General features: G+C 41.0%; 1 protein-coding gene and 1 long non-coding RNA gene across 5 annotated transcripts; both read right to left on the bottom strand.

Annotated features, from left to right (window-relative positions):
* Positions 1–40518: 40518 nt before the first annotated feature.
* ATL2 (atlastin GTPase 2) lies at positions 40519–99231 on the bottom strand. Of its 4 annotated transcripts, XM_080813834.1 has the most exons (14): positions 99087–99228; positions 73658–73902; positions 57949–58083; positions 57572–57676; positions 54205–54255; positions 53849–53905; positions 52130–52222; positions 49954–50092; positions 49063–49190; positions 47815–47871; positions 46028–46099; positions 44947–45378; positions 43204–43218; positions 42870–43107 (listed from the first exon to the last, which is right to left on the bottom strand). In XM_080813834.1, exons 1-14 carry the CDS (start codon positions 99202–99204, stop codon positions 43000–43002), a joined length of 1755 nt encoding a protein of 584 aa, XP_080669960.1. In that variant the 5' UTR covers positions 99205–99228; the 3' UTR covers positions 42870–42999. The 4 variants fall into 4 exon arrangements, with proteins under 4 accessions (XP_080669957.1, XP_080669958.1, XP_080669959.1 ...); XM_080813831.1 differs by lacking the exons at positions 42870–43107; positions 43204–43218 and adding an exon at positions 40519–42618; XM_080813832.1 differs by lacking the exons at positions 42870–43107; positions 43204–43218; positions 99087–99228 and adding exons at positions 40519–42618; positions 98546–98675.
* Positions 99232–114512: 15281 nt separating this feature from the next.
* On the bottom strand, positions 114513–130580 carry LOC308349249. The gene is made up of 5 exons (XR_013967428.1): positions 130385–130580; positions 119635–119727; positions 116866–117054; positions 114821–114955; positions 114513–114718 (listed from the first exon to the last, which is right to left on the bottom strand). It is a non-coding gene; the product is annotated as an uncharacterized lncRNA (long non-coding RNA).
* Between the last annotated feature and the right edge of the window lie 13599 nt (positions 130581–144179).

The raw sequence follows: 144179 nt of genomic DNA, 5'->3' as shown, positions 1-144179 counted from the left end.
TTTTAAAAATGTGGGAAAAAAAGACAGATATAAAAGACAAAACAATATAAGAGAACATCTCCAGAATCTGAGAGTGGTGAAGATTACTTTAAAAAATACAAACTAGAGGGGAGGAGTCAAGATGGCGGAGAAGTAGCAGGCTGAGACGACATCGGGTAGCAGGAGATCAGCTAGATAGCTTATCTAACCATTGTGAACACCTATAAATCCAACGGGAAATCGAAGAGAAGAAGAGCAACAATCCCAGAAACAGAAAATCGATCACTTTCTGAAAGGTAGGACCTGCGGAGAAGTGAATCCAAAGCGACGGGAAGATAGACCCCGGGGGGAGGGGCCGGCACCAGGCAAGCGGCGGAGCGACGGAGCAAAAAACCGGGACTTTTAAAAGTCGGCTCCACTGGGAGACATCGCTCCAGAGGCTAAACTGGGGGGAAACCCAGGCGGGGTCAGCATAACCCCAGGACCCGCGGGGTCACAGAAGGACTGGGGGTGTCTGAGTGCCGCAGAGCTCGCAGGTATTAGAGCGGGGAAGCCGGCTATAGCGACAAAGCCGAGGAGTGAGCTCTAAGCCCGGGGTTACCTTGTGCCGGTCGCAGGCTGGGTGGGCTCGGAGCGCGGCCGCAGGCCGCGGAGACAAAAGCGACCCGGCGCTTTTCTCCAGCTCCAACAATTGACTGCTTTCCTCGAGGCGCGACCGCAAGCCAGGGAGGCGGGGCTATTGGGCGCTTTGCTCTGAGAGCGCACTGAGGAGCGGAACCCCAAGCTCTCGGCTCCTCCGGGCCGAGAGATTGGGAGGCCGCCATCTTCATTCCCGTCCTCCGGAACTCTACGGAAAGCGCTCAGGGAACAAAAGCTCCCGAAAGCGAACCCGAGCGGATTACTTAGCCCGGCCCCTGGCAAGGGCGGTGCAATTCCGCCTGCGGCAAAGACACTTGAGAATCACTACAACAGGCCCCTCCCCCAGAAGATCAACAAGAAACCATCCAAAACCAACTTCAGTCACCAAGAACAGCGGAATTCCACAGCAGGAGAAAGCAAATCCTACCTGGACAAAATGACAAGGCGGAAAAACTCACCTCAAAAAAAAGAACAAGAGGCCGTACCGAAGGCTGGAGACCTAATCAATACAGACATAGGTAGCATGACAGATCTAGAGTTCAGAATGACAATTCTCAAGGTTCTAGCCGGGCTCGAAAAAGGCATAGAAGATATTAGAGAAACCCTCTCCGGAGAGATAAAAGCCCTTTCTGGAGAAATAAAAGAACTAAAATCTAACCAAGTTGAAATCAAAAAAGCTATTCATGAGGTGCAATCAAAAATGGAAGCTCTCACTGCCAGGATAAATGAGGCAGAAGAAAGAATTAGTGACATAGAAGACCAAATGACAGAGAATAAAGAAGCTGAGCAAAAGAGAGACAAACAACTACTGGAACACGAGGAGAGGATTCGAGAGATAAGTGACACCATAAGACGACACAACATTAGAATAATTGGGATTCCAGAAGAAGAAGAAAGAGAGAGGGGAGCAGAAGGTATATTGGAGACAATTATTGGAGAGAATTTCCCTAATATGGCAAAGGGAACAAACATCAAAATCCAGGAGATGCTAAGAACGCCCCTCAAAATCAATAAAAATAGGTCCACACCTCGTCACCTGATAGTAAAATTTACAAGTCTTAGCGACAAAGAGAAAATCCTGAAAGCAGCCCGGGAAAAGAAGTCTGTAACATACAAGGGTAAAAACATTAGATTGGCAGCGGACCTATCCACAGAGACCTGGCAGGCCAGAAAGAACTGGCATGATATATTCAGAGCACTAAACGAGAAAAACATGCAGCCAAGAATACTATATCCGGCTAGGCTATCATTGAAAATAGAAGGAGAGATAAAGAGCTTCCAGGACAAACAAAAGCTGAAAGAATTTGCAAACACCAAACCAGCTCTACAGGAAATATTGAAAGGGGTCCTCTAAGCAAAGAGAGACCCTAAAAGTAGTAGATCAGAAAGAAACAGAAACAATATACAGTAACAATCATCTTACAGGCAATACAATGGCACTCAATTCATATCTCTCAATAGTTACCCTGAATGTTAATGGGCTAAATGCCCCAATCAAAAGACACAGGGTATCAGAATGGATAAAAAAACAAAACCCATCCATATGCTGCCTACAAGAAACTCATTTTAGACCCGAAGACACCTCCAGATTTAAAGTGAGGGGGTGGAAAACAATGTACCATGCTAATGGACATCAGAAGAAAGCTGGGGTGGCAATCCTTATATCAGATCAATTAGATTTTAAGCCAAAGACTATAATAAGAGATGAGGAAGGACACTATATCATACTCAAAGGGTCTGTCCAACAAGAAGATCTAACAATCTTAAATATCTATGCCCCTAACATGGGAGCAGCCAACTATATAAACCAATTAATAACAAAATCAAAGAAATACATCGACAGTAATACAATAATAGCAGGGGACTTTAACACTCCCCTCACTGAAATGGACAGATCATCTAAGCAAAAGATCAACAAGGAAATAAAGGCCTTAAATGACACACTGGACCAAATGGACATCACAGATATATTCAGAACATTCCATCCCAAAGCAACAGAATATACATTCTTCTCTAGTGCACATGGAACATTCTCCAGAATAGACCACATCCTGGGTCATAAATCAGGTCTCAATCAGTACCAAAAGATCGAGATCATTCCCTGCATATTTTCAGACCACAATGCTCTGAAGCTCGAACTCAATCACAAGAGGAAATTTGGAAAGAACGCAAATACATGGAGACTAAACAGCATCCTTCTAAAAAATGAATGGGTCAACCAGGAAATTAAAGAAGAATTGAAAAAATTCATGGAAACAAATGATAATGAAAACACAACAGTTCAAAATCTGTGGGACACAACAAAGGCAGTCCTGAGAGGAAAATATATAGCAGTGCAAGCCTTTCTCAAGAAACAAGAAAGGTCTCAAATACACAACCTAACCCTACACCTAAAGGAGCTGGAGAGAGAACAACAAAGAAAGCCCAAACCCAGCAGGAGAAGAGAAATCATAAAGATCAGAGCAGAAATCAATGAAATAGAAACTAAAAAAACAATAGAACAAATCAACAAAACTAGGAGCTGGTTCTTTGAAAGAATTAATAAGATTGATAAGCCCCTGGCCAGACTTATCAAAAAGAAAAGAGAAAGGACGCAAATAAATAAAATCATGAATGAAAGAGGAGAGATCACAACCAACACCAAAGAAATACAAACAATTATAAGAACATACTACGAGCAACTCTATGGCAACAAATTTGACAACCTGGAAGAAATGGATACATTTCTAGAGATGTATAAACTACCACAACTGAACCAGGAAGAAATAGATAACCTGAACAGACCCATAACCAGTAAGGAGATTGAAACAGTCATCAAAAATCTCCAAACAAACAAAAGTCCAGGACCAGACGGCTTCCCAGGGGAATTCTACCAAACATTTAAAGAAGAATTAATTCCTATTCTCCTGAAACTGTTCCAAAAAATAGAAATGGAAGGAAAACTTCCAAACTCATTCTATGAGGCCAGCATCACCTTGATCCCAAAACCAGACAAGGATCCCACCAAAAAAGAGAATTACAGACCAATATCCTTGATGAACACAGATGCGAAAATTCTCACCAAAATACTGGCCAATAGGATCCAACAGTACATTAAAAGGATTATTCACCACGACCAAGTGGGATTTATTCCAGGGCTGCAAGGTTGGTTCAACATCCGCAAATCCATCAATGTGATACAATACATTAATAAAAGAAAGAGTAAGAACCATATGATACTCTCAATAGATGCTGAAAAAGCGTTTGACAAAGTGCAGCATCCCTTCCTGATTAAAACTCTTCAAAGTGTAGGGATAGAAGGCACATACCTCAACATTATCAAAGCCATCTATGAAAAACCCACCGCAAATATCATTCTCAATGGAGAAAAACTGAAAGCTTTTCCGCTAAGGTCAGGAACACGGCAGGGATGTCCGTTATCACCACTGCTGTTCAATATAGTCCTAGAAGTCCTAGCCTCAGCAATCAGACAACAAAAAGAAATTAAAGGCATCCAAATCGGCAAAGAAGAAGTCAAACTATCACTCTTTGCAGATGATATGATACTATATGTGGAAAACCCAAAAGGCTCCACTCCAAAACTGCTAGAACTTATACAGGAATTCAGTAAAGTGTCAGGATATAAAGTCAATGCACAGAAATCAGTCGCATTTCTTTACACTAACAACAAGACAGAAGAAAGAGAAATTGAGGAGTCAGTCCCATTTACCATCGTACCCAAAACCATAAGATACCTAGGAATAAATCTAACCAAAGAGGCAAAGAATCTATACTCAGAAAACTATAAAGTACTCATGAAAGAAATTGAGGAAGACACAAAGAAATGGAAAAATATTCCATGCTCATGGATTGGAAGAACAAATATTGTGAAAATGTCTATTTTACCTAAAGCAATCTACACATTTAATGCAATCCCTATCAAAATCCCATCCATTTTTTTTAAAGAAATAGAACAAATAATCCTAAAATTTATATGGAACCAGAAAAGACCTCGAATAGCCAAAGGAATATTGAAAAAGAAAGCCAAAGTCGGTGGTATCACAATTCCAGACTTCAAGCTCTATTACAAAGCTGTCATCATCAAGACAGTATGGTACTGGCACAAAAACAGACATATAGACCAATGGAACAGAATAGAGAGCCCAGAAATAGACCCTCAACTCTATGGTCAACTAATCTTCGACAAAGCAGGAAAGAATATCCAATGGAAAAAAGACAGCCTCTTCAACAAATGGTGCTGGGAAAATTGGACAGCCACATGCAGAAAAATGAAATTGGACTATTTCCTTACACCACACACGAAAATAGACTCAAAGTGGATGAAGGACCTCAATGTGCGAAAGGAATCTATCAAAATCCTTGAGGAGAATGCAGGCAGCAACCTCTTTGACCTCCACCGCAGCAACTTCTTCCTAGGAACATCGCCAAAGGCGACAGAAGCAAGGGCAAAAATGAACTATTGGGATTTCATCAAGATCAAAAGCTTTTGCACAGCAAAGGAAACAGTTAACAAAACCAAAAGACAACTGACAGAATGGGAGAAGATATTTGCAAACGACATATCGGATAAAGGGCTCGTATCCAGAATCTATAAAGAGCTTATCAAACTCAATACCCAAAGAACAAATAATCCAGTCAAGAAATGGGCAGAGGACATGAACAGACATTTCTGCAAGGAAGACATCCAGATGGCCAACAGACACATGAAAAAATGCTCCACATCACTCGGCATCAGGGAAATACAAATCAAAACCACAATGAGATACCACCTCACACCAGTCAGAATGGCTAAAATTAACAAGTCAAGAAATGACAGATGCTGGCGAGGATGCGGAGAGAGGGGAACCCTCCTACACTGTTGGTGGGAATGCAAGCTGGTGCAACCACTCTGGAAAACAGTGTGGAGGTTCCTCAAAAAACTGAAAATAGAGCTACCCTACGACCCAGCAATTGCACTCCTGGGTATATATCCTAAAGATACAAACGTGGTGCTCCGAAGGGGCACGTGCACCCGAATGTTTATAGCAGCAATGTCCACAATAGCCAAACTGTGGAAAGCGCCTAGATGTCCATCAACAGATGAATGGATAAAGAAGATGTGGTATATATACACAATGGAATACTATGCAGCCATCAAAAGACATGAAATCTTGCCATTTGCGACGACGTGGATGGAACTAGAGGGTATCATGCTTAGCGAAATAAGTCAATCGGAGAAATATAACTATCATATGATCTCTTTGATATGAGGAAGTGGAGATGCAAGGTGGGGGGGTTTGGGGGGAGGTAGGAAAAGAAAAAATGAAAAGATGGGATTGGGAGGGAGACAAACCATAAAAGACTCAATCTCAAGAAACAGACTGAGGGTTGCGGGGGGGAAGGGGGATGGGAGAGGGTGGTGGGGAAATGGACATTGGGGAGGGTATGTGCTATGATGAGTGCTGTGAAATGTGTAAACCAGACGATTCACAGACCTGTACCCCTGGGGATAAAAATACATTATATGTTTATTAAAATAAAAAAAATAAAAAAAAAAAAAATACAAACTAGAGGCACCTGGGTGGCTCAGTCAGTTAAACATCTGCCTTCAGCTCAGGTCATAATTCCAGGGTCCTGGGATGGAGCCCTGTGTCAGGCTCCCTGCTCAGCAGGGAGTCTGCTTCTCCCTCTGCTTGCCATTACCCCACTCCTATTCTCTCTCTCTCTCTCTCCCTCTCACAAATAAATAAATAAAATCTTTAAAAAATAATAAAAAAAAATAAAAAGTACAAACTACAGTGGCACAGTTGGTTAAGCAGCCAACTCTTGGTTTCAGCTCAGGTCATGATCTCATGGTCATGAGACCGAGTCCGCTTGAGATTCTCTCTCCCTCCCCTTCTGCCCTTCCACTCACACTCTCTCTCTTTCTCTAAAATAAATAAATAAATCTTTTTTTTTTTTAAAGTACAAACTATAAAAAATAAATAAATAAATTCTGCTACATTCAAATTAAGAACATCTGTTTAACAGATCCCATGATGAAAGTGATCAGAAACCCCATAAACCCAGAGAAGATAATTTGCAACATGTATAACCAACAAAATGTACATAAAGATGATTTATTCTTTTTATCTTCAAAGTCTAATAAATAAATGAATAAAGCCCAGTAGAAAAATGACCAGTAGACAGAAGCAGGTTCACAGAGCAGGACACATGACAGGCCCACAAACGCATAAAAGAACAGCCTCATTAGTAATCAAGGAGACACTAAGACACCATTACATTTCACCCAATGGATAAGCAAAAATTAATATGTCTAACACTGTCAAAGTCTTGGTGACAGTGTGAATCGACCAGAATCTTTATATACAGTTGGCAAAAGCCAACTGGTACAACCACTTGGGAATACATAAGTTGAACACTCACATACTTTATAGCCTAGCAGTTCAACCTTAAAGAAATTCTTGCACACATGCCCAAGATTCTTGTGATTCTACTTCTAAATATAAATCCTAGAGAAGCTCTTGCACAGCATTTACATGTAACATTCTTTTTCTTTTTTCATATTCTTTTTTTTAATTTTTTTATTTTTTATTAACATATAATGTATTATTAGCCCCAGGGGTACGGGTCTGTGAATCGCCAGGTCTACACACTTCACAGCACTCACCATAGCACATACCCTCCCCAATGTCCAAAACCCAACCATCCTCTCCCTATCCCCCTCCCCCCAGCAACCCTCAGTTTGTTTTGTGAAATTAAGAGCCTCGTATGGTTTGTCTCCCTCCCGATCCCATCTTGTTTCATTTTTCATGTAGGAACATTCTTAGCAGCACTGTAATAACAACTGGAAACAACCCTTGTCCAAAGTGACTAGAGAATGAATAAACAATGATTTATTCATACACAAGAAAATGTGGGGAAAAGCAAGTGAAAAAAAGACTGGGTATAGTATAATAGCGAATAATAACATTTTAACTAACCAAGCAAAATTAAATAATATGCTACTTGATATTGCATACATATGTGCTAACTTATCTTTTTAAACCAAGCATTCATAGAAATCAAATTCAAAATGTTGGTTATTTCTAGGGGTACACATGGCATGATATAGGAAAGGAGCCCACCAACAGAAGCAATGGTATTAGCTGTGCTCTCCTCAAAGCTCACAGGTACTCTTTTTGTTATTATATTCATCACTTACCTGTGTGATATTTACATTCTTTTGTATATATCAACTATTACATAATAATAAAAGGAAAATCTGGTGGCCAGGCTTTCCTAAGAACACAGAAACAAGATCCTTCCAGTAGTGCATGATTCTGCCTGTGCTCAGATTTGCCAGCATCCAGTGTTAGAGGCAGACAGGGCAGTGAGGTCATGCAGTACCGTTGCTACTTTTACAGATGAGGAAACTGAGGCTCAGAGAACATGATCACCTGACAAAGGCAGGAGCCAAATCCAGGTCTTCTGACATTTCCTGCCTTGGACCAAGTTGCTGGGCCATACCCTTCAAACTGTTGGATAATAACAAGAAAAGAAAACTCCAATCTCCTTTATCTTTGCTTCTCTGAGACTGACACAGGTCTGACAATTTATGGGCCCTCAATATATTTGTTAACTATATATCACAGAATTCTTGATGGATTGTCCACAAGGTGTCTCAAAAAGCGATACCAAGTACTTTCCTCTCCAAGGTCAATGCCTTCAAACCAAGATTCCGGGAAGTAAATCAGAAGAAATGATCAGTGATGTGATCTCTACAGCAGCCACGGATGCACCTCCCAGCCACCCAGCTTCGCGTGACTGACTTGTGTAGCTTAAGGTGCAGAATTCAGGAGAAAGGAGCCAAACCCTATGAATTGTCTTTGTTGCCTCTGAGACAAGGAGTTGCCAGGATCTGCGGTTTGGCTGTGGAATGAGCAGTGAAGCACTTTCTTTTCCATTATATCTGCATAATACACTGGTTGATCCCGTGCCAGATTACTAAGTTCCTAGCAAGGCAAGGGGTTTCCATGTAAACTTCACTGATGGTATCTCCAAACCTCAGGGTTTCCTAGTCCCTGATTCTGTGTGGTGAAAATTCCAGGTATCATTATTTTTCCTCCCTCGTTCTTTCTAGACCTTTCCTATCACCAGAAGGCTGAGCCAGAGTCCTTGTGTGTGTGGAAAATTTGTGGTCAGCATCCTTCTCCTGCTCCTGTCTAGAAGACAGCTCAGCAAAGGCCCTTTATTAAAGCAAAGCTGTAGGAGTGGCCTCCCCTGAGTGATGTTAGGTTCGAAGGTGTCTCAGAGTGCCAGGGTTTCCTGGCTGCAGTTAACTGTAGCCAGGATAGCGGACTTCACCTCAACACCTTCTGGAGTGCCCTGGGATGACACAGCCAGAATTTTGAGTCTTCCCATCCAGAAATATATCTCTCCCTTTATTCAAATTCCCCCTCAATAAAGCTTCTTATTTTCTTCACCAAATTCTATTCATTTCTCAGTAACTAGGTATACTCTGTTTGGGGTGACTGGGGGCAGCAATCTAATGAGGGAAGGTAACAGGCTGCTTCTGCACCAAGACACCTGTTGGCTGCTAGGAGTTCCAATGAGGACATTAGCCAGGATGGCCACCCTTCGTTTACTGAAAACAAACCACTTCTCTCCAGTGAAGAAGCACCGTCTTTCTGCAGATTGGGTTAAGACCAGGTACTTACTTGTAAATTTCTGGTTTGTACAGGTCTTCCAAGGGTTCTTAGAGAGGGCATTGCCTACTGCAGTGGAAGCTAGAGCATGGTTCCTCACACTACAGTAATGCCAAGAGCAGATGTGACCACCAACTGGTCACTGTCTTTGACCCAGGCTGCCTTGGTTACCATGCATAGAAGGGGCTGTGGGCAGATGGCAGGAAATGCTGGATTCTCAGCTGATCTCCCTGGGTTGGCTAATGCCCTTCCTCTGCAGACCAGTGAATCTTTCTAATTTGCATTACCTCTCCTGGGCCTTCAGGATGCATGGGCTCTCTGGCTTTGAACCCAGTTCTACTGGGTCTATAAGGCATAATTTACAGATGATGCATGTATTTGTGCTTTTTGTTAAATTGAGGTTTTTTTTAATTTTTTTTTTAAGATTTTATTTATTTGCCAGAGAGAGAGAGAGAGAGAGTACACACAAGCAGGCAGAGAGGCAGGCAGAGGCAGCGAGAGAAGCAGGCTCCCTGCCGAGCAAGGAACCCGATGCGGGACTCGATCCCAGGACCCTGGGATCATGACCTGAGCCGAAGGCAGTGGCTTAACCAACTGAGCCACCCAGACGTCCCTTAAATTGAGTTTTTAATGTCAACACATTTGGGCTTAAACTTCTCTTCTTTCATATTACTGATCCTGATGATCCACCTTTAAGATCTGATTTCACAGGAAATGCCATCCAGACATGGACAGAACACCTGTTGTGTGCAAGAGGAAGTTGTCATTTGGTAGACTGAGGAATGCAAGGGGCAGGCAGGAAGAGGTAGGGTTTCTGAAGCTGGGGGAGGTTCCCCAAGCAGCCCGCCAGCACTTTGCCCTGCCCTACCCATGCTTGGCTCCTTTGCCTCTCTAAGAATGCAAAACAGCCAGCTCCTCTTGAACTATTTTAATCTGTTTCATTCATAATTCCACAGAAAACTTCCCTTACAATTCACAAAAATAACATAGTTCTGGTACTTTTCAAAAGTACCAGACATCAGGGTGGAAAGCGGAAAGAGTATTAGTATGGATTCCAAAGAGCTGTTCCCAGTCAGACCTTACTACAACCACCTACATGATTTTGAGCAAGTCATTTGACCTCCCTATGCTTCATCTCATCTGAAAATGGGAACAGTAATACCCACCTTATAAGACTGTGGTGAGGCGCAGATGAATCTGCCAAGAGTTGTACAAACGCTAGGTATTATACTTTTACTCTAAGAATAATAATAAATGTACCATAAATATCTTATTTCAAAACAAAAATTAGTTAGTGATTATATGCAGACAGAATATAAGAGGTTCTGGTAACACTAGAAAATCACAACAACAAAAACAATAATAATACTGGTTCATATTTCCTGAACACATACTACCTGCCAGGCACTTTGTTAAAGCCTTCATATAGAATAGCTCTAATATTCAGGCAGGTAATATTATTCACCCATTTTTACTGAAGGAAAAAACCATGAGTAGCGCATTTTAGTAACTTTGCCAAGGTCACGAGTCTTCTTAGTGGCAGAGCTGGGATTTAAGCACAAAATGTCAAGTCTTGAGCCTTGCTTGTTTCAAGAAGTTTCCAAACTACCATGAAAAATAAAATATATTTGCAAATAAGACATAGTCACCAAAAAAAAAAAAAAATCAAATTCACAAATTTGAAAATAAAGAAAAGGTATACCATGGGTAATACCATTGATTACCCCAATATGTGCTTTGTTTCCTGCTCTGGGTCTTTGTATTCACAACCTCCCTTTGTCTGGAGCACATTTTTTCTCCTCTACTTGTCAAAATACTCATACTTCAAGGCACAGATAATATGCTACTTTCTCCATGAAGTCTTCCCAAATTCTCAGTTCACCTTCTCTCCCTCTGGCTCTTTGTTTATAAGTGGAGGAGGGAAAAGTGTCCTAGACAGAGGGAGACATGGGTAAAGAGGCCCGCAGCCAGGAGACAAAGCATGTATCTGGGTAATATATTTTGTGCAGCTGGAATGCTGGCAAAGTAAAGGAAGACATGGTTAAAAGTAGGGGCTGAAGGGCTCCTGGATGGCTGTCAGTTAAGCGTCTACCTTCAGTTCAGGTCATGATCTCAGGCTCCAGAGACTGTGTCCCATGTCAAGCTCCTTGCTCAGTGGGAAGTCTGCTTCTTCCTCTCTTTCTGCCCCACAGCCCTGCTCATGCTCTCTCTCTCTCTCTCTCTCAAATAAATAAATAAAATCCTTAAAAAATAATAAAATAAAATAAAAGTAGGTACTGATAATTGTTTCCTAGTATCCATTTGTTCTTCTTCCTTTTGTTAATAAAACCCCAATTTTAGCCTGGCACATGGCTACCCAGCTACAGACTACAATTTCCAGCCTCTCTTGCAGCAAGGTAGTCATGTGACTAGGTCTGACCCAATAGTGCATAAATTGACATGACTTGCTACTAAAGCACCATGCTACTATCCTGAAGACTAAGCCCCCTACCCGAGACTTCCCTTGTTCCTCTTCCTCCCGTATGCAAATGGCAACAAGTACAGCCTTGAACTCAGATATGGAAGCCATAAGTGAAGGATGGCAAAGCTGCCCACCACACCTGGACACTCACCTCCACACACATGGCAAATGAAGAAACTCTATCTTATTTATGTCAAGATACTTTGGGTTCTTGGGCAACCTCCAGAACCACAAATTTCTGCTGTCCACACCCTAATTAATACAGAGCCCACCTTTATAGGGCTCTGGTTCCAATCCAAATATATGGAAAATAGTTCACGGGCAATAGGAAACCTTTTCTTTTTTTAACTTGAAACATCTGTATCCACACAGTGACCTGGTGGCATGGTTTATCTTTCTTAAAGAGCATTAATGTATTAAAGGTGAGCCTTTTTACCAAATGCATTTCCAAATTATGTTAGTTAGAACTTGAGGTCAGAATATGTTTGCCTGGATCACATAGCAGAGAGCTATACTGGCTTTATTCAGAGTTTGGCTTTCAAGACTATAGAAAAGGAACAGGAAATACATGGAGAGGTGAGGAACATATGTGTCTGAGACAATTCTACCAAGGAACTATTTTCCCTTAGGCTTCAGTAAAGTGCTATTCTCAGTTATTCTAGAATAGGGTTACTCTAAGGAGAGCAAGATCTACACCACTGGTACCCAGCTAATATCCGCCATTTTACTTCTTCCATGCATGAGCAATTAGACTGAGACCTAGAGTAAGATATCATCCATGTGTTTTTTAAAGAAATGGGTATTTTCTGCTATCTGAAGCTTAAGTTCTCAACTGTTTTATCATTGGCCAACAGTTAACTTTGTGCTATTGTTCCCAAGAGGATCATGAACAAAACCGAAAACAGATGTACTAAATTAATGGCAGTAATTATAAGAAGGTGGGCATCTAAATAATCCATCCTTTTTTAGATTGTCATTATAACAAATACAAAAATAAGCATCTTCTAGAGAATCTGGGGTCAATCTATAGTTGTCCTGTTTGAGAAATTCAGGTATAGCAGTCAACATTTTGAGGCATGTGGTCTATTAACCAATCATTGGTCTTTCATAAATCTTGCCTTATAAATATATGTTCAGGATATTATTCAGCATATGTTGTATATTAAATATTTCTACTACACAGACTTATTCCTCATAGATCCGTGGTGAGGGAGGAAAACTTTAAGTGAAAAGCAAAAATGTGTAGTTCTCAAATCACACCTACATCAAATCAGCAAAAAGTCAGGATACTATTACTTGAAGATAAAACAGTCCATTGACTTATAGGGCACTTGCATTCTTGGAAAACTCAATGTATTTTATTACTGTGTAAAAAAGTATTTGTATTTCTATGTAAAATGGAGTTCACATCTACGTTCAAGCAATTCCAAGCGGGTTTTTACACGAATGTGCAGTGAGATTAGAAAGTCGCGTCGGAGATGTAATAGTCTTTGCGATATGCAGGAACGTGCTGTGCATGGCAGGGTGACCAGCACCCCTGAACCCACCCACTAAAGGCCATTAGCACCCCCAATCCTCTCAGAAGTAAAAAATACTCTTAAAATTCTCGAAGTGCTCCCCTAGGGGGCAGTAACGCTCCCACTCAGTACCACTGTCAGAGCGCCAAGCTTCCTTGACTTGCTTCCTGAGGCTATCCCACTGCACCTTCAGGGCCTCAGCGGGGGCTTGGGCATTAGAAAGCTGGCATAGGAGATGTGTTTAGACAAATTGCTTAGATCCAGCAGGCGCTAAGCCTGAGCGTCCCACCCTCCCAGGGAAAGGCTTCTCCCACATGGAAAGAGGCTGCACAGTGGAGCATTCTTGGGTAAACCTCTGCACAGAGCCCCCCCGCCCCCCCCAGCCCTGGCTGGAGGAGGCAACTACCCAAGTGCATTTTAGCAGCACTGATAATGAGCATGGCCCCCAAAGCTCTTTTTTTCCCAGCCTAAGGGAGAGGTAGGCAGGTGATAAGGAATGTGGAGGCAGTGGGGGCTGGAAGGTAAGAGGTCTAATTCTGATAAGAGAGGAGGGGGCGGAGGGTGGGGAGACAGTGTGGACATGAGATACCCAGTCTGGAAGAGTTAACTTGTGTCCTTTAAGGCGAGGGCATTGGTTTTTTGCTCTGCCCTCCTGTTCTAGGGACAGATCTGGGTGGCCTACGTACAGGGAATATTTGCAGACAGTATATCAAAGGAAAGCAGAAGAATCTTGCAACCCAAGATCCCCACAAAGAATTAACTCTCCAGTTAACCGTAACTCTACAAATAGTTTCATTTAAGTGAAACCATGTCATAGCAAAGATTCAAATGTCTTCTAAGCTAAGCATACATGTCTGCATGTCCTCAGGAAGGAGGGGACACAGGACTGGAATGTCAAATAGGGGAATAGCGGTGAGGCACCTCTCTCTCTTCCATGTTTTGCTCCATAGCCACATTCTCAACTCGACTGCTACTCTTGGCATTCATTCAGCTCTGTTCAGGCTGGTCCCAGGGGTCAGAGCTGCCCTCCTGCCTTCCTGCTGATAGTCACTCAATCACACCTCACCTTGGGAATCAGACAAGGCATTACACTTGGTTGAGGGGAGAGCAACTGCCTCAACTAGTGCATGAAATAGAACCCCCAAAAAGAAACTCGACATGTGTTAAAAACAATAACAAAAACCCAGAGTAGGAAGTGACTTGTCAAAAGGAATATAAAGCGTTTAAGACTGTTTAGTTTCCAAAACTCTTTGTTGTCACCTGTAACCTTTCAAAAGAATACTTTACACTGTAATTTTTTAAGGCCATTCATTCTTTTTTTTTTTTAAAGATTTTATTTATTTATTTGACAGAGAGAGATCACAGTAGACAGAGAGTCAGGCAAAGAGAGAGGGAGAGAGGGAAGCAGGCTCCCTGCTGAGCAGAGAGCCCGATTCGGGACTCGATCCCAGGACCCTGAGATCATGACCTGAGCCGAAGGCAGCAGCTTAACCCACTGAGCCACCCAGGTGCCCCAAGGCCATTCATTCTTGAGATAGAACTATAATAATATGGAAAGATCTCTCAGGAATATTAAGTGAAAAAACCAGATTGTAGAACAGTATTTTTAGTATGATCTCATTACGTATATCACTTAGAACAACCTTACTAATTAGATTGCTTAGATCTCCCATATCCTTATTTATTATTATCCACTTGCTCTATTTTTTAAGATCCGTCGGTCAATTCATAGAAAGACTAAACTCATTTTACAGAAGGTAGAGGGGAGGAGTGTAGTCCACATTACACAGACTGATACTGCCTCTTAATCTTTAAAGCCCTTTACTTTCTTTTCACTTTGCTCAGATTTTTCATTTATAGCCTCTACTCTATATTTAGCAGTGTCTGTTTTCCTTCATGTTCCTTCCAATATAGCTTAATTTCAATCCTAGGGGTTTTCTTGCTTTTTTAAAAAATTCCGGGCCCTGTGCTTCTTGAAGATAGATGTTTGGCAGCTTTCTCTATTTCTTTTTTTTTTTTTTAAGATTTTATTTATTTATTTGACAGACTGAGATCACAAGTAGGCAGAGAGGCAGGCAGAGAGAGAGAGGGAAGCAGACTTCCTGCTGAGCAGAGAGCCCAATGTGGGGCTCGATCCCAGGACCCTGGGATCTGAAGGCAGAGGCTTTAACCCACTGAGCCACCTATGTGTCCCTCTATTTCTTTTAATATAATTGGTCTATATAGATATTCTATCTTCCCTTAAATCTTACTTCATAATTTTTATTATACCTGTTCACATTTTAGCAACTTTTGTTATTACAATCTATCACCCTATCTTTTGTATCTCTGTTTTGGGCTCTTGATTTGATTACTTTTGAAATTTTTCCAAAGTATTTGACATTTTTTTTTTTGAGATTTTATTTATTTGAGAGAGAGAGCAAGAGAGAAAGCATGAGCAGTTGGGGGGAGGGGTACAGAAGGGCAGAGGGAGGGAGAGAAGCAGATTCCCCACTGACCAGGAGCCCAACGTGGGACTCGATCCCAGGACCCTGGGATCGTGATCTGGGCCGAAGGCGGACACTTAACTGACTGAGCCACCCAGGCGCCCCAATTTAGTCATATTTTTAAACTTTATTTTTTAAGGAAGTTTTTAAGTCCATAGCAAAATCAAGTGGAGAGTACAGAGAGTTCCCACACACTTCCCTCCCCACCCCCCACCCCCACCCTGCATGCTCGTCCTCCCCCACTATCAACATCCCACACCAGAACTGGTACATTTGTTACAATTGATGAACCCACCTTGACACATCATTATCACCCAAACACCATAGTTTAACAGAGTTTACTCTTGACAGTGTACATTGTATGGGTTTTGACAAAGGAATGATGACATATACCCACCATTATGGTATATAGAATAGTTTCATTGTCCTAAAAATCCTCTGTGCTTCACCTATTCATCCCTCCCACCCCACTAGCCTCTGGCAACCACTGATCTTTTTACTGTCCATAATTTTGCCTTTTCCAGAATTCATATAGTTGATACATGACATATTGAGTCATACAGTATGTAGCCTTTTCAGATTAATGAATATAAATAATATGCATTTCAGGTTCTTCCAAGCCTTATAATGGCTTATAGTCCTTTTTTTTTTTAAGATTTTATTTATTTGACAGAGAGAGAGAGACAGTATAAGTAGGCAGAGTGGCAGAGAGAGAAGGAGAAGCAGGCTCCCCGCTGAGCAGAGAGCCCTACATGGGGCTCAATCCTAGGACCCTGAGATCATGACCTGAGCTGAAGGCACACACTTAACCCACTGAGCCACCCAGGTGCCCTAGTCCTTTTTAGCACTTTTCTTTTTAGCACTGAGTAATATTCCATTGTCAGGATACACCATAGTTTATTTATCCATTCACCTACCAATAGTCATCTTGGTTCCTTCCAAGTTCTGGCAATTATGAATAAAGCTGCTATAAACATCTGTGTCTAGGTGTTTGTGTAGACATAAATTTTCAACTTGTGTGGGTGAATAGCAAGGAGTGGGATTGCTGGATCATATGGTAAGAGTACATTTAGCTTTCTGAGAAACCACCAAACTGTCTCACAAAATGGCTGTACCATTTTGCATTCCCACCAGCAATAAATGAGAGTTCTTGTTGCTCCACACCCTCTCCAATATTTGGTGTTGTCAGTGTTTTGGATTTTGGCCATTCTAATAAGTGTAGTGTTGTTTTATTGTCATCATTTTTATGAGCAAGACTGCAACATTTGTTTTGGAGTGTGTACTTTGCTAGATACTTGTTTTTACTTTTCCTTTCCTTTTTTTTTTCTTATAACATCTTTGTATAGTACATCCTTTTTTATTACTTTTTATAGAAATAGGTGATATTTTCCTGTATCAGCTTTCTGCTTTCTTACTCATGTTACTTCCCTGCCTAAGTCAACCACTTAGACTGAAAATGACAACATAGAAGGAAAGGGGAAAATGAGCCCCCCGAAGTTCCTCTTCTTCTCAGGCCCTCCTTACTCATCAGAAAGCCAAAGGTTGAGAGCATAGATAGAATGTGTACCTATCAAGAAGTAAAGTGTAAACAGCTAATTTAGTTGTGTGCAGCACTTCTACTGTTCTGGTTAAAACAAAATAATATACGTGCATGTGCAAGCTACAAAATGTGAACTGTATGATTTCGGTGATTGTGCCTGTAATTTCGATGCTCTCCTAGTTAATAATTTATTTTTTTAAGATTTTATTTATTTGACAGAGAGAGACACAGTGAGACCGAGAATACAAGCAGGGGGAGTAGGAGAGGGAGAGGGAGAAGCAGGCTTCCCACCAAGCAGGGAGCCTGATTTGGGGGTCGATCCCAGGACCCTGAGATCATGACCTGAGCCAAAGGCAGATGCTTAATGACTGAGTCACTCGGGTGTCCCAATAATTTATAATTGACATTGCACAATATAAAGATGAATGGTAAAATTCATGCTAATAATATTAAATTTTAGTTTTTCTCTACTTAAAATAACATTAATTAGTAATGAAAAAGATCATGACTGGTTGAGAGAACACAGGAAAAAGTTAACACTTCACATTTTAGGACCTTGAAGAGTACTTTTCCCCTGATTTTTGAACAAGGGCCTTGCATTTTCATTTGGCAGTGGGCCCAAAAAGTTATGTAGCCAGCCCTGCTCAGGAGCTTAGTGCTAAAAAAAGGCCTTAGAGATGATCTAGTGCAATCTCTTCATCAGACAAGGAAGATGAGGCCCAGAGAGGTGAAGTAACATCTTGCTTAGGAAACTGAAAGGGAAAGGTAGAATGAGAGGAACTTCTTCCATCCTCAGACCTTGAGGAATGAACTGGAGCTTCACTGAAATGTGTTAAATCCCCAGGGACTCACCCCTCTCTGCTCTGTCCCTGTGTAGGTTCTCTGGAACCCAACCGCACCCATGATGATCCTGGCTTTCCCAGAGCCAGCCTTGTCTCCAGAGTTGGAGGACAGTGGAGCCAAATCCCATATTTGGTATGCTGCTGCATATTCTGGCCACATTCCCACCATCCTGGATTCCTCCCTAGGCATCATCCTTACATTCAACAGCCAGACCAGACCTTATGCCAGCCACCAAATGCCTCCCACCTGCTCTGGGCACCTGGGGACTTTCAGTGGACCTGTTTTCTATTCTCAAGAATATTTGGTTTCTAGTAAGTCCACAAAACCTGTACAGTTTAGGAAATAAACTATTAGAGGTGAAGTTTAGGGGAGCATGGGGTGTGATGTAGTGTCCTGAACCTTCCTGCCTTAGACCAGTTTCTTCCTTCCTATGAAGGCAACATAAAGGGGAGAAAAAGAGAGCACTAGGAGAACCGAACTGGGAAAGATGTGATGTGTTTTCCTACTGCCCTGGTGACATTCTTGCTCTAAGGCTCGGAAATGTTGACTTTGAAAGACAACAATTTCTTCCCAAGGCAACTGACTAAGTCATATAACATTAGTCTTTTTTCAGATGCCCCATCTTCTGATAGTCCAGCCAGCATCACACACACACACACACACACACACACACTTAATTTTCACTTCTTCAAGGAATAAGAAAATAGGCATTTTTTCTCAAACTACGTGAGATCATTTTACCCTCCCTTACAGTCCTAGAGCCAAGGCATTCCCAAAACACAGCAGAGTAATGTTTGAAAGGACACCATGTACCAGTTCATTGTTTTGGGTGTAAACATGATTTTTGAACTCCACCCTGCCTTCCTTCCACCTAAATTAAAACCCTAGAAGGATATTTTCTTCGAATGTTGTGTTTCCTGGGACTTCTTCGTGTTGCCTGAAAAGTATTCCTTTCTAACCCAAACATTTCCGCACAAACCACTGCGAGTGGGCGACTGCAGAAGCAGATTGGGCCCCTGGCTGCACAGCAGGGAAGAACGGCCCCCCACCCCAGGCCCAACATTCCCTCCGCTAGCTTTCCAGCCCTTCGTGCTTTCTCAAGGATGTTCTTTCCCCTGCCACCAGCCACAGGTTTCACAAAGAAAGACCACAGCCTCTGCTCCCGGGCTGTTGGAGGGTGGGGAGGGCTTCCGGCTCCACTTCCTGACCCTCTGGCCCTTTGCCGGCCCCATCCCTTCACTCACGGGCCCTCCCAACAGACCCTTTGCTTTGGTCTGATTGGGTCTTTCTCCACTGACTCCTGAGCTCCGCACTTCATATTCTCCCTCCTTCCTGAGCCTTCTCTCCGGGGCTGGGAACTCAGTCCTCTCGCCCTGCCCGGTTCTCTGACTGCTGGTCAGAACCTGTGCCACACGGCTGGCCCCACATGGCTTCCTCTTTGCTCTGAGGAATGCTCTAGAGCATTTGAGCAAGGCCTGTATTCTAGCACATCACCTTCCTCTGCTGCTTGCTTCGCCCACTCACTGGAACTCGGGAATAATGACTTGTCTCCTCCTCCACTTCTGCCCAAACGCCTCTTTCGGAACCTGCATGCAGGCCCGGGGCTGGGGTGGCGGTAGGGGGGTGGTTGGCGTGCCAGGGACAGCTTCCCACCGCCAGCCCAGCACTCTCTGTCAACACACCTGCACGAAGGCCCAGGAAACACACGTGCTGGTAACTTGGATTTCAGTTCGGTGCCTGTCTTCCAGTGCGTTCCCAGCGCCCTTCCTCCATCCCTGGAAAGGCCACGGGGAGGCTGTCACACCCAAGTGAGCTCTAAGAAGCCACGTGGGCCACTCTGCCCAGCTGCAGAGCACCAGGGTCTGCTGGGGAGCTTTGAACAAATCCTGGGATTATTTATAATTGAAAGTCGGACTGCGAGCGCCTGCCGAGCCACGAAGGGGTTTATTATTCTGCGCGCCTGTGCGCATCTTGGGGGGGAGGGGGAGGGTGTTGAAGGGGCGGCCTGGCCCTCGCCCCCCTGCAGCGCTCACAGCCGCTTCCCATTGGCCTCAGAGCACGGGTGCCGGCGGGGGAACCTGGGCTCAGGGACTGGAGAACCCCCTGCACCGCCCGGACACTCCTGACCTGGGTGGGCATCACAGAGCGGAAGGGCCAGCTGGACTGGCTTCCCCCTGGCTTATCTCAGCAGAGGCCTGCAGCGTCTGGCCCCGCAGGGCTGAAGGCCACTGGGAGAGCCCTGGGGGTAGCCTACGGTGGGGGTGGGGGAGTTCCTGTTTCCCGGTCCTATGCCCTTGACCTCTAACGCCACCCACAACTACCTGAGCTGCAGAACCCCTTCTTCCGAAGACCTTACCAGAAAGCCAGCGAGAACAGCCCACCCTTGTGCCCTCGGGTTTCCCTCCCACCAGGCCAAGGTGTTTGCATTTTACTCTCCTCCTTCCGCTCCCTTCCACTCGGGACCAGCAGAGGTACCTGGCACCTCGGCGCCCAGCGTCAGGGAGCAAGCCAGCAGGCAGCCCACACTTGCCCAGGCAGGAATGGTGTTTATGGAAAGCCGGAGAAGACAGGCACATGGACGGGGTGCGTTAGTCAGTCCTCGTCCCTGCCAGTGGTAGAAGCCCAGTTCAAACAAGCTTCATTAAAGGGGGCTTTACTGGAAGGCTCCTGGGGCGTCCGCACACGTATCCCGGTTCTCGGTGAGGGAATTGGGCCTCACCGCCATGAGGACCCCTCCCTCTGTCTCTCCTTACCTCCACATGGCTTTTATTCTCTCCAGTGGACTTAAGTTTCCTCAGCGTGACTGAAAACACAACCTTTGGAACCCTAGACTCTCAGCCTCCGGATTAAGATGCTGTCACCCTTAGCTCTTCTCGGAACCGTCCTCAAAAGGGTCTCTGATTGGCCCAAATTCTGTCATGTGCCCAGCCCTGAACCAATCACCGTAGCCCGAGGGATGGACGCATGCTTACTCGGTAGCCAAGAGCGGGGAATGCTGGGATTGACAACCGCTAGGAACTCCAGGAGGGGGGACCCGGAGAAGTTTGCCCTAGAAAAAGGGGCACCTGTTAGGTCAAGGATGGTGAACAGCATAGGTTTTTTGGGTTTTTTTTTTTGTTTTTTTTTTACATTTTTATGTTTTATTTATTTATTTGACAGACAGAGATCACAAGTAGGCCTAGAGGCAGGCAGAGATAGAAGAAGGGAAGCAGGCTCCCTGCTGAGCAGAGAGCCTGACGCAGGGCTCAATCCCAGGACCCTGGGATCAGAACCGGAGCAGAAGGCAGAGGCTTTAACCCACTGCGCCACCCAGATGCCCCGAACAGCATAGGTTCTTAACATTTTGACAAAGGCTTTCTTGGAAACAGTGCCTTAACAAAAAGGAATGCTCCAAACGAGTTCAACCTCAAGCAGTGGGCCCAAAAAATTAGAGATTGGGCAAGCGGAGTCTTGCCGAGACTCTCAGACCACCCACAGAAGGAGCCATCCACACCGGTCCCTACACAACCCGAGCTAAACCCAGGCATTAGCTGGGAGCATGTGTGTTGCTTTTCCTTTTAAACTTAATTCAACTTGAAAGGGCTCTTCATCTTATCTTGTGCAAGTGAGCAAGGGAGAGTGTGTTGGTTCAGTGGTGCAATAAATAACCTCTCATTATGAGAAATGTGATGCCTCAGTCCACTAAGCCATTTGGTAACCATAATCTGACATTACAGAAGCTTTTCTTGTGAGACCAGAGATATCTGAGCCACTTCCCTTTTCAAACAACCACAGCTAATGGCTTTCCGTGCTATTAGTGGAATGAGTCCAAGCTATCTTTGATTTGTGGCCACTTGATTGGGTCCTGAAAGCAGAGGCTCAGCTCTGTGAGGAGGAATAATTGCCTGGGAACACTGCAGAAAGATACAATTCCTTTGGAGTCAGAGGGACCACAAATTTAGAGAAACTTAACTCCCCTGGAAAGATGAAAACATTTTTAACGGTTTCTCACTCCCATGCTGGCCCCTTCCTCACTCTGACAGCTCACTTCAGCCCTCTCTGCCTCTCCAATTTTCCTGATTCTGGGAATGTTTTCTTAGAAAGGAGGGGTTCTTCTTGGATCCTACTACACCAAACCAGAAGGCATTTAGAAAATGAGCCAGCTGCCCAGCCTGGCGAAGGGGTCAAACCTCCATATCCTTAGGCAAAATGTCAGCCCTCAGGGTGCACCTAAGCCTCTGCCTGTGAATTTCAAACTGACTCCAGCTGCTACAGGGCAGTTAGAGTGGGAGGACAATAGTGTGTGTGGCCGCAAAGTAGAGCTTCTCTTACTAATAGGAAGACAGACGCCATTTTGCACAGCAAAGTTGCATGACTCCCTGCATGTGTCTGGGCTCACTTGCACACCCATTTTAGAAGCCTTGGTACTCTGTGTTCTAGAAGAAAATAACAATAAAACTCAACACTGTGCTAAGCATGCTTCCCAGGTTGAAAGAAGGACTACCAATGGGACAGCATTTGAGCTGGAAACCCAGCTTCATTTGCAGAACCAAAACAACCAAAGGTTATCTTGCGCTTAGAAGGGACTTTTTCTTTTGAATAAACTTTTGATTTTGGAATAATCTTAGATTTACAGAAAAGTTACAAATACAGCACAGGGAGTTGCCACATACCTTTCACCCACTTTCCAATAATACTAACATCTTCCATTATGCTTCATTTGTCAAAATTAAGAAACTAATGTACCATCAACTAAACTCCAGACATTATTCAGATTTTCACCAATTTTTCCACTAATATTCCAAGATATCACATTGCATTTAGTCATCATGTGTCCCTAGCCTGCCTGATCTGTGACAGTTTTTCGGTCTTCTTTTCCTTGTTTATTAAGACCTTGAAATTTTTGAGGAATACTGGCCAGGTGTTTCATAGAATTCCCTCCATTTGGGTCATCTGATACTGTCTCATGAGTAGAGTAAGGTTATGGGTTTTAAGGAAGACTACTAAGACGTGAATTGTCCAGGAAACAGATTACTCAGAAGTTACAACCTGAGCTGCTGCCAAACCAAATCATAGTTTGTTTGTTCTATCTGTATTTTTAAGAGATTGTGTGCCTTTGGTGCTGAATTTTTTCAATTCAGATTTCTAGCTGCTCTTAAAAACTAGAAAGAGCGGATGACTGGGGGCTCCCACGGCATTCAGTGGGCACTGAGAAGCCATGACCCCTCCCATGGCATGTGTCCTTTGTGGACCCTACCTGTCCCATGGTCTCCCCAACTCTAAGGCCCAGTATCAGCTGCTGTTGGTTATCAAATCCACAGTGTTGATCTTCTACACTAAAGAGGTGCTTTCTATATTTCTATCACAACAGAAGTGGACCCAGATGGCTCCACACTTCAAGAAAAAGAAAGCAAAACCAAGAAATGTGGAAAGGGGAATCTCAAGGAAACCGCATTTTCCTGATAATGGAAAAGAGCATGAATGCACACTCTGAAAACTACATGTGATTTTTGATGAAAATTTTCTACATGACATAGATCTCACCATTTCTTTGGCAGCAGAAAGGAGTGTAGGTCAAGAGGGAAGCCAATTATGAGGAAAGTAGATGAGTTAGGGGAAAGGATGTTGAAACCTCCCCCATGCTATGACTTACTCCCAAGACCCTTCTACAGACCAAATTCATGTCATTACACAGGGATGTCCATGTCATCTAGCCACAGCCATCCCGTACAGTCTGCGCATAGAGGTCTAGCCTGGACAGGGATTTCTACTACTATCAATCCCACCCCAGGACCTGTGAGCAGAAAGAGGGTCTACCATGTCTTCTCTATCCTTGCTAACATACGACTTGCTAGAGACAGAGTCAAAGTCTGCCTGATTTCTCTTCTATTGCCCAACCCCGCTGTCCACAAATCAGTCGTCCCTTGCCATAAGAGCTAGAATTCTGAGCCCCAACCTCCCCACCCCAAGCAAAGTGACAACAGGTTCCTCAAGTCCTCTTCCTAGTCCCCACTCCATCACCCCAGCCTCTCAGGCTGTAATATCTGTAGAATGTGACCACACCAGGCATTTAGGTAGTGACCAAGCCAATCTTCAAGTCTCAAGCACCCCACTCATGTGATGAGTTCTACCCAGTGTGTTGCCAGAGCAAGCCTGGAAGGGGACAACTCATGGGAAAGGAGTGAGCACTGGACCAGGAGTCAGAGGATCTGGGCCCTGTCTTGATTGCAGTGCTGTTGGGTGTCAAGCAAATCACCTGACCCCTCTCGGCCCTAGTTATCTTAGCTATCAAATGATATTTTTACCTGCCTTGCCAACCTCCTGGTTTCTGTGATGTGGAAAGATGATCAAGCATAGAATTAGCTTCCTGACTTGCTCCCTTTACTCCCAAGAGCAAATTTTATCCTTCTGTACTGTTCACAGCAGCCCCACTTTCTCTATCAGTGCACTTCCATCACATTCCTAATTTGTTTGCTTACCCTGCACCCCTACTCCTAATAGAACTGCCTTGAGAACAACATACTCTTATTGGAACTTGGGACCTGGTACTGTGGTCCCTACTCCTGTTCTTGGTACAGGCCATGTCAATGAATGTTGAGTGAATGAATTAAGCAAGCAAGCAAGCAAATTAACATAGCATATGTAAAAAGAACTTTGTAAACTACTGGGCCTTATCTCAATGTGAAGAGCTAGCGATGGTACAGGGCTAGTTCCTGGGTAGCTGACCTGATCAACCAAGCCCCCTTCTTAGAGAACCTCTTCTGACCCCCAGCCTATGGTTATTACCCAACACTGCCTTCTGTTCAAAGCTGATTGGACCAACTTTTTGGCTGACCAGTCTGTCAATCTACTGGCTGAGAAGCTGCCATTCAGACTCTTCCAGTCTTTGAATTATCACAGAGATTTTAAAAATCTTGAAATGAAGGTAGGTGATTGAACAGAAGTGTTGTGTAGAGCCATGACTGGGGCAGCCATGTTGGTCCAAGAAGCCACCAGAGGAGATGGAGAAATAGAGGTGAGAGAGAGAGCAGCTGAACCTTACAACTTACAGAGAGCAATCTCTGTTCCCAGCATTCCAGTTGCATTTCTAATCTGGTTGCAGTTTGTGTCTTATGCTTGAATGTCTAAGAGATATTCCCTTGATGTTGTATAATAAGTCCCTCTTTGCTTAAGCTAGGGGTGGGGTGAAAATTGGAATATCTGTTCCTTATACCCAAATAATCTTCCATGTAGACACTGAGCAAACAAGACACAGTCTCTTGTTAACAGGTACAGAATTACCTACAGGGAGAAGGAAAAGGACACGGCTTAAGGCTAAGATACAAGCAGTTACCTGAGGCATTTACCTCAGATATTTCCTGTGGCCCAGGACAGACCCTGTATCCCAAAGCTGATAACGGGACCTCCTAAGAAGCCTCAGAGATACTTCTCTCTAATGGCAGGGGAGGCTGAGCCATAAGCCAGCCAAATATATAGAGAGATAGATTCCAAAGAATTAAGAGTCAGCCTGGCATGTTATTGTTGGAGCTGAAGGCCAACGGTTAGCAGCCAGACCAGGAAGTCTCCCGGGACACCGTGTGGAGATTGGCTGGCTCTGAAGGGCTGGGAATCCACCAAATCAGGAGATGGCTACGCTCACAATAGGCAAAAGTGCAAACAAATCAGATGAGCAAAGCAACAAAACCAGGAGGAGACATCGCCAACTCTGGGCCTGGCCAGTGGCTCCTGGTAAGAAAAGATTCCTCATCCAGGAACTGTAAGTAACTCAGATGGTGTTTGTCAGGAGATTATGAAACACTGTGGAACTTTTGTTTCCTGTAATTTGTCTGCCTCAGAAGATTTTCTTCTGTAAGAGGCAGAAACATCAATTTGGTTTGCCTGGATTGAAAATTCTCAGGTTTCCAGAAGTTAGAACCAAAAGAATTGAAATAAGAGTCTCTATATTGGTTTTATTCTTATTCACAGAGAGCACTCTAATCTCACTCTTCACCAACAACCCAAATCTTATGCTTTTCCAAACACTCAGAAGTTGAAAATGATAGGAAATGAGCCATTTATTGAATACTGAACATGTGTCAGGCCCTGAGCTACATACCCTTTCATGAGTCAAGTGCGAATTTAGTCCTCCCTGCAAGACCTCCTACAGTTATTATACCCATTTCAGTATAAAGAGAAAACTAAAATGTTTTCTTTAAATATTTTATTTATTTGGCAGAGAGAGAGACAGCAAGAGAGGGAACACAAGCAGGGGGAGTGGGAGGGGAGAAGCAGGCTTTTCCATGGAGCAGGGAGCCCCATGCAGGGCTCGATCCCAGTGAGCCAAAAGCAGACGCTTAACCAACTGACCCACCCAGGGGCCCTGAGAAAACTGTAATTTAAAGAAACTAAATAGCTTGCCCAAGGTTCCACTTCTAATATGGAGCCAAACTGAGATTCTGACATGTCTGTCCCTCTCAGCCTCCTGATCTTTCTGCGGCACAGACTGCCTCTCTGACTGGCCTCCCCAGGGCCTTAATAATCTAAGCGCTGCAAAGAGAACTTCTTTGGCTGGTTATTGAGTCCTCGCTTCTGATCTAGTTTTTAATGACAATCTTGAGTCAAGAATGTAGGAAAATATCGAAACCCGAAACTTTTATTACTGTTATCTTTTTTTCTAATGTCATTTAAGATTGTGAATCAATCTGGAACTTATTTTTGAGTAAGGTGTGAATTAGAGGTACAGCTTTATTTTGTCTTAACGGACACCCACGTACACCTGGTACAGTTGATTTTCTTTTCGAAGCTTCTTTTTCCCACTGAATTGAAACGGTCACCTTTAGCGTTCATTATGTTTCCATATTCACTGGTTCTACTCCTGACTCTCTTCGTCCCACTGATCTATTCCAGCACCATTTTCCAGCTGTCTCAATCTCGTAGCTTTATTTTTTTTTTTAAGATTTTATTCATTTATTTGACAGACAGTGCAAGTAGGCAGAGAGGCAGGCAGAGAGCGAGGAGGAAGCAGGCTCCCCGCCGAGCAGAAAGCCCGATGCGGGGCTCGATCCCAGGACCCCGGGACCATGACCCGAGCCAAAGGCAGAGGCTTTAACCCACTGAGCCACCCAGGTGCCCCTTTCGTAGCTTTAAGTTGGACTACCTGGTAATGCAAGGTACCCTTCTTAAATTCCTCTCAGGTGTTTATTCTTCCGTAGGAACATTAATATCTTTCTGTCTACATCCCTCCATGTAGGAGGGATTATTATTATTACATTATCTTGTGTCCCAAGATAATGATTTTTATTCGTTTAATTTTGAATTACACTTGTATATTAATATACATCATTAATAAAGATTGACATTGCAAATTAAATCATATACTGGTATGTTTCCCCATTTTTCAATCTTGCCTTATGTCCTTTGACATGACTCTATAGGTTTTTTACGAACATATGTCTTTTACCCATCTCATCAGATTCCTTCCTAAGTATTTTGCTTTTTTTTCTATCAAGAATGGGATTTATTTTTATTTTTATTTTTATTTCTAACTGGTTATGCTCATTAAGAGAAAAGCTATTGACCTTTTTACATGTTTATCATATCCATACTAAATTCTCCTCTTCATTCTAGTAGGTTATTAACATCACTAAGTTCTGAATATATATTTATAGGTCTGCAAAAAAGGATCATTTATTTGATTTTTCTCTAATACTTTATTTTATTGCTTTATTGCATCAGTTAGAAGTTTCAAAATAGAGCTAAGTAATGATAAAAGCTCTTAGTGCTCTTTGTTCCTGATCTTAAAATGGCTTTACTATTTCGTTTACTATTAATATTACTTGGGAACTACTTCTACCTTTTTTTCATGGCCTCGGATAGTTTAAAAATAACCCACCACAGTCTCATAAATGCTGACACAAAACTCCTGGATCAGAGACAAGACAGTTTATTACAGCAATAGCAACAGTGAGAGATCCCAGCGTTTGTGCCAATCTCTTAAGCCCCGATTCCCACAGGGCAACATGAAGAGGGTGAAAAGACACCTGCATATGAAGTGGTTGGGTTACCAAGGCAGAACCCTGAGTTTAAGGAAACTGATTACTTTACAGTGAGCATGAAGCACTCCTGCTCATGGAGTGGGACATAATCTCTGTCTTCCACTGTTACTTTACTCTGTTCCTTTACTCTGAAGGAATCATTTTATCTTTCATGGTTGTTTACAATACAAACATCTTTGAGAACATAGTCCAGAACAAGGAGCAGTCAGGAGCTCATTCACAGATGTTCAAAAAGGTGAGAGACCCATGGAAAGTTATTTCCCAATGATGGATAGCTGAGGCAAAACGGACAACACCTTGGTGCTCATTAATTCTTAGGCAGTGGCCATATGAATACCATTACATTATTTCTTGCTTTTTTCTATATTTCTATAAACACCTGCTCCCACCCTCCAAAAAAAAAAAAAAAGGAAAAGAAGCAAGAAGTGTCTAGTAATAGAATAGCTACATCAAAATATGGTGAATGTTCAAAAAATATGAGTGACTTCCCTTTAAGGACACTGTGGAATCCCAAATTGGATGGGCAGGGCAGGGCTGGGCCCTTCTAATTCAAAGAATCTAGAATATTAAATGGCCAAGTCTGAAGGCATTTCAGAGTTTACTTACCTACTCCTACTTACAAACCTCTGCATTTCCCATCATATTCATAGGTAGGCTAGAAGACAGATGATTGGAAATCACACACACAAATTTTGAAAGAACTCGTGGCTGGGATTATCCACGTTTCTTAATCTCTTTAGTCTTTCTTTAATGAGGTCAGTGGGAGGACTGTTATTTATGCTCCTAAAGCACTGGCATATGAAAAATGTCACGGGCACGGGAAAGTCAATGTGAGCAAGATAAATATGATGCTGTCCCACAGAAATTACTATCTAGTGGGGAAGATAAGTAATTCCACAGAATATGAGATGTGATTGGCTCTCAGATTCACTGGAAATTGATTTACCTCCCTCCCCGTCCACATCTACTCACTCACTAGCTCTCTAGGAGGCCATACCCAGGGAGAGTTGGTGCAATTTTCTTGTGTTTGTCCCACCAAGCGTAAATGGAGGGCCAAGGAAACCATAGGTTAATAAAAGATCCAATAAGGCACTGGCGGGGGGGGGGGGGGCTGTCTCCTCAGGTGATTCTAGTCTGACTCAGATTTTCCTTTTCAAAGGAAATTCTAATATCTTCATACCTCAAATGAATACTAATTGCTTTGAAGCACCCACCAAATGTAACATAGCATTAAAAAGTCCAAAATTAGAATATTCTCTTGAGGTCTTTGCCCAAAATTTAACACCCCACATCCCTAATCCTTTCTTTGTTTCTGATACCTCTGATACCATTCTTGTGGCCATTACAGTATGTAAAACACACATGCACACACATTCACACGCACATTTGCTTTCTCTACATTTCTCAAATCTCCTCTTATTCCCTTTCAAAATCTGTGGATGTAGACCTATTATTGCCGAAATAAGAACAAGATTGGCTCATGGCCATCATGGTTTCTTTACCCACTCTCAGTAACAATAAAAATGCAACTATAGTTCCATTGAGCAAATACCTAAATGAAAATTCATAGAAAAAATTAAATTAATATCAAATCCATTGAATAATCTTTATTTTTGAAAGCATTCAGAGTAGAATTCCTTCACTTAGCAAGCTTCTCTCACAGCTCTTCCAGAAAAGTATTTGCTCTGAAAAGTAAAATGCTTGACTTTTTCTCAAATTTGTTACCAGCGGTACCCCCAGTCAGATAAGCAATGAGCAAAAGGCAAAACCAGATTCCAGTTTCCAAAGGTAAACTAAGTAACAATTCTGCTCTGCAATACCTTAAATGCTAGCCCACCACAGATGATTTTGAAAGACGGACTTCATCTGCCCCCTGCTGTACTCTAGGTGAATGACAGGACTTCCTAACCCCAGGAGATGGGGCCAAACTAGGCAGGTCCTGGTGTCCCTTGTAGAATACAAAGGCTGTGTGTGGCAAAAGGGCCTGTGCCTGGACTTCACCACTGTGCTCCCAGCATGTAGTAGGGTTGGAATATAGCAAGCACACAATAGATATGTGCCAAATGAGTAAACATACAGGTTAGGAAGATGGGCTTACATACTCTGCATAAGCCTCATACCAAGAGCATATTGGCCCAAGGGAAAAAAAAATACTGCAAATGTCTTGCAATTCTTTCCTCAGAAGTGTTTGAAATAAGTTGGTAACAATCAGCATGCCTATTGTTCTCTAATAATTCCACTGGGCTAAACAAGATAATATAATTAGAATATTCAGGCTTTAAGGGTAAAGGCTTATCAAATCCATTGAACACTAGCTTTTCTAAGTGTTACTGCTAAGAAATGAACCTTTGAGAGCTTAGGATCTAAAAGCCACGAGGTAAATATAAATATGAATATAAATATAAATATAAATACATTTTTTTCCTCAAGATGGCAGAACAAGTTGAGAGATCATAAAGTTCTCTCTGTATCTTTCACCCTTTTCTCCAGAGACCCCTGTTTCTAGCAGCTCTCCAATGATCACCCATGTATCTTTCCAGGAGTAGTAAAGGCAAGGATGAGACAGTAGGCATCATCTTTAGTTGAAGATAGATTTATTGGATATGAAAGAAGTCATGTTAGGGCTAAGATTTTGACATTCAATATACCTTTGCATCTACCCTGGAGAAGCCAGCAAGTAAGTATATGCACAACAGTTCTACAGGGAATATAAGTAAGCACCAATGGATGGGATATAGAAAATGTCCACGCAAGAAATGTTTTCACCGGGGAATTATTTTTACCAGTTGAGACAGGCACTTCACCAGTTCAGTTCCTTATATCATATCACTAAATAAGCAAATAAAATAGGGGCTAGGTGGAGGGTGGGGTGAGTGTTTTCAGTTTTAGCTGAGGTCATTGATCCTGGCTAAGGGAAAACAGGATTGGTGCTACATGAGACAGGAAGGAATGTTTGGAAACTAGGGGATCCTCCTTGCCCTACCTTGTTTAGGGGTGGAAGTTAACAGAGGTCTAGAGCAACTCTAGAGAAGTACAGGGCCACCAAGGGTGCAGATCTCTCAGAATAAGGGTCTGCGCTGCTCTACCAGGAAAAGCCAGACGAAATAGTTGCTGACGGCAAAAGAAACACAGATTGGACAAATATCAACTATGGCCATTTTTCTCCATCTTTGACGAGCTGTGTGCATAAGCATGTGTGCTAATTCTTTCTTTTCTCTCTCTCCCCAACCCTTCTATATAGTCTCTGCTGATTTATTTTACATTTTATCCACAGGTGATAGGGTATTAAGATGTGATTTTGTTTAAATTAAAGAATGAACATCAAACCAAAATCCTGAATTTAGAGTTTGGATGTAATAATTTAAAGTTTAAGGCTTCCCCTTTTGAAAAACAAGTAGTATATTTTGTAAAAGAGATAGTTGCCTCATGTGAAGTGACTGGAGACTGATTTTTTTCCACAGCAGTTACTACATTCTAACAAACCTTACAACTCACTTTACTACTCTTGTTATTGTCTGACTTCCCTACAAAAGCTGATGTATTTGTCTCTTTTGTTCATTAATGTTTCCCTCATGCCTGACACATATCAGGTCTGACATATACCTGATAAAAATCTGTGGAGTGAATAATTCGAATTATAGAATGAGTAAATGGGTTATCAAAAGAATGAACGAATATTGCTTCTACAACTGATGTACTACTACAACTACTACTATTTCCACAGCCCTCCTTCTTAGCCCTTTCAAGTTCACTGTCTGTATTCACCTTGCAAAATTCTGCCTGAGCAAGAAGTGAGAGTAAGAGCAGAAAGTTACTGAGCCAACAGCATAACGTTTCCTTATCAAGAATAAAAAGCTATTAATTCTCAAATGTAATTTTTTGAGAGGGGGATGGGAGAAAGGGAGGGTATAAAGAGGGTTCTTTTCATTTGTTCGTATTCAAAATGCCCTGATCAATGGAACCCAGTGACTCAGCTGAGATGCACAATTCTTGAAGGATTAAGAGACAAGGTAAATGGATCCTTCACTTTTGAGGAATCTGTGAGGTCTATAGAGCCTGTACCACACAGTGAGGGTAATGCCCATGAAACGTTAGCTCAACTTCTTGCAGCGGATGGTCAGCAGCTTTGGCTGTATGAAGCTATAAGATTACCAGGAAAATTTGAATGTTGACTGGATATTTGACACTGAGTAGTATGTTATTCTTTCAGAAAAAATAAGAGTACTGTGGTTGCTACAAATGAAAGTCTTAATGTTTTAGAGATACGTACTGAGGTATTTATGATTGAAAAATATAGTATCTGAGATGTCCTTCAAAATAACTAAGTCTGAGGGTGCCTGGGTGGCTCAGTGGGTTAAAGCCTCTGCCTTCGGCTCATGTCATGACCGCAGAGTCCTGGGATCGAGCCCGGCGTCGGGCTCTCTGCTCAGCAAGGGGCCTGCTTTCTCCTCTCTTTCTGCCTGCCTCTCCACCTACTTGTGATCTCTATCAAATAAATAAAATCTTTAAAAAAATAAAATAAAAAAAGAATAACTAAGTCTGGGAATGGGGGAGTGGGAGTGCATAGATGGAATCAGACTGTGTGCTGGCAACTAAGCTGGGTGGTGGGTATACGGCAGTTCATTATACTGTTCTACTTTGTGTTTGAAAATCATCATATCTTTAAACATCTCTTTATGGACTTTTACATTGACTTCTCATTTGCTCTCCTCTCCCTGGCACCACACCTCCTTAGTCAGGAGAATCATAGTCCATAGGTATACACATTGACACCACAAACAGCCCAGAAATGATATCCTGACATTTACTCAACAACAGCTGTTTGCCGACTCGCAAGGAGTCAACTTCCCTGGGAAATATTACTGAAGGCAAACCAGTGTGAAGCTTACCCAAATTACCTCCTTAATTTCTTTCTCCTCCCTGGAGCTTCTTCTCCACTATTCTACCTACATTGTTTTTGAAAGATTGAAGAGAGTTTTGCTTAATGTATGTATAGTCTTTTTTTAAGCATGCCAAATACTTTTAGGTTTAGTTGACATAAGACTGTTCTTCTCAATATTATCCATTTACTTCTCAAGACCCCTCCAAGTCTGTGCTATGAGGGTGTTTACATGACCACTTGCTGTGGCAGAGAGACCTGCAGTTGTTTCATCCAAGAGCTCTGTTAAACAGCCAAACTCTGGGGCGCCTGGGTGGCTCAGTGGGTTAAAGCCTCTGCCTTCAGCTCGGGTCATGGTCCCAGGGTCCTGGGATCAAGCCTCACATTGGGCTCTCTGCTCGGCGGGGAGCCTGCTTCCTCTCTCTCGATCTCTCTGCCTGCCTCTCCGCCTACTTGTAATCTCTGTCAAATAAATAAATAAAATCTTAAAAAAAAAAAAAAACGGCCTCACTCTGTATTTGAAAGGAGTGTTTACAGTTCTGACAATTTGAGTTGTTAATAATACTGTGTTCTGATTCTACCAGGAACACTTCTCAAGTTGACAGTTGGCAGCTGAACAAAGAGAACCTGTATCCTTTGGAAGCTAACATGCTAATACAGGAAGACGTATTATATGCAAACACATTTATCCGTTACTGAGAAGAAAATGCTAAAACAGAGTAAAGCAATAGAGCTACTGGTATTAACAGTGGTTAGGAGACATCTCTGAGGAGGTAACTCATGTTTGCGTTGAGATCTGGATGATGAGAAGGGAGACTGGACAAAAGAATGTTCCTCGTGGAACAAGCATTGAAGCCCCGAGATCGTCTTCGCGTGTTTAGGGGCAAAGTCAGTGTGACTGGAGCACAGCGAATGAGGAAAAGGGACGATGAGCTCACAGAGACATCCAAGGGCCAGCTTCTCAGCTAAGGTAAGGAGCGTGAGTTTTATTTTGGCATTAAGGGGAAATCGCTGGAGAATGAAACAGCACAGTATGCCCTGATTGGCTTTTTAGAGGAAGAGTGGTTCTGACCACTTTGGGGAGAATAGGATCTAACAGGGTGAGGAAACCAATTTGGGCTGATGACAGATGACTGTGTTATCACCAGAGTTGCAGCAGGCAAACTGGAAAGAAATCAAATTCAGGATATGTTCTGAAACAGAGCCAAGGAACTCAGGGTGGGCTGAATGTGGATATGAAAGAAAGAATAGAATCAAAAAGAGCTCTTAGACTAGTGACTGAGGCAAAAATGCTTTAAGCAGACTCAGTTGGGGCTGGAAGAGAATCAGTAGTTCTGGTCTTGGCATAAACTGAAACGGACATACAAATGGAGATATGGTGTAGTTCAACAGAGTATGGGTGGGAAATATAGATTTAATAGCAGAATCGCCAGTGTAAAGATGGTGATTATGGGATCCAACAAAGGACAAGGAGTAGGAGAGAGATCAGTGAGGTGAAATAATCACAAATGTATTTGAATGAAGGTATAGTCAACTATGTCAAATGCCGCTGAGACACGGTACTTTAAGACTGACTGCTAGCTTTAAAGATGTCTCGTAACCTTAATCCCAACTGTTTCCGGAAACTGGTGGAGGCAAGCCAGCTTGGAGTCAATTTAGATGAGAAAACAAGAGGCACTGTGTGTATATAAATCTTCCAGAAAAATTTGCTGTGAAAAGTGAAAAAATAGAACTGTAGCTAGAAGGGACAAGACAGGCTAAGGGAAGGGGGGTGTTTGTTTTTTGAAGTTGAGTGAAACTAAGGAATGTCTGAAAGCCAAAAAGAAATGATGCAGTAGCAAAGAATTTGATGATGCGAGACATGCAAAGAAAAAGGCTATTTGCAGGGTCAAAGTCCTCATGAAAATGGATTCCAGAGCGCACGTGAAGCGCAGACCTTCGATAGGAACAGGGACACTAGCCATTGTGTAACAGAGAGAAAGACAGAATGATGTGGGCACATTCAGAGTCACACACATAGGTCAATTGTGGCAAGATAAAAATAATTGTCTTCTTGCATGCATTCTTCTTATTGAGATGTAAGGTGAAGTCATCAGTGCAGAATTAGAGCAGGGAAAGGCTTTTAATAATTTGAAGAGCAAGAAGGTATACAATAGCCCCTCAACATACCAGAGACGTGTGGTCAGGTTATTTAGCAGGCCTGAGCACCCATTTCAGAAATGCGGTCATGCAATTTAAGGAACTTTAGCCACCAGGCTTCTGTCATCTTCTGCAGTAACATTCAGCTGCTAGAGAAGAGGTATGATGAGTACCACAATGGTACGAGTACCACAAGAAACTGTATAAAGGAATGAGCATAGTGCTGGACCGATGCATCTCAGTAGAGTTAAGAAGGAAGTAAGGTGGGGTGACATGCACAAAGCAGCAGTGGGGCCAAAGGAGGAGATAGATTTGAAAGAATTTGAGATGTCATGACAGAGTAATGGAATAAAGAAGCTGAAAGGATGATGGGTGACTGCTGTCAAAAATCTAGCCAAGGGGGACGCCTGGGTGGCTGGGTGGGTTAAAGCCTCTGCCTTCAGCTCGGGTCATGATCCCAGGGTCCTGGGATTGAGCCCCGCATCGGGCTCTCTGCTCAGCAGGGAGCCTTCTTCCTGCCTGCCTCTCTGCCTACTTGTGATCTCTCTCTCTCTGTGTCAAACAAATAAATAAAATATTTTAAAAAAAAAAATCTAGCCAAGGTGTGGGGAAAACCAGCCTTGAGTGAGCTGCACCAGAGACATTCAGCTGGGAAAGTGGAAAAAAAGGAAAACAGCTTTCAGTTCAGGAGAGAAATAAAAACACAGAGATCAAGTTTTAGGCAAATTTGTTAACAACAGACAGTGGATTATTACAGAACACCAAGAAAGGGGCAAGAGGGCAGGGCAGGGTTAAGGCTGGAGTAGGTGTAGGAATGGTTCTGTCCTAGCTGCACAACAGAACCACCTGTGGAATGTTCAGGATACTGAGGCCTGGGCCCAGACCACCTCACAATCTCCCATGTTACTGTGTCAGTAAGTATGACCCTGATACAGAATCAGAGTTGAGAACCACTGGCTCAAGAGGCATGTGAAGCAGTGTGGAGATAAATGACTTCATTTTCTGAGACTGAAGCGGGGAGACAAGTTGTGAGGCATGATGGTGTTGGTCCTAGCAGCACTGGTGGCAAGACGGTATTCTCAAGGACTGCTAGAGAAGCAGTCCAAGTACAAGACTCCCAGAAGGGCAGTGATTTTACCTCCAGGAGTTTGTTCCAATCTCCTGGTTATTAAGAGAGGTGCCTAAGATGCAGGGACAAGGTCATCCCTGCTGTATTATTAACACAGCAAAAATGAAAATGCCAAAAATGCAATGTTATGGAATGTGAAAGTGTCAATGTAAACAGTAACAAAATAAAATGTAGCCACTGAGAAAACTTGGAATACGATTTACTGTCATGATAAAAGATTCAGGATATATTAAAGAGAAAATGCAGTTTCAAAAAAAGCATTATGTATATAGCAGGGTCTCCAATCAAGAGACCAACTTTTATACACAGAGATAACAAACTACAAGGCCTTTAAGAAAGGTTATCAGTCTTCATCTCTCACAAGTTCCAAGTACTAAGGGTGATTTTTTTTTTATATTTTGAAAATTTCTTGCACACAGTTTACATTGATAGAATGTAGGGGGGTTATTTTAAAGGAATGGGTTTATAATCAGTCCCAATTCCTACTATTTCCAAGGAGAACTTGGTCTATCTGGCACAATCTGTTTCTGATGACAGGAACATGACATGGGCTTTTAAGTATTAAGAAAAATCATCCCAGGAGTGCCTGGGTGACTCAGTGGGTTAAGTCTCTGCCTTCAACTCAAGGTTACGATCTCAGGGTCCTGGGATCAAGCCCCGCATCAGGCTCAGCTCAGCGGGGAGCCTGCTCCCCACCCCTGCCTGCCTCTCTGCCTACTTGTGATCTCTGTCAAATAAATAAATAAAATCTTGAAAAAAAAAAAAAGAAAGAAAGAAAGAAAAGAAAAATTATCCCAAACTTGGAAATAAAACAGAAGACAGTACACCTCGTCCTTTCAAATTCATACAGGGGCACTGTTTAACATGCCTACCAACAGAATTTCTTACTCTAGGGCAGTGGTTCTCAAAATGTAATCCTAGGAGTCCCCAGTAGGCTTTCGGGATTCTGGGAAGATCCTCCTTTTCCAACTACATAACTATGTGAGGCCAGATTTTCTTCATATACTTCAACCAAAACAACATATTGCAACATACGAATGTGGAAGCTGATATGAGAATCCAGCTGTCTTCTAAGCCAGTTAAGTGTTCTATTTGCAAACATGTAAAATAATGCCTTTTTTCCCAGACAGACAGAGGTATAGATGTATTCTCTCCATTTCATACATGAAGCAGTGAAAGCTAAGCTGTCACATAGCGTTTACCCAAGTTCACAAAGCACGAAGGGGTGGCACTGGGACCAAAGCTCAGTTTTAACTCTAAGGTCCACCTCCTTTTCCTGAAATTAAAATGTAAGTATGCTTCCAAGTTTTTAGGTAGTCTTCACATTTTGTGACTAGGAAGTCTAAACTAATGCTCAAACAGTCCTCACCCCACCTACCTTAGCAATGGACAAGCTTCCGGAAGTCATTTACCAGACTACTGGCCAAATAATGGCAGTACGTGGAACATTAAAACAAGAAAGATTAGGGCACCTGGGTGGGTGGCTCAGTGGGTTAAGCCTCTGCCTTCAGCTCGGATCGTGGTCTCGGGGTCCTTGGATCGAGCCCTGCATTGGGCTCCCTGCTTGGCAGGGAGCCTGCTTCCCCTTCTCTCTCTATCTGCCTCTCTGCCTACTTGTAATCTCTGTCAAATAAATAAATAAAATCTTTTTAAAAAATGTAAAAAAATAAAAAAAAAACAAGAAAGATTAAGAGTGCACATTTTCTATTCCTGCTTCCCCAATACCCTTCACATTTTATTATCTCACTCTCTCACCAATCCTTTGGTAGGGGAAAACTCAGAAAAAATAAAAACTATTAGCAGCAATCCAAGGTCTAATGTTCTCTCCTCAATACCCCATCTACCCTCAGAAGAATCAACCCAATCACATGAGCATGAAGAATTACTAAGTAGCCTAGGAAAATTCCGTTACATGGAGGGAAAAAAAAAATTACAGGGTAATTGTTTTTGTGTAAAATAAAAATCAGTAGTATGTTTTATGCACACATAGACGTTGTCAGTAAGCTCAGGAGTGATTTCAACAGCACACCAAATAATGGTTACCGCTGAGGTGCACTAAAGAACAGGACAATTTCTTGTTTCATATGAGTAATAATAAATGGGTGATTTCAACCTTGTTTCTGTATTAATAAAACCGTGTTTCCTTCACCTTTTGGTGCTTTATAGAACGCCATCAAGACAGAGCTTTTGGGGCGCCTGGGTGGCTCAGTAGGTTAAAGCCTCTGCCTTCAGCTCAGATTATGATCCCAGGGTCCTGGGATCAAGCCCTGTATCAGGCTCTCTGCTCAGTGGGGAGCCTGCTTCCTCCTCTCTCTCTACCTGCCTCTCTGCCTACTTGTGATCTCTGTCAAATAAATAAATAAAATCTTAAAAAAAAAAAAAGAGCTTTCATCTTGAGTAGGAAGTTTACTCAACTGTGTCTGAAACTTCATACTGATTGAAACCCCTTGAGGTGTGTAGTAGCATCCTCATTTGCAAGCCTGAGGTACACCTGATGCTTTCTTTGGTAACGTGCTTTCCTACCAACCTCACAGGGCTGTTGTATGCAAAGTGCCAACATTAAGTGGAAGGCTTTCCTGGGCTATACAAAGGCTGCGATCCCCTCTTCTCAACCTTTCTGTACATACCTTGAGGCACTTCTGACCTGGTCAACTTCAAACTTTGGCTCTGAAGAGCCCAGAAAGTCACGAATCTAAAAGAACAAACAGGAGTTGCACTGCACAGAAGGATGTCAAGGGTTGATGAACTCCTCAACCTAAACTCCTGCAAACCCCAAATCTGATGGAGAAATCCCTAGGATCTAAGGCTTGCGTAGAGAAAGTAGCAACCGTTCTCTGTGGAAAAGCCCTAATTCAGCTTTGTTTGCCCAGGAGGCCTATTGGAAGATTCCCCAAAGTTAAGTTCCATGACTGAAGCTCCAAACTGAATCCAAGAAAGTCATTTGGTTAGCAAACACTATGAAATCAGTAAACGCTGGCCATGAGAAGATGGCTGCCAGAAGCACAAACCACCGCTCTCCAGGCGGATTTTTTATCATCATCCCACAACTATGACAGGAAAGGGAAATCAAGTGCACAGGTTGATTCTGATCGAAGTTTGGGAATTCAACCACCAATAAAGGCTAACAGTGTTGAGAAGAGACCCAAGCAACCTCCACTAGCAGATAAGCAGCTAATCAAAAAGCCAATTCCCTAGTTAGTTAAAAGACTAAGCAAGTGCTTACAAAGACTTTGTGAAAGGCCATTTTGAGTATTTATATAGTGCACCACTAACAGCAACAGCCACACTGTTTACTAAAATTTTGTGGTATATATTTTTAATAGGTTCTTAACCAAGTTAAGACCAAACTTTTTAAAATCCCAAATAATGAAACAACATAACTAACATCAACAGAACTTATACCTTCAGCAAGGATGAAGCCCCTAGTCTGTCCAATTCTGGAAATAACTACAGCCAAGTCCAAGTTAGAGTTCTCTGAAAATAAAACCCTCACAAGTGAAATACTGCTCTTCATTTCTACAAGTAGAGTAGTTCAGTGAAGTGAGGATTAGCTGTCTTCATGAGAAATGTATGACAGGAGTGCCTGGGTGGCTCAGTTGATTAAGTGTCCCACTTTTTTTTTTTTTTTTTTTTAGATTTAAAAATATCTTTTAAAAAAAGATTAGTAAGAGAGAACACAAGCAGTGAGGGAGGGAAAGGGAGAAGCAGGCTCCCGGCTTGGGGAGCCTGATGTGGGGTCCATCCCAGAACCCCGAGATCATGACCTGAGCCGAAGGCAGATGCTTAACTGACTGAGCCACCCAGGCACCCAAGTGTCCCACTCTTGATTTCAATTGAGGTCATGATCTTGGGATGTCATGATCTTGGGGTCATCAGATCAACCGCCACATTGGTCTCACTGGGCACAGAGCCTGCTTGGGACTCTCCCTCTCCCCAACCTTCCACCTCCGCCCCCCAACCTGCTCATGTACTTACTCACTCCCTCTCAAAATAAATTTCATATTTCGTATGTATTTCATATATATACGACAAACTCAGTAGCAGGGTTGTGAATGATTGTCCCTTCCATAAATTATTTGTGTCTTAATTAGGAAGATAAATCACTTGTCATTAAGTATTTCTTTCAAAAAAACCTTCCATATTAAAAAAACAAAAACCTTCAATATTATATGGGTTACTACAAAATTGTTCCAAAGAGAATATACTAACACCAAAGTTACATCAGTCAACAGTTTTGAATATGTCTTTAATCCCTTTTATTGCTTTTTACTTAACCATTACTTTCAGAGTCTTCCCGCTGAAACCCAAATGTTTTATCTTGGAATTCTTTATAGAATTTTATCTTCTTTGTGGAAAACACATTCTCCAACAAGAAATCCTTCTCCAACAAGAAATCATTCTCCAACTAACAAATCCATGGTTGAGATTTCACAATTCTTTTGTTTTTTAAAAAAGGTAAGCTCTGTGTTTTTAACTGCAGAAGAATTGCTATTATACAACAAACTTTTTATTTTTTCATTCATAAAAACAGTCCACAGCATTCATAAAACAGGGTGTTAGAAGAAATAAAAAGACCTTTCAAGTGGATTCTTTGTTTTAAGAACAGATGAGTTGGTAGCAATTTAATACAGATGGAAACAAATACAATCCATATAAAAACAGGATTTGAAAGGAGGAAGGGAGGAGATTATACCAACCGAAGTAAATTTAGAGCTTTCAGGCATGCAACTCAACATCTGAATTTTCACCAAACTAGGTGTTTTAATAATAGGTGTTTATAAAGAAGGCTACAAAAAAATTGCAAAAATGTTAGCCTTACATATACCACCAAAAAAAAAAGAAGAAGAAGAAGAAAGAGAAAGAAAAAGAAAGAGAGGGAGGGACAAAAGAAATAAACAAATCCCCAGCTACACCTAGGCTAATCACAAGTTTTCCCTAACAGAGACAGACAAAGAAAAATAATTTTTACAAGCTTAGCTTTGGGTACAATACCTTAGAGCTCTCACTTGGGTGTTTCCTGCTCATGCTCTTTTCAGTATGAACAAACATGGTTTATGTAATGAAATACATACTTGAAGGATTCCTTAAAAAAGAATCACAAGTTTCATTTTATATATACAACAAATTTTTAATTATGTACTGAAAATAAATTACAGGAAATAACTTTAAAATGCAACAGAGGACAAAGTCACGATAAACATTCCCACTGAATTCCCTTGGGGGTGGGGGTGAGATTGCAGTGCTCAAGGAAGATAAATATCACAAATATATCAAAAACTTCAAATTGTCTATGCATTCACACACTGACATGAGCCACAAACATTCCTTCACAGGGACTGTACTTAGCCTACCACAGAACCAGATTTTGCCATAAACTACAAAACTTTTAATACAAAATCGTTATTTATATATTTATAATTCATATACATGCCCTATCTGTGATTTTAGAAAATAAAAGCTACACACTGTACAGACACTCTTAACTCATAGCTGTAGGCAACATTTTTGGATGGAATTTCTCCCCCAATAAAATTAATGGCATATTTTATGTACATGAAGGCTAAACTGCATAAAGACAGTTCAGTTTCCCAGATATGCATCTCCTTTTAGGGCAGGTTTATAAATTTAAAAAGGCAAGACAAATGTACACCTCAGAATCACTTTCTTAGCTACAAGAGTTGTCATGTAATTTCTGTGAAATTTCTGATACATGCACTTATGTAATACTGGTATTGAAGGCAATAAAGCAATATATACTTTTAATGTAGTGGCTCAAGAAAGGCTTCATTGTCATTCTGATCTGATTCTTGATACAGTGATTCATAACTTCACTAAAATTAAAATTTCAATGGGATACTGGTGTTAGACTCTAAATAGATTTCTTAAAATATTTCCCTGAAATATCCTTTTACACAAGACAAATTTCACTAACATTAGATTAAAAGGAAGAAAAAAAATAAAAGAAACATGGCACAAATGTGCATGATAAACTAACGCTCCTCAGCCAATCTCCATGTCTTAGGAGCCAAGAACAGAATGCTTAAAACCAACAAACAATTTTCACACTCTGTGGCAGCCATCTGTGAAGCCAGTTATACTAAACTACTTCTACAGTTGATTGTAAACTTTGGTTTATTTTTATTTGAGTTCTCATTGTACAGCAAGCATGAAAAAAAGGGAGAGTGGAGTCCATGAGGAGATGAACTGTCAGTCTGTCTTTAATCTGGCATGATGAGACACCTGGTCAGTCAGGCCTGCTTTGATAGAGTTTGTTACAGACTGCCTTATGTTTTCCTCCATCAAATTATCACCCAGGGGCTTCAATACCTGTGGTATGAGAAATGTGCAAAACAAATAAAAACATGAGGTAAAAAAAGAGTTACATATAAAAATAGATATAAAAATTCAATTCAAAGCAATGATGAAAATAACCAGGAATGTGGGAAATAAAAAGATGTTTCTCCCAAAAAAAGTTATGATGCTACAAATAATGCAGTTAGACATTTGATAATGCAACACAAACTACTTTCCTCCTAATCAAACCATTTACAATTCCTAGGAGACGGATGTGCAATTCCATACCCTATATGCAGCATCAAATCTGGTAAGTATACAGCATTTATGCAGACCGGCCCAGACGGTCCTGCTTATTGTCCTACATGTATAAGTGGGAACACTTCAGATAGAGAAAAAAGTTAAAAATACTGTCTAATTTTTCTTCTTGTTATTGTTGGATGACAGTCTCTGTCGCTGTGCTGATGAAAGAGCACGACGGACCATTCGACGTCTAGTAACTTCAAACAGTTTGGAAAACACCTAAAACATGGAGTGATTCGTTAGGACAATGACTGAGAGTGCCTGAAGTTAAAGAGTTTAAGACTACAAGAATCTGAGACTTTGTGGGTTTCTCACCTTCCTGGGACTCCTCTGAAGCAAAAGAAAAGAGAAAGGCAAGAAAATTTAGGCAAGGTTTGTTGACACAGCACAGATCTTCTCTGACTAGTGATGAACTTACCTTAACTAAGCTGAAAATAATTTTATACAGTTTAGATTCTTCTATTTAATTGTTTTGTAATAATGGAACCTCTAAAGTCCTAGAATCAATGCTATATAGGAGAAGGACTGGTTTTCAAAATAAGACACTGTACAATGATTAAGATTCATGCTGCAGAAAATCAGTAATGGTCAAAAATTTTAAAGTAGATAATTTTTTAAAAAGTGAGGTTGTTGATAGCTTTTAATCCATCTTTTAGCAGAAGGTATCAAAGGGATATGAAGAGAGAGATTTTTTGAGATAAAGGGTTAAAGTTAACAAATATCCAAACACAAGCTTCCAAATCAGATCCGAATAAATCGAGCATTTCTCTGAAGAATAAATACAAAATCCAAATTAATATAGTGGGTCACTTTATAATAATGACATTATTGTAAGAAAAGTCAATACCCAATCAACCTTCCTCAAAAAATGATTTTCTTCTTCAGTCTTTAAAGCCAAAACCAACATGAACCTGCATATCCTAGATCTTCAAATAAGCCCGATACTGCACTTGCCCAGAAATGATATCTGAAAATGCCTATTATACTGTCCATCAGTAATATCTGCAGCTTTCATCCTGATCCTCGACATGATGTTCACGTATTTCACGAAGAACATTTTAATGACATCCCTGAATGGAATTTTCCGAACACAGGCAATTCCAGCATACAGTTGGCCAATATACAACATGGCTTTCCTTAGAAGATTCTTGTCAGGCCTGACTCTGAATTCTCTGAGTTTGAGGTAAAAGATTATGACTGGAATTCCGGCTGAGGTAAAAGATTATGATTAAGAGAAGCTGGTTGGGTGCCTGGGCGGCTCAGTGGGTTAAAGCCTCTGCCTTCGGCTCACGTCATGATCTCAGGGTTCTAGGATTGAGTCCCGCATCGGGTTCTCTGCTCAGCAGAGAGCCTGCTTCCTCCTCTCTCTCTCTCTGCCTGCCTCTCTGCCTACTTGTGATCTCTGTCTGTCAAATAAACAAAATCTTTAAAAAAAAAAAAAGAGAGAGAGAGAGACAGAGAGAGAAGCTGGTTCTCTTTGTGGCACTTTGCTTTGTTCATTAGTGTTTCCATAGTGTAGACGTCAAAATTCCTTTCGTAAAAGAAATCCCTATAGGATTGTTAACAGTGCATCAGTAAATCACCAGTATCTTCATGGAAGGCAACAAACACCTCAATGCCATCCACTATTTTTCCTCAAATATTAAGCATGTATTGCTTCTTGCCAGTATTACTACGAAACTTCTTTTGCTTTCCTAAAGCACTACATTTCCAAATTTCTTTTCCTTACACTGACTGTATTTTCTTTCCTCTAAGAAAATAATCCTTAGATACTCTGGCCCTGCCCATGGTCTGGCATCATCAGGTCTATGACTAAGAATCTATCCAAAGGATATTACAGATTTCAGCCAATCAAAGCACACTTTAATTATGACTTGAAGAAAAAAATTCTCCGGTTCATACTTTATATTCAGATTATACAACCAAACAAAACAGAAAACATCCTTTTGACATTCCTCATGTAAAGGAAAAGTAGGTGTGCAAATACTGCAGGAGAATGGTGGTAAAGTGTCACGGGAATGATATTAGTCACAGAAAAACCAAAAGATAGATACCAACCTGTTCCCATAGTGTTTCAGCAATCTGATCAATCATTGTTCCAATTTCTCTGAACTCCCCAGAGTATTTTACATATGCCCAAGTACAAAGAGATGTCAGTGCTAACCCCATGATAAGGTTACACAAGACGGCTATAGAGTTTAGGCCAATGAAGCCAGTCAGTCCTGAGATTATATACATAGCAAACATGACTGCAAACAGTGTGGCAGGAGTACGAGCAGCATAGAAGATATTTTTGCCATCATTGTGCTTTATAAAATTTGCATAGGTTTCTTCAATTTCAGCTTCAAGCTGGTCCTGATAACGATGGCAGAATTCATCTCCACCCATTTTCTTCACTGAACGAAACTGTTTAATCGCCACTTCCTTGAGATCCAGGTGTTTTCGCTCCAGATCTGAAGGTGCAATGTAAGGCTTGTCCCCACCACATACCTGTCCAGACAGGATTACAGGACACATTACAGGCTAGAAATAATTCACACATGAGAGAAGCTCGCTGCTCACAGTTTTTAGTCTCAAAAGTCAAACCTACATAGTTGAGTTTTAAACTTTTTCATAATACCTCACACATAATCGTAACTTATTTCTTGTATGTTTAACTGACTCGGGCAAAATAAGCCTTCCAAGTATGACTAATACCAGTAAAGACAAAAACAATTACACTGCAATCTGCACCTGTCTTCACTTGACCCACCAACACACCATGAGAATACAGAAAGACTGGTGGCAGAGAGCAGGTAAAAGAGAACATAGAAAAAAGGTACTTTAATTTCAAGTTAGCAAGGTTAGCACAGAAGATGCTATTGGCCTTAAACTAGTATTACATGAGAAGCTACTAATGAGAGTGCTCTGAATCGTGTGTCAAAACTATTTTAGTACGATTTATGTAATAACTTGCCACCTGTACCCTGCACTCTAACCATGTGAATTTTCTTAGTTTATTTCCAGCAGAGATGATAAAAGGGCAATCAGCAAATGATGTAACGTGACAATGCATAAGGAACACAAATTAGCTCAATTATTTTAGAAGTAAAAATCCTCTATCTCAGTCTAGTGTCAAATTTAAATGTTGGTTACAAACCTGCTCCATACTTTTGCAATAGATCTCTCTTGCTCCTGCTACCGCAGCAAGATTATTAGCTTCAGCTGTTGCCTTAAAAAAAAAGAAAAAAGTGCCAATTTTATGCAAAAGATACTCAAAGGCTCTATAAATTCTGATTAACACAATAAATTATATACAATGAACAAGCCTAAAAATGAACCAGAGAAAACATTATCAACTTCCAGTTTTCCTTTCCAATGGAAGGGAACACAAGTATAAAAGATAAACTAATTGCTTCTAATAGGACTGTCTAATTTTGTTTCACTTAGGTTTATTAAAATGGGTATGCAGGGGTGTCTGGGTGGCTCAGGTGGTTAGGTGTCTGACTCTTGGTTTCAGCTCAGATTGCGATCTCAGTCACGGTCATCAGATGGAGGCCCACGCTGGGCTCTCTGCTCAGTGAAGAGTCTGAGATTCTCTCTCCCTCTCCCCGCCCCTCCCGCTTGTGCTCTCTCTAGAAAAAATGAATCTTTAAAGGAAAAAAAAAAGAGTTTGTAACAAACACCACACATGCTCAGTAAGTAATAGAGAAATAGACACAACCTTAAATTTGTCAAGCTTCCAGATGTACAAAACCAAGAATCACTGATAAGCTTGACCTCTCATATCAGTATTACACAAGGACTTTTTAAATCCACAAAACTGCTTACTGCAGGACTTTTAGAAGAAAACACTGTTTAATCTACTCTAAAACTGAGAAATTACCCAAAATGGCCAATCTTTAAAAATAGGAACTAAATATATATCTGAAAAAAATTAATAATAAATTTGGGTGAAACATTAACAGTATGAACACATGGTATAAAATTTACTAAGAACAGATCGACATGAATGTAACACTAATTATTCTTGATTTCTTAAATTAAGCTGTTTTATCTTTTTTCAAAAAATAAACTAGGTTGGGGTGCCTGGGTGGCTTAGTCAGTTAAGCATCTGCCTTCAGATCAGGTCATGATCCCAGGGTCCTAGGATCAAGTCTCACATCTGCCTCCTTGCTCAGCGAGGAGCCTGCTTCTCCCTCCCCCCCTGCCACTCCCCCTGCTTGTGCTCTCTTGTTCTGTCAAGTAAATAAATAAATTCCTTTAAAAAAAAAATTTAACTAGGTTAAAATAACACTGTCGCAAAAGAACACCTTTAAAAAAAAAAAAAGATTTATTTACTTATTTGACACAGAGAGAGAAAGAGTGAGAGAGCTCGCACACATGTGCACACAAGCAGGGGGAGCAGTAGAGGGAGAGGGAAAGCCAGGCTCCTCACTAAGCAGGGAGCCCATGTGGGGCTGGAGCCCATGTGGGGCTCAATCCCAGGACCCCAGGATCACAACATGAGCTGAAGGCGGATGCTTAACTGAGTCGCCCAGGAGCCTCCAAAAGACACCTTTTAAAAAAGAGGGAGAAAAAGAAGCAGCTCTAAATCATTAATATCAAGAGGAAAAATAAGCCTTATTTCAAAGATTCATTGTCAAAGACTCCAAAAACAGAATAAATTTGGTTTAGACAGGCCCATTTTTAGCCATCTCCTGCAAAAGAAATTTTTCTACACTTTTCCAGCAACTGAAGAGAAGATACTGAAAACTCTTATTTCTGATGGCCTATGTGTGTGCAAGGTCTGCAATCATATAAAAACTTCAGGACCCAAGACATGTATTGCCTTAAATATTTGAATTTATCTGCATGCAAAGAAGCATGATGCCATTTCCAGCATTTATTTCTAAACCAAAGACTTTTCTCCTTCATTAATAAATGTATGTACAACACATACACTACCTGAAGCATGGACTTTGGATGTGGAAGTTCCTCTCCTTGATAAATTTTAATGTAAGCCTAAAATACAAAAGACATTATGTTGGCAGGGTAAACAAATTGGCTCTACAGAAGGAAAACCATTAAATATAAAAATAATTCATACTTTGAAAAGGAAAGTCTAGGAAAAAAATCCTAAATAAAAAAATAAATTGAAAAATATAAATAAAAGGAAAATGAAGACTTGAAAATCATATACTCTCATTTCCACAGTTAACCCTATTCTCAACATTATTAAAAACACATGTTGCAGCACCCTGAAATAAATAATACATTTTGTTAATAAAAAAATGTTGCAAAAAAATTGCTAAATTATATCCTAATGTTTCTAAATGTAATTCTAACATTCAAGTTGTCTCACAGTTAAAAGTTATATATACAATGCCATCTGCCTTATGAAAAGAAATCCGTAATTCTCCCCTCCTGCATTGTTTTAATTATTAGAAAACATTTTTACTCAGAATTTCACTTTGACCAAGTTATTCAGTTCAAGAAGAAAAATTACCTAATTAATGTTTTAAGAGTAAGAAGATGAAAATTTTTAAATAGTTCATAATAGGAATTGTTCATCTCAACTTTTTACTGCCTCTAAATTAATTCATAACTAAAGAAAACCAGTATGAAAGTTACCATCAACTGTCCAATAAATTAACAAAAACGCACTCTTATGTCAATTGTTCCCTTCCTCCTCTCTGTAACTACTATGAATAAGAACGCTGACAATGGTCTTGCTCTGGTAAGCAAGAAATGATGACTAGAGAAGAGCACAGAGAAAGAAAAAAAAAATCTATGTGTAATTTACTTGAACTCAAAAACGAGTTTTGCACTTTCAACTGCTCTTATCAAATCCTCAAGAACTCAAGAGAGAAGGCTTTTATGAGAACTCAAGATACAGAACTGTACTCCCAATATCTACCATCATTCACAAATGACAAAGTGATATTACAATTATATGGTGAATGGTCTTCTTCTCTCTGTATCAGAGCTGGAGAAAAAGTAGGATAATTCCACAAACAAAATCACTAAGAGATACAAGCTGTCTGCTGTAATTTTAAATATCCTTAAAAACTGATATAGCCAATTCAAAGCAGGAAAACAAACTATAAATTTCATTTTGCTTTATAAAGATAAATACATATATGAACATACACATGAGTTTTAAGTCAGCTGTATTTCTAAATGAGACAAAGTCATTTAGTGGAGTTTTCCTACCTTAAAGTATTCTACAAGATCTCTACAAGTGACTTTAGATCCACTTATCTCTTTTTCTACCAAATTCTCAGGGGCAAGCAGCAATGGAACCAGATTTCGAAGCTCTCGTTTAAAGTCTTCATCAATATCTAGCAGACAAGAGATAAAAGCCAACATGTTAGTCAAAAAAAGAAGGATTAAAGGAGTCCCTATTGGTACAAGTACATAAAATTCTGTTTCATGAAATGAAAATATACAGTATCTATTACTTAAGTAGATTCATTTAGAGAATCTCATCCGAAGACATCGTATCTCATAGAAAAAAAAATACACTCTGCTACTCCATTTTCCTCATCCCCCAATAATTCTTTAATCTCAAATAAGAAATAGTGGACTACCAAAATAAATACCATCTCCTTTTCAAACAGCAAACAATGCATGAAACTGTACTAAAATTTTAATACTAGACTTTGTTTTTCCAGCTATACTATAAAACTTTCATTATTCCTCCAGCCTTTTGCCATCACGCTCCAATCCTAAAACATACTAAAAAAATTTTATCATCCCTAAAACAGAAATTTAAATCTGATTACATGAATATGATATACTGGTAAAACATTTTACAGACTGCAAACAGATGAAATACTGAAATGCTCTCAGTCTTTGGAATTTTTAGAACAACAGTGCTGAGCAATAAACCACATAATAAAATATGCTAATCCATACACTAGATGTCTGGGACAAACCAATGGAAAGCTAGACAGACCACACAGAGCATTAAAATCACCTCCTTAACAATGCATCAAAATGTCTTCCAGTAAAAAACAGAAAATTTAAGGAACCATGTATTTTCTTTAAACTCTCAGCCTCTAAAATGTAAGTTTTGATTTTAGCAAGAATGGGAATTCCCACCTTTCAATCTCCCATCAAAACTAGGATTAGTTGCAACTTTAAGACCAGGATGTGGCAAAAGGAAGCAACCAAGATTTGAGAAACAATTGTGAATGTGCTTCCTTACATTCTGTAGCTCTTCATGTTGATTTTGCTTTACCTGAGGGTAGAAAGAGACAAGGTGAAGGTGCAAACAGGAAAAAGAAGTTTTAAAGAAAATATACACACACTCACAAGTGTGCACACTTAACTCAGATGCTACTCCAGATCGGAGTTTTTTGACAACAAAAAATTTTACTTAAGACCTATTTCTGATCACTTAGGTAAGACTCCACTTTGTCTTAAAACTAGAAAAGATGTTTTCCCCAGGTAAGCTCCCAACGAATGAAAAAATACAAATAGTAATCGTAATATCCAACACCAGACTAACAAGTAGTGGTTGTGGTTTACAAACCAGTAAATAAATTAAGAATTTGCCTTTCAAGTACTTATAATGGCAAAAAGAAAAACAAAGTACTAATTTGCCTACAAATAAAAAGGTCAGCCCCTGAGCAAAGTAACAGCCAAAATGAAAAAGCTCCAGTGCAGTCCAAAGGACTTTGAAACTTGTTGGGATTTCAGTACTTACTCCAAATAATTATTTTTGATTTACGCTAGTTATCAGTGTTTTGGGAAGGGAGACTGCTATGTATTTTCCGGAAGAAAATCTTAAACTTAGATTTTTTTTTAATAACTACTTATCCTAGTGTAACTCACATACCTTCTCAAAGACTCTTCTCAAACACCATTTTAAAAAATCATGCACTATTTATAATCAACAAAACCTGGAAACTACCTAAATCTCCATCAAGAATAGAATGAAGAAACTGTTGTCTATTCATACAGTAGAATACAGCATAGCAATGAGAATAAATGAATTAAACTACATGCAATAGTATCTCAGAAACATAATATTGAGCAAGAAGCTAGACACAAAAGAATACATGTTGTATGTGATTCCTTTCATAAGAAGTACACACGAAGCCTATTAGATGTCAGGAGAGAAGTGGAGCGTTTAGGGGGTAATGGATGAAGGCTGGGTACTTCTGGGTGCTATTACATGGCTTTGTTCGTTTGCATAAATTCATCAAGCTGTACACTTATGACTTGAGCACTTTGCTGTGTCACTTATGATAAAATCTTATCTTTGAAGTATATAATTCTGAGTATGCCTGATATGCTGTGTGTTCGTTTCTTCTGAACAAACCAGAGGAAACTGATGACTGAAATTATCTCTGACAATAGGGTCTGGAAATGCTTTTCAAATATCCAAGAATGAAGAACTGGTTTTAATCTTCTTTTAGTAGTAAGAAAACTATATTATACCCTATGTTTCTGAATGTGGTTGAAAAACTACATGCATCATCCTATAGGCAAACAAAATTTTATTTACCGAAAGAGAAGACGCTACTACTTATGAGTTAAGGGATTTTCACATAACTCTGGTGTATGTGAATAGATGGGTATATCTGACCTGAGGGCTTCCCCAAGTACTTCCACAGGAGGGTATGTTTAGGAACAAAGGGTCACGCTGGTGAGGTTATTTTCTCGGAATGCTTTAGTGTAGCATGTTGCATGGGCCAGGAGTCTGGGTATTTGGGTCCTAGTCCCAGTTACCAACAATTAGTTAAGAGATTAAAGACAAGTCACTTTTCTAGGTTCAGTTACATTATGTATCTTAAAAAGAAAGCTGAATTAGATGATGTTTAAGATCCCTCTTCTAGCTCTATATGCTGTCACTCTAGAAGACAGTATTTTTTGGAGAAAGGATCTCACATTGTCTGTGTTGAATGTACGCACATTACATTATCCAGTCTGTCCCAAATGTTCAGAAGGTCAGCTGGGCCAGAAAGAGACACACACGCAAGCAGATCAAAAAAGTTAAGTCTCCTTCAAACTTTTTTCCTTTGAATATTGATTTATAGTTGGTTCTAAGGAGAAATACTTGTTCCTTAATTTCTATTCAAGGGCACTGGCCTCTTTGGCAGGATACCAATTTACTGCTCATCAATTCTGTATGGAGCCACCTGGGCTAACTTAGGATATGCAATTTATGGTGGTGGCACTTAGAGACTGGAAGTGTAAGAGCAGTCCAGACAGCCCACTCCTTTATCTGGCTTGGTGCTTATGCTCTCTTCACTAGGAAATAGGGGCTTACCTGCAATCTCTTTTCAAGGAATTGTTTTCCACCTTCCAAACCATATGAATGTTCATAAGGATAACTCCAATCCCGAATTAAAAACATTAATGTCTACAGATAGAAAAAGGTAGAAATCATTTATTACAAAGTTTGATTTTTAAAAAATCACTACTTTAACAATTTAATAATCATGCACTCCCCTAAATAATCCTTTACCAGAAATTATAATGACCAAATGGTTAATGCTGCTCACAGTTCTAGCAAGGGCCTTCTTAAGCCTACAACACTCCCACTCCTACACCAAGCAATTGCTTCCATCTGAGAACTTCATGGTATATGAAGAAAGAGTCACCACAGGGAATAATATAGGTTCTTAAAAAAATGAACAAAAGCATACAGATCATAATTTTAAGTCAAGGTTGTATAACTGAAAGACCAAATAATCTATTTCTAGACTAACTGATTCTCTTCACTGAAATTTTTACTCATATATGCTTATGTTTCTCAATCTCAGCCCTACTGATATTCTGAACCAGGTAATTCTTAGTTGTGCATGGCTGGATGGTAAAGAGCATTTCTGGCCTCTATGCACTAAATGCCAGTATCATTAACCTCCCTCCAAAACTGTGACAACCAAAATGTCTCTAGACATTGGCAAATGTCCCCTGGGTGACAAAATTAACCCAGTTCAGAAAAACCAACATAGGCCAAAGAAAGTATATTTCATCCATATATACAAATAAAGCCATAACCTGCCCAATATCTCATAAAAGTGATCACTTAAGGGGGACAGGAGGGATAAGGTGGTTGGGTGATGGACACCGGGGAGGGTATGTGTTGTGGCAAGCACTGTAAATTGTGTAAGACTGATGAATCGCAGACCTGTATCCCTGAAACAAATAATACATTATGTTAATTTAAAAAAAAAAAAAAGTGATCACTTGAGCCACATAAGACTGAAGCAGGATCAATGTAAACCCACCAACACTAAGAATCATCAGCAATGCTGTCACCCAGAAAGGACTTCACATACTGAGAAGTAAACAGGGCGGAGTCATTCTCACCAACTATATATAACACATCTGACTAAATAGTACTAATGCCAACTTTTAAATTACACTTACTTCAACAAAGAAACTATCTGAAATTAGCTTTGCTTTTTTTTAATTTAAATCTCTGTCACAACAGGACTCCACAGAAGCAAGCAGAGCATATGCTTCTCACATAACTCCACCCAGGTTTATTTCTGACTTAGTATTCTGTACCTGGCATTTAAAAGGAATAAAAACATACAGGGATTGAGGGGGTAGAAGGAGGGGAGAGATATAATAAACTGTGAAACTTCTCTGTATGAAACCAAATAAAGAATAACGGGACTAACCTCAACTTGTAATATACCACACACACACACAAAAAGCTGTAATATTTTGTGATAGTTCCCCATGTAAAAAAGAAATTTACACAACTGTCTCAAGTTTAGGAATTGAATAACATCTAATTAAGAGTAACATCAACCTCTCAATCTAAGTATTAGCAATCTAACTATATTCATTTGTTCTATTTCCTACTGCTAGCCTACTACTAATAAGGTGGTAATGGCATTAGTTTCAACTCCACTGATTATGTTGCTAAACAATGAGTTTGTTATAATATCCTCTTATCTTCAGACTTAAAAGATAAAGTGGCTTGACAGCTTTTTACATTAAGTTTCTAAAAAACAAGAAAATACTTATTTACCTGAAATGGTTTCTGGTAGATTTCCTCCATTGCAAGTCTGCCGTACTCTGTAAATAACTATTAAAGCAAGTTATTTAAATTAATGCCCCCAAAGAGACTGAAAGAATTATAAAGCCATTCTATGTCAGAACAGATAGACAACAGAGCCTTTAAAATCATCTGAAAGTCAAGCATTTAATTTTCTAATAGACTGAATATACCTTAAAATTTCTTCTAGTTAAGAAGTTCTGTATCAGTTTAAAACCACATTAATACTGAATTTTCTTACACTGTAATAGGCTTCTAGATGAAAAGTCACAATTAAGTAAGAATTTTATTTTCCATTCTTTGGCACACATTCTTTGAGAAATACATACTTGCAAGTGTTGAAGATCATCTTCTTGAATATTCTGAGACAGATTATAGACCTGTTAAAACAAAATTGTGTTTTTATTCATTTTTTAATACCCACCTGTGTGTAACTTTACTTGCAGAAATGAAGATTATTTTATATGTCAGCACAAATTAATCACTTAGTCATTAGCTTAACCAGTGGCACAAGAAAAAGGATTTTCTCTTTTTCCTAATGGGATAAAACATTAAGGGGAAAGCAGTGGTAGTAAATTATGTAAAAACTATGAATATGTAACACTGTGGTCTAGAAGCAGGAGACATTTTTACACTTGATCTTAGCCAAAAGGCCGAGAAGCAATAAAGTGGGAGACATTTTTTAAAAGTGTATTGTGTAGTAAGGTTTTTTTTTCTCCTTCTCAAAGTTTCCTTAATGTTATTACATGACCATTTTGAGTGAAAACTGTTTCCACAATCATTTTTCTGATTCAACGAATGTGAGAGGCATAATTCTACACAGATATATTCCTCTCTGGTATAATTAACTGTGTGTGTGTGTGTGTGTGTGTGTGTGTGTTTGGCTGGATGAATGGATGGATCGATAGACACAGTTTATAGTTATTTGAGGGTGCCTTGACTACCACCAAGTCTACATGGCTCATCTATTTTAGTAACTTAACTTGAAAGTTTTAGGACAGCTGAAAAAAATAACAGTAGGTGGCACTCTTGCCCTTTCTATAGAATGTTTTAGGAGGCTTTCCAGGGCACAGAGCCCAGAGCTGAAGGTCTCCGTGCTGTCAAGGAAGGGAAACCAGAGAAGAGAAAAGACTAGAATTGCAGAAGAGGTCCAATCCTTCCGAGTCAGGTTAAAAAGTGAAATAGGCAGCTGCAAGAGAAAAGTGGGTATCCACAGACGTCACTTCTGCTGAGAAATAACTTATGTTTAAGAAAATAGGGTTACTCCAAAGACAGAACAATTTGTTCTAATGGCAAGTAAGTGATAATCTAGCTGAATCACTTGCAGGTCAAGAATATAAACTGCGAAAATAGGACAGCAAACCTAAAATGACATTCTCAGCTGACTATTTCCAAATATGGTACTTAAAAAGTAATTAATGACTGAGATGATTATACTAGAGCTAAACTTAAAATCTGAAAGCATGACCACCTATTCTTACCCACAGGGGCCTTAGCTTTTAGAGGGCCAGGTTGCAAATGGCAAAAAGAGAAAATTTGTTTACCTTAGATCATTAGTACTTAGCACACTGTGTTTTACTTAATAGATGTTCAACAATTATTTGTTGAAAGAATAAGAGTGATCAACCAGATAATGTACGTAAGGAAGAGAAATGTAGACTCAAAGATGAGGAAAAAAAATGAAAATAATTTTCACCTTCATTATTTATGGTTTACAAAGTATTTTCTTATCCATTACCTCATTTAGATCTTATTTCTGCCTCCACACAACCATCGCATGCAAGATGGGTAAAAATCCTCACTTTACAGATTATTAAGTGGCAGAATGGCTTTAAGTAGTTGACCAAAACTACGCCTCCTATACTATCATGAAGTTGAAAACAAGAGAACACCAAGGTACAAATTTCAGGACAGAGAATTCCCTCATTATAATTTAAGGAAAGCCACAGAGGCAGCTAATCTGAAATGCACAACGACTGGCTTCTGCTTGCCTCAGGACAGCAGCTGTGCCACCCTGCAAGATCAGAGGAAAATGGCAGAACAAAAGGGAGAAAAGATACTGTAGGGGTCCCCAAAGCATCACTTAACTGGTAGTACCAGAGCTCCCCAACTCTATAGGAAAACAAAAGTCAAGCTGAAAAGTACTCTTTTTTTATCTCATAGTAATATCCAAAATCTGCTTTCCACTCTGACAGCTAAATACTTCAAATTGAGGAAGGAAGGAAATGGAACTTATATAGACTGGACATATACTCAGATATGACCAGAAAGCAATACAGAAATTCCAAGACACTGTGACAGTTTCACCTATGATCTACCATCAATAGGAAACATCATCTCAGGAGGAGCACATACTTCTATTATTCATGTATATACTTCTGGGCTCATCATCACCAGTTAGAGCTAACCATCATACTCAATAAATTCTTTAGCCAGAGGAGTATCAACCACAGATGATCTCAGGAAAAAGAAAGTAAAGAGATACAAAATGACATGTGGTGGCTTAATTCAGTCTGTCAGCCTAAATTATACAGAGAAGAGATGGACTAGCTTCAAGAGACTAGAATTTGATATAATACCAAATACAATTAAAAGTACAGAGTTAAGGGAAAACAGAAGGGATTTTACTAAATTAAACAGTTCCTACAAGTTCTTAGTGTATTACAGAACAGTACATACATTTCCTAAGTTAAATATGAATTAATTCTTCCACCTCTACCACCATTAGTTCAAATAATCAAGTATTAGTTGTCATACATACCAAGTAGAAAACTAAGTTAATTACTTGAGTTTTTTTCTTTATTGGTTTAGCCAAAACATAAAAGATATAGATATACTCTACACCTTAATATATCTGGCAACCATAAGACTGAATTCAATTGAAGATAACATGCACTATCTTTTCCTTTAAAAATAAAAAAATTTTTAAAAAGCACAGGGGTGCTTGGATGGCTCAGTGGGTTAAGCCTCCAACTCTTGGCATCGGCTCGGATCATGGATTTCAGGGTTGTGAGATTGAGCCCCATGTCAGGCTCTGTGCTCAGTGCAGTCTGCTTGAGATTCTGTCTCTACCTCTACCCCTCCCCGCTTTCAAGCGCTCTTTCTCAAAAAAAAAAAAAAAAAAAAAAAAAGAACAAATCTTTAAAAAAAAAAAAATATATATATATATATATATATCTATAGCTACGATGAAAAACTGAAGGGACTGGCTATTGGTTTATTACTTCCAAACCAGTCAAAGTATGAAATTTCACAATGTGAACCAGAAAAGCATGGAATATAAATGACCAATAAGAAACATAAATAACTCTAATTTTAATCCTTTCTTTAATCAAAAAACTTCTTTCAATGTGGATTTTTTTTTCAAATTTTTAAATTCTAGTTAGTTAACATATGGTATAATACTGATTTCAAGAGCAGAAATTTAGTGATTTATCACTTATATGTAATACCCAGTGCTCAACAAAACAAGTGTACTCCTTAATCTCCATCACCCACTTAGCCCATCCCCCACCCCTCCCCTCCAACAACCCTCAGTTCCCTATAGTTGAGTTTTCTACAGTTCAGTTTGCTTCCCTCTCTTCCCGCCTCCCTTGACCTATGTTCATTTGTTTTGTTTTCAAAAAACATTTTAAGAAAGAGCAAAGGTTATTAGGATTATCTGAACTGATTATACCACAGCATTTCATGTCTCACCTGGACAGAGCTAGTCATGGTGCTCAGAGCGAACACCGTTGCACAGTCTTTGATAGTTGACTGGCTATCAAAGGCACCCTGGGTATCCATTAGCAGCACAGCCACCTAGGAATTTAAAAGTTTAAAACATTAAGTAAAATATTCACCAATAGTGACTATTAAAACCAAATTTATAATGATAAATGTCAAAATCGGTAATTAAGAAAAGTACTCTAAGTTAAATATCTCACACATTTTGACATAATAATCCATATATGTTATGTTAAAGTTATCAGACATTAATAGTTCTGTGTTGTTTTGATCTTTAATACCATGAAAAAGCTCAAAAAAATAATATTGAAGGAAAAAAACAGTAAGAAATATGAACAGTATTTTACTTTTGTTCCATTAGGTCTGTCGATCACAAATACTTCATTCCAAACTTGTATGCCTGTTGTTTCTCTCTCACAACCACCTCGCCATGTAAAGCCAGTCAATGGTTCATTGTTTCCACCAATCCAACTTTGGGAATCCTGTCAAAGTCAAGCATAAATGTAAAATAAAACACAAAAAATTAAGAACTAAGGAGAAGAGTAAGAAATCACCCATTCTTTATTTTACAGATGAGGCATGTAAGTCCATCAAGATAAAATACACTGTAACATTACACATGTAGTTACAAAAGCAATCACAAGTCCCATCTGAGGTGTTTTGTCCTAAAGTTGTAGTCTCCTACAAACTGAACCTTCTCAAATCTCATATTTTTCACTCTTCAGTTTTCTAGGTTAAGTGAGGTCATACCCACTTTTCCCCCATTTTGAAGATTTCCTATGTTTAAAAATCATAAAAAGTAGATACCAGCTATTGTGACATCTCCTCATACATATAAGCAAAACTAAGTTCCAGAAAGAATGGCTGTCAGAAAAGCACTGCTCTCTTAGAATAGCTTATACTAAAATGTTTTCACACTGCCTTAATTTTCTCTTTAAAATATATCAAGTTTAAAAATAACCACAACACTTGCTTGGAACCTGATTCAAACAATCCAACTGGTTTAAAAAAAAAAAAAAAGAAAGAAAGAAAAAGAAAAGCCTTTTTCAAAACCAAAAGGGAAATCTGATCCCAGACATGGTGTTTTACTAGGTGTACTTGATTGCTTGGTGTGGTAACAGTATTGTAGGTAATACTAACAACAGCAGAGTTCAAAAAAATATACCTGGCATTTGCTTTAAAATATTCCACCAAAAAATGAAAGGGCAGGGAAGTATACAGATGAAACAAGACCAACAAAATGTTGACACATACACTGGGGTTCATTATACTATCCTATCTTTGGGTTAAGTTTAAAACTTCCCACAATAAAATGTTCTAACTAAAACCACAGGGTCAAACAGCTATAATTAAACACTGTGAAATAATATAAAAGTTCATATACTATAAAATAATTATCTGGAAAATTAATTCTGGAACATAATAAATGAGTAAGTTTTCCAGGTATCAAGACCCCTATACTTTAGCCCACATACCCTTTACTCAAAGAACCCCACAGGAAAAATTCCTTTGTTTCAGAAATACTTCTAATAAGCTTAGATACATGGTCCAAACCAGATAACGAAAGTCACATTACAAGTAAATATGTTTAAGGTAGGCTCAATAAGCGATGAAGCAATTTGTGAAAAGCAGATTTAAGGTGGAAAAAAAAAGTGGACACCTAATGAGAAGATCAGCCTTAAACTTCAAACTATCTATAATGATTATTATTCCACAAAACTCCCATCCCCGGTAAGTTACCAATCTTATCAATTATAAAATTCTCTTGGATTCTTCTTCACCTTTCAGTATCTTCAACTTAAGGCCCCCTCAGCTCTCTGTTGGTGACAAAGCTGCCGCATGGCACAACTCCATTCACATTATGTACTTAGGACTTATGCTTCTGTAGGGACCCTTCACAGGATTAGAGGAATAATGGTACCCCCTAAATAAACACAATGGTGGTCTTGCCCCTGGACTATATTTTGGATGCTCTAAATAGGTCTTCCTGCACCTCCATGCTATGCTCTCCAACCCATTCCCCCAAAGTCACTTAATTTTCTCAACAAAAAATGGAATCATGCTATTGTCCTAAAAAGTCATCTTCGGGGGTGCCTAGATGGCTCAGCAGGTTAAGCACCTGACTCTTGGTTTCAGCTCAGGTCCTGATCTCATGCATGGTGAGATCAGCGCTGAATCAGGCTCTGCACTCAGCAGGTAGTCTGCTTGAAGATTCTTCCCCTCTGCCCCTCCACCCCACTCTCTCTCAAATAATTAAAATCTTAAAAAAAAAAAAAAAAGTCATCTGCAGTTCCCCCATTTACCTATAGAACCACTGAGAGATCTGTTACATACAATCCACCTTCAATTTACTTTTCCAACCTCTGCTCCTATATACCCTATAGTCTCCTAACACACAACACAAATTTCTACCATACCAAAATGACCACTATTCCAAATATGTATGTTGTTTAGCGTATCTATACCTTTGTTCCACCTGTTCTCTTCCTGGCCTAAGCCAGCACTCAAGAAACTCCAACTCTTCTGAACTCCTAAAAAATATTGCTGACACTACAGGTGGTTATCTTTACAACATGGCATTGTGCTGCATTTCTTGTGTTAAGTCTTAATAGCACACACTATAAATTCCAACTCTGTTTACCGAATAGCTCCTACCAAAGTGTCTTACACCATTTTTGGCTCTCAATGTGGCTTTTCATTCCCTACTCAACAAATTGATTACTTTAAAGGTCCAACCTATATGCATAACTTAAAAGAATCCACCCTTTAGATAAATCGGTTTTTACTCTACATTTCACTTATCTGTCTTATTTCTCTATCTCCTCTATGAGAATATAAGTTCCATAAGGAAGGAAGTTTTGCCTGTTTTCTCCCCCCTCAAAACACAGAACAGTATACCCAGGACCTAGAATAATGCCTGGCTATAGTAGGCACTCAAAATATTTGTTCAAACAAATGAACACGTAAAAAAATTTTAATTACTAAGCTTAATAGTGTGTTTCCTCTGGAGCATGGGTAAGAGATATGGAAGAAATATGTCGCTTTTATTATTCCTAAAAACAATTACACAGACAGCAAATATCAATTTTAAAAAGTAGATTGACCTAGATCACAGGCTAACATGTTTGTTAATTTTACCCTCTCAAAAACTTTAAAAAGAATTGACATCTCAAAAAAAAAAAAAAGTTCTATTGACTATATATCATCTCTTCTTTTTATTTTTTTAAAAAAAAATTTTTTTAAGATTTTATTTATTTATTTCACAGACAGAGATTACAAGTAGGCAGAGAGGCAGGCAGAGAGAGAGGGGGAAGCAGGCTCCCTGCCGAGCAGAGAGCCCGATGCGGGGCTCGATCCCAGGACCCTGGGATCATGACCTGAGCCGAAGGCAGAGGCTTAACCCACTGAGCCACCCAGGCGCCCCTATATATCATCTCTTCTTAGTTCACCCTGTAATACAATGTTTAAAAACCACTAAACCGATTACTCAATAAAACAATGAAAAAGGAGCGCCTTGGTGGCTCAGTCAGTTGGGCCTCCGACTCCTGGTTTCAGCTCAGGTCATGATCTCATGGGTCATGAGATCTAGCCCCAAGTCAGGCTCCTGAAGGGAACCTGCTTAAGATCCTCTCCCTCTGCCCCTCCCCCCAACTAATGTGCATTCTCTTTCTAAAATAAATAAATCGTTTTAAAGAAAAAAAAGAATGACAGGTTTAAAACTTGAAGTTAAGAAGTCTATCACTGTATCATAAAGAATACTAGTAACTTCCATAAAATACATTTATACATTCACTCAGCAAGTACTCACTGAATGTCTACCACATTCCAGCTACTGTTCCAGGTTCTAGGACTATAGCACTGCACAAGAACATACATTCCTGCCCTCCAGGAGCATTCCAGTGAATTCTAGAAGCAGCCTCACTGAAAATAGATACTGTTTGTCATAAGGTACTAAAAATAAATCTAAGAACTGAAAAACAGTAAACTGGTGCCATTTACTACTGTGGAGACCAAAAAAAAAAAAAAAGCCTTAAAATTCAAAATTCCAAAAATAATCTTAGTCCTCCAGTAAAATACAAGTTCTTTAAGAATGAATCTTAATGGTAAAAGGTAATCTGAAAACACCTGAACTTTAAATATAGTCCAATACGATAGTGAATAAACGTAAGCTCTTGCCGAAAGACTTACCAATGTAATGTAATTGTCAACAATAAAGAACCCCTACCTACTCTAAATAATAAGAAACAAATTCTTATATTACCATAGGAAAGATAACATTCCCTAGCAACAAAGTAAAACAACAGCTAGGTAAACTTTTAAACACAAGAGTTGGTAGTCCAGCCAGGTCTGCATGTGTCAGAATACATGCAACTCCCTGTTTGCAGACCCACACACTCCAATGGATGGGCTGGAAGAATAAAGGCCATAATGACTTATAGCTGTGAGGAAAAATGACAAAAGGGATGAAATTAAAGATTTAAGTAACACTACAATAAAAGAAGAAATCCTTCTTAGTTGAGAGACATTCTCCACAAATGCACCATGGATGAAAATCTTAATCTTGTAAATCTACCTAATTTAGGAGGTAGGTTATAAACAATCAACACCCAAGTTGTGGATACAATATACACATTCTGACCACCAAGCATCATTTACTATTTTTGTATCAATATGTAAGAATACCCTGCAAGTCCTAGAGCAAATTAAGAAACATTAGAGTCTTAGAACAGTTTAAAATTGTCTAACATCTTACCTAAGCCCATGTCCAACTCCTCCTCTCTTCTGAGGCTAGACAAATAGGTAACAACATTATGACCGACCCAAGTCACAAACTCAAAGAACAACTCTATCAACTTAGGTACACACTCAACAAGAATTAAAATAAAAAATCTACGGTTAAAAAGATATCCTTAACTTTGAAGACATTATGCTAAGTGAAATAAGCCAGCCACAAAATAACAATACCTTGTGATTCTACTTATACGAAGTACCTAGAGTAGTAAAACTCATGGAGACATGGGACGCCTGGGTGGCTCAGTGGGTTGAGCAGCTGCCTTCGGCTCAGGTCATGATCCCAGCGTCCTGGGATCGAGTCCCACATCGGGCTCCTTGCTTGGCAAGGAGCCTGCTTCTCCCTCTGCCTCTGCCTGTGCTCGTGCTTTCTCTCTCTCCCTCTCTCTCTGACAAATAAATAAATATAATCTTTAAAAAAAAAAAAAAAACTCATGGAGACAGATGAGAATGGTGGTTACCAGGTGCTGAGGAGGAGGGGGAAAATGGGAGTTTCATGGATACAGTTTCCATTTGGGAAGGTGAAAATGTTCCGGAGACATTAAAAGAAAGGAAAGCTAAGGACCCATGTACCTAATGAACGTAGAAGCAAAAACATTCAACAAAATTAAATTAAATTAGCAGATTAAATCCAACAACATATATTAAAACATTATATACCACAGCTAAATGGGATTTAGTCCAGGGATACAAGAACTGACTCAATTTTCAAAAAATTAGTAACAAATCGTATCAAGCCAAGATAAATTACATAATCTTATCAACAGACACACAGAAAAAACACCTGAAAAAATCCAACATCCATTTGGTTTTGATTAAAAAAACAAAACATAACAAAACCTCCCAACAGACTAGGAACAGAAAGGAACTTCCTGAACTCGGTTTAAAAAAAAAAAAAAAACCGTAAAAAATCCTACAACTAAAATCAAAGGTAATGGTGAGAACCTCAATGCTTCCTCCTTAAAGATTAAGAAAACAATAAGGATATCCACTCTTACCACTTGTACTCAACATTGTTATTAGAAATTCTAGCCAGGACAGTTAGCCAAGAGAGAGAGAGAAAGAGAAGAGAGGTAAGAGGTACTTAGACTGGGAAGGAAGAAGTAAAACTATCTCTACTTACAGATGACATGATCTGGTATATAGAAAACTTTAAAGAGTACACTAAAAAACTATTGGAACTAATGAAGGAATTGAGCAAGGTTGCAGGACACAAGATCAATACGCAAAAATCAATTGTACTTCTTTAGCTTGCAATGAATGATCTGGAAAAGAGATTATGAAAACAATTCCATATGTATCATAATAGCATTAAAAAAGGAATAAATTTAACAAAAGGAAAACATAATATGCAAACCATATAACAAAAGTAAAACATATATGCAAACCATAAAACATTTCTGATAGAAATTAAGGAAGATCTAAATAAATGGAAAAACATTTTAAAAGCAAGTAAATACATAATAAATAGAAAAACATCCCATGTTCATGAATTGGAACACTTTATATTAAGACAGCAATACTTGAGCTGATCTTTCATAGTCGACCCAATTACCAACAGACTTAATCCCATAGAAAATGACAGGCTAAGTCTAAAATTCATATGGAGGGGCGCCTGGGTGGCTCAGTGGGTTAAAGCCTCTGCCTTCGGCTCAGGTCATGATCTCAGGGTCCTGGGATCAAGCCCCACATCGGGCTCTCTGCTCAGCAGGAAGCCTGCTTCCCCCTCTCCCTCTGCCTGCCTCTCTGCCTACTTGTGATCTCTCTCTCTGTCAAATGGAGAAATAAAATCTTTAAAAAAGTAAAAATAAAAAAAATAAAATAAAATCCATATGGAATTGCAAGGGACTGAGAATAGATCACCTTCCTTTATTATTTTTTTAGAACAGACAACCTTAAAAAAACAAAATAAGAGGACTCTCACTTCTTCATTTGAAAACTTACTAAAGACCAACAGTAATCAAGACAGTCTGGTCCTGGCATTAAGAACAGATATATAGACCAATGAAATAAAACTGAGAGTCCAGAAATAAATTCACATGTCTATTATCAACTAATTTTCAACAAAAAGTGCCAAGACATTCAATGGAAGAATAGCCTTTCTAATAAATGGTGCTAAGACAACTGGATAGGCACATACAAAAGAACTGAAGCTAGATCTTTACCTATTTCTATTATTATTATATACTCATATATAATAGTGAAAAGTTATATGAATATTCATATAATCATAGCATTAGTTATAACCCAAAAGGTGGAGACCCAGATGTCCATCAACTGATAAAATGGATAAATAAAATCTATGTCTATACAATCAAATATTATTCAGTCTTAAAAAGGAATGAAGCACCATAATGCTACAACATAAATGAACCTTTGAAACATTACGCTGGGGGCACGGGGGTGGCTCAGTTGGTTAAGCGTTTGCCTTGGGCTCTGTCATGATCTCAGGGTCCTGGGAACAAGTACAGTGTCAGGCTCCCTGCTCAGTGGAGAGTCTGCTTCTCCCTCTCCTGTCCCTCAATCCCCACTCATCCTCTCTCTTAAATCTTATAAAAAAAAAATTATGCTAAGTGAAAGAACTCAGTCACCAAAAGACCATATATGGTTATGATTCCATTTATGCTTATGTACAGAATAGGCAAATGTACAGAGACAGAAAACAAACTGATAGTTCCTTAGGGCCAGAGATTTGGGGTTAGGGAAGGAGAAGTTACAGTTAAAGGGTACAGGGCTTCATTTTTCTCATTCTGAGGTGATAAAAATGTTCGAAAATTGATTGTGATGATAGTTGTACATCTCTGTAACATACTAAAAACCATGAAACTATGCAGTGTTAGTGCATGTATTATATGGTATGTGAATTGTATCTCAATAAAGCTGTTAAAAGAAAACCCAAAAATCAAATACACTTAGTATACAAGCTTAACAGAGACTCCCTGTCATACAAAATCCATCAAAATACTATGGAAGTCTAGGAGGAAAAGGAATGTCCACTGGAGGTGCTGCTGTATTTCCATGTACTAGTGCAATATGTCATAAATCCTATGGCTGGAACATTTTTTAAAAGATTTTATTTTTAAATAATCTCTATACCCAACATGGGACTCAAGCTTTCAACCTCAAGATCAAAGAGTCTCATGCTCTACAAAGCCAGCCAGGTAACCCTAATCTTGCTTTTTTATTTTTATTTTTTTTTTTTTTGAAGATTTCTTTCCTTAAGAGAGCGAGCGAGTATACACCAGCGCAGGAGGGGAAGAGAAAGAGAGAGACAAAATCCTCAAGCAGATGCTCCACTGAGCGCAGAGAACAACACTAGGCTCAATCCCAGGACCCTGAGACCATGACCCCCAGACAAAATCAAGAGCGGCCGTTTAACCAACGGAACCATTCAGGTGCCCCTAAACTTATGAAAGGATTATGGTGCGCATTACCGAAATGTCTATACGAAATGCATCCTATTGGTTACTTAAAAATATGTGTAAGAAAATAATGTTTCACAGTGAGAACAAAACATTGCCTAAGTTCAACACAAAACTGTTTGGGAAAATGAGGGAAAGAAGCAGGGAGTTAATGACTTCTAAAAAGTAAGAGAAGTATTCTTCTGGGGCACCTGGGTGGCTCAGTGAGTTAACCCTCTGCCTTCGGCTCAGGACATGATCTCAGGGTCCTGGGATCAAGCCCTGCATCAGTGTCTCTGCTCAGCGGGGAGCCTGCTTTCCTCTCTATCTCTGCCTACTTGTGATCTCTGTCAAATAAATAATCTTTAAAAAAAAAAGTATTCTTCAAAAAGTTAATATTAATATAAAAGGATCTTAAATTACACAAGACTGTTTAACTTCCTAAATATCTTAAAGTTCTGTCTGAGTAATCAGTATTTACATTAACAGTCTATTATTTAAGATATCCTTCAATAAATGACCTAAATGAAATCAAGCACTTTAGAAATAGTACATTTTAACTTAAAAGGAACATAGACTTCGGAATGGAAAAAGATCTGTTGGAACAAATAATTTATGTTCTCCCAAGTTCAAATATATTATGATATAGGTACCCTAATTTTGATGATAATACACACAACAGGCAGTACACACACTCAGGGCTTAAAGTTAGAGAGGTGTTTTCAAAGACTACAAATGACAGCACATTTTTCAGGGAACAGATTCAGGAATGCAACCGAGAAAGTCTCTCCCAAAACACTGCTATAAGTACTTTGAACAATATACTGTAGACTCCTCCATCTCCTCTGCTTCTGATTCCTCTAACTTTGGCAACATTTGGTGAAGTTTTTCTAACTGAAATTACTCATACTAATTTTAAACCTGCATATGAGAGAACGGAAGATTAGTTTCAACCCAGAAATAAAAATCTAGGAGGATAAAAAAGTCAGTGCGCTAATGAAAAAAAAATAGTTCACAGATCACATAACCTCTATACCCAACCCCTCAGCTTATATTCAGGGATAAAAATAAGCCCACCAATGTTTATTTTCCTTTTTGAAATTCTGATCAAATTTTGCTGGCTTCTTGCATACACTGTTTCACTTGCATTAAGTGAAATACACAAAAGCTTATTCAGTTCAAGTAATAATTAAATGAATAGGCTAAATTTCTACATTAAATGTGGCAACAGTTTTATAAGCATGAACCTATATAGAGTAAGATGGCTTAAAACTTAGAAAATGCGTACCTATCAGAACAGCTAAAATTAACACCACTGACAATACTGTTCATCAGATGTATAAAGAATGTAAATCTCTTACATTGCTCATGGAAGTACAAATTGGTAAACCCAATTTGGAAAAAACTCTGGCAGTCCCTACTACAGTTAAATGGGCATTATGGACCTAGCATTTCTACTCCTGGGAATATATCCAACAGAAGCAAGTATTTATGTTGCCAAGACTTGTACAAGAAAGTTCATGGTAGCTTTATTCATAACAGACAAAAATTATAAATAATCCATATGTCTATCAAAAGGAGTGAATTGTGGTATCTTCATCCAATGCAACACCACTCAGCAATAATAAACAATTACTGATGCATTAATAACATGGAAAAATCTCTTTGATTCAATGTTGAATGAACGAAACCAGACACATGAGTGCATACTTTATGATTACATTTATGTGAAGTTCAAGAGTCGATAAAACTAATCTACGGTGATGTAAGTCAAGATGGTGGTCGGACTCTCAATGTTAAAGATAGTAATACCTGGCAGGGGAAAGGAGACAGCATTCTAGAATGCTGGTAGTGTTCTCTTTCTTGATCCAAATGGCAGTGGTTACATAAGTATAGGTACATAAAAATTCACTGGCTATACTAAGGTTTATGCACTCTGTTGTATGTAAGTTACACCACAAAATAATAATAATAATAATAATTATTATTATTATTATTATTATAATAAAATAACCCTAGGAAGAAATTTTTTAAAATATTGTTCTTCCTCTAAATATTTTTTTTTTGAAGATTTTATTTGACAGAGAGAGACAGTGAGAGAGGGAATACAAACGAGGGGGAGTAGGAGAGAGAGAAGCAGGCTTCCCTGCAGAGCAGGGAGCCTGATGCAGGGCTCAATCCCAAGACCCTGGGATCATGACCTGAGCCAAAGGTAGCCACTTAACGACTGAGCCACCCAGGTGCCTCTCTAAATACATTTCCTTCTTAGAAAAGAACATGAAACAAACCAAATTTTTCTCCATGCATTCACACATCTCCCACGAGTCTCGCATCTCAGACATTGTTAGCCTTAGGAAAAAAAGGTGAAATCAAGTTCAACATCTGATATGGCCAAGTTAGAGATATTTGTGCTTTTGGCAAATTATATGCAGCAGCACATATGATCCTTAAAGATAGTTCTTATTACTGATCTCTGGAAGCCATTCAGGGAACAACTCTTTAAATAGTAAAAAATAAAAACTACATACAGTTTCCCTTAAAATGCCTTTGGTAATTATGCTATAAATGGAGTCAAAACTCTACTCATTAAGCACAGTTACCAGTGGGGAGCAAAACAAGTTAGCAGGCATGCACTTCTGTCAGTCTGTCTCAACTACTGAAGTAAACATTGAAAAGTGACCATTTATAAAAGAACAGTTCTTTGTATGGAAAGGGACCCAACATCATTTTATATAGTGGTTTTAAGAATAAAGACTTTGGAATCAAACTGCCTGGTCTGGATCTTACCCTTGCCAGGCATGTCCTTTGTGCCTCGTTTCTACAACCATCAAGCTGAAATACTAAAAGACCGCATCGGGTTAATGTGAATACTGAGTGAGATAGTACCTATTAAATACTCAGTAATCAGAATACCTAGAATTCGGTAATGATTCAGAAACTGTTATCTTAAAAGATAATCTATACTTCCTCATGGAAGAATACATCATCTATGAGCTGCTCTTACCAAAAAGTCAAACCTGAGTCTGATCAAGTCCTCAGCTTTAACACTCATAGGACAAAGGAACATGTAAAGTACACCAATGGAATAAAAATCAGCAAATCCAGACGATGGAAACTCCGTAAGACCAACAACCAGGTTCTTCAACAAATTAACTGCCAAGAATAAAGAGATGGAGGGAAGCCTAAAAAGAGTTTAAAAACGCTTTAAAGGCCACCAATCACAATATGGACCTCATTAGGTTCAATCTTGACTCAAAACAAACTGTTAAAAATTTAAAAATTAAAACATCTGAGTCAACTGGAAAGCAGATCCCTTATATTACCTAACAAGGAATTTGCTTTTATGTATGGTATTACTGTAGTGTCCAAAAGGCCCCTTATCTTTAAAGAGATATATACTGCAATATTGACAAATGAAATTATGTATCTGGACATACTTCAAAACAACACATCAGGAATGGAATGAGTTGGGGTTTAGATAAAATGAGATTGAGTTGATAACTGTAAATACATGAGCATTCATTATACTATTATCTACTTCTACATGTGTTAAAAATTCTTCATACTGTTTCTTAAAAAATAGAGAATGATAAAAAACTGCAAGCAACCCTATACAGAATTAAGATTCTATCCAGAAGAGTTCAGTAACAGCTCTCACGATTGCTTAATGCTTAATATGTCCCAAGTATTAAGTTTTACAGACATAATTTAATTCTAAATTAAGTTTTAACCTTCCTAAACTAATTCCTGAAACTGAAATTACTTTTACATGATAACTTTTGGTCAGAATAACAAGACACAAACTCTTATGGGATGATTTCATTCGTGTAAAGTTCAAAAACAGGCAAAACCAGTCTGTGGTATGACAGTTCAGTATTATTTTGGGGTAGATATGAGCTGGGGGGTAAATATTAAATGGAAGGGATATAACAAGTGGAGGGTAAGGTTCTATATCCTCGTCGGGGTAGTGGTAATATGGGTGTGTGTGTGTGTGTGTGTGTGTGTGTGTATGTATGTATGTAAAATTTCAGCAAGCTATACACTTACGATCTGGGTACTTCCCTGTATATAAATTATACTTTAGAAAAAAAAAAGGAAAAATATATTTACCTGAACTATTCCCCCAACAACCAAATCAGCATTAGAAAGGGAAAGGTATAAAACACTTGAGAGCATATACATTTAATTAGCAAGGAGAAGTCATCCTCTCTCCCACCATTACCACCTATTTTGTCTCTCATTACAGATTTTCATCTTCTCTTGTGTAACTCCCTACTTCTATAAACGAAATCATGGTTTTTTAAATACTGACATACTAGGGGGGCCTGGGTGGCTCAGTGGATTAAGCCTCTGCCTTTGGGTCGGGTCATGATCTCGGGGGGCCTGGGATCGAGCCCCAAATCAGGCTCTCTGCTCAGCGGGGAGCCTGCCGCCTGCCTCTCTGTCTACTTGTGATCTCTATCAAATAAATAAAATTTTTTAAATAAATAAATACTGACATACTACACCTAATAGTTTACATTAATTTTTTTTAAAGATTTTTTACCTATTTATTTGACAGACAGAGATCACAAGCAGGCAGAGAGGCAGGCGGAGAGAGGAGGGGAAGCAGGCTCCCTGCTGAGCAGAGAGCCTGATGCGGGGCTCGATCCCAGGACCCTGGGATCATGACCTGAGCTGAAGGCAGAGGCTTTAACCCACTGAGCCACCCAAGCGCCCCTCTCACATTAATTTTTGTAATTATTTTATTTGTAGCTTTTTGAGAATGACTTTTACAAGTGATAAATATTCTACTTACAATTAGGTTCACCAACAGTAACTGAATTTCTGTGGTATTCCTCATATATGGCATTCATAGTAAATGTCGTTAAGTGATATCCTTCTAAGTTCAAAATGTTTCCCACATTATGAATTCAAGAATTAGCAATTTTAGTGACCCTCTCATATCTTCTATTTCATGGTAAAAGTTTAACTATAGTAATTGATCAATTCCAATACACGAGGGGATTTTACTCTAGAAAAATGTTTAGTTCACCTCTTAAGTTTACAAAAGAAGACTAACTTCTTTCCTCCTATACTTTTGAAAATCTATTTTCAATATACAAGTGGCAGCTCAAAAAAGCAAAACACCTGTGTAAGAAGCTATTTACTTCACAAGAATGAGACCTAAAAATCAGAATTTCCCCTATAATTTGGAAATGTTTGGTAAACACCTCAGAATATTCTTAGTTTTAAGAACTTAAATACTAAAGTTTTCATTTTTGCCCAACAGAAACGAGCTCACATTTAAACTTGTATTATTACTTTATTAACTACTCAAAATGAAAACAGTTATCTATTTCTAAATCATGAAGTAAAATATTTATATTTAGCTCCTTTAGTGAACTGCACCCTTACATAAATTGACTCAGGTCAATAAAGAGGACATACAAAGTCAGTGTAAGCCACTACTCATCTCCTACCTTCTTCAGCTGGCATTCCAGCTGAACCAGGCAGATATGGTTCATGAAATAAATTCAAAACTAATCATTGCGACTTCTTTACTTTCATTCTCTGAGGAAAAGCATGACCCACCACTGAATCAGTATAAGTAGAGGCATGCTATCCCAAAAATCAGACAATGTTTAATGTCCTTTTTAATTAACAGAATAATATTATTTATACCAGAAATTCTATATGGAAACCTTATCAATGAAAATTAGTAATGACATTTCAGCTTAGAGGCCACTAACTAGGTATATAACCTCACTCAGGCCCTCATAACCTTCCTGTGGCTCCAGTGTCTCCCCCAGGAAAAGGGAAAGCATTATTTCAGAGACTGCAAAAACATGACACTGTGTGGGCTGCTACTCCCCCTCTGAACAACCACTACTAATAGATCAGAGATGGATTCAGAAATGGCACCTGGGGTGAAATTTATCTGTCACTGCTAGGCAAGTGATCTACGCTTTCTTCCCCTTTGAACATTTGTCTGTGACCCACTTGGAATTAAATACATTTGCACTAAACAGATCAGACATATACACACACACACACACACACACACACACACACACAATATACACAAGCTAATTTAAGGAGTTAGAACCTCAATTATCATCTTTAAATGGACGCTCTTTTTTTAAAAAAAGAGTATGTCACTATTTATTCATTTTTCTATTTCAGATGTAAAACTGTTAGAAATAATCAAGTCTAAACGGATGAAATACTAAATCTTTCTCAATTTGCTAAACATGCACAACAGTGTTATTTAATTTGAACTACATTCTTCACACTGAGGCATACCTGACTGTGTCTGAGGCACATCCTATGACAACAATTTACTGAAAAGCTTCCCAGGAAATCAACTAGGAATGTTTACCGTGTTACTTACCTTAGGGCAGATGCACACCCAGTTACAGAATGATATAGAACTCGTAAAGGTGAGCACCCTGACATGTATTTAGACAATTACATAATTCTGTCAAAGTGTTATTTCTAGCATCTTCATGTAGTTTCTGAATGTCAAACGCCCCCTGTAAGAAAGTTCTTCCTCCTAAGTATTCCATTCCAAATTTCCAATTCCTCCTTCTTTGTCCCTATCAAATTCTCACCCCCTCAACCCAACTCTCAACTGTTAGAAGAACACTCTGATTCAAGTGAAATTATTTTTTGCTTTTTTTTCAAGGGAGAAAGCCAAAATCGGGGAGGGAGAGGGAAATAACAATTGTTTAGTACCATTAAAAAGTGCAAAATCTGTGGAGAAAGGGAGAGTCATTGGTCAAAACAGAAAATAAATGCTTACTATGGGCCAATTAATGTGTTAGGTGAGGGAGATGTAGTAATTAAGGTAAGACTCTCTCCTGGCAGAGATTAAACTGGCCAGGAAAAATAAGTAACTAAAGCAGTATCAGTGAAACAAATAACTTGTGCCATGAAAGTTGGATATAACATAGTCTTAAAAATCAGAAAAGGCCTCAGGGCACCTGCTGGCTCAGTCCTAGAACATGCAACTCTTGATCTCAGGGTTGTGAGTTCAAGCCCCATGTTGGGCATAGAGTCTACTTAAAAAAAAAAAAAATCAGGGAAGGCCTGCTATGCAAAGCTTAGCCAAAAATACACCAACATTTGAGAAATAACATGAAACACTTAGGAACTGCAAAAACTATAGTATACCTGACACAGCTCAGACATCATGAAAAGCTCTGGAAGCCACACTAAGGAACTGGACTTTATTTCAAAATGTTAATAGTGACTGAAGCTGACTTATTTGAAGAGCACAGGTGTACTTTTACAAAAGTTTCTATCAGCCTACTTCACACATTGTTGGAAAGGTGATCAAGAAGGGGAAGGTGTGGGCGCCTGGGTGGCTCAGTGGGTTAAAGCCTCTTCCTTCGGCTCAGGTCACGATCCCAGGGTCTTGAAATCGAGCCCCGCATCGGGCTCTCTGCTTGGCAGGGAGCCTGCTTCCTCCTCTCTCTGCCTGCCTCTCTGCCTACTTGTGATCTCTGTCTGTTAAATAAATAAATAAAATCTTTAAAAAAAAAAAAAAGAAGGGGAAGGTTTGAAGAAATAACAAAAAGGGAGAAATGTCCAGTACATCAGAGACCTTGGGGTATACTTAAGACACTGCAAGTCAGAGCAACAATGTCTCTACAGTAGATGCTCAGTCATATGCATCATCGTGTACTACAGCAAAAAGCAATTATGGAGATGAGGAAGAATCAAAACTCAAACAAACTTAGATTACTATCTTAATGAGAAGTCTAAGCAAGAACTGGATTTTTATAAAATTTAAAGACACAGCTCTCACTGTTTTTTGTCTATGATTTTTAAACAAGGTTGGTTGTTTTTAACTGGGTTCAATTTAAAAGACACTATTCACCTTGTTATACATATATCTAAGCATGAAGTCCAGTAGAAATGATTTCCCTTTACGAAAAGCTCCTGCCACGGATACCACTACTATGTTAAGATCTCGTATGTGCTCCTGTAGCAATATCTGCTCCAAAGCTTCTTCATCGAGCTCAAAGTTATGGTCATCTTCATGAGCAAGAACAATCTGCACTGGACATGGTTTCTTCATAACCTCATCAGAGTTTACTAGGTCATCATCTTCATAATTCTCACCTAGAATTAAAACAAGAGAAAGAGGTTACTTGAATTCCTGCACTACAAACTTCTCCTAAAGCCTCAAAACTAAACAAAATTTCAAATAACTTCCCCCTTATTCCAGATCATCTAAAAATAGTTATAAAAAGTGATGGTCAAGTCATATTGGATTTCTCATTCCCTCTATAACAGGATCAAGAATATTGCTAAGAGGGGCACCTGTGTGGCTCAATGGGTTAAGCCTCTGCCTTCAGCTCAGGTCATGATCTCAGGGTCCTGGGATCAAGCCGCATATGGGGCTCTCTGCTCAGCAGGGAGCCTGCTTCCCCCTCTCTCTCTGCCTACTTGTGATCTCTCTCTCTCTCTCTCTCTGCCAAATAAATAAATAAAATCTTAAAAAAAAAGAATATTGCTAAGATTTCCCACTATATATACAGATAAGCAGCAATACTGAATACAGCCTCTACTATTAAGTCTTAACAGCTAAATGTGAACAGTAGCTATTTCTGGAGCACGCACTATTCCATAAACAACTTCTGCTACTGTATGCACACAGAAAACTGTATCTGTGATCTGTGTAAAAGGAGCTTGGGGGTATTGATTTTACCCGATAACTCAGAACCCAATTTTCCCTGTGGGCACCACCTGGAAATTACTCTAAATTACAAAGATCAGAACAGGAAATGTAAACATTGTTTGCTGTGAAACTTAAATGGCTAAGCTAAGGTCCTAAGAAGTTTCTAAAACTCAAACATCCGGTAAAGATAACAAGTCCCTAATTTAGTAAGAGTAATATAATAGCACACTTCCCTTACTAAAGCAAAGCCCAAGATTAATATTTTAATGGAAAACACAAAAAGAACAGTTAGTGGGGCACAAAGTTATATCCTACAGTTTTAATCGGCTTCTGGGCTCTTTTTTACCAAAGACCACAGCTACCACTTCAAAAATCACATAACTCCCCAAAACAGCTATATAAACTGTTCCTTTGTTTACCTAGGACACTAAAAGAAGGTAACCTTTGCAGAAGAACTTTACTCAATAGTAATGAAGAAATAAATATAAAACATGAAACAGCAGAGACAAGTTCCTCAAGTGTAGGTTTCTGCTCTTTTAAAAACAAAACAAACAAAAACACCTAATAGCTGGTTTCAGAGTCTATACCCCTTGTCTGGTTTTCTTCCCTACCAATGGCCTGATCCCACACTGTAACAACTTACTCCTGGGGACCTCATTTATCACCCTTTCCCACACCAACGTTTTTCAGCAGACTCTCCCCTTGAACCTGTCTACTAAATGCCCCTTTCCAATCTATGGAGACATACAGTATCTATTGTGTTCAATGCAATGACAGTCCCTTCTCTTCCAGGAAACAGTCTACTGAGGAGTGGAACATTATTAGCCAACAATCCAAGAACACCTTATCCAACTAACCACTATTCTTAAAGATTATTTATCTACATTAATGGACTTTTTTTCTCCTTACAGAAAGAAATACCTAGCTTACTTCATTTGCAAAAGCTAAGAGCCTTTACTTCCATGTCACAAGGCCCCTTTCACTGTACAAAGCAAAAGCAGCAACACTATTTCAAAATGTGCTGCAAACAGTGATGATATAAAGAGCAAGCGATTTCAAAGGAGAATCTTTGAAAGTAAAAGCAATCAATATTTAATTAAAGAGGGCACTATCACTTCCAGTTTCAATGGCACACAAATGTAATAGAGCAGTACCTAACTGGCCTCCCTTTTTGCCCCCTCCTCTAATCCAGTCTAAATTCCACAAACTAGCAACTAAATAATACAGGTAAATATGAGTGTGATTAAATTACTCTCCTTAAAATCACTGTTAAAGAGGATTAACAACCAAAATCCTACACATGTCTTATAAAATCCTATACTCACTGCCAAATCTCTCCTGCCTCATTTGGTGCTACTCTCACCTCTGTAAGCTACAAATAGACACGCTAGCCTTTTTTCAGATCCTTATGCTATTAGAGGCTCTTTCTAGACTCATATTTCACTCATGATATTCCTCTGTCTAGAATATTCTTTTCCACATCACTGCCCTAATCAATTCATGCTTATTCTTTAGGTCTCAGTTTAAACATCATTTCCTCAGGAATATCTTTCCTGAGGCTCCTAACCAAGTTTAGTCCTCCTATCCTCCCCCAATCTTTATCCACCCATCATTTGAATATTTATATAAGTACTTATTTATTGTATGTTTTCCCCTCTAGACTATCAATCCTCTGTTCAAAACCTTCAATTAGCTTCCCACTGTAACCAGAGAATAGAGAGAAAAAACAAAACAAACTCTAAGTTCCTTACCATCACCTCCACAGTCCTGTGTGATCTGGCTCCTAGAGTCTAGTCCTCTAGCTGTTCCTTGAACAGGCCAAACCTGTTTCCCACCTTAGAATCTTTGTTTTCTCCTGTCTAGAATGCTCTGTCCCTAGAAATTCAGGGGGCTTAATTTTCCATCATCGATGTCTCAGCTGAAGTATTATCCCCCCTTTTTTTTTTAAGACTTTATTTATTTATTTGACAGAGAGAGAGGTCACAAGCAGGCAGAGAGAGGGGGGAAGCAGGCTCCCCACTGAGCAGAGAGCCCAATGCGGGGCTCGATCCTATGACCCTGAGATCATGACCTGAGCCGAAGGCAGAGGCTTAACCCACTGAGCCACCTAGGCACCCTCAAGTATTATCTCTTAAATGTTGTCTTCCTTGACTACTCAGTCTAAATTAGACCCCTCCACATCACTAACAGGGGGATTTCCCCCCCACAGTCCTTCTCAGTATCTAAATTAACCCTTTTTCATTCATTTACATGTGTACCTTATATCTCTCCCTCCATAAAATATATGTACCACAAAAATAAGGATCCCAAGCACCCTGCTGACCACTCTGTCTCCCAGCACCCAGAACAGTGCTTGGCACCTAGCAGGTGCTTAATAAATACTTCTTGATTGGATGAAATTTACACATTTTACTCAGGAGTTTTATACCTGCCCCTATGTATTTTATGGGCAAATGTGACAATCACATAACTAGTTTGGGAAAATACTTCCGGCAACTCAAAAGTAGTATATTTATTACAAAATTACAATTAGAAGTATGAAGTTCTGCCAAGTAATACACTAATTTAAAAGAAGCTAAAATGAATAAAGTATGCTAAAATATCATCATGACCATATCTGGATTGCAGATTTTGTTAAAAATGAATACTCCTGTTCCTACTATAAAAGCATTAGTCTCTGAAAAATAAAACAGACAAACCACTTGGCAGGAAATTTTTATTAACTTGAAATTTCACCTAGATTAGTTGACTGTAGTTACCATGTAGCCAGTTTTGATTAGCATGGATAAAGATAGGTACCTAAGATATACAGGCAGCAGATGTCTACACATCGTCACCATTTCTAGTCTACAGACTTCTTTTAAGAATATTTTTTTTAAGATTTTTTATTTATTTATTTGACAGACAGAGATCACAAGCAGGCAGAGAGAGAGGAGGAAGCAGGCTCCCTGTCGAGCAGAGAGCCCGATGCAGGACTCGATCCCAGGACCCTGGAATCACGACCCGAGCCGAAAGCAGAGGCTTCAACCCACTGAGCCACCCAGGTTCCCATCTAGTCTACAGACTTCTGAAGTGAAGTGCCACAAACACATTTCAAAGGTATAATGAAGCACAATGACATGGTTCACTAAGTTTACTCCCCCATCATGATTTCTCTACCAAATTTGTACTAACCACAGATAAAGTATACTTCATTCATCACTGATACAAGCAACTGAATAATTGTAACGTACATTTCATTAGACTACTTGTAAACCTTAACATACAGTGATTACCTAAACTGGAAATCTTTTTAAATTTACCATTACTCTGAGATTTTAAACTGAAGTTAAATGTTATGCAGAGAATAGTGATTTTAATTCTATTTCCATTTTTTAGTGTCAAAAAATGACTGAAGGTGACTTCAGACCTCCAATAAATTTTCCTGACTCACTGTTCCAAGTCAGTTCTTCCCCCACTCCAACTCCCAAATGGATCTTTCAATGTCAAAGCTGAAAGATATCTACCTAGAGAAAATCAATTGTTCCTCAAATATTTCCCCATGCCTTAATGCTAAGCATACTTAACCTATATGTCACAAGGCCTACAAAAAGACATTTACCTTAGTAAAAAAGATCAGTAGTTGTCACTGGTTGAGGGGGACGGAGACATGACCAGGTGGAGCATGAGGACTTTTAGGGCAGTTAAACTATTCTCTCTAATGCTATAGACATATGGCATTATACATTTTTCAAAACCCACAGAATATGCAACCCCAATAGTGAAGCCTAATGTAAACTGTGGGCTTTGAGTAATAATGAGGAGCCAATGAAGATTCATAAATTGTAACAAATGTACCACTTTGGTCTGGAGCAGGGAGGCTGTTGATGTGTGGGGACGAGGGAACATGCATACTCTGTATTTTCCACTCAGTTTTGCTGCGAACCTAAAACTGCTCTAAAAAAGGAAATCTACAAAAAAAGACACTTGTCTTTTTGATCGCTCTTTAAACATACTTATCTTAAATCTGCCAAATTCATACATTCAGCATATACTCCAATGGCAAAATTTACACTTCAGGACTGACCTAGATCCATCTGCCAGCTTCCAACATAATTATAAGCTAAGGCAATAAAAAGATGCTACAAATCTGCATTACAATAAAATGTTACTAATGTTAGATATTCCAACCCCAAACTAAACTTGTAGAAAGAGAACCAAGTAAAGGGTAATTCACTTTTCAAATGAAATGAAATGCAATGAAAAGTATATTTTAAGTTATTATTCACATTCCAACTAAAAATGTAAAACAATCTGCATGGGAAGTAGCATGGTTCAATCTACTCACTATTTACAAAAATTAGCAGTTTGACAAAAGCATTTTTGTGTCTGGTACTTGGCCCTCAATATTTATACTCTATAACCAAATAAAAACAGTATCTAAGTATTCAGAAGTTTATTCTAGCACATATTTTTAAAAGCCTTAAAGAGGTTATACCATAGCAAACCTATTTGTAGGAATTTTATAAGAAAATAAAAGATGCTAACAAAGATGAACAAGTCTGTTGAGCAGCATTATTTGTGGCAGTGAAAACTAATGCTGAGGGGGCGGCTGGGTGGCTCAGTGGGTTGAGGCCTCTGCCTTCAGCTCAGGTCATGATTGGGATCGAACCCCGTATCAGGCTCTCTGCTCTGCAGGGAGCCTGCTTCCTCCTCTCTCTCTCTCTCTCTCTCTCTCTCTGCCTGACTCTCTGCCTACCTGTGATCTCTGTGTCAAATAAATAAATAAAACCTTAAAAAAAAAAAAAAAAAAACTAATGTTGAGTGTGTAACTCCACTGGAAATAGACCAAACAGTTCTTTTAAACCACATGGACGTATTACATGGCTTAAAAACACATCCACACATTTAAGATATTAAGGATATTTAAGACATCAGTATAAAGTAAGTGGGAAAAAGGCAGATCACAAACTATTACAACTCACCCCCAATTCTGTTTTGCTTTGTTTTTAAAAAACATTAGGTACCTTACAGAGAAAAAAACAAAAACAAAATAACACTTGGGACTTTCTCTTTCAGTCATTAGGGTAACTGTTGGCCCTCTGCCACAAACTGTAAAACTAAGCAAAATATATGAGACATCTTTTTTCAAGTATGGACAATAATCATAGGAGAGTAATCCTTGATAGAAGAAAACTCACAAGGTGAGCCCCATGATCAATCACCACGCCCATCTCTCACTTAACCCTCCCACTCTTCACCTAGAAGCAATTTCCTAAACATAGCATGGGGAACCACAGCACAATATCTGAGTTCAGGGCTGCTAAAGCAGTTGGAACCTGTTACACACAAAAAAGAGAAAAAGCAGCTATGCAGAGGTACAGCCCAGAAGATTCACAGGTACAGAGGAACACAACACTATGCAAAGCTTACCAGAAAGCTGCTACTACAGGGTTGAAAGACAAACAGAGACACCAAAAATGAACAGTACTGGGATACTTTGGCATTCTGGTCCAGCTGTGATGGAAAGATCTTATGAACACCTCAGGCACCACAAAGGCATAAGAATCTGATGGGGAGGCGGGATACAGAATAGATAAAACACTACGGCCATTAGGTTGATAGTCTCTGAATCTGGGAGATGTATATACACAGGTTTCTTATGTCATTCTCATCATTTCCACACATATTTGAAAATTTCCATAGTAGAAAGTTTCTTTTAAAAAGTAGTAAGGCTAGGGGTGCCTGGGTGGCTCAGTTGGTTAAGTGCCCAACTCTTGCTCAGGTCATGATCTCAGAGTCATGGGACTGAGGCCTGTGCAGGGCTCCAAGTGCAGCAGGGAGTCTGCCTGAGATTCTCTCCCTCTCTCCCTCTGCTCCTCCCCTCTCTCATGAGCACGCACTCTCTCTCTCTCAAATAAATAGATCTTGGGGGGAAAAAAAGGTAAAAAAGGTAGTGAGGCTAGTAAAGGTTTTATTAAGAGATGAAACAGATCCAAATACAAAAGACAGAGACGCAGGTCAGTGCTATTAGAAATACAAAAAAAGTCTCAAAGATTCTGTAACACAGCTTTCTCAACCTTTCTTCTACTTCCTCAGCCCTTTAATGATTGGGAGAGACAAAGGAGTGCCATGGAGATTTTTTTTTTTTAAATGTTTTCAAAAATACACAACGTCAAGCAATTGTAAAGTTCTATGTCTACTCTACCATTCCCATCAACCCAATTCCCCATTAAAAAATTTCATCTTGGGGCACCTGGGTGGCTCAGTGGGTTAAAGCCTCTGCCTTCAGCTCAGGTCATGATCCCAGGGTGCTGGTATCAAGCCCGGAGTCAGGCTCTCTGCTCAGCGGGGAGCCTGCTTCCTCCTCTTTCTCTCTGCCTTCCTCTCTGTCTACTTTGATCTCTCTCTATGAAATAAATAAACAAATAAAAGTCTTTAAAAAAAAAAAAATAAAATTTCATCTAAACACATCAATACTTGCCTCGTAAAATCTGAAAGCAAAAACCCTAAAAAACTCATTATCAATTGGCTAACTAAAAGTAGGTACTCTTTACTAGGGAAAACTGGAAAAAAATGAGATTTAAAATTAAATCCATTAAAAGCCTAAAAAAACAATTTTAGGACCAGATGGCTACACTGGTGCATTCTACCAAACATTTAAGGAAGGAAAAAAAAAAAAATTTAAGGAAGAAACTATACCAATTCTACAAAGACTCTTGGGGGGGGGGTAGTATTTCCCAACACATTTTATGAAGACAGTATGATTACCCTAATACCAAAACCAGACAAAAACATTACAAGAAAAAACTACCAACCAATAGCCCTCATGAACAGAAATAAAATCCTTAATCAAAATCCTGTATTTCAGGGGCGCCTGGGTGGCTCAGTGGGTTAAAGCCTCTGCCTTCGGCTCAGGTCATGATCTCAGGGTCCTGGGATCGAGCCCTGCATCGGGCTCTCTGTTCAGCGGGGAGCCTGCTTCCCTCTCTCTCTCTCTGCCTGCTTCTCTGCCTGCCTGTGATCTCTGTCAAATAAATAAATAAAAATATTAAAAAAAAAAATCCTGTATTTCAGAATACATAAAAAATTCTTAGTTGTTTGATAAGAGCAATTCCATTTTTTTTAAGACTTTATCAGAGACAGAGAGAGAGAACATGCATGCACACACACATGGGGAGCAGCAAAGCGACAAGCAAACTCCCCGCTGACCAGACCCCTGACACAGAGGCCTAAATCCCAGGATCCTGGGATCATGACCTGAGTCCAAGTCAGATGCTTAACCAGCTGAGCCACCCAGGCACCCCCTAGAACAAATTCCACCTTAAAGTGGATGAAAGATTTTAATAAACACTTCAAAGAAGACATATGAATGGTCATTAAGCACATGAAAATATACTCAATACCATTAGATGTTAGGGAAATAAAAATTAATACCACAATCAGATACCACTACACACTAACAGCTAAAATTTACAAGACTGACAAAACAGCTGGTGGGGAGCAAATGGCACTCATATATTTCTGTTAAGAGTACAAAATGATACAATCACTTGGAAAAACGTTTTGGTAATACCTTATAGAAAATTAAACATAGTTTAAATAATCTCTATGCCCAACGTGGGGCCTGAATTCATGACCCCAAGATCAAGAGTCCCATGCTCTACTGACCTAGACAGGAGCCCCAGTTAAACATATATTTACCATACAACCTGCAATCACACACCTAGGTACTTAAAAGAGAAATTAAAACATATGACAACAAAAGACTTGAAAATGAATATTCATAGCAACTTTAATTATAACGGCCATAAACTGAAAAAAAACCCAAAGGTCCATACACTGGAAAATGCATAAATTGAGTTAAACCCATACAATGAACTATTACTTGGAAATGAAAATGAATTACTGAAATACACACTAATACAGATAAATCTAAAAAGCCATAGTGAAAGGAGCCACACATATGAAATTCTAGAAAAAGTAAAACTACAGGGACAGAAAGCTTATCATTGGCTCCCGGGAGCTGAAGACAGGGGAAGAGAACTGACTACTGCTACGAACTCAATGTGTATGTGTCCCCAAATTCGTATACTGAAGCCCTCCCTAATCCTGGATGTGATAGTATTTGGAGGTGGGGCCTGTGGGGTGAAAATATAAGGTCATGAGGGTAGAGCCCTCATGTATGAAATTAGTAAGGGACTTTAGAGAAATGATATTTCTCCACCCTTGTGAGGACACAGCAAGCCAACCATATGCAAACAAGAAAGAGGACTGAAACCAAATCTTATGGCACCTTGATCCTAGGCTTCTAGTTTCCATTAACTGAAAAATAAATGTCTGTTTAAGCCATCCAGTCTATGGTAATGTTACAGCAGCCCAAGCTAAGGTAATTATAGAAGGATGCAACAAGTTTTTTGAGATTATAGAAATGCTCTGTATCATGATGGTGGCACTGGTGGGGGCTACACAACTACAAAATCATCGAAACTCATTAAATTGTACTCAAAAATCAGTGAATTTTATGTAAATTATTTCAGTAAGGCAGATTTTGAAAAAAATCAATGCAGCCTATTCCCTTTAGCACTTTCTTTTTCTTTAAGATTTTATGCATTCATGAGAGAAGGGCTGGGGCGAGGGAGGAGCAGACTCCCAGCTGAGCAGGGAGCCCAACCCCCAAGATCATGACCTGAGATCAACACAATTGCTTAACTGACTGAGCCACCCAGGTGCCAAACCACATCCCCCTTAGCACTTCCATTTAATAAATGAGAGGATAAAGCAATACAACCAATTTATTGGTCATTTTCCAGAACAAAAATATTGTAAAATAGTACTGTTCCCTTCAAGTATTGCCCATGAAGGTTATACTCCAATGGGATGAAAAACTAGAGCTGTCCGTCAATTCTGACACTGCTCGAATTCAATTTAAAATGTTTTCTCTTGGGACGCCTGGGTGGCTCAGTTGGTTAAGCAGCTGCCTTCAGTCATGATCCCAGCGTCCTGGGATCGAGTCCCACATCGGGCTCCTTGCTCGGCGAGGAGCCTGCTTCTCCCTCTCCCTCTGCCTCTGCCTACCACTCTGCCTGTGCTCGCTCGCTCGCTCTAACAAATAAATAAATTTAAAAAAAATTTTTTTTAATGTTTTCTCTTGGGTGCCTGGATGGCTCAGTGGGTTAAGCCTCTGACTTCGGCTCAGGTCATGTGATCCCAGGGACCTGGGATTGAGGCCCACATTGGGCTCTCTGCTCGGTGGGGAGCTTGCTTCCCCCTCTCTCTCACTGCCTGCCTCTCTGCCTACTTGTGATCGCTGTCTATCAAATAAATAAATAAATAAAATCTTTTTAAAATAAATAAATAAATAAAAATCTTTTAGAAAAAAAAAGTTTTCTCTTGACCTGAATTTAGGAAATGGAAAATATAATTCTGAGTGTTTCCAATGGTGACAAATGTACTCCTTTGTAAATGAATTCCTGTGAATCCACTACCTCACCATGCCAAAATACTTTGGTTAGGAAATAAAAAGGTTATTAGGAAGTTACTAATACTTATTTTCTTAAAGAATTCAAAACAGCTTTTTATATTGGGGAGGTAGGATGTTTTATTATTATTGTTATTCCTATAAATTCCACAATCTATTAAGGCATCAACAGATTATGCATATGCCTCCCAGAATATCTATGTCAAGACCCATGAGGACATTTAAGTTCTAATATACACGCTTAAAAATTAGCCTCAATACTCAAAATTATATTTAATATATCACCCACAGGGGCTTTAGAGATCAGGCAGCCAAATTCACTAATTTTACAGAAAAGGAAAACACAAGACTAGACTTCCGTTTGCAGCGAGAACTGGGCTAGGTCTTCTTATTAATTTTGTGATTTTCCTCTATAGCAGTGCTTCTCAAACTTTTAACATGCATATGAATCACTTGGGGACCTTGTTAAAATGCATATTCTGATTCAGTAAATCTGGAGGGGAGCCTAAAACTGCACATTTCTAACTTCAAAATTGATGCCAGCACTGTTGGTTTCTGAACCTAATGGAGAACCATGGATCACCATATTATACAGATGTTTAGCAAGTAAACTAATTTTATTTTGTAGTTTCTTATGTTTTTACAGAAGGAAAAAGTTTTCAAGCTAAACTATAATCCTGTATTCTTCCTGAGAGACTCCTAATACTCTGATGTAATAACTAACCACTCCAACCTAGCCACTGAGGATTCTGGATAAGGTGCAAAAAGGCAGTGAACAAAGACATCCCTACTTTAAAAATGTAAGTGTAGAAAATGTTTTAATATGTTGACATGATATATAGCTGGAGTTGAAAATTACTGGTCTGTTGGTCAGGAGTCACCATCAGTTCACCTGAGGGAACTTTCCTAACAGTGCTAGGCTTCCCTCACCCCTCCCCCAGACAAATGCTTCCCAGAAGAAGAATACTGACCAACACATACTTGGATTTCGATAATACAGTTTTTTTTGAAAAAGAGAAGCAGAATCAGGGGCTTCAAGTTTTTTTCTTTCTTTTTTTGGGGGGGGTTGTTATTTTGGGGGGACTTCAAGTTTTAACTATTTGTTCCTATAAAATAGTGTTATTAAGAACTCACAAGGTTAGCGACACCTGGGTGGCTCAGTGGGTTGGGGCCTCTGCCTTCGGCTCAGGTCACGATCTCAGGGTCCTGGGATGGAGCCCTGCATCGGGCTCTCTGCTCAGCGGGGAGCCTGCTTCCCCCTCCCTCTCCGCCTGCCTCTCTGCCTACTTGTGATCTCTCTGTCAATTAAATAAGTAAAATCTTAAAAAAAAAAAACTCACAAGGTTAAACTTCTCTCAAATAAAATGGAAACTACAATGCAAATTGCAAAAATAAAAACTTCAAAGATTTCAGAAGACCTATTAATAATGTCAGATATCAGATACTTTCCCACATTAGCTTTTCCCCTTTTGCTAATCATTTTGCTAAAAACGTTTTTAAAGAGTATCTAATGTAATTCATCTCCTTCCTTCATTACTGTCAAATTAAGAGATACACAAAAATTGTTTTCTTAAAAGAGTCACATATTATTTTCCACTTGAAAACTACTGTTTCCATAGTAACCAGCACTGATGTCACGGAATTTTTTGCTGTTCCCATTTAAAGAATACTGAGGCATAAAAATGTTTTTATGAATTTATCTAAACGGATTAAGAAAAATGTAGAATAGATTACAAATGTACAAGCACAAGGTATTTTCCCCAAAGCTTATCATCAAATATTAAGCAGCTCTTAAAGCATACCCTTTGGAAAATGTAAGTGTACTCTGAAGAAAAATATTTTCAACTGAAGTTAATTTAAATTAGATAGCTTAAATGAGGATGCAGTTTATGAAGTCAATTTTGTTAGCTAGTTAAGAGATGCTAGAATAATGGCTCAGGGGACTCTTAAGCAACAATGAGGAAATTCAGAAAAATTCTACTTAGGATCAGCAACAAAGGTTTTTCTCAATTTCTTCCTAAAGTTAAGTCCTGTAGAAAATCTCACCCAAGTTACCCCAGGGGTCTTGCATCTGTTCTTAAGCACTTTTTTTGGAGGGGGGGAGGTGGGGAAGATACACTTCTGTTCTGCAGTCCTAGTTTTTAAAGAATCAGAGTACACAATACTGAAAATTAATTTTGAGGGAAGTTATTTATATGCTAAAGGAATTCTTACACACATGTGAACAGGAAAAAAAAAGTTTCCTTGTCCATGAAGTACTATTAAGAAATGGGGCGGGGTGGGGGAGGATCTGAAACAAGAAAGCCAAAAGTAATAAATAAGATATTAAGTGTGTTACATGGATAAACTTCAAAACCAATGTCGAATGAAAAAAACAAATCACAAGTACATCCTCTGGGCCACTTACTAAAAATCATTAAATAAAGCACAATACTATGCATCATTTATTTTAAAAATACATGTAAGGGGGTACCTGGGTGGCTCAGTTGGTTAAGCATCCAACTCTTGATCTTAGCTCAGGTTTTGATCTCAGGGGTGTGAATTCAAGCCCCACACTGAGGCTCCATACTGGGTGTGGAGTCTACTTAAAAAAAAAAAAAAAAAACAGATATATATGCCAACTTCGAGAGTGTGTGTGTGTGTGTGTGTGTGTGTGTGTGTGTGTGTAGGAAGGGAAGAAAAGAAAAAGATGCTGGGAGACCCCTTCAACTTGTAAAGTGACATTTTATTTCTCTTTAAAAATGATTCAAAACAATTAGGGTAAATACTAAACCTCAGATCTAGGCAATGGGCGCTTGGACATCTATAATATTTTCCTATCATTTTTATAAGTTTGAAATATGTTACAATTGTTTTTAATGAAGATTTTTAGATGACTTCAGAATTTACTTCACAGAAAAAGTCACTTCTATTTATTGAATGACTCCATGACTTTGGGCCAGGCACCGTGAGAGGAACCCCCTCAATAACCCTGCAATTTAGCAATTATCCCCAATTCAGAGATTAGAAATATGGACAAATTTTTTTAAAAAGAAAAAGCAGTATATGCATCAAGATTTCTACCTGGGGGGGGGGGGGCCTGGGTGGCTCAGTGCGTTAAATCTCTACCTTCAGCTCGGGTCATGAACTCAGGGTCCTGGGGTGGAGCAGGGAGCCTGCTTCTCCCTTTCTCTCTCTGCCGGCCTCTCTGCCTACCTGTGATCTCTGTCTGTCAAATAAATAAAATCTTTAAAAAAAAAAAAAAAAGATTTCTATCTGGGCTTTTATAACAAGTCCATGCTGTTTCCTCTATACCAAACTTACAATGTTACAGGATAATTCTTAAAAAATCAATGTTCCCCAGTAGCATAGGCCATAGGAAAGGAGACACAAATCAGTCCATTATTTTTGAAAAGATGTTTATCACTTAAAACAAATCCCTGATATCAGTTCATCTATCCTTATACAGTAAAAAATGCACGTACAGATTATGTGTGGGCTTAACGAGTTTGATTTTGTGTCACTGGGAGAGGTAAACTGATAAACATCTAAAATTTGAGATTTTTAGATCCTTATAGTCCTGGATTAAACTGGAGTCCTGGACAAAAAAAAAGAGTAACCAAAATAATTAAAACTAAAGATACATGTCTTCCTTGATAGATCAACAGGAATAAAAAAAATATGTCTGCTATAGCACAGTCTAGCTGTAATTTAATTATACATTGATCTGAGTTATACTGACAATATTTAATTAGCCAAAACCACACCATAAAACAGTGAGTCTCATGTACACTAAAGCTTAAGAACCAGCTGGGTGGCTTGTCTGGAATACAGACTCTTGGACCTCAACTCCAGAGCTGATTCAGCTGATCAGGAGCGAGTCCAGGAACCTACATTTGTAAAAGCACCCCACGAACCACCACCAAGGTCATTCCGATGCAAGGGGGTTAAAGAACTAGAAGTAGGAGTGCGTAAGTCTTTATTCCTTCAACACTCACTCACTAAACACCCACAACAAGGTTCTAAGAATTGCAAAATTCACTAGTGAACAAATTTAAAAAAAAAAAAAGTCCTGCCCTTAGGAGTTTATTACATCCTAAAGATGAGGAAATAGAAAACAAGAAAACAAATAAATGACATTGGCTAGTGTTAAGTATAATACAGAGAAAAATAAAGCAGGTTAAAGGAAATGGAGCAGGGGCTTGCTATTTCATGAAAGAATGATCAGGCAAAGTTTCTCTAATAAGGAAACAGCTGAGCAGAGAACTGAAAGAAGTGATAGTATCTGGGAGAATGGGTGGAAACATCATTAGTAACTTTCTCACTCTTCGAAATAATGTACGAAATACTTTTAGAGTACCTTCTACTATGGAAGAGGGAAAAACACTGTCTATTCTGGGTTAATAGCTACATAATACCCCTTTAATCCTCAAAGTCGTTTTGTTTGGTAAACTATGAGTTTCCCTGTTTGTATAAAGGAGGACTATGAGGTTCAGATTAAGCAATCTGCAAGGACATATATTTCCTAAGTAATCAAATCTGTATGCACACTCAGGTCCTTGTCAAGTCCATCATCTTCCAACTATGCCAAATGATCATGTTTGTTGAATAAACTCAGAGCTGAATTGTTACCTGCTCAAGATATCTAGAAAGCTGAAAAACAGTTACCAAAACCACAATTTGTTAAAAAAAAAAAAGAAGAAGAAGAAGAAGAAGAGGGATTTATTTATCTCCTTTATAACAAATCTTAGCATACAGCTACTTTTCCCTCTTTCCAAAAATTTCTTTGTCAAAATTTATTTATATAGTCAGCAAAGCATTTATACCATCCTCCAACATGTGGGAAATAATCTTTTTTTTCTTCATTACCTTCCTAGAAGGGCAAATTTTAAATTGGAGACTTTTAAAATATGAGATGCAATAAAATTATATTTGCCCATCTTTGGTAAGATATGCATATATATTTACATGTAAAGAAATGTGTAATTCATTGTTTCATGTGGTACACCTATACAATGTGTCATCAATAACTGAGGAAGGTCCCCCACCCCACCTACTTCAAGCTAGTAGTAACTAGAGAGCAAGGCACTATACTTGATACCAAAGAAATGCAATTTGCTGATAACAGTCCTTACTCTCAAGGCTCCAACACAAACAAGTATAACAGAACAGTAAAGAAAGCACTACATTAAATTATTTAGCTAGTGTTATCAATGAAGACATCCTCTGGAGAAGGCTGCATCTCTCTGAGCCCTGAAAATCAGATTAAGGCTAACCTTCAAAGTTTAGGCTAAGAATACTAGGCATTATCCTGAGAGACAAGGGAAATTTTGAGGCAGACAAGTGACAGGATCACAGCTGTGCTGCAGAGATAAACCAAAAGTGATGAGTGTGTAAGAAGTATAATGAGAATCTAAAAACGGGGAAATCAGATATTAAGTAACTAGAAGAGCCTAAGTATAAGGTGAGAAGCCCAAAGTCAGGACGTGACAGTAAAAATGAAAAGCAATGCATATGAGAGCTAGCCAGTTCCTCTTCAACATCCCCCTCCGAACTAGGCAACAGGATACACTAAATTATTCCGCATTTCTATAAGGAACATATTCTTTTCTTATAAGCCTTTATAAAACAACAATACATTAAATTTCCATTTCCAAAAGTAATCTTGGCAGTACTCTAAGGTTTTCTAACACAGGGATCAGGTATCCATCAAAACCAGAGTAGGTTTCCTTGACTCAGGCAAACCACTGAATCATTCCCTTCTGGCCCCAAAATTAACTCAGTAGTGAGTTAAAGATATTAAATCCACAGAAAAGCTACTGAAATTTGGGATAATCAGTTAGCAAAGGAGTCATTAATACACACACAGATCCAGGCTTAAATTTAGAATAAGGTTTTTATGATAAATCTCAAATAGGTTATCTGCCAAGACTCTGGAAGTAAGATGCTACATTCCATTTTGCCACGACTCTCTACCTTGGACGGCTCAGTATAGCAGCACTTTATTTAAGAAGGAAAGAAAAAAGAAGAAGAAAGAGAGAAAGGAGGGAGGGAGGGAGGAAGAAAGAAAAACTGGTTATCTATCTGAGAGAGTGTCCACAAGGGGGTGGGGGGCAGGACAGAGGAACAAGCAGACTCCCCACTGAGTGTGGAGCCTGACAAGGGGCTCAATTCCAGGACCTTGGTATCATGACATGAGCTAAAATCAGATGCTTAACCAACTGAGCCACCCAGATGCCCCTATAGCAGCACTTAAAAAAAAAACAAAGTATACACTCAAACACAGGCAAAATTCCTACTAAGAGAAGAGCTGTAAGAAGAAAGGAATAGTGCAAAACAGACAAACATCCTTCCAAGTAGATATATGTGACTAATCTGAAATAACTTGAAAAACAAAACGGGTAAGAAAGTCAGAGATTCTCATTATACTCTTCCTTTTATCCTTTCTCTAGTTTGGCAACTTTTAGAGTACATACACATCAGGATTCCTTGCAGTCAATAAAAGAGATGCTCAAAAACGGGTAGGCGAACACACCTCTATAGTTTTTAAGAAGTCACATTTAGGGCTATTCAGTTTTTCCAGGAATCATCCAGTTATTTAAATCAGTTCTTTGCTCGACTTGGCTACAAAAACAGCCCATATTCTCTTTTTATTACACATGCTCTACCACCATTTGATCCTTCAGTTACTTCTAACTTTTTAAATACTTTTTAAGTATCCCTTCTGGAAAAATTCTTAGAAAGGAGAGACAAATCCTTAAACTATTTTGTAAAAAACCTTACCATATACTGCCTTTTTATCTTCAAACAAGTGGTATATCCTACTCTCTGCCTCCTAAGACCCACCCATTCTTCAAGGTCTGACAAAGCCCACCCTCCTCCCTGAAGTCTTCCTCGGTAACACTCGCACACAGTAATTCCTACTTCTGAAATTATAAACTTAATGATACACTTTACTAACAAATATGCATAAGGTCTATCTGATCTCCCAACTACATGAAAGCTTAGAACAGGGCTCTGTTCCTACACTTTTCTACACAGGTACTCATTACATGCAACTGAAAAGCCCTTTCATAAGATAGGTGGCTCAATATGTCAACTGATAACATCAAGGGAAAAAAGCCAGTTCTTTGTCTAAAAATGGTCTTCTATCAGCCTGCCCTCCTCCACCTCTTTACTCCCAAGAAAACTAATGTCTTTACCCTGAAGGAGTGATAACTTTGTACACTCAAAACAAGCCAAATGTTTTTAAGACATTAACTTTTCATCTTAAGCTTCCAAAGTAGGGTCTTTTTTTTTTTTAGTTAAAGAAGCTGAAGCTTGGCGGTGGTAACAATCCATACCAAGCTCCTGGGCAGCAAAACAGATGCCCATACTGTCTGCCATTAAAGATTCAGGAATAAAACATTCTTCAGGAAGAATTCAAAACAGTTTAAAAAAAAAACAGGGGCACCTGGGTGGCTCAGTGGGTTAAAGCCTCTGCCTCCGGCTCAGGTGGGATCAAGCACCGGAACGGGCTCTCTGCTCGGCAGGGAGCCTGCTTCCTCCTCCTCTCTCTGCCTGCCTCTCTGCCTACTTGTGAGCTCTCTCTCTCTCTGTCAAATAAATAAATAAAATCTTTTTAAAAAAAGAAAAAAAAAAAAAAAAACAAAAACAAAAAACCCACCCTCTGGCAGCATACCTAAAAATTCAGAAGAGACTAGCACCAGTAAGTTGAAAAGTTGCCAATTTATTTAAGAAAACACTCACGAGGGGCGCCTGGGTGGCTCAGTGGGTTAAAACCTCTGCCTTCGGCTCAGGTCATGATCCCAGGGTTCTGGGATCAAGCACCGGAACGGGCTCTCTGCTCGGCAGGGAGCCTGCTTCCTCCTCCTCTCTCTGCCTGCCTCTCTGCCTACTTGTGAGCTCTCTCTCTCTGTCAAATAAATAAATAAAATCTTTAAAAAAAAAAAAAAAAAAACACTCATGGAACCATTTTAAATTTTTTTTTCAAAAACACAATATACCCACAAAATTTAAAAGTCAAATATGAAAAAATCCCTTATGTACAAAAAGGCTTTTACAAAACAGTAAGGAAAACACTGAGAGATGGTCCAAGATTATGAAAATGCAATCAATAAAAAGAATACACATTCAGGGCACCTGGGTGGCTCAGTCGTTAAGTGTATGACTTCGGCTCAGGTCATGATCCCAGGGTCCTGGGACTGAGCCCCACATCGGGCTCCCTGCTTCTCCCTCTCCCTCTGCCTGCCACTCTGCCTACTTGTGCTCTCCCTGTCAAATAAATAAATAGATAAATCTTTTTTTAAAAAATGCATATTCAGTTAACATTAAAATTTAAACATCAACTGTAATCAAAGAAATACAAATGCAACAGTAAGATCCTCTACCTAAGTGTTAGCATTCATTTTTAAATAACAACACCCACTTGTAAACAAAGTATTTGCAAACAAGTACAAACCTAACCCAAACAAACACAAGATAAATCAGAACTTTCTGAATGGACTGGCTGATGTGTCTTCAATATTCAAAGGTACAGATGGTACAAACATAAACTTTTAAGACCTTATCCTAAAGGTCAAGATTTATCTACAGAAATGTTTAGCCAGCATTATTCACAAAAAATAACCCTGTATCTAGATGAAGGATTAGTTTAGTATGACAATGCCATTTTAAAAATCATGCTGAAGAGATTATTTAATCAAAAAGGGAAATACGATGAATGGAAAAATAAATTACAAAATTACAGTAAGATCCCAAATTAGAAAACATTAAATTATGCATTAAAAAAGGATATATACTACAAGATGTATACCCTAATGCTAGCAGTGCTTACCACTAGTAGATATTTTTACTTTCTTCTTTAGTTGTATTTTCCAAAATGTCTACAAAGATTTATTGCTTTTGAAATTAAAAAAAAAAAAAATTAAAACTTTCACTAGGTATAAATTACCTATGACTTGTAACAGATTAAGAGCCATGATCACAAGCTCTGATCAATCACAAGTTTAGCTGTAATTTAAAGGCAATAAGTTTCTATCTTAATATCGAATTGTTAGACTTCTGGCATCAACAACATTGTTCAACCTTTCTGAGAACTTCTAGCCTACACTTCTGAATTTGCGAAACAATACCCAAGGCCACGGCCATTCTCCTTTAATAAAAATCCTCTCAACTCCAAACAAACTCCGCAGATCATATTGTAATATCTATTTTAAAATTAAAGTGCTTATGAAAAGAGTGATTTCTGAAGATGTGATTAAAAATTAAGCTCAAAAAAATCTTAAGAACAAGGGTGATTCATGTCGAAGTTTCTCTACAACTTACTTCAAAAACAACTCACCCCCCCCTTTCTGATAAAAGTAAACTTATTCCAAGTTTTAGTTATCTCATAGGGGCGCCTGGGTGGCTCACTCTGCCTTTGGCTCAGGCCATGATCTCAGGGTCCTGGGATCAAGTCCCGCTCTCTGCTTGACATGGAGCCTACTTCCTCCTCTCTCTCTCTCTCTCTCTCTGCCTGTCTCTCTGCCTACTTGTGATCTCTGTCAAATAAATAAATGAAATCTTTAAAAAAATTAGTATCTCATAAACCCATTCATTCAAATATGAAATGAGAAGCTCATTTAGCATGCCAATTCCACCCCCTTTTAAAAGACAGTTTCTTTATAGAAGGCTTTAAGGTTTCTACTGTGCCTTCACAGATTATCTATTTAATAAAAACAAAAACAAAATACCTTTAAGTTTGCTAGGGCAGATTATTACCTACCAGGAAGGGAAAAATGTTATTACAGAGCTAGTATTAAAATCCAGCCCTCCATTCTAAATCCATTCTGAAGATCAAAATAAGTTTACAGAATTCCAAAGGTAAAATATATCCTAATCACTATTCATGACACTAAATGATTACATGTAAGGGGAAAAAAGCTTTTTTTTTTTTTAAAGATTTTTATCTATTCATTTTGACAGAGACCACAAGTAGGCAAGAGAGGCAGAGAGAGGGGGGGAAGCGGGCTCCCTGCCAAGCAGAGAGCCCGATGTGGGGCTCAATCCCAGGACCCTGAGATCATGACCCGAGCCGAAGGCAGAGGTTTAACCCATTGAGCCACCCAGGCGCCCCGGGAAAAAAGCTTTTAATGGGATTCACAATTTGTGTACTTTCAAGTCAACCATTCTTTGGGCATTTTTGTACAAAACAGACTCCAGTTAGATTCTGCACATTTACTACCTGAAAGGTAAATAAATGCACTCTACTTGAGAACTGCCATGACCTTAAGAAATTACTTCATATTGAATCCTATACTGGAAATAAACAATTTCAGAAGACTGTTTTGCTATGATTGATTCTCTAAAGTGCAAGTTTATTGAAATAAAGACAGCTGAGAAGTATGAATGTGTATTTTTATCTTATAAAAACCAAACAAAGGTTTTTCAAGTCACATATTTTGAAATTTAACTTTTCGTTCAAAATATCGACTCATTATAGTAATACTACCATCAACAGAATGTCTGCCACTGGGTTAAGCACTTTTATCACATTTAATACTTGCAATACCCCTAATCAGGAACACATTATCAGCATTCTACAGGTAAAGTTAAAAATTTACCTACCACCCTTGCCCAAACTGAACCTCTGTCTACATTGCAGGGAAAAAAATTAGAAGAAACTGACAGGAAATATGCACATATATACATATAATAGCATAAGTAGTCAAATAGGCACATTCTTACATAAGCATTACAGTACACACAGACAGCTTTACAGTTTATAAAACATCTGTACCTATCTCATTTCTTTCCCACAACAGCCCTATTACGGGATTACTATCACTGCCACGTGTGAGGGGCTTCAAGGCTCAGAGAGTTTAGTCACTCAGCTTTTGATTCCTTTCCTCATTCTTTCCCATTGCACTATCTTGACTTCTCTATAATTAAAAACACATTGCCCCACAATAAGAAGAGGAAATGTACTATAGATTCTTGACAAACATCTTTCATAAATTTATACAGCTCACCAAGCTATCAGAATTACTGGTTATTCTGACTTAGAGCATAAACAAAAATATAATTTGTATGAATAATTTTCATTAAGTTGGTTCATTAACAAAGAATCCCCTAAATCCTACTTGTACTGGCCAGAAAACTAAACCCCAAGTCAAAAGTGCATACTATCTCCTTGGGAAAACAAAGTACATATATGTTAAGTCTTTTGTGACTTAACAGTTGCATCTAAGAGATATCATCTGCCCATAAAACCAACTACCTACAGCCATCTGTCCCACAGTAGATAGTGAGGGTGGCTACTTAATTAAGTACACATTTTTAAAAATCTACCTAAGTTTAGCAAATATGTGTACACCTGAACACACGCAGATATGATTACCAATAATTTAAAAAAATCATTTATAAAATAGTTACCTTGGCTTTGTACTTACTTCGTACTTCTCAATGTCCTTAACAAGCAGAATTGTTCTACTTCATGAATTCTTCTTTCCACAACATCTACCTTTTCCCTTCTTACTTTAAAATTTCCCACTCCACTTAGTAACTTGATCCAGCTTTACTTATTAACTGCCCCAGCTTCTCATTAGTATGGTTTCAGACATCACTCATTCAACAGTTTTACCAAGACATTTCTAATTATGTATGTGATAAGAAAGCACTCAACCATTCTTTCTATATGATGGGTGGTGAGTGATAAAGAGAAGAACGTTAGGGTTCAAAGCCAGATCCCAAGAAAGAATTCTTGAGACATCTTTGGTGCAAAATGGTGATTTTATTAAAGCACAAGGACACGGGGCGCCTGGGTGGCTCAGTGGGTTAAAGCCTCTGCCTTCAGCTCAGGTCATGATTCCAGGGACCCTGCTTTCCCCTCTCCCTCTCTGCCTGCCTCCCTGCCTATTTGTGATCTCTGTGTGTCAAATAAATAAATAAAATCTTTTATTTTAAAAAAATAACCAAAAATTAAAAATTAAAAATTAAAAAAATTTAAAAAAAATCACAAGGACAGGACCCATGGCAGAAAAAGCTGCACTGGGGAATCTAGTCCATTACATACTTTCAAGTTGGGAGGGAGTTAGGGATAGTTTAAGTCTCTAAGGAATTTTGGAAGCAAGGTTTCCAGGACCTTGAGGGAGCTAGCTATTGTTGGGAAAAGATCATTTATTACTGTCTAATAAAACCTGAGTCATGAGACCCTTCAGATGTATACTGGTGGGTCATATGCTTGGAGGATGATTGCCAACACATATCTTGGGGAGCTTTTGCTTACAACTGCGTGTCAAATAGGTCTTCCAACCGAGCATAAACAAATTTTTTAAATGCATCTTGCTAAAAAGTATCAAAACTGTAAAAATATGCCTTGAACTACAGCATGGAATGAGGTGATAGGTACTCTTTAACAAGTGCTTAATATCAGACAGATGAAAAAAAGCACAATTTTGGAAAACTTTCTAAACAATTTCAAGAAAGTTACTTTCATCTATGAATATTTAAAAACTTTATCCTAAAGTTGAAACACACTGGCAGGGGCACCTGGGTGGCTCAGTGGGTTAAGCCTCTGCCTCGGCTCAGGAATGATCTCAGGGTCCTGGGACTCTGCTCAGCGGGGAGCCTGCTTCCCCTTCTCTCTCTGCCTGCCTCTCTGCCTACTTGTGATCTCTCTGTGTCAAATAAATAAATAAAATCTTAAAAAAAAAAAAATGGCAAACTAAAATCGAATCCCAAAATAGGTGCACCCAACTTAAAGCAAGACTCTCATTTTAACTCATCGTTTATTTTCCCTACAATAAATACCTCTTTACTGTATGTTAAACAGCTCCTTCTTCCCCAAATAATTTCCAAGAGATTTAATCATCCTACAAAGCCATTAAAGTACAAGATTACATAATGCTTTATAAAGACCCTACATTCCTAAAGAAAGTAAGCATTTCTCTTAAGAGACACAAAGCACCTTCCGAAGACTAAACTACTATGGCACCTGACTCACCCCAACTCAATTCTTCAAGTTTACTTATTCAGAAAGCAGAGGGAGACAAAGAGTTTCTTATACACACTCAAATATAGCTGAGTTCCTACTCATTCACAGCCTGTTTGCTCTGACTAAACACAAATCTTAAGAAGTTTTATTGGGATTTTAATGCCGTACTGAGTGACTATAGAGCAAACGAGAAGGTTTTAGGCAGTCATTTGATAGGTATGGTTATCAAGGAAAGGGCTACCTCCGAGAGTGGGGGGAAAACATAACACACAAAAATCGAGTAGCAGACAGAATGTTTAATAAATGGTGAGCCCTATTTATCAACTCTTAAGAATCACGTCTCAATGTACCACAAAATAAAAATGATGTTCATAACCAAGACCAAATCATGAAGTTATGCTTCTCCTATTAAGGCAAGGACATAAAACATTTGAGGGGTGCCTGGGTGGCTCAGTGGGTTAAGCCTCTGCCTTCAGCTCGGGTCATGAACTCAGGGTCCTGGAATGGAGCAGGGAGCCTGCTTCTCCCTCTCTCTCTCTCTGCCTGCCTCTGTCTACTTACAAACTCTCTCTCTGTCAAATAAACAAATAAAATCTTAAAAAAAAAAAAAAACACTTTGAAACTACATCTAAAATGGTTATGTTAAAATATAGATAAGTAAGTGCAAGAGCAAACACACACACAACACACACACCGCTAGGGTCCAAAAGATCTAAATCAATCCATCAGCATTCCAAAACTAATTACTTGAGAATTCCAACCAGAAGAGATCTAAGGCAAAACCTCTCTTCTCTGGTGGTGTGGGGTGTGGGGTGTGGGTGTGTGTGTGTGTGTGTCTGTTTCTATGCAAACAGTTCTGTCAAGTGCTTTTGTTGGCAGGCAATAATAAAATAAGCTTTATTTCCTGTTCTTTATCCTGTATGAGAACTCTAGTTTGTCATCACCTCTGACATATGTTCAGCACATCCAAAGGTTACTATGAATGATGAAATATATTTCACATAAACTTTTCTAATTGAAGTTAGTCTTCACGGATAACACCTTATCAAAATGTTTCACATTTCATCTCACAAAACCTTTATCAGATTGTGGAAAGAGGAATCTGAAGACCACAAGTTCACATTTAGTGTAGTTTATAAACTCTTACGTATTCCATGGCCGTACTTACCTAACCGTTAAGCTTTTACTATTTATAAGCCTTTGAAAAACTTTATGCCTTTAAGTACTATCAAAATTCTCAATCAGGATTACATGAGTTCAGTTCACACCAGCGCGAAAGATCAAATGCTGAACTCCTAAAAATAGGGGTGTTATGAGAGGGACACACAACACTCCGCTGCCAAAGCAAACGCGTCTTGGACAGGGCAGGGGCGCTCCTTGTACACGTACAGTAGCAGCTCACATTCCGCAAAACCGGGGAGCGAAGGATCAGGTGACTTCACACCACAAACACTTGGAGTCTGATCGGGCCTTACTATACCGTCTAAGTGATTAGTAAACTGCTCGCAACCCTAGTTTAACAACTAAATCTGGACTTGCATCCTAGCCACGCGAAACCCGCGCCAATGGGTTTGGGGGCCGAGGAGCCCCAGAACCCGAGCCCAGGGGCACAGCCCTGGCCTGCGGACTGCGGCTGCCTCCTGGAAGGGTGTCTGGAGAGCTTTCCGACCTGGCAGCGAGGTGTCTGCTCCCCCCGCGCGCTCCGCGTCCTCCTCCTCCGTGGGGTTCATAAAGCCCCGGCCACCCTTGCCTCCCTTTCTGACAGAAGGACAGAGAGCGGAGTGCCCGCCAGGAGACAGATCGCCCTGCCGCGTCCGGAACTCTCCAACACCCAGACGCGGCGCCACCGACCTCCCCGCGCGCCCCAGGTCTGCGGCCCCAGCTCAAGGCCGCCCCCTCAGGTCGGGGCGGACGCGGCGGCAGCCACGCGGCGGGAGGGCAGGGGGCCGGGCCGGGCGCAGATGCGCTCGCCGCCCGTTCACCCGACAGCAGCGGGAGCCGCGGCCCCAGGGCCGCCCTTTCAGGCCGCGCGCCGCGGAAACTCGGGGCGCGGCGGGGGCTAGGCCCGGCGGCCGTCAGACGAGGCGGCGGGAGGAGAGCTGAACCAGCCGGGGCCGACGACCCCGCCGCCTGCGGCCGGTGCCCGCGGGTCCGAGCGGCCCGCGCCTTGTCCCCACCCGCCCTGCGGCCTCCGCCCCCACGGCGCGTACCTAGGAAGGTCGTGGACGAGACGTGGTTAACCCCGGTGCTTGGGTCGCTGGTCCGCCGCCGGCGCCGCAGCCCCTGGTGCGGCTGCTGCCTCCGCGCTGCCTCGTCCCCCTCCGCCATCTTGTACCGATTTAAAATTAACTCCCCACTGACGTCAAACGCCGCCGCCGCTTTATCAACCTCCCGGGAGCCGGAGGGGCGCCTGCGGGTCCTAGCGCCGCCTGTAGCCAGCGTCTCCTTGTCCTCCCCACGCCCTCCCCCGTCCCGCCCATCGGCGCCCTCGCTCCGCCTCCGCCCTGCCAGCCTCCCTGCCCGCCTGCCTGCCAGTCGCTAGGTTTCCCTGGCCTTCCACTGCTAGAAGGGATTGGGCGGCGCCCCCACCGCGATCGCCTCGCTCCACAGGCTCTGAGCTCAGTACCACACCCCCTTAGCGCTGGGCTGCTCCGTGTAAACGCAGAAGGGATCTCCAGAGAACCAAGTCCCTCCTTCCCCGTTCAGTAACCCAATTCTTTTTACTGCTCTTCTTCGTAATCGTTAACTCGTGCCCTGCACATGCGGTTGCTTTCGCACGCCTTTCTTTCTCTTTTTTATCCTCCACCTTCTCCTCCACAGCTGTTCTCCCTCTCTGTCCCCTCTCCCAAGCTATTGCTCTGCTTTTCCTTTTGATCTTTCCTCATCCAAGTCCCTAATGTTGCTTCCCCTCCGGAGACCATCCTATGGTTTGTTTGCAATAGTTCCCATCTGCTTAGGAGACCTTCCACCTATCTTCCTGACTGTGCATACCCTTTCCTGCTCCCAATACCTGCAGAGACAAGTCAGAAAGCGCTGTCATCAGATAATGAATTGGAGCAGGTCCTTTACTATGATGAACCTTCTTGTGAGAATCCAGTGATATCCTGTAGAAAGTTAAGTCACTTTTTAAAATTAATACCAGCCTGTGGAAGCTTCTGCGAAATGCGGTCTCTTTTCTTTTGGATTTTTTACCACATCACCAATGCATTAAAAAGTCCTTTTCTTGGTAAAGACAGGTGTCCAGTTGTCCAAACTGCTGTCTTGTCCAGGTCTTCTCACAAGTCTAAAAATCAGGGCCTTTCCTCCTGCATAATCTCTAGAAAAGCACTGGTGTCCTAGAAGCTTCCACATGCCATTTTATCAGGGTTTCCACTGGGCTGTTAGTTTATTCATCCGTTTTCTGTCTTTATGGGAGGGGATTTGGAGCTCCTACTGGACTTCCTACTCCCTGCCTCCGAGTTCAGTGCCCCTAAGCTCCCAGCCATAAGCCTGGCTTGATGATGGATTTCCTTTCATAATCTCCCTATGTGGCATCTATTTAATGTTGCCCACAATCTGCTTTATGCAAGGTATCATCGTGGGCAAGAAGATGCAAAAATGAGTATTTTTGCCATCAAAGAGTAATGTTTCAGTGAGAGCTAGCAGTTAACTTAGAACTCAGTGCACCCCATCATGGATTCCCAGGGACCTAAGGCTACACCCCTCCTCTTCTATTGACTTAACTGCTTTCTTTTCCACTATTAGACAGTAATTGTTTCCTAGGCTGCTACTACAGTGCCCTGAACAGGGCCACACAGCTCCTGACTTTAAGGGGTATAGAGAAGCCAAATGCAAGTATAGTCAAGAGATTGAGCAGTATCCCACAGTTGCCCCAAATCTGTGTGTGTTGAAAAGTACTTTCTTCATTTTCCCCAGTCAGCTATCCCTCTTCAGTTACTCATCGCAGTGAAGCCTCAGTGTTACTTCAGACTTTTCCCTCCTCTCTCCTGCCCTCTGCACCAAACAAGTCTGTGTTAAGCTGGTTCTGATTTCTGAATCTCTGTCCAGGTCACCTCCTCTCCATCCTCTCAGCCTCCCTCTTGATTTGGCACCATCATTTCCCACTACACTGAGGTAATATTGCTGTGGGCCCTTCTCCTGTGGGTCCTTCACCCAGCCACTAGCTTAAGTTTTCTTCAATGCAGATCGGTTGATGTGATTTCTCTGCTCAGGATCAAGTCCAAACCCTTCTGAGTAGTTGACAAGGCCTTTCACTATTTGGGTCCCACCTATGTATGGAGCTTCATTTTTCACTACTCTGTCCCTTATTCCTCATTTTTTTTTTTCATTTAACAAATGAATTTTGGCACTGTCATGCATGCTGAACAACAAATAATAAACATGACAGACAAAATTGGTTTACTTAGTTGTTTGGTTTTTTCCTTTCTACAGCCCACACAGACCCCTCCAGCACATGAAAGTGAGCTTCAGGGGCTCAAAGATCCATCTTATTCAGGGGCACCTGACTGGCTCAGTGGCAGAGCACGTGACTCTTAAACTTCTTGAGTTCAAGCCCCATGTTGAGTGTGGAGATTAGTTTTTTGTTTTTTTTTTAAAGACCCCATTTATCCATTTGACAGATAGAGATCACAAGTAGGCAGAGAGACAGGCAGAGAGACAGGCAGAGAGAAAGGAGGAAGCAGGCTCCCCACCGAGCAGAGAGCCCGACATGGGGCTCGATCCCAGGACCCTGGGATCATGACCTGAGCTGAAGGCAGAGGCTTTAACCCACTGAGCCACCCAGGCGCCCCTGGAGATTAGTTTTTAAAAAATTCTGGTTCAGGGGCACCTGGGTGGCTCAGTGGGTTAAGCCTCTGCCTTCAGCTCAGGTCATGATCCCAGGGTCCTGGGATAGAGCCCCGCATCGGGCTCTCTGCTCAGCAGGGAGCCTGCTTCCTCCTCTCTCTCTCTCTGCCTGCCTCTCTGCCTACTTGTGATCTCTGTCAAAAAAATAAATAAAATCTTAAAAAAAAAAAATTCTGGTTCTACCACTGATTCACCTAATGTTTCTAAACTTCCAGGTCCTCATTTTTAATAACTATATATAACAATATTCTTATGGGATCAAATCCGTGTATTTCAGAGCCTCTTCTTGATTGTTAAATAACATTTATGAAATGTACTTTATGTATATGTTAAGTCATTTGTTCCATAAAACAAACCTAAGAGGTAAATGCTGTTAATATTCTCATTTTACAGTTAGAAAAACTAAAGGGCCAAGTGGTTTAAAGCATGCCTAAATGGGGGCACCTGGGTGGCTCAGCTGGTTAAGCATCTGCCTTGGGATCAGGTCATGATCCCGGGATCCTGGGATCAAGCCCCACATCCGCTCCCTGCTCAGTGGGGAGCCTGCTTCTCTCTCTTACCCTCTGCTGCTTTCTCTCTCTCTCTCAAATAAATAAGTAAAATCTTAAAACACACACACACACACACACACACACACGCCCAAGTGGCAGGACTGGCATTTGAAGGCAGGCAATCTGGTTCCAGAGTCTATGTTTGGACCCCCTATGACAGTGCTCGGTTTAAACACTGTGAGTTCCTAGAGGGCAGAAGCCATAGCTTACCCACAGCAGGTACTTTGGGATTCTACCTTCAGTTAGTGTAAACTGTATTAAAAACTATTTCTTCCAGGGGTGCCTGGGTGGCTCAGTGGGTTAAGGCCTCTGCCTTCGGCTTGGGTCATGATCCCAGGGTCTTGGGATCAAGCCCCATGTCGGGCACTCTGCTCAGCGGGGAGCCTGCTTCCTCCTCTCTCTCTCTGCCTGCCTCTCTGCTACTTGTGATCTCTGTCTGTCAAATAAATAAATAAAATCTTTAAAAAACAAAACAACAACAAAAAAAAACAAAAAACTATTTCTTCCAAATAAACAACTTTCACATGTTTAAATCCTATTAATAAATGGGCAAAAGATGTCCACAGACAATTAAAAAAAAAGTGTAATAAAAATTAACCTTAAACATATGAGAAAATATTCAGTTTCACTCATAATAAAAAAAATGCAAATTAAAATAACATTGAGACACCATTTCTCACCCATCAGTTTGGCAAAAATTCAAAAGCTTATGATGGCACTGTTTTGGCAAGGACATGAGGGAATACAGGCACTCACACATTGCTTTCTCACTGAGAATGCAAAATCGTGTAACCCCTATGGAGAGGAATTTGGCATTGTCCACAAACTTCATCTGCATTTACACTTTGACCTGCCAATCACACTTCTGGGTATTAACTCTGAAGGCACAACTCCAATAATACCAAAAAAAAAAAAAAAAAAAAAAACCATTTGCACAAGGTTATTCACTGTAGCATTATTTGCAGTTGCAAAATATTAGAAACAAGATATCCAAGCATAGGTGATCAGTTAAATAAACTGTGGTAAATACTCATGATGGGGCAATTTGCATCTGTAAAGAGAGAAGGGAAAGATCTCTTTGAATTGGTATGGAGTAATTCCCAAGAGATATTCTTAAGTGGAAAAATCAAATTGCAGAATAGCATCTGTAGTATGCTAACTTTTGCGTAAGAGGGAGAAATAAGGAAACATGCCTAAAGCCACTTATCTGTCCAAAAGGAAACTCAGAAAGGTTAAACAGAAAACGACAGTTAGCTCTCTCTAAGAGAGGGCGGCGGAGGGAATAAGAAGGAATTCAGAATGGAGTGACATTTTCCTGGATCCTGTTTTATATAGTGTTGACTTTGGAAAACGTGGTCTACATGATCAAAACATAAAATTAAATCAAGGACAGGAAGGAGTTACTAAAACTAAAAGCAAACCAAATAAATGATTATAACAGTATCTAAATGAATAACATAGCCACACTGAAGAGGGGAAAAAAGAGCCAACTAATCCAAGTAATTTACAAACATAGAATTGGACTATAAATATTTCTCAGTCTTGGTTGGGATGGGGGAAAACAGCAAACAAATCCTGAACCTTTTCTAGTAGGCTTGTTTTTGCAGAGGTATGGGCAAAGCAATTCTAAATCTATTTTAGATGTATTATAGGTAAGTACATGTATATATATTTATATGATATATATAATATTGTTATATATTATATACGACCAATCTATATAAATATATTTGCATAATATATATACATATATTAGATATGAGTAAATAAATATATTTTATATGAATTAGAGATGAGTAAATGTGTTGCTATTGTTGAGAGCTAGGGTTCTCAATGGAGAAGTAGGAACATACAAATAATGAAAAGGGAAAAGCAAGGTGGATCCTATGGGATGTATTAAACTGGAGTTACTGATATGGACTGAAGATTTATAAAACATGCACAAATATACATGTGTTTGCAAGTGTACATATGCTTGCATATGTATATGTACAATGTGTGTATGTATATATATGCATATATTTCCTTTTCTTATCCACGTAAAAGGCCTATAAGCAAAGATACCCAGGTAGCGACGATCATACCTAGTGCCCAATCTTGGCCTCAAATACCATTCCCTACTAAAAGGAAGCAGAAGTCCATGGAGAAACCACTGGTTTCAGAGCTGGAGCAGGGAGGAGGACAAGATGAGCCACGAGCATCATTTTTATGTCAGAAGATGGAGGTACTCAAAAAAAAGAAAGAAAGAAAGAAAGAAAGAAAGATGGGGCATGTCAAAAAGACACCTAAGGGGCTCCCACTGGCCAAATTTGAAACAATTTGAGCACTAAAACAATTAAGGACAACACTGAATTATAGAAAACAGGGAAAATAAGAATCTACGCGTCTATACCAGTGATAGATTAGATGGGTAAATAGAGAGATGATAGACGGATGGATGAACGGAGGACTCTTGCTGACAGCAGGATGCTGGGGGTTGACTGGTAAATGTGGAGACAGTGCTAGAGTTGAAGAGTCATCAACTGGCAACAATGGTAGCAAAGAGTAGGTCAGAACAAGAATCATCCATGGGTGCCAAGTCTAGGGGCAAAGATTTGATGACAAGTCAAATATTTGCATGTCTTAAAGTTTCTCTTCACATTTGCCTATTAATTGCAAGAGAAAAATAGAAACCAAAATTAGACAACACTTTGAGTAAGTGATTAAAATTAGCATCGCCAGAGGTGCCTGACTGGCTCAGCTGGTAGAGCATGTGGCTTTTGATCCTGGGGTCATTCGAGCCCTACATTGGGTATAGAGCTTACTTTAAGAAGAAAAAAACAAAATTTAACATCACCAATGAGGACACAGATGGACATCCTGTGCCTCCAGGTATAATACCCCGAGAGAAACACAGTATCACTTACGCAGTATGTCAGTCTGGAATGGACCTAACCATGAGGGAATCTAAGACAAACCTAGAACAAAAAAACATTCTATTAAAAAAAAAAAAAAAAAAAAGAGGGGACATATTCTTCAAAAGCATCCATGTCACAAAAGTCAAAGAATGACTGCAAAGCTATTCTAGATTAACGGGGGCTAAAGAGACATGACAACTAACTAGATCAGATATTGATCTGATCCTAGACAGGACCCTGTACTGGAGGGGGAAATGCAATAAAGGACACTAGTGAGTCAATTACAAAATTGGAATATGGATGGTAGATAGAAGTATCACATCAATATTAAATTTGTAAAAGCACATTTGTATTTACACAAAATACATATAGGAGTATCTTAGAGTAAAGGGCCAGTGTGTATAAAACTTCCCCTCATATGGTTTAGAAAATATTAGATAGAGAAGGCAGAAAAGAAGAAAGCAATGATAAAGCAGATGGGGCAAAATATTAATAATAGTGAGTCTGGATACAGAATACATAGGTGGTCGATGCTTATTCTCATTCCTGAAATCTTTCTGTAATTTTGAAATTATTTCCAAAATGTATTTGTTTGGGTTTTGTAATTTTAAAAATGTAAAATTAAAAATCAAATTGTTGGGATGCCTGGGTGGCTCAGTTGGTTAAGCAGCTGCCTTCGGCTCAGGTCATGATCCCAGCGTCCTGGGATCGAGTCCCACATCGGGCTCCTTGCTCAGCAGGGAGCCTGCTTCTCCCTCTGCCTGCCACTCTGTCTGCTTGTGCTCACTCTCGCTCCTCTCTCTCTCTCTGATAAATAAATAAATCTTTAAAAAAAAAAAAATCAAATTGTTTCTCTTAAGGACAAAACATCATCTCTCTTTGATTGGATCAAACACTGATAACAACTTACGGTTCATGAGATGCCTGGGTGGCTCAGTCTGTTAAGCATCTGCCTTCAGCTCAGGTCATGATCCCAGGGTCCTGTGATCAAGTCCTACATGGGGCTCCCTGCTCAGCAGGGAGACTGCTTCTTCCTCTACCCACATCACCCCACCCCACCCGCTCCTCCTGTTTGTGCTCTCTCTCTCTCTTCCTGACAAATAAATAAAATCTTTTAAAAAAATTTTTTTTAACTTACACCTCATGTATCACTATGCAATTATTAAAAATGATCGGCACTGGGATGCCTGGGTGGCTCAGCGGGTTAAGCCGCTGCCTTCGGCTCAGGTCATGATCCCAGGGTTCTGGGATCGAGTTCCGTATCTGGCTCCTTGCTCAGCGGGGAGCCTGCTCCTCTCTCTGCCTCTCCCTGCCACTCTGCCTGCTTGTGCACTCTCTCTCTCTCTCTCTCTGACAAATAAATAAATAAAATCTTTTAAAAAAAAAAAAAGATCGGCACTGACAACTCAGCAGTAGAAGAAAATTTTATGTCAAGCAGGAAAAGATTACATTACAACTATGTAAAGACATGTGTGGAGATAGAAAAAACTGGAAGGAGGTATGTTAAAAACTGATAGGATGATATGGGTTTATATTTATTCTCTCACAAATTTTCAGTAGTCCTACAAAATTGCCCATAATATTTTAAAAATTACTTTGCAAGAGGCTCATTGGGCTTCTAAAACATTTCTGTGATAGAGGATAGAAGAGACCTTAATATCAGGAGGAAGGATTTAAGTTGGACTTTCTAATGTCTATGACTTCCTTCCTGGAAGAAATCTTGGAAAATATTGGCACAAGTCAGCAATAATAGAAAAATTTTAAACAGAATAACTATTGACCCGAAGTCTCTCCAAGTCCATTTCTGATACATAGTTTGTTCCTTTTATATAGCATACTGCTAAAATACCTTGCGATATTCACAGTTTATTCTTTATCCTAGAAGAGAAGAAAAACTCTCAGCATATTCTCCAACCATACAGCCTGGATTTTCCAGCTGATTCTGCTTTCATGCATAATTACCTATTCTGTATGAAATTGTGCATTCAGATGTTTAGTTGTGAATATGTCATCACTATCCTTTTAGGGGAATTGAAGAACTTGCTTCCCCATTTCTTCTACTCCTCTTAATAATTACTCCCTTTTCCTTTCTTCTCACAGAACCTCTAGAAATTGCTTGATTTCCCTGAAAAGTCAGAAAGGAAGAATAAAGCTGATTTACAGAAAAGCCACAGACTCAACCCAAATATTTAACCTGAATCAAGAGTTTGTTCCAGTTGTCACACAGAACTAAGGGAATAACCATTTCCATGTTCTTGGCAATATTCTTTGAGCAATTTGAGATTGTCTGAAGGTTCTAATTCCAGTTCTGGGACCTGAACTGCCACCACAATCCAAAGAATGATACGCTTCCCTCCACTTTCACAGTAATGGCAGGATCTTTATGAACTTGTCAGTTGCATTCTCCTTAGGTCTGAGTGACATGCAGTTTGGAAAGTCCACTTTGTCAGGACATCGCCTATTTTATTATTGGCCTGAAGAATGTAATATTTACAAAGGAAGATGAAAAGAAAAGAAAAAAGAAAAATGCTTCTAAAAGGATTATTCCACAAAGATTTATACGCTGTCATTTACTCACTAAAAAAAATGCCAAGACACACAGAAATAAACAGTTTATAAGTAGGACAGCATAGGGGCGCCTGGGTGGCTCAGTGGGTTAAGCCTCTGCCTTCGGCTCGGGTCGTGATCTCAGGGTCCTGGGATCGAGCCCCGAATCCGGCTCTCTGCTCGGCAGGGAGCCTGCTTCCCCACCCCCTCTGCCTGCCTCTCTGCCTACTTGTGCTCTCTCTCTCTCTCCCTGTCAAATAAATAAATAATCTTTAAAAAAAATAATAAGTAGGACAGCATAGACCATTTGCTAAATTGAAATTAATATAGTCAACCAAAAAGCTACTGACGTCCTTACTGACCTGTAAGTTGACCTGAGAAGTCATTTCACCCTCTACTAGTTAATGTAGGAGTTCTTCCAGAAATACCACGTAATAGAGCCCTTACGGTTTTCTCTCACTTCAGTTCCAAGGAATCCATTTCTATCTGTCAGTCTGGTCTCCCACGTCTTTTCCTTTCCTTTCTTTCAATAGACTTTTCTCTTTTTGGTGTTCTGTGTATGTTGCCCCCTTCCTCCAGACTCCCTCCCCAATCTGTGCTTACTGTACCTGCATCAAGATGGGCTAATTCCTTACTTTACAAAAAAGAAAGCAAAAAGAGAGGAAAAAAAAAAAAACAGTGATTCCTAGAGAAATCGTTCCCTCTCCTATCTCAGGGATTCCAGCTGAATTTTCTGTGAAAGGAAAGCATAAGTTACCAAGTCAGTGAGAACTGACTGAAACGGACCCTATGATCTTTTAAACCTTCGTGGAAATGGTGTAGGATGGAAAGAATGCTCCTCCCCATAAGAGGTAGAGATTTGGCTCTCAATTATGGAAAAGTCTTCCCTTGGTTTAGGGGACACCAGACGGATGGAGCAAGGTTAGGGCAGGGGAACAGGTAAACAAACATAAAGTAGTGACTACACTAGAAAAGGTGTTGGACATGGCTGAGACTAAAATGAGATGATTTAGTCTCTGAGAATAAAAAAGTCTGCGTTAGGGGCAAACCACATCTCTGGAGACCTTGTCGTGTTTTGTAGAAGTATAGTTTAAGCTCCGCCATGCTTACGCGCTTCGCTCCTTCATGCGAAGATGTGCACTTTCTTGTACAAGGGTCGCTGACAGAAGATGAATGCACCATTTCCCCGAGACCATGGCGAGTTCTGCCTACCCACAGAGTTGCTTCAGGGCCCAGCTGACAAGAGAGCTGGCTTGGGATCTGGCAGCATCAGGGGCATTAAGAACCAGTGAACTTGACCCAATCGCTGGCATCCCTTGGTGGACTCCGCAGGTGGGCGGTAGTTCGTGGCCACCGATGCATCCCAGTAGTTGCACGGTAACTGTGGCTGGCAAGCTGCTTTGCCACCCAGGAGGCTTTCTTTGAGGTTAAACATCCTGAGGGAGAGGCCAGAGACTTTTTTTGCAGGAAAAGAGAGAAACCTGAGTAGATGTGGACAAGAATAGGGACTCTTGGTTACTGATTGGCAGGGAGATTTTACTTATATCCAAAGCTGGGAGGAGTCAAGATGGCGGAGAAGTAGCAGGCTGAGACGACATCAGGTAGCAGGAGATCAGCTAGATAGCTTATCTAACCATTGTGAACACCTATAAATCCAACGGGAAATCGAAGAGAAGAAGAGCAACAATCCCAGAAACAGAAAATCGATCACTTTCTGAAAGGTAGGACCTGCGGAGAAGTGAATCCAAAGCGACGGGAAGATAGACCCCGGGGGGAGGGGCCGGCACCCGGCAAGCGGCGGAGCGACGGAGCACAAAACCGGGACTTTTAAAAGTCGGCTCCACTGGGAGACATCGCTCCAGAGGCTAAACTGGGGGGAAACCCAGGCGGGGTCAGCATAACCCCAGGACCCGCGGGGTCACAGAAGGACTGGGGGTGTCTGAGTGCCGCAGAGCTCGCAGGTATTAGAGCGGGGAAGCCGGCTATAGCGACAAAGCCGAGGAGTGAGCTCTAAGCCCGGGGTTACCTTCTGCCGGTCGCAGGCTGGGTGGGCTCGGAGCGCGGCCGGAGGCCGCGGAGACAAAAGCGACCCGGCGCTTTTCTCCAGCTCCAACAATTGACTGCTTTCCTCGCGGCGCGACCGCAAGCCAGGGAGGCGGGGCTATTGGGCGCTTTGCTCTGAGAGCGCACTGAGGAGCGGAACCCCAAGCTCTCGGCTCCTCCGGGCCGAGAGATTGGGAGGCCGCCATCTTCATTCCCGTCCTCCGGAACTCTACGGAAAGCGCTCAGGGAACAAAAGCTCCCGAAAGCGAACCCGAGCGGATTACTTAGCCCGGCCCCTGGCAAGGGCGGTGCAATTCCGCCTGCGGCAAAGACACTTGAGAATCACTACAACAGGCCCCTCCCCCAGAAGATCAACAAGAAACCATCCAAAACCAACTTCAGTCACCAAGAACAGCGGAATTCCACAGCAGGAGAAAGCAAATCCTACCTGGACAAAATGACAAGGCGGAAAAACTCACCTCAAAAAAAAGAACAAGAGGCCGTACCGAAGGCTGGAGACCTAATCAATACAGACATAGGTAGCATGACAGATCTAGAGTTCAGAATGACAATTCTCAAGGTTCTAGCCGGGCTCGAAAAAGGCATAGAAGATATTAGAGAAACCCTCTCCGGAGAGATAAAAGCCCTTTCTGGAGAAATAAAAGAACTAAAATCTAACCAAGTTGAAATCAAAAAAGCTATTCATGAGGTGCAATCAAAAATGGAAGCTCTCACTGCCAGGATAAATGAGGCAGAAGAAAGAATTAGTGACATAGAAGACCAAATGACAGAGAATAAAGAAGCTGAGCAAAAGAGAGACAAACAACTACTGGAACACGAGGAGAGGATTCGAGAGATAAGTGACACCATAAGACGATGCAACATTAGAATAATTGGGATTCCAGAAGAAGAAGAAAGAGAGAGGGGAGCAGAAGGTATATTGGAGACAATTATTGGAGAGAATTTCCCTAATATGGCAAAGGGAACAAACATCAAAATCCAGGAGATGCTAAGAACGCCCCTCAAAATCAATAAAAATAGGTCCACACCTCGTCACCTGATAGTAAAATTTACAAGTCTTAGCGACAAAGAGAAAATCCTGAAAGCAGCCCGGGAAAAGAAGTCTGTAACATACAAGGGTAAAAACATTAGATTGGCAGCGGACCTATCCACAGAGACCTGGCAGGCCAGAAAGAACTGGCATGATATATCCAGAGCACTAAACGAGAAAAACATGCAGCCAAGAATACTATATCCGGCTAGGCTATCATTGAAAATAGAAGGAGAGATAAAGAGCTTCCAGGACAAACAAAAGCTGAAAGAATTTGCAAACACCAAACCAGCTCTACAGGAAATATTGAAAGGGGTCCTCTAAGCAAAGAGAGACCCTAAAAGGAGTAGATCAGAAAGAAACAGAAACAATATACAGTAACAATCATCTTACAGGCAATACAATGGCACTAAATTCATATCTCTCAATAGTTACCCTGAATGTTAATGGGCTAAATGCCCCAATCAAAAGACACAGGGTATCAGAATGGATAAAAAAACAAAACCCATCCATATGCTGCCTACAAGAAACTCATTTTAGACCCGAAGACACCTCCAGATTTAAAGTGAGGGGGTGGAAAACAATGTACCATGCTAATGGACATCAGAAGAAAGCTGGGGTGGCAATCCTTATATCAGATCAATTAGATTTTAAGCCAAAGACTATAATAAGAGATGAGGAAGGACACTATATCATACTCAAAGGGTCTGTCCAACAAGAAGATCTAACAATCTTAAATATCTATGCCCCTAACATGGGAGCAGCCAACTATATAAACCAATTAATAACAAAATCAAAGAAATACATCGACAGTAATACAATAATAGCAGGGGACTTTAACACTCCCCTCACTGAAATGGACAGATCATCTAAGCAAAAGATCAACAAGGAAATAAAGGCCTTAAATGACACACTGGACCAGATGGACATCACAGATATATTCAGAACATTCCATCCCAAAGCAACAGAATATACATTCTTCTCTAGTGCACATGGAACATTCTCCAGAATAGACCACATCCTGGGTCATAAATCAGGTCTCAATCGGTACCAAAAGATCGAGATCATTCCCTGCATATTTTCAGACCACAATGCTCTGAAGCTCGAACTCAATCACAAGAGGAAATTTGGAAAGAACGCAAATACATGGAGACTAAACAGCATCCTTCTAAAAAATGAATGGGTCAACCAGGAAATTAAAGAAGAATTGAAAAAATTCATGGAAACAAATGATAATGAAAACACAACAGTTCAAAATCTGTGGGACACAACAAAGGCAGTCCTGAGAGGAAAATATATAGCAGTGCAAGCCTTTCTCAAGAAACAAGAAAGGTCTCAAATACACAACCTAACCCTACACCTAAAGGAGCTGGAGAGAGAACAACAAAGAAAGCCTAAACCCAGCAGGAGAAGAGAAATCATAAAGATCAGAGCAGAAATCAATGAAATAGAAACTAAAAAAACAATAGAACAAATCAACAAAACTAGGAGCTGGTTCTTTGAAAGAATTAATAAGATTGATAAGCCCCTGGCCAGACTTACTTATATCCAAAGCTGATGAGCCAGAGTGGTTTGGTTATATTCCCTCAGGGAGATCAAACCAAAACCTCAAGCTTCCTTGAGGCTGGTACTTGCAAGGGCCTGGACATCCGTGCGTGCTTCTCCAACACAACCGTGTTTGTCTCCTATTGAGAATTGCTGGCATCTAAAAAGGCTTGAAGAACTAGGGAACCCGGTGGATGGATGAGTCTCCCCAGGCCCCAGCCCCGGGCTTGCTGCTTAATTGTAGGTATCCATTTTTCTCTAGAGCAAGAGGGAAATAATGACCCTTCTGACCCACATTGATGCTGAGAGAGAAAGACTTGAACTGGGATACGTTAACATCACTGTGGCTTAGTGAAAAAGAACACCCAACTTTGAAGTTCAGACCCCAGCTCTGGCACTTGGTGTGGTGACCTTGAGAAAGTTAATTAACCTCTCTGACCCTCAGTTTCCTCTGCTGTACTGTAAAGCTCTCTTCCTCACATGTTTGTCATGATGATTATGGGTAATGTAGATCAAGTGGCTGGCACGTGGTCATAAGTGATAGCCATCTTGATTATTGTTCCACTGAAGCAGCTCTTTTGAGTCTAAGAAGAGACTGAAAGGCAAAAATACAATTACTAATAATAATAATACCTATTCATAATTTCATTTAATCTACAAAATACCTCAATGAGACAAGAATTATTGGCATCATCAGCTTTTGACAAAAGAAACCCAGGTTTTCAAAGGTCACATCAGGGCGCCTGGGTGGCTCAGTGGGCTAAAGCCTCTGCCTTCAGCTCAGGTCATGATCTCAGGGTCCTGGGTTCGAGTCCTGAATCGGGCTCTCTGCTCAGCAGGGAGCCTGCTTCTCCATCTCTCTCTGCCTGCCTCTCTGCCTACTTGTGATCTCTGTCTGTCAAATAAATAAATAAAATCTTAAAAAAAAAATAAAAGGTCACATCATTTGTTCAAAGCCACATGATGAGTTGGAAGAGCTGAGGTTCAAAATCCAGGACAGGGGTACCCATGAGCATTCTGACAAGCACTCTCCTAAATGCGCCAAGAGCACCTCCTGGAATGACCGACTTCTACTGAATTGATAGGTGTCTTGCAGTCACTACGATAGGTTAGCAGTAGAAGCAACAAAAATCCAAATCCGAGAACTGAACTTGCTTGAGAATACTTGGAAAAGTAGACAGAGCCCGGTTTTTAAATGAAGATCAGCGTACGAAAGACAGGAACACTGTCAGGAACACTTTAGGGACGATTATCATATTCTATCACTTTTTTTTCGAAAATAATAACAAGGAAGTGGATGTAGCCATCATGGTACAGAAGAGGTGCTTGTGGCTTGAAGGAAGCACCACTGTGTGCTTTCCATTCCTCTGAGAACAGGGCAGACAATGGGCTTCTCCCCAAACACCCTTCTGGATACACCTAACGTCCTCCCCATCACCCCTCAGACTTCAGGAATGCCTTTGAAGTCAGTGGGAAATCCAGGCGTCCCAGAAGGAATTGCATATTTTAGCTTCTTATTTGTAACTGGAAAGCAGCCAAATCTTTTCTATCTCACATCCAAACTTAATTCCAAGCTCCCAAAATCCGACGGGCTAGTTGGTAGCCAGAACACTCCACCTTGACAATGCCCTTAGAATTGATTGTCCTTGTTATGACCTATTTAATCCTCCTAGAGTAGTTTTATCATCATATTTTGACAGATCTGCACCTCACCTCAAACACCTCCCCAAGCCCCCCGCCCCAACCCCGCCACTTCCCCCCTCCCTCATACTCTCAGGGTCTGTCTTCACGTAGGAGGGCTCAGAATTGAGCTCCTTCGATTTCCCACAACCGTTCTCTGCTCGAGCTGAGATGTCGGCAGTTCAGGCCACTGCCACCTGATAAGTCTGGCAAATATTTATCTTTCAAGCTTGTCCTGATCACCTCCCAGAAGGTGAGCTATCTAAAAACAATGAAATGATTGTTGCTCTAAGGCATTATGTTTGGGGGCAATTTGTTACAGGACAACAGATAACCAGAACAATGCATAAAAATACATATGTGCCAAAACAATAAACAAGTAGTAGCAACCATAAACACTGAATTAGAGATGGTGGTAATCACTCCCGTAAAGCCCCTTGTTTGCCTCTGCTGTAGAACAGTGGATCTTAATTGTTTGTTGTTGTCATTTCGTTTTATTGACAGTAATAAAAATGTTAAATGGCACCTGCTTACAGGACATGTTCCCACAGGCGAGCCCGAAGATCCATCGGTGGTCACTGTAAATTAGACTACTGGCCGTGCAGTAGCCATCAGGAGCAGAACCAGGGTTTGCGGGGCCTAAAGCATCCACAAATTGGGGGAACCTCTCTCAAAAAAAATTTCTGCAATGAGATGTAAAAGTAAATATTTATTAAATATATATATAAAAGTAAATAAATATATTTAGAATGAGAAATCACAAATTTGGTAAAGCTAACACATACCACCAACATACAGAAAAATAATATTTTTATTAATGCCCTTGATGGCATATCTTTCTCAAACTATTTTTCTCAAGTTTTGGCTGTTCAGTCTTTGATTGGCTCTTCACAGTATACCAGTGTAGGGGACAGCATTTTCTGAAAAGAAAATGGAAAGACAATTTAGTTTTTTCTTCTAGCATAGTTAATAAAGTTCTTACTTATTTATTGAAAGTTTTAAAAAGTCTCAGTCAGCTTTTAACATTTTCTTATTGACGTCATGTGAATTTTGAGGATTATTGTCAAATTTGGGGAGATCTCTATCTGGCCTCTTGTGCAGGACTGTCAGATTTCAGGGCATATCAAGTTATCTTTCCTGTGACTAATCTTAAATTCTCTGACTTGAAAATGTATGCAGCATTTATAATTGCATATGCCGCATTTTGCAGTAGATTCTTGACAGGAGAGAAATTCTAATTCCTTTCTTTTTTTTTCTTTTTGAGGGGGGATACGGGCAGAGGGAGAGACAATCTCAAGCAGGCTCGATGCCCAGCACAGATCCTGACGTGGGGCTCCATCTCATGACCCTGAATGACCTGAGAGGATACCAAGAATCTGAAGCCCAACTGACTGAGGCACCCAAGTGCCCTGAGAGAACTTCCAGTTCTAATTGTTACTGGTGGGGTCAAAATCTTCTTTTTACAATTGTACCCATCTAGTGATTGGACGGATTTACCCCAGACTACGTTTTTTTCCGTACTTCCCAAACATTATTTTCCTTCTACTCTCCACATACTATTGGAGCTTTTTTTTTTCCCCCCATGATCCTGTTACCTCTGAGTCTAAGAACACAGGACCAGACAGACAAAGGGTACCTATGTTCTTGTTTGCTCCTACAGGGCTTGAATCCAGGAAGCTGAAGTCAAAGAGACTGAAGGGATTACAAGAAGTAGAGGATGTTTGGGACCCTCCCCTATTTGGAACTTGGGGAGGGAAGGGCTGCACAGAGTGGGCTTGCTCCTTTAAGAAATGCTCACTGCAGGGGTGCCTGGGTGGCTCAGTGGGTGGCTCAGTGCCTTTGGCTCAGGTCATGATCCCAGCATCCTGGGATCGAGCCCTGCATCAGGCTCTTTGCTCAGTGGGGAGCCTGCTTCCCTTCTTCTCTCTCTGCCTGCTTGTGATCTCTCTCTGTCAAATAAATAATAAATAAAATCTTTTAAAAAAAAATGCTCACTGCAGATTAAAAACAATGGTGCATGGGTGTTAGGTGGCAATGGGCCTTGGTCATCCCTCTGAGCTTCCCTTGGTTAAGACCTGGTTGTCACCATATATCCCCTGAAGGACTGGGAAGGTAGCGGAGTTGGGAACCAGAGGGCATGCCTGGGAGTACAGTGCTCAACCTAAACCAGGAATCAGATGAAGGTTGTAGGTAACTTAGGCAACTCAGGCAGATATACCACACCAAAGTGACCTGAATCAGCAAAATAGAGCACTGTGTGCTGAACACACCAAGAACAAAGTACAGGCAGGTCAACGCCAATGGCACAGATGAGTGGAAGGTGCCCAGGGACCAGACTAGCCAAACGGCCTCATACCAAAGCCCAGCAACACCTCACACAAGAGCCCTGGGACACTGGCATGTATTGCAGGCCCCCTCCCCTTGCCACATGGTCACCCACTCTGTCCGCAGCCCTGTTCCTTTAGCTATTGTTCTAGGAGGGAGTAGAAGACAATGGAGCCTAAGATACCAGACTCAGATTTACAAATCACAGGGGAAGATCCCTGAAATCTTCTACCAAGACTTATTAACGATATCTATCAGGTTCTTATATATGTCTGGTAATTCATGTTACCATAAAAATATTTTTACATCACTTTTTTTCAGTTAAGCTTCATAATATCTCCAAAACAGAGTACTACTCCTATACCCATTCTACACTGAGAAGACTGAAGCCAAGAGAAATTAAATAATTTGCCCAAAGCTACCCAGTTTATAAGATAGTGGAACTGGGCTTTGAACTCACAAGTAGAACTCGGGAGTGCACACTTAGAACTACTAAGCTGATTACCTGTAGCAGCTTGAGGACTCTAGGTGTACAATACCAATAGCTTCTTGCAGTTGGCCTGACTATCCACCAGCACAAGTCCCTTCCTTGTCACCATGTGACATCAGTGGCAGATCTCAGAAGATAACGTGATTGCTGCAGTGTGGCCGGCTTCTCAAATGCAGAGCTCACAGTGCTTCGAGGGAGAGTCCCCTGTTGCGGGAGAAGAACTGTGTGTTTACCATTGCTATTCTGTGGCTACTACACCAGGCCACGGATGCCCTAATCTCATACCCATTCTCTGCTCCATTCTAGAAGCCTCTGGAGCATCTTAAAGATATGCTCACTCCCAGCACAACATGGGGTGCATATTTTATATCCATGGAAATCCATCCTTAGAAATAATCACACTTGCTGCAGATAGCCCAGAAACTGGAGCAGTTATGGGCTCCAGATTGCAATTCTGACTCTGTGACAGGATTGCTTGAAAATGTATTTATCCGTCATGCACCTTCATTTCCACAAAACTGAAGGGGGTGCAACACATCGCTATCACTTGTAGGCCGGTTGGTTGGTTTCCTCTTGAGCAAGTATTCCCGCTCAACTGTACTTCTCTGCCCAGCTGCACCATCTCCTCCAGCACCCCTTCCATCAGCATCTGCTTTCCTCCGAGTTCTTATGGACAAAGCCATCTCCTTGCTGGTGCTGACAGTGCCCATGGAGAGAGCTAGGATCTGTGCCAAGCTGGCAGACTGCTGATGCTCCTGGAGCCTCTGGTCCAGTGGGCACCACAGCTGAGAAGATTCCACACAGAGGCAGTGAGATCAACCTCCAACCAGCCCTGCCTCGCTTTGTTCCAAGCAGTTCTGCTTGTGCCTAAAGATTCTTAAAGACGTTGCAATTTCTTCCTCTCACCTCTTGCTGGAAATGCCTCAAAGTCTCATGAAGCCATTTCCTCTGCTTCTGGTCTCTCTCTTCTAACTAAAGGTCTGCAGCACCTTCTAGATGGTGTGCCTCTCCTCTGCCCCTCACTTCTCACCCAACGCCTCACCAGTCTTACTTGTCCTCCCTGCAAGGGCATTGGATGTTTGACCAACCCAGCACAAAACAACGCACATTGGGTGATAAACATGGGTGCAAAGCCAAAAGGGACTTGAAGGAGAAATATTGTCTTTACTAACTATATTTTGGCCCTCGCTCAGGAAAGCAGAATTGCCCTATAACAGATGTTAAAAAATACTTAGGAATTTCAGCATGGGTTCAATATTTTCTTCCTGTTCTTATTTTAAGTATGTAGAACCAAAAACGTGCCTGTCCATCTGGAAAAGAGCATTTTTAGATTTTAGCCATGGGTATATTTAAACCTGAAGGTCAAGACCAACAACATCCTACATTCCAAATTGGAACTCTGTCCTCACAGACATTCATGTTTTCTTTTAGTTCATCCTGAATGGTGGGGAGTGACAGGGTTTGTCAAATGCACTGAAGAAACACTAGGGGAATCATCATGATGGTAGGTGGGAACTTGCTCTTGATAAGATAAGTAAGTTACGTCTTACCGGAAGCATTGCTGTTGTAGAGAAGAACACAAAATCTTTCAGTCTAATACTTTAAAAAGGAAAACTATTGGGATGCCTGGGTGGCTCAGTTGGTTGAGCAGCTGCCTTCGGCTCAGGTCATGATCCCAGCGTCCTGGGATCGAGTCCCATATCGGGCTCCTTGCTTGGCGGGGAGCCTGCTTCTCCCTCTGCCTCTGCCTGTGCTCGCTCTCTCTCTCTCTCTCTGACAAATAAATAAATAAAATCGAAAAAAAAAAAGGAAAACTATTTTCAGAGCAATTTTAACATTTTTCATTATGCTTATATGAGAACCGAGGTGCTGGTGGCCATTCTGGGAGTGAGGCTAAACACTATACACAGACTAAGACATGGCAACTTCCCAAAATTAAGAGGAGAGCTCCAGGAAGCCGCTGAAATTCCACGGGTACACATAGATATTCCAGGAAGGTTGGAAGGAAAATAACAGGTCTCTGGCGAAAACAAAAAACAAAACAAAACAAAAACAGGAAAAGAGATATTTGGAGATAAAGGAACTAGTTGTGAACAGTTGAGAATGGGCAGAAGAAGCTAAGAAGTTCAATTTAGGATGGTAAGAAAAGGCTGACAAGCAAAGAAGTGCCCTTTGTGGGTCAGAAAGGAAGAAAGAGAAATTCAGCATCAGAAATTCAGGAACCCCCAAAAAGAGAGTAAATGGAATATATTTAAGTCACATATGATCCTGGGGAATCTGCATCTGCTCACCAAAAGATAGTGCTCCCAAATCCCACAGCAAGAAAATGAAGAATAAGATGACCTTGGTTTCTCTTCTATTTTTTCCCAGCACCTGTGAAAGCAATCTGGCCAGCTATTCCCTCTTGGGTTGCAGGAAAGGGGAGAAGCATACAGACAACAAAAGTGGGAGGGAAATATAAAGGACAGCAGGATCAAGTATTTCAGTAGAAGAGAGACTTGGGAGTGCTGTTGGGGAAACACCCTGAGATGACTGTGGGATCTGCTGGGCGAGGAGGGGTGGGGCAGGGATCTGGTAGACCTGTGCCTTAGGAGGTCCACACTGGGCTTGTAGATAGTGATCACAGTCCAGAGACAACTTTGTAGGCTCAACAGATCCTTGGAAAATTAGATCTTTTGCTGTTCAATGAGTATGAGTATTTTAAATCTAAAACTGTGCCTGGTTCCCCAGGTAGCATACGTGGGGTATATAGAGTATTAGGATATGGTACGGGGCACAAGTTACCAATCCACCACGGTTTCCAGGATAGCTCTTCTCTCCTGCCAGTGAGTTCTCTGATCACATCTGTAAGTCTTCAGCAGTTTCCTCCAACATAGACTGGAACATAAAGGGCAACATTTGAATTTAAACTCATAGGCAGCTTCTTGTAAGCCCTTTTTGGAGGACACAATCTAATCTTGAAGGGAAACCTAGACTATTTCATTACTCAAAGTGGAATAATAATTGATAATACATTAGGATGCTTTAAGCTGAAAATAACAGAAAACCCAACCAGGAACATCAGCAACAAAAAGGAGGAGGTAGTATCTCCCGTAACAGTAAGTTCAAGGGTAAAATGGTTTCAGAGTTGATTAGCTCACTGTTCAATGACATCAGTAAGACAACTGGTTGCACTGTGTTTTCCAATTTTCTATTTCTTCCTCTGCTCTTCCTTCCTCCAACCAAAAGGTTGACCTTTGTCCACACATTTATCCTCTATAGTTGCAAACCCGCCATCAAAGTTGTAAGTGCTCCTTAGAGATGCGACAGTGTGAACAAAAGATGGTCTATTTCCTGCCTTGGATCTCTTTTCTTCAGAGGCAATTTTAATTTAGTTTTTTTAAATTTTAATTTAAGTTTTCTTTAAACTTTCTTGCAATCTCTCTGCTCAAAATTGCTACTCATGCCAATTCCTAAACTAATTTTTGACAAGGAAAATGGCCTTGCTGTGATTGGTTCAAGATGTAATCAAGATCCACCCTGCTTTGGGCTGAAACCAGCTTTCCCAGAAGCACATAAGTTGTGTTTATAGCTTACCAGATATAAGCATAACTTATATCTTAACATCTGAACAAAGTTGAGATATTATTAGTTAGGAAGAAGGGAGGAATGGCTGATGGAGAGGCAGCCATATTGTTTGTCTTCGGGAAGAACAGCTGTTCCTCCTGCTCCAACAATCCATTTGCCACAAGGATAACAACTGTTCCACCCTCCACCCCCAAATTTGGGTGTAACACTGAAGTAAGGAAGGCTAGGAGCAAGTTTGGATGCCCTGAGACCCAGTCAAGAATTCTACAAGTGCCAGAAAAATTAATGTGTCGTAGCAGCTTATGTTGAAACATACCACCAATGGAGAAGCAGAAGTTGTACCACTGATGGTGAGAAAGGACCTTCCCATACCCAGTAAATAAGAGTTAGATGTTGCTCCTGTTCATCCCTTGGCCTATGTTGTTTAACAGAGGTCCTGGTTTCTATGAGGCCTTATATGAGGCTGAAAATCCAGTTAATCTTATTATCTCACATATCCTTATAATATAGTCTCCCATAACTTAAAGTAACTTTATTAAGTTGGATTTTTCGGGGCGCCTGGGTGGCTCAGTGGGTTAAAGCCTCTGCCTTCGGCTCAGGTCATGATCTCAGGGTCCTAGGATCGAGCCCCACATTGGGCTCTCTGCTCGTCAGGGAGCCTGCTTCCTCCTCTCTCTGCCTGCCTCTCAGCCTACTTGTGATCTCTGTATCAAATAAATAAATAAAATCTTAAAAAAAAAAAAAAGTTGGATTTTTCTCTGCGGAAATTTAATTTAACCTGGAGCTCCAGGGTTGGGAACCAAATGAGACCTATAGATTTATTTTATCCTCACATAGTTAGCCTATAAAGTCATTTTAAAATTTCCAAATTACAAACATTTAAAAATCAAGATATTACATATTTTAAAATCTGGATTTCTGGATTTTTCTCAAAAAATCAGATCTGACCATGGGGTCACATGGTGACCATTGTCTGAAGCTGACTAGTGATTTCCCTCTGCCACCCCCACCCCCCGTCCCTGGCTTTGGGAGAGAAGTAGGTTCTCCAGCTTGCTACAGACTCCATTTCATATTCATCTGCCTGCTTGATTCATCCTAAGTTTATGGCCCCTGGTTACCTACTCAAAACTACACGTGGACTTGCCCAATGTGCCTGAATTTGATAAATCCAAGAGTCATAGCCAGCTCAATCTGAGATTGAAAAGCAAATGCATACATAAAGGTAGAGACATATATGTGTAACGCATGACAGGAGACATACAATCTCCAAGAAGGGCTGAGACATGAGGCCCATCCCCCAAGGAAAAACATTCTAAAACTCATAGCCCTCCTCCCTCTCCCCACAAATCTTGGGAAGCTGGCCAGTCCTGACAGAAGAGAAAGAGGAAAGAATCAAACAAGCTATTGTGTTCTGGTCTAGTCTACAACAATCACCATGTCAGGGGAGGCTGGAGAGCACTAGATCTGATTACCTACTGATGGTGATTTCAACTTGCAGAACAAGCCTGTTCCATTAGTGACTGTATACAATTACTAACTGATATGCTTTTGGGATCTTACCACAATATTCTTCTCAGGGATTTCTCACGTCTGGCACCATCCCCTTCACACAGACACAGAGACATATATACAGGTACACATACACACACACATACAAAAATACCATGCTTTTATCTTGATAGGTCTGCTAGCAGGTGGCCCAAATGGACTCTGAAATCTGGCTTTGTTTGTCAGCATTCTATACATGTTTCTCAAGGTCCTTTTTTTTTCTTTAATCCCCACTTAATGCCCACATTCCTTAAAACCTATCTTCCTTACTGAATGTCAGTGTCCAAAACTGAAAAGCCAGGGATGGGAGTGGAAGGATGGTTCTACCAATTAATTTCAGTAAGTGCCTAATTCCAAACTAAATCAGAACTGTAAAAATGTACTAACTTAACGTCGCAGGGTCTCAGTCCAGAAATAGCCAGCATTCAATATGAATAAAAATGTGCATAGCATGATACAAGGCTACATGTTGAAATGGACAATTGAGTACAGATCGTTTAGCTGATGAGATGACAGAAATAGTTCTTAAAAATTAGGGCAGATAAAAAAAAATCAGCAAAACAGGGAACTAAGTATCATAGAGATTACTGTGGCCTTTGGAGAAATTTCTATCAAACTGGTTGCAGCCATAGGGAAATTAGGCTAGTGCAATAAGATCAGACATTTTGAGTCTAAAGCCCCTCTTCAAGTGTGGAAGGACACAAACAATGCTTCCTCCTGATAACGCAGGGTAAGAGAGTCCTCTGTCTGTTCTGCTTTCTGGTGGCCTAAGGTACGTGCCTCAGGAAAATCCTGTTGAAAACAGAAGGGCTCATTCTACCTAAAGAGTTTCAGCACCTAGAATGTAGGCTCTGGGAGAGCATCAAGGAACTGGACATTTTCTAGAATTCCTCTCTGATCCTTTCATCACCCTAGGAAGTGCCTGAAAACAGTGATTAGCCAAGGAACTGGGAACACAGAGATACTGCATAGACCTTGGTGGGTTTGTCTCCATTATCTAGTTCAACCGAATTCAATCAAAACTACTCTGTGCCCAGCACTGCACTAAGGGCCACAACAAATGTGAAAGAAGTTTATGACAAAGCTCTTGACTTGAAGAAGCTTGCCACCTTTTTGGGTAGGCTGAAGCTATACATACGAAGGAATTAGAGAACAACATAAGACTATAACTGAGCATCAAAACAGATCTAATCTTTGCCTAATCTTGGGTTTCTTAGGTACCATTCCACAAATACATTTGTTAAATTATAACTAATTTAATTTGGTATAATTTAATAAATTAAAATCATCATTGGTCACATTCCAGCACAGCTAAAACAAGTAGATAGATAATGTCAAGTGTTGAAAAGAATGTGGAGCAACTGGGCCTCTCATACACCGATGATGGAAGAAGAAATTGCTAAAACCACTTGGGAAAATTCTTGGGCAGTATCTGTAAATATAAATATACCCTATGATCCAGAAATTCCACTCCCGGATTTATACCAAACTCACATATATTTTCACCAAAAGACATATATAAAAATGGTCATAGCTGCACTATTCATAATATTCCCCAAACTGGAAACCACCCAACAGCCATCAGTAGCAGAACAGACCTGCAGCATTTTCAGGCAATAAGCTACTGAAGAGCCATAGGAATAAACAAACCACAACTATACCCAACAATACGGATGAGTCTTACCAACATAATATGGAGCAGAAAAAGGCAGGCCAAAAAAAAAAAAAAAAAAAAAAGACAACGACATACAATATGATTGTATTTGTATAAAGTTCAAAAGCAGATAAAACTGATCTATTACGGTAAAACTCCAGATAGTGATTTCCTTTGTTCAGGAAGGGTAGTTATTAAGCTGGTTACTGAAATAACAGGCAAGAGGAGGACTCTAGGGGCACCTGAGTGGCTCAGTGGGTTAAGCCTTTGCCTTCGACTCCGGTCATGGTCTCAGCATCTTGGGATCAAGCCCCGCAAGGGACTCTTTGCTCAGCAGGGAGCCTGCTTCTCCCTCTGTCTCTGCCTACTTCTCTACCTACTTGTGATCTCTCTCTCTGTCAAATAAATAAATAAAATATTTTTTAAAAAAATAAAGAAAGAAAGAGGAGGACTCTAGGGGCTGATCATGATTTATTTCTTGATCTGGGAGGTGATTACATGAGTGAGTGTTCACTTTGTGCAAATTCACTGAGATCTTTGCGATTTGCACACATTTCTATATAATTTGTCAATTAAAAAATCCATACAAGGGTCACATTGAGTATCTTAAACACATCAACATTTCCTAAAGATCTCTACTAATGGGGAACTGGAGCCCAGAAGAGTTGTAGAAATTTACTCCCAGCAGTCTTTGACTGGGACCAGGAATTGCAAGTTTCTGAACTCCCTGTTCTGTTACTGATTCTCTAGACAATTTTAGAAAAACATTACTTGTCATACCTCTATTTTTAAAAATAGCAAGTTTGGCTTTCATTCTTCAATCACCAGCTAATAGGTTTGCCTTTAAGGGTAAAATATGTGAAATTGCCCAACAGTTGATGCTTTCGACATTAAATCAAAATGAAAATTCAAGTCCCTTTCAATTTTCATGATGGGTAACAAAATTCTGCTGCACAGAGGGAATGGGTTGTTATTGTCCAAAGGAAATCATTATCATTCTCATGCTCTGCTCAGCCCACAGGTGAAGGTTAGACTGCCTGCCATAAATCTTTATGTGGAAGCCAAGCTCTCATTTCCTTTCCTCTCAGAGGGACGGGGACAGGTGCTTTCTCAATCCTTATGTGGATGGATTCCCTAGCTCTGAGGAACAGGAGAAGAAACAAGTCTTAGCAAAATATGAGCCAAAATGTAAAGAGAGTTGGTCTGGTTGGAAGGGGAACTGGGGCTGTCATTTACTAGCTGGAAAATTTTAACAAGTCATTCCACCCATCTAAATTTCAATTACCTCATGTTTAAGATGAGATAACAATCCCTTTCCTATTTACATCATCGGGTTGCTTTGAGATAAAAGTGAGACTATGGTATGTAAAAGTTTTTTGGAAACTAGAAAATGCTACCCAAATGCAAAGGATTATAATTGTGTTAAGAATGCTCGGTAGAGGGGCGCCTGGGTGGCTCAATAGGTTGAACCTCTGCCTTCGGCTCAGGTCATGATCTCAGGGTCCTGGGATCGAGCCCCATGTTGGGCTCTCTGCTCAGCGGGGAGCCTGCTTCCTCCTCTCTCTCTCTGCCTGCCTCTCTGCCTACTTGTGATCTCTGTCTGTCAAATATATAAATAAAATCTTATTAAAAAAAAAAAAAAGAATGCTCAGTAGGCTCTCTTGTTTTAAAGTCAAGTGTCCAGGGGCTCAGGATATGGCACAGTGAGTAAGACAGACGAGGTCCCAGCACTCAAGCAGCTTATATGGTGGGGAGATATCTTTCACAGATAGTAAAAGGCCAAACGAAAAATAAGACGACTTTGACGGTCAATAACATTGTTATAACCTGATGTGGTGACAGATGGTGACTATACTTATCATGGTGAGCACTGAGTAATGTGGCATTGAGATTTGTGCAATCGCTATGTTGCACACCTGAAACTAATAATAAATAAATAAATAGGATGAGTTGGGTTAGTTGAAAAGTGCTATGAAGAAAAGAAAGCAAAGCAGTGCCATAGAGTGACTAGGACGTTTCATGAGGTTGGATGACCGCAGACAGCCTCCCTGAGAGGGGGCCGTTGGGGCTGTGTCCTGAAAGATGGGCAGAGGCAAAGGTGCTGAGATGGAAGGAAGCTTCACACATTTGAGGACCAAACAGAGAGCCCCTGTGTCTAGAGCAGGGAGAGAGAGAGGTGGCCTGAACAGCAGGGAGGGGCCAGAGCACAGAAGACAGCATGGATTGTGCTAGAAGCTGGTCACTTAGGGAAACGGTGCAGGTAGAAAAGAGGGCACAGGACCAAGACTTGTGGATAGCAGAGGAAGACCTGACAGCAAAAGACTTTTCTCCCAGGGAAATAGCTGTGAAATCATAAAATCAAGCCTTACTTCTGACCTGCAGGATTTCAGATAAACACCACTCAGTTTCCAGAGATGGATTCTCTTTGAACTGGTAAAGGGTAAGCTTCAGAGTGCCCCTTGTACAAGGCTCTTCTAAGGCCCTGGGAAGGTACTCCAGCATTCTTGCAATCCAATTTGGTGTTCTTTTTCTTTAAAAGGTCTCCCCAGACCTGCCCCTCCCCCTGAATGTGTCCAAATGCTATTGCAAATTTCTAGAATCAGAGCTTCAGCAACAAGCCAGGACCCAGAGGTTTGTAAATAAGCCTCCTTTTGACTACTCAGGTCCTTTTCAACCAGCTCAGGAAGCCTGAGATCAACATTTCTGTGGGCTCCTCTACTTACTACTTCTCTTTCTTACTTGACCCTGGGGCCAGGCTTTCTACAACCTGGCCCTAGCTAACCTTCCCAGCCTCATTCCCCATGGCTTCTCCAAACCTTCTCCCTCTTCTGCCTCCCCTACTTCCCCACACCCGTAAAAAGCTCCAGCAACTTCTTCCTGTCCTGGCAACCAGCAAATCCTCTCTTGGCTCCGTATTTTTACACATGCTGTTCCTAGTGCCCGAACACTCTTCCCCCCTCTTCTCCTGTCAAGCCCGTGTCGTACCCATACTCTATAAAACTGGAGCCCTCTTATCCTCCTCCTCCAATTACTCCCATGACACTGAACGCATCACCCCATGAAGACGCCAACCTCACTGTAGTCAGAGTTACTCATTTCCACAGAACTGATGTCTATTCTCACGCCCCCCACAGCACACTGGCCTAGTGGATTCCTTGAGAACAGGTGTATTCATCTCCTGCATTCTCTTGCCCCATCTGAGGATTTAGCACATCAAGTAGTGAATCAGGGGATGGCAACCTCCCAAATGCTTAGCAGGAGAAAACATGAGGGTTTGAGGAAACTTCTAGTTTTGCCAACATAGCTCTAAGCTCGCTCGCTCTTTTTTTTTTTTTTTTCCCTAATTCACTTGCAGGTCTATCCCAGCATGCCCCACGCCTAGTGAACACCGGGTGGTCCGTAAGTGGTTGCTGACAGCATGGTTGAGCAGCTGTGCCCACCTGTGGGCTCCCTGCTCCCCAGGGAGCTCGTTCTCCAGTGCAAGGTGGAGCACTGGCACTTACTATACACAAAACTTAGTAAATAGCTCATTTCAAATAGCAAAAAGTGTTATGAAGACCTTAAAAGGATGATACAGCTAGAGGAAGGGAGCCCCTATGGACGGAGCACCAGGACCACCACTCCAAGAAGTAACAAATGACTGCAGCTTGTCACTGGGATTTGCTCCACACACAAGAACGAAACTGTCCGGTTCTCTCAGGGTTATGGGTTTGGGAAGGAGGCCAATTTGACTTGGTGGGGGCTCTTCCTACCCCCCCCCAGCAAAGCTTTCCCAGGGCCGCCCCAGGCAGCCGGGTGGAGGAGCGGCCTCAGTGTTTACTAAACAAATCAATGTGATTATCCTGTCAAGATCTGAAAGACAAAGACAAAACACTTAGCATAAATACAAGGCCACCTATTCAATGAAAGCCTCAAACCAGGGCAGCTAAAAGGCTGCATCTAAAGCAGTCAGGGAGTTTTATTAAAAGTGAGTTACATAACTTGAGACTTGCTTGAGACTCAAACAAAGGCGTTCTTATCTCAAGGTTAAAGAAAAGAATTAAGACTAGCGGTCTCCAAGCAGTTCGCCTATAAACTTTCTGCAGACAGCAAGGCCCCCAGGGCGGGGGGTGGGGGGGTGGAAACTAGGGGTGACCAAGGCCTCAGGAGGCGTGCTGCTCCCTAGGGTTCATCAGGATGTCTTGGGGCGGGGTGTTGCTCCCCACTGGTGGTGGAATCACAGGGCTGTCCCATCATCACCAACTCACCACTCCAGACTGTTCTGTGCTGCCAACCCCTCCCGCCGTGGTTAAGAAACCCCAGAGGTGACCCAGTCAGGTACTGTAGGACAGGGACCAGAACTTCTGCCATCCTGGCCCGTACCCCTTCTGCTCTGCCCCACTGCCTGCACCTTCAGATATATCCATGGACACTGGGTCAGCAGCTGATAGCTGGAGGGGGCTGCTGGGGGTGTCCCTCACACATTGGCGGAGGTAGCCCCTGCCCCCCAAGACTTCTCCTTTCTTTCCTTTTTTTTTTTTTTTAAACAATTTTATTCATCCATTTGAGAGAAAGAAAAAGAGAAGGAGAGCAGGGCGGAGGGGCAGAAGGAGAAGCAGACTTCCCGCTGAGCAGGGAGCTAGCCTTGGGACTGGAACCCAGGACCCTGGAATCAGACCCAAGGGCAGATATTTAACCAACTGAACCACCCAGGTGGCCCTTTCTCCCTTTCTTTTCTCCTCCTTTCTTCTTTCTCCCCTTTCCTTCCCAACCTGGCTCTGTCCTCAACCCACTGAAGACACAGAGGGACCCCCGCGCTTTGTTTTGTCTCATGGGTGGCAATGGGAGGCGGTGCAGGCTGGAAACAAAATGTTTCTCTTTCAACCTCTTCTGCCTCTATTTCAGTCTAAACCTTGCCCACCCAGGTCTCTGACCCCTTCATCCCTGCCCCAGCCTTTTTCCTCACTACTCTTGATTTTTCTCTACTAGAAAACTGGTCATGTTTAACCTACCAGAAGGTCATTATATTTTAATAGGGCACTCTTTAACGCCTAGCAGGTTTCCCCAAGAAACAGGGTCCTATCAACGGACATATTTAAAAGATAAATTCTTCGAGACAAGGACTTCTGGACCTCTCTGTGTTTATAATTTAGAGATAATCCCGCTGCTCCAAGGGGAATTGAAGCTACCCAACTCCCCCACCGCCTCCTTCGGGAAGCAGTAATCCCATCCTGGTGTCTGTCACCTGCCCCGCCCAGGGGCTCTGCCTTCAGTGGAACCTACATTCCCGGGGCTGTGTACCCTGAGGCCACACCCTTGGGTGCTATTGTCCTTGGGGATGTACTAAGCGAGTCAGCTCAGAACTCCTGACTTGCACAAACGAGAAAAGGGCTACCTCTGAGCCCGTATGTGAGTGGTTTATAGCTTTAAATCCAGCAGGATGAGGTCCGAGCTGGTTCTACGGAGGGACAATGAAGAAGTTCTTTGTTTGGGGGACCTGCCGGGCTAGGTTAAAGTACCAGGCAGGCTCTTTCAGCTTCCGTAGGCTCCCGGGAGTGTTGGCATTACACAATCTCTAGCCGGACAGACAGGCAGAACTGGCAAGCTCGCAGGAACACAACGAGGTCTTGGGAGAGAGCTTTTTCCCTGCAACTCTGCCAAGGTTCCTAATCACACTGGCTCTAGATTTAGGAACTTGAAATGACAAAATGATAAGGTCTGAAATTTATTTTACCGCTCCAAAGAAAATTGTAAGACTCCCCACAAGCTGGAAAATTTTCTAAGTGTTAATTTTGAATAAGTGGCTTTTCCAAAACCCTTCGGCATTAGGCAAGCACACAGGAGAGAATGAAAACTTGCCTTTCTGGGGGACCAGGTCCTGCAATGCCCCTTTCTCTTTACTGGGCAGGGTTTGTCTTGAATTTGCATCAAAACAAAGGGCACCAGCAGCAAACTGGGTGGCTGGGTTGCTGGGTTGTTTTGCATTTTTCTATCATCTTATTTAGAAAGCAAATATTATTGGTTATTTTGGCTCCCTCCAAGTGAAATGGTCTTTTGGATTGAGCACATTTCAGGCTTAGTAATGGGTCAGGGAGAAAAGGCACAGGGTGTATGAGAGCATGTGTTTAAATTTCTAGTGCTGCCTTTAGAACAATCCAAGAGTGAAGTCTCCCCAGGGTGTCCTCCTGCTGCTCCCAGAGGGTACCTCCCCGCTCTTCCCCAAGGAATCAGCCAGGGAGACCAGATGAGTAAAACAGGGAGAGGGCTGCCTCTTCTGTGGCATCCAAGGGTTGGGCCTGATGACTTCTGACTGTACTTCTGGAAACTACCATCCACCTCTACAGAGCTTAGCCATAGGAAAGAGCCATAGAATATCTCCATGGTGTCTCCTGCAGGGATGTCATTGAAAACATGGAAGAACCATCATGCAAGACCCTCTTTACGAGGATTCTCAGGACAAATTTCCTTCTGGCTTTAAGACCACAGACACACACCCATCTCTTGAACAATTATACCACCTTAGGATACTTGCGTGCATTCTTGCGAACAATCTTCGGAACCCAGACATATATCCTGGAAGGATCGTATATTTGTAGTTCTATCAGGGTTGCCCTCGGGGGATCTGCCACCCCAGACCCTCAAATCCCAGAGAGCACCTCCCAGGAACCATCAACCCAGACTCAGAGCTTCAAAAAGCCTGACCTCAGCCCAAAAGCAAATCTCTATGGACATATCATTCTTTCAATACCAAATAGTTCATATGACAAATACGTATAGAGCACCTACCATGTGTCAGAGGATACGGGCATGAACCTGACAAGCACAATTCCTTCTTCTCATAGAGTATGCAGCCTAATAGGATTTACCACACTGGACCCATCTGAGTTTGTAGATATGCCAATGAAATTAATAGGCAGCTAAGGTAGAAACCTGAGAAAAAGACCAGAAGACCAAGTTAACAGCAACAGCAAAAAGATGATCTGAGTCAGAGTGAAAGAGAAGAACACTTAGAGAAAGTGAAGGAACTATATTTCTGTTAGCTGTGTACTCTTAGGCAAGAGACTTAACCCCTGAGTTCCCATATCTAAAAAATGATAATACCCCAAAGGCTTACAGTGAGAAATAAATGAGATAAAGCACTTAACACATTGATAAAGCTTCTTGCACATGCTCTATAAACACTTCTTTTGCTACTCTCCAAGGAGTGCTGAGAGGAGAAGGGCTCGTGGGATGGGCATTGTGGCCACATGACCTATTTCAGTGGGACTGGTGCTAGAATTGGAAATGCGGGGACAATGGAAGGGTCATGCCCATGATAGCTCCAGAAGCCCTATTATTTGCAACGGAAACTATTTTTTCCTCTTACGCTACAAAAATTTCTAATCACAATCCACATACCCTCTCTCTTTAAAGATACGGTAACTCCCATTGTCCCTTCCATTTTACTGTCGAGAAAGGTTTCCATTTTATTGATCCTGGCCAACATTAGTAAGTTAGCACAGATAGAAAGTCCAGACCTTCTAACTCATGCCCCATGTTTGTGCATTTTCTGTTCTGAGGGAAAGTGGAAATCAGTTTGGTTTCTTCTTTGTTCCTTTTTGGCAGTAGCAAGCAGTGTCACATGCCACAGACAAAGGTCTACACAGCACACATTCTAATTTAGGAGTTCCTTACAGCTGACTTTGGGGTTATTGCTTCTCTGAATAGTCAAATACCTCCTTAAATGTCACAGCCAAGTAACTGTTGGTTGCAGCCCTTGACCTAGAATTCTGGGATGCAAAAAAGTTAGGGAAGTTCCAAAGATGTGGTTCCCTCTTTGGCTTGCATGTCAGACTCAGCAAATGGCTCACTTCTATGTCAAGGCGTTGATCTTCAGTGTATAGTCTGGGCAGTGAAAGTTGGATCTCAAAGCAGCAAGATCCTAAAATCCCAGGATCTTGAAAATCCAGTTTCCTTACCTTCTGAGCTTCATCCTACCCATCAGCCCCCGCCCACACCTGTTCCTTCACCCCTACCCACCCTTCATGTCCCTAAAGAAACTTCTCCAAGGCCAAGCAGAGAGTAGCTCTATAAACAAAGCGGTGAAAGGGAATACCCACGTGGCCCACCCCCAGCACTGGTGCCCTAGGAGTTGAGACACACTTGAAAGAAATGACCTTGCTGTATGAAAACCAAGAAAGGCTAGGAGATGATGGAGAAACATGCTACTAGTAACTTCAACTCAAGCAGGCTGAGCAGGCCAGTGATATGAATAGAAGAGGGGCAACTCTCAAGCCCTCGGTCTTTATTCTCCACAGACCTTATAATGTCATTGAGCTAGATCCGGCTCAACATAATCCCCCCCACCCCACCCAGTTACCTTCAGGGGATTGGTGGGCCGTTCTGACCCACTGCCAATGAAACTTGGGTGAAGAAAAACTCACTGGGCATAAACTGGTACATCCAGGATCTAGAGTTAGCCATGACTACTGGCAGTAGTTTTTGGACAGAGAAAATGTTTTTAGGCACCTACTCTATCATTGCTCTGCCCTATAAATTCAGGAGACCTACCTCTCCTGACTTCTCTTATCTCCTCAACCTGGTCTCTTTAAGAACCGTTGAGTGTTTATCAACTACTCATTCTGGTAGAGTGATAAGGAGGAATTCTCTCTTGTTTTCTGCGATAAAGTTTCTGTGTTCCGTTTTCTTGCTTAGGCAAGTAGCCACAAGTCTGGGAGATTTATCAATTTATTACCCATGCCAATTTTGGGAGCTTGCAACTTTGAATCAAGCCAGAGATATTTGCTATGGTACAAACCTAGCAAGCCAGTGTGGAAAACTCAGGAGAGAATATATTTCCTTTGAACAAATTTTTCAAGTTGACAATATCCCACCTCCCAGATCAATTGTCCATTGAATTGTAATGCCTTATAGCCACATGACCCTTCAGGGAGAGCTTACAAAGCATGTTCTCATTTGTTATCTCCTGACCCTCCCAGCAGCCCTCTACTGTGGGCTAGACTAGTGTTATCACAGAGCAGGCTCTGGACTATGAGCCCATAGGAGAGGGCTCTGGCTCCAGTCACTTCCTTGATCAATGTCCTTAGACAATTTCACTTCAACTGTGATCTTCCATCTTCTCCTCTGCACATAGTAGCTAAAACACCCAGAGATGGATGGGACTAGCAAGGCTTTAGTTTCAGGACCTTCTGTTGCCGGATTTCTTTTCTCTCAGTGCCCGTGGGTCTTGGTCACACTGCTTCGAAGAAATGAAGAGGTAGACCAGATGAATAGTGGTGGGCAACAAAGCCATTTACTGGACAATAGTACAAAGCTCCAGAAGAGGGAGGGGATCTGAGAGGGTTGCCACCAAAGTTTGGTTTTTGTTTTTTTTCTTTAAGATTTTATTTATTTGCTTGACAGAGAGAGAGAGCAGCAGAGCACACAAGCGGCAGAGGGAGAGGGAGAAGCAGGCTCCCTGCTAAGTGGGGAGCCTGATACGGGGCTTGATCCCAGGACTCTGGGATCACGACCTGAGCCAAAAGCAGTTGTTCAACCAACTGAGCCACTCTGGTGTCCCAACCACCAGAGTTTCTAAGTCTAGCGGTGTTTATGGGCTTTTGGGCAGGCTCTTTTAATTTGATCTAAACCTCCATGTGCCTGTCATCCAATCAGGTTTTTGCCATCTACCTATCACATGGGAAAGGGTGGAGGGCATCTTCCAGGGTGGGTATAAAATCCTTTTAAGGATGGATTCTTCTTAGGGCTGATTGTAATGTTTCAGGACTCCCCAAACCTAGATCAGTCTCCCAATAAAGCCTGCTTAGTCTAGTACAAGAAGCCAAAATATGACCGGTATTTCTGTGGCCTCAGCTCTGACAAATGGCTCATGATGGTCACCATTCAGACCCGTGTACTAGGTGGACTTTGTTGGTGCCCCTCCTGGATAGCTGCAAAGGTCTCATAACTGGCCCCGTCTCTGGAGAATTGCCTTCCACTGCCTTGGAACCCCTTGTCCTGGAGATTACACCATCACCTCTATTCAGGGCAGTCGGCCAATGTCTGCTTAATATGGAATGGCCGCCTGTAGAAACAGCTGCAGCCCTGACTCAAGGTGAGACCAGCTCTGTGATACAATCCACACTCCTTTGGGATCAGATCGAAGCTAGAATGCAGCTGGGCTTACATACTGGCTTAGCTCCTTCCTCTGTCTCATTCTGCTCCCCTCATTCCCTTTCTCCTAAAGCATTGCCCTTCCAACTTATGTGTATCACATAAAGTGATAAGGAGAGTATCATCTCTTCCCATGTCAAAGCCTGTCTGGTCCACTTTCAAACACAGCCAAAAAGCCACAAGCCCCTGAGACCCACTGCAGCCAATGCTCAGGCTACCGCACAGATGTGTTTACTTATTCCATGACTAGCATCCCTGTCCGAGGCCCATCCTGGGCCCTTAGCCAGGCTCAGAGATCCAGAGTTCTAAGTACCTTTGCAACTCAGTGGTGGGAGGGTGAAGGCTGTGATGCTGAGCATTTGGTAGAACTCCAAACTGTGACCGCCCCACCTTTGGTGTCTTCTCTGAGCATTTGCTTTAGATGTTAGGAAGGAGACCAAATAATGAGGGGAAAAAAATGACTGGTAGCATCATGTCTCTTTCGATCATTTTCTTGGCATTTTTTTTTTTTTACCGCAGGAGATTTATAACTAGCTCTTTGTCCCCACTGAATAGAAGAGGAATCCAGGCTCTCCAGTGTTGCCTGTCATTTTAGAGAAAGACAGAGTTTAGGAGGAAAGAGATTTAGAGCCTCTTTCTTTCTCATCTCTGACTTGGTTTGTGACTGTAAATGAATGAATTGTCACCCGCTAGCACTCCTGTGTGTGGCATGGGCATTTCCTTCCACACACCACAAAGAGAAAAGACTCTTGGAGAAAGATCATCATAAGAGCAAGACAACGTCTATAAAAGAGACATAATTTTTAAATCACCAGGAAGGACACATGAGAAATTCCTCATGGAGGGGAATAAAATGTCAGGCAGGAACTAAGTATTTAATACCCAAGCGCTTGCTCCCTGAGGCCCTTAGCCCTAAAGGTAATCTAGAGATAATTAGCCTACCACTTCCTTACACAAAAGAGACAGGTATGGGCTTTGCACAGATTGTGAGGATCTAGGTCCAAATCCCGAGGCATCATTCAAAAGAAAGAAGAACAGGTGGGCCTGATGAGCTTAGGCAGGTACATTCCAGAAACAGCTATCACAGGTTGGAAAAGCCCAGTTAGGGGACTACAGATCCAAGAAGCAGGGACCAGGGAACTCACCCAGATAAGGCTCCCAGTGTCCAACATGAAACTCATCAGAATCCTGGCTTTTTCTGGACCAGCAGATTCCTGTAGACATCCTTGGGGCTTATCTCAGAATGTGGGCAGTACTATATTGACAGGGGAGCAAAACAACAGGATTAATGAACTGTGCGACCTTAGCCAACTTGTCTTCCATTTCCTCATCTGTAGTAATTCCTCCTTTACTCATCTTTTGGGCTGGTATCAGATTCTGTTTGAGGCAGTATGTATGAAATTGCTTTGTAACCTGTAAAGTGATAACTGTACAGGTAAGACAACAGTATCTGTGGATAGGTAAGAAGGGAGAGAGAAAAGAAAGCTTTCCAGAATAGGAAGAAAGGCGTTCCAAGACCTGTAGTCTCATCCAGCCTGATCTCTGAGCCAATGCAAGGCCAGGCTTGCAATGCAGGCGGAGCCTTCCTTGCTATTGAGGGGGAGCTGGAAAGAGCCCCATGCCTAGTGTCCAGTGCTCCTGGCAAGAATAAAATCTGCCTTTGGGTGTCCTCAGAAGTGGGAGCTGCAGTCTAGTCTTCCTATCACAGGCAACCACATATGGTCCATCTGTCGGACTGTTCTCTGCCATGATTTCTGGTTCCAATTCCCTCCCCAGCTCCCTTTGGGACTAGGGCCCATTCTTAAGCTCTGATCCAATTGGCTGGGGCCCTGTTCCTTCCACTCTCTCCCCCAGGACAGATGGACATGTTGGATAAACATATTGGATATACATAGAGCACCCAAACTTTCATAAATCCTATCCTCTGCTCTCTACCTGCTCAACCCAAATAGAATCCTGCATGGACCAGCTCTGAGCGCCACTCCCCAAGCTTACTGGTTTGAACCATGGGCTCTACTCCTGGGGGAGGAGGAGTCTTCTGCCATTCCCTCCATCCCAGCCATTTCCCCCTTCACCCCTAAATCAACACCCCACAAACGTTCTCTCTCCTCCCCACTGGGAGCCCACAGTATTCATAATGACAGTTTTTAATATCTTTCTCTAAAAATTTCAGCAAAGACAAGAAAGGCACAAGATAAAAGACTCAAAAGAAATAAGGAGCATGTACTTCTAAAATTTTCATCCTTCAAAGGAAGAATTAAACATAAAATATTAGTGAAGGAAGCACAGGTAGATGAGTGATATTTGCATATTCTTTAAATTATAAATCAGTGTGCCGCTCTTTTAAAAAAATTTTTTTTTTTACTTAAACAATTTAGGTAATTGAAGTGATGAAGTTTGTGGAACCCTGATTGCCTGTGAAATAAATATACCTTGTAGGTCCTGCACATGCCACTGATGATTTTAGACCGTATAAACTTTGCCGATGTTCTGGGTAAGCCTCAAACAAGTGGAAAAAAGACGTTAAGCTTCCAGCCAAACAGAATGAGGCTGCTTTTGTTACTCATCTAACAGTTTGCAAAGATGACGGATAGTGATTGTTCTCCTGCTAGGCCAGGCAGGAAGGGACCGTGGGCAGCTGAGTGAGGGTGGCATGTCCCTGAAAGTGTCGTCCCTGGAGCAGAGGACAGTACTCCTAGTGGCTTGATCTTGAGACCCCTGCTGATTGTAAACCAAGTGGCAGTTGTGAGAAGTGGCTTCAGGGGCTTGGATTGGACACTCGGGAGACGAAATAGGAAGACAGAGATGGGAGCAGAGACAGGAAATTGTCTACTTGGGAGGGGGGCTGGAGCAGCTTTTGATAAAGCCTCTGAAGCCTTGGGATGGCCAGGGAGGGAGCCGTTTAAGCATCTGGTGGCGCTTCTCTTCCTCCAAGAGCCCGGGTGAGAAGGGTGGGCCCTGGGTGTAGAGAAAGACTGAAGACATTTCTGGGTTTGGTGCTAGTTCCCCTGCTGCTTGGCAGCTGGTCAGAAAGCAGATAGATGACTTTCTCCTGAAGTCACAGCTCAATCTACTCCCCTCTAAAATTCACCAATCTTGCAGCATCAAGGATAGGCATAGCCTCAAACTAAGAATATCTAAGCATCTAGAACAGGAATCCGCACTTTGTTTTGTTTAGTGGGAAGTCTCTACGTCTTTGATCTTGACTATCAGGTAATGTGGTTGATCATTTAGGTCAAGTCTGGTAAACAAAGCAGGCAATTTGGGACCCAAAATCACAGTGGGAGCATATGGGGTCCCTGACTAAGGTGGCTCCCAGGGGCTTTGCTGGAACTGGCTGGTTATTAACCTAGACAGCAGAAAGTACATTTCAGCAGAGGGCAAAGGTAATGAATGAGAGAAGAGGAAGGACGCTCATGAGGGTCAAAAGCTGTGCTCATGGTTACTCTTCTACTTAAAATCGTTCTTTGGCTTCCCCTTGTCAAAGGGTGAGCTCCAATCACCGCTGTCCATCAGGGTGACATACAGGATCTGGCTCGGCCCTATCTCTTGACATGACCTCCAAACATTCAATTTCAGGCATCTAGATTCCTAGCAACTGGGATGATCTAGCAACTATTTGACCATGGGTCAGTTTTCCTCACCCTGGAATAATTCCTTCCCTTCCTATGCCTGGGAATTGCCTCTTCATCCTTAAGAATCAGGACCCCCTCCCTAACAACCTGCCTCCCCCCATTGACCATTCCCACCTCGGGCCACGACCGTAGCCTATGCGCTGCTTTATTAGACTCACTGATTTCATGAGTCTTTAAATCCCTGAAGGGGGAGCTGACCCTGTCTTATCACCCTCCATACCTCCAGTGCCCAGCACTGTACATGGCACATACTATGGACCTCACCAATGACTGTTGAATCAAACTGAATTAAAATTGAGCATGACTCTGAAATAACAAGCCATTTGCTTTTTCTTGTTCAATTCACAAACAGTGTGAGAAGAAAAATAAAGTACTATGTGCCTTTCACCTCCAAATAAAGAACAACTTCTACGTGAATTTTGGATTTGCAAATTCTGTCAAAGTGTACGTGAAGGTAAAGCCTAATTTATCTCCTTAGTTCACCATCACACTTTAGACCCAGGATAACATTCAGTTAACTTTACTCATTAGTGGTTGTAAGAGAAGTAGTGTTCTGATTACTCAGACAAAAGAACCATCGTGAAAGAAAACAGGACACCTGGATCCTGGGTCCTGGCTTTTCTGCTTACCTCCTTCTGTGGACTGTAGGCAAGCCACTTTACTTTAATTCCTCCAGCTTCATGGATTATAAAGTTTTCTTGTTTAAAATACTGGATAAGGGGGCGCCTGGGTGGCTCAGTGGGTTGAGCCTCTGCCTTCGGCTCGGGTCATGATCCCAGAGTCCTGGGATCCAGCCCCGCATCGGGCTCTCTGCTCAGCGGGGAGCCTGCTTCCTCCTCTCTCTCTCTGCCTGCCTCTCTGCCTACTTGTGATCTCTGTCAAATAAATAAATAAAATCTTTAAAAAAAAAAAAATACCAGATAAGGGCACCTGGATGGCTCAGTGGGCTAAGCGTCTGCCTTCAGCTCAGGTCGTGATCTCAGGGTCCTGGGATTGAGCCCTGCATTGGGGTCTCTGCTCAGCAAGGAGTCTTCTCCCCTACCCTCTCGGCTGCTCCTCCTACCTGTGTTCAATCTCTCTCTCTCTCTCTCTCAACTAAATAAATAAAATCTTTTTTAAAAAAATAAATAAAAAATAAAATACTGGATAAGCTGCGAATTGATCTGCCAATATAAGGTGTCATTAGGTGTACCTGACCGATTCCCCAGGAATAAACGTCAAATACATTCAACACCACAAAGTGTTAAGCAAAACTCACATCTTTGTTTGATGATTCAGAAGGCCTTTCCGTAAGTGCTTTGGGCTCATCATTATAAACATAATTTACCCTTACACCATAAGGGTGTAAATACCAGTTAATTTGTGCAAATACTTTGTGCAAATACCAGTTAATAGAAAGTTCCATTTGATAGAATGGTATATAAGCCAACCTTTGAATAATATTGTGATTTTGCTTTTGTTTTTGTTTTTTTAACGGGCACACCATGAAATGATCTGATGAGGTTACCACCAAAAGAGATTTAAGTTTTCGTGAGTTAAATGCATAGTTAGGGCTGGAAAGGATTGTTTTACCTCCGTCACTTTAATCACAGTTTACTGGTCCCGCGTGTGTTTGGAGGGATGGTGTCAGGCATTACGATGTGTGGTCAGTGACTCACGCTCAAATCATTGTTTTCAGGCGGGAGAATCAAACATTCGGTCAATAAGCCTTGTAAAATTCTTATTTATAGGGAGGCTAACCAGCCTTTGGGATTAGTCTCATCCAAAGAGGGTTTTGAAGACCTTCACTGACTACAAGTCTGACTATTCCCATTTACCAGAGTGACACAGGAGTTGCATTCTAGGGAAAACATCCGTCTTCCTCCAGACTTCTAAACCCGCTACACTGTGGTGAACGTTACTTCATAAAGAAGCGGTCCGGGGGCACCTGGGTGGCTCAGTCGTTAAGCATCTGCCTTCGACTCAGGTCATGATCCCGGGGTCCTGGGATCGAGCCCCGCATCCGACTCCCTGCTCTGCGGGAAGCCTGCTTCTCCCTCTCTCACTCCCCCTGCTTGTGTTTCCTCTCTCACTGTGTCTCTCTCTGTCAAATAAATAAATAAATGAAATCTTAAAAAATAAATAAATAAATAAAAGAAGCGGTCCGGAGCTGAACAAGAGCTGTTCAGAGACAAGGTTGGAAGGAAGAGGTAGAAGGGCTGTTCTTAAGGCAAAGACCCTGCATTAAAGTCTCCAGGGAAGTAACACCGGGTTTGGTAGAGTGAGGAGGACGGAAAAACTGGATGAGGGCGGAGTCTGCCCGGAAAGGGCTGGACATGAGTGGAGAAATCAGAAGTCACGGTGGGAGGCAAGGAGAAGCTGCTGGAGACGGGCTGGAGCGAAGGGGGCTCCCACGCAGGGTTGAGGGGAGCTCTGCAGAAGACAGGACGCGAAAGAGCATCATCGGGGATGAAGGGGGTAGACCGGCCTTCAGAGGCCCGGCCCGCAGGGACAGCGGCAGGGCAGGAGCGTGCTTTGGTCTAAAACAGAACAACCCACTCGAAAGCCGAAAGCCCTGCTGCTCAAGGGAGGGCTCCGGAACCTGTTAGAAATGCAGAGGCCCAGGTCCCACCCCAGCGCTACTGAGTCACAGCCTGGGCTTGAACAGGATCCCCGGGGAATGGGATGCACAGGAAACCAAGCCCTGGTTTGTGGTGGTGTTGCTGTGGTTGTTTCTTGCAACCTCGAATCCTCCTTCTCTTTGTTCTCCTCCTTCTCCCCTTCATCTTTCATCGCTTCTTTCAAATTCCAAAACCAGGTCATGCGTGAAAATCAGTATCTGCTTGTCTCAACCTGGTCGAATTCACACACTCAAATATGTCTCTACTTGAGGCCCCAACTCCAAGCACAAACCAGCCTCGAATCCTGAACACGTGAACAGAGTAGTTCCACTGGGCCCCAGAAAGACAGCAGGCCAAGAGCCCTCCCCGACGAGATCTGAGTAGTTCCACTGGGCCCCAGAAAGACAGCAGGCCAAGAGCCCTCCCCGACGAGATCTATATTTGTGTCATTTATTTATACAGAGTCTAAAGTGTACACAGGGTTTTGTTGGGGACCATGCCAACAAGGCTGCAATCCCTGCCCTTTAAAAAAATTTTTTTTTCTCTTATGCCTTAGGGAACAGCTAGGGTGGGAGTTATGAGATCTTTGGACCAAAATATATGACATGAATAGGAGGAAGCCATAAGTATTTGTTAGGGCCTCTAGACCTCTCTAAGAAAACAAGCAAGACTTTCCCAAACAATATGCATGAGCAGATTTTTGCTGTACAAGGAAACCAGTCCTCATTTCTCTGACGAAGTCTCACACACACACACACACACACACACACACACACCCATAGGAAATCTTACAGGCATTTGAGCCAAAGATGTCCATTTAAAAAATAAATTTATAAAAAGAAATTTAAAAAGGAAAAGTATTTAATGGTACCTGTAAAAAACAGTTAAATAAAGTATGAAACAACCATTTGATAAATGATGTAGCCCCTCAAATCAGGATTTCAATAATATTTAGCACAAAACATTAACAATGCATGGCAAGGTAGGATACAAAATTTTATATTCACCATTACCCCACTTTTATGTAAATAAAAAAGAGGAACTAAATATAGCAAAATGTTAATTATCTATATCTCTGGAATTGATATAAGTGATTTAAATGTTATTTTTTTGCACTTTCCTGTATTTTCTAGCTAGTATGGACATATATGACCCATATGAGTACTTTTCTAAATGGTCACGTTTGTCTCAGTAAAAGTTCTTTCTTGACTCCACAAGTTCTCCTTTCTCCCTACAGCTTCCCCAAAGCCCACTTACTTTTCAAACCCAAAAAAGCGACAGTTCAGAGAAATCTAGCCATTGGAAAAGTCATGTCGGCTGTAGAAACTGAAAAAAGGGGAAAGCAGGGTTGGAAGGGGGTCTGAATAAGGAAATTTAACGACTTCCCAAATCCTCTGGGATTTGGTCAGCCCTCTGGTGTGAGCGCCCAGACTTCATTCACAGTGTTCTGCCTCCCAAATACACCCATTATTGATCAACATGGAAACACATTCTAAAGCCCAAAAACATGGGTTTGTGCACCATCCAGAAGATTAAGAGTGGAAAGAATTTTAGAGACCATCTAGTTCACCAGTTCTCAATTCTAGTGTGTGTTGGGGTCACCCGGAGAGTTTGAAAAAAATATGAACGCCCAGGTCCCACGCTCAGAGCTTCTGATTTTACTGGTTGGGGGTGTGGCCTAGGCATCTGGGTTTCCTCTTTATAGCTCCCAGGTGATTGACTATGGAATGCCACAGCCACTACCCCTCTTACCCAAACGGTCCTGCAGCCCCGTTGATGGGGGAATCTCCTAGTTCCGGTCACGTGACCAGTATTAGCCAGCTCCATCACTGGCTTCTAGAATCTTATCAGGTATATGGCTATAGGCAGGTCAGCCACCTGGCTAAAATGAACAGCAAGGTGGGCAGCCAGGTTCTATTACTGTGCAAGAGGAAAGGGACCAGTTTCAGTGGACAAGTCCAATCCTGACCACGTAGGTAACAGCTCCCTTTCATGGCCAAACAGATGCAAGGTAATTTTCTTGGCCAAGAGCTCTCAGCTACTGAGTGGTTGGCTAGAGATCCTCATTCTAAAGCCTCAGCCTTTCCACTGTACTACAAGATAAACCATCGAATGCAGTTTTTAAAATATTTCTTGGATTTCAGAATAATTTTAGATCTACAGAAAATTTGCAGAGCTCGCGCCAAGAACTCCTGTGCAACTCTTGCCCAGCTTCCCCGAATGTTAACGTCTTGCCCAGCCAGGTACCTCTGTCCAAACGACGACACTGACATTGCTAAATTTTCATAACTACGGACTTTATTCAGATTTCACCAGTTTCTCCACGAATGTCCTTTTGTCTGTTCCAGGATCCCACGTTGAGCACTAATGCATTCAATACAACATGGGCAATGTCAGAGGATAATTAGTTATCAAATGCGACAGTAGAGAGAGCATCTTCTCTAGCTGAGAGAGGTCTCTTCGGGGTCCTTGATGTGCCTGGAGGGATGTGTCTTTGTTCTGCAGCAGACAGAGGTAGGGCAGGCATTCCAGCTCTTAGGAATGTCTAGAGGGCTCAGTGTGCTAACTGCCTGAGGAGTTTGCCGCTCACAGTGGACACAGGATGGAAGGCTCCAACCACGGACTCTGGGACCAGAGAGGACCAAGAGAGATCGAACAGTTCTGTGCCTGAGAGGAGAGACTTTCCAATGCCCTGAAGTCACACTGTTTGCTCTGAGTGCCAAGCCTCCAGATCCGGCCTTATTTCTGAAGTTATTTCTCAAGTCAAAGGAACAAATGTAACAAATTAAATATGCGACTTGCTGTTTCTGAGGAGTCTCTTTTCTTTGCCCTTCCAAGGACCACCATGGCCCAGAGGCTACATGGGGCTGGTGAGCAGGTGCGAGCACTGAGCAAGCCACGCTGAGCTTCCCTGAATAGGACCTCGGCATCCTCAGGGCCCTCCCAGGCCTGGCCTCCTCTGCTTAGGAAGGCACTGATCTTTGAGCAGTACTCGGTGCCTCAGGCAGGCTAGGACCGACATATTAGCATTCCAACTATATTTAACATGGAATAGATTCTAGATTTAAGCTCTTCAGCTAGGAAAGAATTTTCCTTCTCCCCTCCCCTCCCTGTTTGTGTCTCAGAGCCAAGTCTAGGGTGAGGCTAGAGAGGTGCCTAGGGCACATAATTGAAGGAGGAGGCCCTTGCACTACCTGGGGCCCTTTGCTTGCCTCCTCCCCCAGCCCCAGCCCAGTCACCTTCTCCCCACCCACCTGTGGCATCACCATAGTGATTTAGCACGTACAGAGTAATGGGGTCAACGAATCCCCCACATTTCGAGACTTCCTCCTTACAACTAATACTGCTCTCAATGTCGCAACCTCCAGCTTTGAAACAGTACCAGGTGAATAGGAACAGTCCTCCCTGCTCAGCCTGCCACGTAGGGACAACAGAGGGGACCCGGGACACAGCCACTTGCTGGGCACTCTGGGCCCGGTACCCTCTGCTCTAGCTTACCTAGGGAATCTGTACCGGAGGAGACTGGGGTTTAGAAAGAAGAGAGATTCTGGAACTTCTGAGACTTCTGACTTAGAAATATAAAGCCAGCGAGGAGAAAGAAATGGGAGAGCAAGCAAATAGTCCAGAGAGATGTGCTTGGCAGAAAAGAGCAGAACTTTCCCAAAGGCTGTTTACAACTCTGGCTCGCCAGACACACTGGCCGTCCACGCAGGGTGAACAGCTCAGAACTGCCTCCAAAGGCCTCAGTCCTAATGTTCTCAAATGAAAAATAAATGAATTTTAATTAGTGAGTGGTTCTCAACCCTAACTGCACATGAGCATCACAAGGGGGCTTTAGAAACCCCGGTGCCTGAGCCCCGCTCTGAGCTGCTAATTAGTCAGGCTCAGCCACGAGTGTTTTTAAAACCTCCAGGAGGTTCTGACGTGCGGCCCGGCTTGACAGCTTCTGCGACAGGGGAGCTCGAACTCCACCTCTGACATTCTGTGAGCCTGAGAAATGAAAGGTAACTGTTTTCTGACTTGCTTCCCTGGGCAGATCCCAACTCAGGAGCTCCCGTTAAAATGACCACACGTTTTGAAAAAAAGGTTAAATGTTTCTAACGAAGTCTCCGGCTCCTGACAGGAAGAAGTCAAGGGAAAGACAACCATGATGACAGGGGGAATGAGTACATTTCCAAGTAGAAATGGCTTGGG

This window comes from Martes martes (genome assembly GCF_963455335.1).
Source record: "Martes martes genome assembly, chromosome: 9".
In the NCBI taxonomy this organism is placed as follows: Eukaryota; Metazoa; Chordata; class Mammalia; order Carnivora; family Mustelidae; genus Martes; species Martes martes.
This window is presented reverse-complemented; position numbering and strand designations above follow the sequence as displayed.

Excerpts from the sequence above, each read along its gene's own strand:
- ATL2 (XM_080813834.1), bottom strand. The coding sequence starts at position 99,204 with ATGGCGGAGGGGGACGAGGCAGCGCGGAGGCAGCAGCCGCACCAGGGG. Across the intron at positions 46,100-47,814 it reads ATCCAAAGTCCATGCTTCAG|GCAACAGCTGAAGCTAATAA; the intron begins GTAGTGTATGTG and ends TTTTTTTTTAAG. Across the intron at positions 45,379-46,027 it reads ATTGCAAAAGTATGGAGCAG|GTATGTGGTGGGGACAAGCC; the intron begins GTTTGTAACCAA and ends CTGTCTGGACAG.